Source organism: Amphibalanus amphitrite, unplaced genomic scaffold (assembly GCF_019059575.1).
Source record: "Amphibalanus amphitrite isolate SeventyFive unplaced genomic scaffold, NRLGWU_Aamphi_draft 000110F_arrow, whole genome shotgun sequence".
In the NCBI taxonomy this organism is placed as follows: Eukaryota; Metazoa; Arthropoda; class Thecostraca; order Balanomorpha; family Balanidae; genus Amphibalanus; species Amphibalanus amphitrite.
Window position 1 is genome coordinate 864,344 of NW_024881605.1, and position 144,179 is coordinate 1,008,522.

The window sequence follows — 144,179 nt, forward strand, 5'->3', positions numbered from 1 at the left end:
ACGGCAAACAGAAGTGACAGAGGCCTCTGAACAGGCACAGCTGCCAGAGCCCCACGCGGAGATAACCTGTCGCCGTGCCCGGCGAACCTGGCCGGTGACCACGCGTACCAGCTAGTAGGCGTGGTAAGCCACTATGGCGGCGATACTCACGCGGGCCACTTCGTGGCCACCGTTTACAGCGCTGAACGCGAATGCTGGTTCCGCTACGAGAACCACCGAGTTAGTCGAATCCGCGAATCGGATGCACTCGGTGAAAGCCAGCAGAGAGATGGCTACATGTTTTTCTACACACTTGAAAAGTTGCGACCCCAGACAGAAAAGTGGCCAATGCCGAAATGTCAGCAACGGCTTTGGAGCGGGGAGGGGGGCCGCACTCACCCGTAAGTGTTTGTAATGTGGTGGCGTCAGGATGGTATGTGCTTAGAAGCGCCAATCCTTATCTTGTTACATTGTTTACACGGGATTGAAAGTGCCCATTCACATATTTTGCGATTGAATGCATTGGATTGTGCCGCGTGATTAACCCGCGCCCCACTGGGGTCTGCGTATAACACGCCCTACTGGGGGGGGCTATTCATAGCCCCCCCTCCTAACTCCAAAACTACTGGGCCGATCGTCAAAATTCAAACGGCGTCTGATAGCCCCGGAAAAACTGTCGAGCGAAACCTAATTTCATTGACCTCGAGGTCACCGATGACGTCACAGGTCAGGTCAAAGTAAAAATTATTAGCATTTTGGCTTCTTCACGTTTTGGGCTCTGGCCGCCGTCTTACAAGTCAGATCAGGCTCATTTTTGGTTCACACACTCGTGAACAGATGCTCTAGATACTCTGAGGGTACCAAACTTGTACTTTGATTTTCAGGTCAAGGTCAGGTCATCACAGGTCACGAAAATATTATATCATCCGTCGGTCACGTGACACATGTTTTATGGTCCATTTAGGCCAAAAATTTCGAATTTGATGTCGTCTGTGTCATTCGAGGTCATTTTGAGTCAAATTTAGCTTAGGTCAGGTCACTTTCAGGTCAAAAAAGGTCAAATTTTGAAGTTAAAATTTTTCAACAAAGAAGGTGTCTATTGGATGCAGTTTGAGCTCAGGAACACGATGGTGCTATTTATATTGGCGTACGATGTCAAATTCGTGCTGAAAAATTGATTTGAAAAATTAATAATTGTTAATTTTTTGCAATAATGCGTATAACTTGGCCATTTTTGAAGATATTTAGCTAAAACTTGCTAGAGTTAGTCATAATAATGCGTTCTATCACATATATTCCGGTTTTTTCGAAAAGTCAAAAATTTTCTGAAAAAAATGTAAAAATATAAATTTTAAATTTTATTATATGAAATTTTCGAAATTTCCAAAATTTCGAAAATCCGAGATAGCAGTTTGATAGCGCAGTCTATTCTGAGTCCTCTCATGCAAAGAAAATGGATCTAGCTTAAAAACTGAGCTCTTGGGAGCGATTGCCGTGGTTCAATGTTTTGCGTCGAAATCGGCCGAACATGACGTCACTCTGACGTCATTTCCGGCCGACCTATGGTAGGTACGAAGTTCAAATTTTGACACAAGGTGTCAAATTGATGCAGCCGAAGGTACTGAAAGTTTGGCGTCGATACGTCAAGCGGTTCGGAAGTTATTGCAGAAAAACGAGAGGGGGGGCTATAAATAGCCCCCTCCAGTGGGGCGCGGGTTAATATCTAAATAAAAGTGGATCTCATTGTCATTAGACCTACCATTCAAGATAAATATGTATTTTGATGTGTAAACTAAAAAATTTCATCGATAAAACATGCATATTCATGTCATTTTCTGCTAGATGCGCACAAAATCCGTTTAGGCCTGACGTCCTAAACGGATATTTCCCATTAATTCATCGGATATTTCCGTTCCGCGTAATCGTCATTTTTGCGCGCCCAAACCAGTTTACATGAGTCGAAACTTGCGCACTTTTCGCTAAACGGAAATATCCGTTCTAAGCGTCATTTTCGCTGACTCATGTAAACGGGGTATCTAACTCGGCTCCTGGGCCAGGCACTGATTGAACTATGTTTCATTATCGCTTGGGGGAGGGGGCAAACGGGCCACTTAAGGCCTCTGGGAAGGGGGCATGGCCCTAAATGCCCCCTCCCTGGATCCGCCAGTGTAAGAGACCATTGGAGCTGCAGTTGGGTACCTCAGACGTCAGGGTACGCCCTCAGATGTATAGGACTCGCATGGAGACCTCTTATGCTATAGTGGACTGAAAGGACCCAAAGGATGTCTAGGGCTCCCGGAGATAGACGTGGGCCCTCAGGAGCCCGCCAGAGCCCTCAATGAGGGATAAGTGAGGGATACCAAGTGCCTGCAATTGCATATTGCGTAAGCCATAACGCCATTACAAATCAATATAATATGTATCAGTGGCAGATCCAAGGGGGGCCACATGGGTCATGACCCCCCTTGGTGCCCGGGGGCACCACAGGCCTGTCAGGGGCACCACCGGCCTAGCAGGGACACCACCAGCCCGCCAGGGGCACCACAGGCCTAGCAAGGGCACCACGGGCCTGTGAGGGGCCCCACAGGCTTGTCAGGGGCACCCCAGGTCTGTCAGGGACACCAGAGACCTGCTAGGGGCGCCGCCGGCCTCGCAGGGGCACCATGGGCCTGTCAGGGGCACCAGAGGCCTAGCAGAGGTACCACAGGCCTTACAGGGGCACCACCGGCCTTGCAGGGGCACCTTGGGCCTGTCAGGGGCACCACAGTCCTGTCAGGGCCCAGGGGCACCAGCGGCCTAGCAGGGGCACCACAGGCCTGCCAGGGGCACCACAGGCCTGCCAGGGGCACCACCGGTCTAGCAGGGGCACCACCGGCCTCGCAGGGGCACCATGGGCCTGTCAGGGGCCCCACCGGCCTCGCAGGCATCACGGCATCACGCAGGGGCACCTTGGGCCTGTCGGGGGCATCACGGGCCTGTTGGGGGCACTTTAGGCTTGTCAGGGGCACCACAGTCCTGTCAGGTCCCAGGGGCATCAGCAGCCTAGCAGGGGCACCCTAGGCTCGCCAGAGGCACCACAGGCCTGCCAGGGTCCAGGGGCACCACAGACCTAGCAAGGGCACCACGGGCCTGCCAGGGGCACCTCAGGCTCCCGTGCCCCCCCCCCCCGGATCCGCCAGTGATGCTACACCACGCGAAACACCGCCAACTCCCAGCTACCGCGCCATAAACACGTGCCAACAACAGTCTTTTTTTAAGGTCGACTCCACTCGCGCAACTTTTGACTGACCCTCACTGCTACCATATTGCTTCCATATTATGCTGTGGAAAACTTTACTTCACCAAGTGGCTAAAAACCTCCATCAAGGTATATTTTCTTAGCAATTTTTCTGACGTTTAGGGGGGGGGGGGCAAACAGGCCACTTTAGGCCTTTGGGGGGCAATGGCCCCCGTGCCCCCCCCCCTGGATCCGCCAGTGGGCTTTCAATGGCGGCAACTTCATCTGTAGCCAGGGGCGTCGTTTTGTATACGCCTGGTAGGGCCCGAGCCCTACCAATGTTTATTTGGGCCCTATCAATGTTCGCTGAGCCCTACCAATCTTTTGGCACTTATCAGTTGATTAAAAAAATCAAAATAAACAGATCAGCAAATAAGTACATATGTTACAGGGAGTTTGCAAACTCACTGACCGGTCAGGGAGTTTGAGAAATTCTAGAGCGATTGGGACAAATAAATACAAGTGTGCGGCATGTGGGTGACATACGTGCCGTCTGTGATGTTAACCCGCGCCCTGCTGGGGGGGGGGGTGTTTGAACACCCCCCTTGAGGTTTTTCGCGAATATCTCAAAAACGGCGGCGCGGAGCGCCGCCGTTTTTGGTACACCTTATCATACATCAATTCTACACATGTTGTGAAAATTTCAGACCAAGGTCATTCAAGATCAGGTCACCAGGTCACTTGAAGTGACCTCACCTCATAAAAAGTTTCAATGTCTGTCATAGCTACACCGAGTGACCGATCGCTTTGAAACTTTCAGCGATTGCTAAGAGCAATAGCATGTACAACATGTATATCTCAGAATTTTGATATCGATGACCTAAGGTCAGGTCAATTTTGCGACCTCCCCATTATAAGTCAATGGGAGAAAATTGAAATGCGCCTCTTTTGAACGAAAGACATTATAAACACTCCCAAACACTGAATTACAAGTGGTTTAGACACACTGAACATAAAAATGGTGTCCGTGACCCCTGTTTATGCCCTGAGGTCATCTTAGGTCACGAATGGTATCTAACAGTTTTTTTGCAAATAACTTTTGAGTTTTGATAGAGGCATGCTAGAGCGATGAAAACGCCTTAGGTGTGTTCAGCTCGACGATACGGATCGACTGATATGCAACATGACCCTTTCTGGTCAGGTCATGACCTTGACCTGAGGTCAAATTTTCAAGTTGACCTTTAAAGGTCAACTTATAGTTCATTCGATGCGTCTTGACGAGAGGAACACGATGCCGGTAAAAGTAAGCTCGTACAAGGCTTGAGTCAAAAGTTATTGCAGAAAAACTGTTTCCGAAAAAATCTGCTATTTTTGCAGTTTTTGCCCCCTGCAGGCAAAACCGTTGACGTTAGGTCAAATCTGAGAGAATTACTCAGAAAGGGCGTTAATAGGGCTATCGAATGCGCTTTTCCGCGGCGCTGTAGCTCTATTGGTTCCCGAGTTATGTGTTGGCTTCTTGGAAATTGTCGACATTCTACCTGGAAATCGGCGAAATTTTGCCTTCAATGACCTCTGGTGACCTGACCTTTGACCTGACCAAAAAATTGACCGAAGTGATTTCCTCATTATTTTTGACGCTCTTTCGAACGCCGCCTTCCGCGTATCGCTACGTGGCCCAGGAGCCGAGTTAGAAGGGGGGGTGTTCAAACACCCCCCCCCAGCAGGGCGTGGAAATCCAGGACCCCCAGCCGGGCGCGGGTTAAAACAAAGGCGGCTAGTTGTACGGCCTATTTAACAGTCGCACGCTGACAAAAAGCTTACAGATCATATGCACACCACACATTTGATTTTAAAATGCTCAGTGATCTAGCCCAAACATGTAGCGCCGCTTTATTCAGTCATACATTTATTTAGTTCACGGCCCAATTGTATCCGCTCCACACAAGTGCGGCTATTCCAGAGTCAGGCGCTCAATATATAAAAAAAAACAAAAAAAAAACAGCTCAGTTGGTCATTTATGCTAAGGTATATAAGGCACGGCCCCCGGTCAGCAGACATGGTAGCCCAAATCTAGTCGGATATGAAAATTCTTCTAAATCCATAGACTTTAATGCTAAATTGACTATATTTGAGAGAGTTTTATGAAGATACATGACCAGATACAGAAAAAAGCGAGATGCTATCTTGTAGATTAAATCATCTACTATCTGCGACTTTTGAAGTGTTTTTCAATCTGAGGTACGGAAATCGTGTTCCCAAGAGACTGAAAGTAGCCATGCTTTACATTAGACCCAATGGCAAAAATTCGGAATCTGACGAAATTTGCCATTTTTACGTCTGATTTATGAAAATTCTAGACAGGATATATAAAAACCCGAGATACTATCAGGTAGGAAATTTCATTGTCTATTACCGCTTTTTGAAGTGTTTTTCGATCTGAGACCGGCAAATCGTGTTCCCAAGAGACTGAAAGTAACCCTGTCCTACAGCAAGACAATGGCAGCATTCTAATATTTTATGGAAGATATCTTAAGTGATAATAACCTTACTACTAATTGCAATGCTTCATTGGAAAGGTCAACACTGGCACTATCATCGGTCTTTGCATTGCTATTTCACAGAACAACAAGAAATAACGTTTTGAAGCCTTTGAATATTGACTTACTTTTCATCGACGGGCTCGATCCCCATCACCACCAACAATTTTCCGGGAAGTCAGGATTTTGCAGATATTTAAGCAGAATTGCAGAGCTGTGTTAATACCACGGCAATTAGCCCGCGCCCGGCTGGGGGTCCTGGATTTCCACGCCCTGCTGGGGGGGGGGGGGGTGTTTGAACACCTCCCCCTTGTAACTCGGCTCCTGGGCCACGTAGCGATACGCGGAAGGCGGCGTTCGAAAGAGCGTCAAAAATAATGACGAAATCACTTCGGTCAATTTTTTGGTCAGGTCAAAGGTCAGGTCACCAGAGGTCATTGAAGGCAAAATTTCGCCGATTTCCAGGTCGAATGTCGAAAATTTCCAAAAAGCCAACGCATAACTCGAGAACCAATAGAGCTACAGCGCTGCGGAAAAGCGCATTCGATAGCCCTATTAAAGCCCTTTCTGAGTAATTCTCTCAGATTTGACCTAACGTCAACGGTTTTGCCTGCAGGGGGCAAAAACTGCAAAAATAGCGGATTTTTTTCGGAAACACTTTTTCTGCAATAACTTTTGACCCAAGCCTTGTACGAGCTTACTTTTACCGGCATCGTGTTCCTCTCGTCAAGACGCATCGAATGAACTATAAGTTGACCTTGAAAGGTCAACTTGAAAATTTGACCTCAGGTCAAGGTCATGACCTGACCGGAAAGGGTCATGTTGCATATCAGTCGATCCGTATCGTCGAGCTGAACACATCTAAGGCGTTTTCATCGCTCTAGCATGCCTCTATCAAAAGTTATTTGCGAAAAACTGTTAGATACCATTCGTGACCTAAGATGACCTCAGGGCATAAACAAGGGTCACGGACACCATTTTCATGTTCAGTGTGTCTAAACCACTTGTAATTCGGTGTTTGGGAGTGTTTATATTGTCTTTTGTCCAAAAGAGGCGCATTTCAATTTTCTCCCATTGACTTATAATGGGGAGGTCGCAAAATTGACCTGACCTTAGGTCATCGATATCAAAATTCTGAGATATACATTTTGTACATGCTATTGCTCTTAGCAATTGCTGAAAGTTTCAAAGCGATCGGTTACTCGGTGTAGCTATGACAGACATTGAAACTTTTTATGAGGTGAGGTCACTTCAAGTGACCTGGTGACCTGACCTTGAATGACCTTGGTCTGAAATTTTCACAACATGTGTAGAATGGATGTATGATAAGGTGTACCAAAAACGGCGGCGCTCCGCGCCGCCGTTTTTGAGATATTCGCGAAAAACCACAAGGGGGGTGTTCAAACACCCCCCCCCCAGCAGGGCGCGGGTTAAATACACATTTTAAGAAAACTGTTCTTTTCTAAGCATGAGTTAGGTCTCAGAAACAGCAACATGTCGATATACCTAATGAGGAAAAATAAGTGCAAATGATCGCGCAAGAGAGTATCCTTAGCTCCCTAGCAACCACCTAGCAACGTAAGGCAAAATAGTAAACAACTTCTGTTGATATCAGGTACTCAGCCTTGGAAGCACACTAGACGGTCACCATACTGGGCTTCATACTGAATTTTGCATACCAGAATGGATGTTTCCAACTAAAATTGTTTTTTCGCGAAATTTATCTTTGTTGCCCTACTATTTTTCGTAAAACCGAGATATACAAACTTCATGATATCAAAAATAATATTGTGATAATGAAAACCGCCATATAAAACAAGATAATTGCTGAGATCATGCCTACTAAACTTGGTCCTACCCCCTAATTCAATATACCCTGTATAAGGCATACGTGTGGAACACTTGTGTGGAACGGATCTATAATTGGGACGTGAACTAAATAATTGTAGGGTGAAGTCGTATAAGAGTACGCACTTAGTGGATTTCTTGCTCTCATTTGTTTAATATTTGAAAGAAAGAAATCGCAAATAGGGAATATTAAAGTTCATTGAATTAGCCATCAACCCATGAGGCAACGATCCTTCAGCGTAAATGGAAGTGGTCTAAAACTGACATTTTCTGAACCGCTGCAGTTGCGTACTCTTACCATATGGGGTGTGTAAGAGTACGCACGCCAGGCGGGTGGAGTACGCAAGCATATGAACACACACCTATGCAGCTTGTACTGTCCAAATGCTTAACTTCAAACTCAGAAGGCACTTAAGTTAATTCTAGTATCCAAAAAGAAAAACATAAAATAAATCTTTCAAATCTATAAATCAGGAAATAATCATGTCGTGTGTTTCTTAAAAAATGCACAATCAAAAGGGAGAATAACTCGTATTTGGAAGAATTTCGGGTACGCATCTGCATCACAGTGCTCCATTGAGGATATACCTTCAAAACAAACGTCATTGAGCGATAGATTAATAACTGTATATTTCTGTATATTCGATTTAATGTATAATTCTGCGTACTCTTACCCTCCTGAACAGTGCGTCCTCTTACCGTACATGCAATTCGCGCACAAAACAACCCCGAAACGTTGTGCAAAACTTCGCAAACAGAATATTGCACTGCACAGTATTTCCCCAGATAACCTCACAAGTTTCCCACAACAATCACGGAAATGTACCTTATCTCAACTGCCAAGTATCAAAATTATTGTACCATACCATAATAATATCATAACGCTCGAAAATGATATTCATCGCCTTAAACTCAACAGCGTCGCCGCTCAACGCCCACGTTCCGTTGGTGACAAGCACGCACTGGCGGCTTCATGTCACTTCATGAACTCGACAAACCCGCGTTGCTAGGCAACCGAAACAGCTGATGCGTACTCTTATCGCCCGCGTACTCTTACCCGCCCTTACCCTATGACTAAATGAAGCGGGCGGTACATGTTTGGGCTAGATCACTGGACAGTTTAAAATCTTCAGTAGGCATTTATGGTGTGCATATGATCTGTAGGCTTTTTGTCAGCGTGCGACTCTTAAATAGGCCGTACAACTAGCCGCCTTTGTTTTAACATCACGGACGGCACGTATGACACCCACATGCTGCACACTTGTTTTTATTCGTCCCAATCGCTCTGGAATTTGTCAAACTCCCTGACCGGTCAGTGAGTTTGCAAACTCCCTAGTGAATTTGCAAACTCACTGATGGGTCAGGGAGTTTGCAAACTCCCTAGGGAGTTTGCAAACTCACGGATTTCTCAAACTCCCTGTAACACATACACAGAATTGAATTGCGGATCCTCTCGTGCAAGAAAAAAGAAAATCGGTTCACAACTTTTCTTATAATAGCGGTGCAAATTCAAACATCCTGTCGCCACGGCGGCCGCCGCCAGCCGTTGCGCGCCGCCTGAATTGTAGACTGTGAAAAAATGTACAGGCAATCTTCTGGTCAAACAATTTTGAAAATCGGCCGGTAAAAATTTGAATTATGAGTGTGTAAACACAAAATTGTGATTGCCGCGTTTCCCGCGTCGGCCGATCCCGCTTCAGCCGGCGACATCTTATCCTTAGCAGGCATCTAACTGCCATATTTATTGTTGGATCCCCCCCCCCCCCCCGGAGACGATTGCAAGGAGCAGTGCGTCGCTGACGGCGCTGTAATGACGTGATGAAGCGGCCCCATTGGGGCGCTCAGAACATAGCCAGCTCCAGGGTTACCTGACATCGACTCCAACCCGACACGTACACCAGGAGCTATCGTCTGACTTAGAAACCCTAAGTGATTAATGAAATGCATATTGCACCGGAATAAAACGGAGCTACAACCGAGCTTAACCATAGACTACTAGCGTACACGTCGAACTAATACCAATTTCCCTCAAAGTCTCACGTTACATTGCGTTCACCTTTGGCAAGCTTGGCGGTCGCACAACTTTGACGCTGAATACCCGGCAACTACAATGGTTCTGGACATTCATTCTGAAGCGATTGACTCCGTTCCCGTGTCAATATGACATATGGTGCGCCGTCAGAGCTCTCTAGATTGGGACAAGGTTTTCCGGTTTTTCTCACGAAAATATTCCACCGTAAAGTTATCGGAAACTGGGTACAATCAGGGTAACTTTTAAAGGTGGGAAAGGGGGAATTTCCCCCTTCGAAAATTCCGCTCCCCCTTTCAAATTGTGCGCGAACGGCTAGGGAGGGAAGGGGGAATTTCCCCCTTTCAAACTTATTTTTGAGCCCATTTTCAATCAATTCGCTACTCAGATTCTATAATCATCGTTGATCAGACTCTTGTCATCAATCAACGTTGCTGGCGCTTAGATAATTTTCAATTTGAGGTTCCATCCAACCATTTTACGTTCAGTGCAGCGGGAACTCCAGATTTGACCCGATACCGATCGGATGGTCGGTGGGACCGTCTCTTGTTTTGTCTCTTCCGTCTCTTCGCAATCACTGACATATCGCTACAGGCGTAGAAACCGGCGGGGGACGGGGGTCATGACCTCTTCGAACCAAGGGTCTTCCTTCGAACCAGGGTCCTTCAATCGGTCTTGGCCTAGCAAAAATAGTCACGTGCTAACCTCTCTCTATTTAGAAAGGCGCTACTTGATGTTTAGCCAGAGTAATAGGTTGATACTACTGATTGACTTTCGCAAGGGCGCAGTCAAGTTGGGTCCTCCCCCGCCCCTTACCGCCAAGGTAGGTACCTACGTATATTTTTTAGCTAATTTATTTTTTTGGCAACATAACAATATAAAGTGGCCAGAATCCGGGGAGAGAGTAGGATTTGGGGGTAGGTAAGGTTCTGCAGGCGCCATCCTAACAAAAACCTAATGGCATTGGACCCCCTTTCAGATGCCACTGGATCCGCCCTTGTCCCGAGCTTTATTCCCCCTCTCGACTTTTCCTGTAAAAGTAACCCTGGGTACAATATCATGCCACTTTTCGGAAAAACTGCCTTACATCACACCTTTATGCTTAAGCAAGTCAACAATGAAAACCCTCGCCGGACCTATTGGTTTTCTACATACGCGCCGGCCGAGGGGGGGGGGGGGCGGGTACGACCCCCCCTCGCTGTTTCGTCCCGGATACGGTCGATTACACGCCTTTACACGCTTTACACGTCGATTGCACGCTCTTCATTCTTATAATAAAAAGTCGCAGTGCATGCATCCAGCATTCAAGGGTAAAATATTTTTACCCCGACCGCCTCAGGCGATCACGTGCTGTCACCCACCTGGGCCTCGTTTCATAAAAGGAATTACTTACGGCGTTCCGTCAATTATGCCAGATTTGGCGTATTTGATGCCAATTCGGTTTCATAAAGCCGGAGACCGGAGTAATTCACGCCATCGAAATTACGGAGCTTCATTTACGGCAAATGCTCGATTCCGGACCAATTGATGCCATTTGGGTTTCATAAAACGACGTATTTAACGCCAAATATTTTATCAAGTTCTTGATATCAGTGGTGTAAACTACGCACAAAAATGTTGCGTGAATTTGAATTAATGTGAAGATTCGAAGCTAATTCTTAATATATTTTATAATGTTGAGCCCGGTGAGGAAGAAAGAACAGCCAAAATGCGAAAAAGAAACTGCAAATCTTCTGTACCAGTCGCTTTTTGTGGCGACTATCGGAATTTTGTTTATTCGCCGCGCCGCGCCACTTTCGTAGTTAGGCACTTCTGCTTAGCTGGCTTTCTGCTGTTTTCAATATATTGATTTAATAAAGGATGGTCATCAATATCAATATTGTTTTTTCATAAATAATTTTTAAGATTTAAATTCAGCATAATTGTTTTATAATTTCTCGTAAAAAATAAGTGTTGACATGAAATTGTAATTTGTAGGACGCTTGATAAATTACGGCAACTACGCAAATGTGCTTAGTTACGGAGGTGTAAACAATTCCAGTTGTGGCTTTGTGAAACAGCTTCATTTGCGCTCCGTAGTTTGAAAGGGTGTGAATTACGGAAAGGTGTAAGTTACGGCAGAGTTTTATGAAACGAGGCCCTGGCCGCAGCTGCCTCTCCGTTCTTAAATGTGTCTTGCGGTGCAGTATCACCCCTGGCGCGAACGGCTAGTGTCATCTGGGGAGCGAGGTTAGAACTAGCATGCGCCACTTGAGCGACGAGGTGTCACTGCGGGCTCGTGCTCGTGCCTATACGGGTGCTGGGAAAGGCTGGCATGGGGCACAGACACGTATTAACGTAACACAAGTAAGTCACAGTAATTCAAATAGGCCGGTGGTAATATTGTCACACGAATGCAGCACGAACACGGATACGGCCGATTAGACGGCCGGCAGCCGCTGCCAATATTCTTCAAGATAAGGTTGGGGCCGCTGTCGCGTGGCTGTCAGCTGTTGTGCCAGGCGGTCGTGCTGACATGCCGGTGGGCGGTAGCGGTATTCCAGAATTCCATTATTTACCTAATTGCTTTGCTTTTAAAGGGGTTTAAATAATAGACGATTCCGGGCTTGTCTCGTGAGGTTGTTATCATAATTAGGAGACGTTTGTTATTAATCTTACCGAGACCGTAGCATTTGAATGCAACAAATTCGGACGATCGTTCCCTAGTAGCACACAACATTGACTTCTATGGTGTATTTAGCGGAATGCCCTTCATGGTACATCTCGGTCACCCTTATAATCCTCGCAAAAACATGCCTTTACCGAATAATAATCGGAAACCGGTACAGAAAGGGCGAGGAGCCTGTTTCCGAATATTCTCACGGAAACATTCCTTTACCGAAGAATGGTCGGAAAACGGTACAGAAAGGGCGAGGAACCTGTTTCCGAATATTCTCACGGAAAAAAGCTTTGATGGCCTATTTTTCGGAATGCCTTTTATGGTCACTTCTCGGTCATCCTTATAATTCTCACGGAAACATACCTTTTCCGAAGAATCTTCGGAAAACTACGAATCCCGTGGACTCCCATGGGAATTAGGCGGCATTATTGTACGCATTTTTTACTCGGGTGCCACCGATGCCACTCAAGTATGCAAGGCCTTGGTCCCACCGGTCGTGCGCTGTGCTCTTTCAGCAGAGACCGTACCGACTGGCATTTAGCGACCGCTGACCGTTTTAACCCGGCGGCCGCTGGGCCTCCGCGCCACCCGCCGGCCGCTGGGGGGGCATATAGTTGCCCCCCCCTTTACTTCTGCGACGATATGGTCGCAACGCGAAGAGATAGAGAAGCCAAACTTTGCACACATCTTCCTGAATACCTAGCCGAGGTTGTGTCCAAATTTGGTGTTGATCCCATTGGAAATGACGTCACAGTGACGTCATAAGTGAAATTATAGATTTGCGACTCTCATATTCCTCACGATACATCAGATACATGGGACCGAATATAAAGGGCCGACTATTGGTCAGAAACTAGATGGAAGTGTAGTTAGATGTTTTAGGATGACAGCAGGTGCTGTCTAGTTCATTTACAGTTGAGTTTCATGCTCAGCGTCATCAGAAACGGTCCATATCGGAAAACGACAAAACTTTATGACGTCATTGTGACGTCATCTTAAGTGCTACAACCACCAAACTTTCCTCAAACATTGCCTAGGTATTCATTTGAAGCTATGCCAAGTTTCACGTTCGTAGCTCATCAGGTTTCGGAGATATTTCACAAAACGTAAAGGGGGGGGCAACTTTATGCCCCCCCCCCAGCGGCTCGTGGGTTAAAGACTGTACGGCCGGCAGCGGGCGGTCCGGTCCTCGCCTCCGGCTAATTGAGGGGGAGATCGCGACAGAGGACCGCGCGTCCCCTGTCCCGTTGTGCCGGCTCGCAGAGTGCGGACGGGTGTGTTGAGTGTGTTGTGTCCAGTGTCGTCTGACGTCTCCCCCTCCGACCATGAAGGTTTCCGCCAGTTTCTGCTGTGTGACAATCAGAGCATTAATCCTAGTTATTGCAATGCTAGTAAAAACCGCTTCTCGACATGTGACCCCGCTTGACCTCGGCAGGGCAAAATGTCCAAATAAACGACACTCCAAACGTCGCAGCCCGGATTCAGCCCAGATTCGGGACACCTCGATCAAGCTGAAACTCGCACACAATGTAGGCCCTGACATGCCCAATCCACAGTCCGAGTCATTCGGTGGCACTCCCAGCCGTTTGACCTAGAGAAGTCAGCAAAGGTCACGTGACCCAAATTTGCACAGCAGATTGTGGCCCACCCGCTACAGCTAGAGCGCTAAAAATGGCACCAATCGACTCGCCAGCATCTAATCTTACTTTCCCGATGCCCATATGACCTTTCTAGGTCAGGCGATGACCTAAGGTCATTTGTGGGCTATGTCGAAAATACACTTGCACAGCAGCTCTCGAGTAGAGGGATTGACCGAATTCCAAATCAAAGCACGTCATCGGGTATCCCATAGGCCGTAGTAACTTTTCTTAAAAAACGCTTCTCGATATGTGACCCCGTTTGAGCTCGGTATGGCAAAATGTCCAAATAAACGACACTCCAAACGTCGCAGCCCGGATTCAGCCCAGTGTTCCAAAATTGGATTCTGGTTGGGTGTGACGATGATGACAAAAAAAAAAAAAATTAGGATGAGAAAAAACAAGTGAAAACATTTTCACAAAAAAGGCGTAACGCTACGCTGGTTGATACTTAAAGAACATGCTATTCCTGACCTGATGGATGCGGGTAGGGCAGTCAATGCAAATTTGGAGGATGAAATAAAAAATGATAATCAGATCGTTACCGACAATAACAGGTATTAGTAGAGCAGTCGTCACAACCAAACCTGACCGAACAGGAACCCCACCTACAACCTACAAACCTACAACCTACCCTACAAACCTACGACCTACAAACCTAGTGTTCATTCTTGGTTGGAAAACCTTTGTTTTGTGTGACGTCTGCTCTACAAATGCCCACTAATAAATATCCTACAGAGGCCAAATTCCTGCATGCACAATATTCCAATTGCTAACCATAATATGGATAGACTACCTGCGAGGTAACCCTACTCGCTCTGCTCCAAGGCCGTATGCTAGCTGCTCAAGGCCCTATGAGGGGTATAAGACCTTGATGTTAGTAAGATCAAGGTTTTCCATTCCAACAAACCTATGCAAAACCTTCGTCCTGTCGCCTACGACTCACGATGCAAAAATCGTATGCGATATCTTTGGATAGCATTACAATTTATTAACCCTCGCCCGCACATGCCATTTTCCCATCCTAGAACGCACATGGGGGGGGGGGGGGGTTGCCACCCCCGCGCCATTTCGTTCCTGTTGGAGATAGAGCTTCGCGGTAAAGACCAAAAAGATTCTTTAGGAAGAGACGAATCCAATGACACCCAGCTTTACCTTCTCAGGTCAGTCATTGACCTTCCAGGTCAGGTTAAACTAAAAAATGTTGCCGTTTTGGGTCACCGTTGGATATCAAGTGCGCTGCATATCATATAGCGATGACGATGCCGTTTTCTGGTGCCAAGCCAGCTAGAACCTCTTTGTCACACTACCCGACCAGGTTTTTTTCTGCTGAGGTCATTTCAGGTCAAGTTAGGTCAAGGTCAATGATATGTGTTTGTATGTCTGTGTGTGTCTGTGTGTATAATGATGTGTGCACCGATTGTTTATGTGTCCATGTTACATGAAATCATGATCTGAGAAGCTTTTACGAAAAATGCAGTCAGAAAACTTCACGAAAAGTAAATACAGCTTGCCTAAAACGCAATTTTTTTAGATGACCTAGGTTGACCTTGACCCTGATCTTGACATCTGTATATCGTCGAACAACATGTTCCATGATAGGGGGGGGGGGGTAAGACTGGCAAAAAAGGCCGAAAGCAAGGTGTCAAAAGCTCACAAGGCCCATAGCCAACGCAAGATGTTGAGAATTGGTCATTTGGGTCATGACATGACCTGAAAAACAAGGTCATATATCCGAAACCAAAAATCACAGAAACTTGAAATTTTCAGTACACATCAAGAAAGGATAGAGGAGCAGCTATACGAAAAATCAGGCTTCTAGCTCTAAAAATGTTGAGTGCAGAGCAGGCGTAGGAACGTTTTCGAAAGTAGGGGGGGGGGGCAGGGTCCCAGAGGTCCAAAACCTAACCTACCCCAGATCCAATTTCTCCTCGGATTTCGACCACTTTGTTTTCGCAAACATGCTCAGAGGTAAAAAAAAAATCGAGACAAAAACGAAAAACAAATTGGTTAAAATTTCAGGGAGACTCCCGTCCATAAACTCAAACTATCAACTGATGGACACGTTCCTCTGTCCTCCGCAGCCGTTGTCACCCATGCAAATTCCAGAGGCATCCAGCAACTTTTTCATTACGAGCAACCGTGAAACGTGCAAAGCGAGTCTTTTCAATATGCCTATAAAAATCAGCATGAACGGCCCAGCTAGGCTCAGCCAGGCCTATAACGTTTTTAAGAGGTTTTATATCAGCGACAACTGCAACTGGGCTGACTGACTATCAGAGGCCGGCGTGGAACTTTTAGAGGCCGGCCTGGGCCCTCAGAGGCCAGTTTAACCATATTAGTGGCAGGGGGGGGGGTTGTTTTCATCCACCCCTCAGGTTTTTCGGGAATATCTCCGAAACCGCTGAAGCTACGATGCTGAAATTTTCTGACTTTTCCTAAAACTAAATTGGGCACATTCTCTGAAAATTTCAAGTTCATAACTTTACCAGGGGCGGCTCCAGAGCACTGGGAATTGGGGGGTCCTATTCGTGAAGCGAGTCATTTGGGCGAAGATCACGATGCTGCACCAGTTTTACGAACAGTGAATGAAAGGTATCATGTGATAACATATACAGTTATTGTGCATCCTCTTTTGACACGTTTTTGCTATAATAGGCGGATCCAGGCGTCCAAAAAGGGGGGTTATGTTTTACCTCCCAGCATAGGTGCCCTGACACCGCCTATGCATGACCAATACAATTGTAGTCGTTCTCTCATAAGAAAATTGTAACATAACAAGACCATTACCACCCTTTTTAGAAACAGTACCAATAAAAACCTTATTTACTATACTTTTTGTGTACCCCCAATCTCAATGATCTGTATCCGCCTATGATTTTTGAAAATGCATATTTTTAGGATCCATGTGAATTCCTGGTTCATTCTTTATCGATCGGCAAAAGTTGCGTTAAGATTGGTTCAGAAACCTGGCCGTGATAAACAGTCTAAAATGTATCTGCAATTTGCCCGTTTTTACCCCCCTCTAACCCCCTATTGACATTTTTTAATTTTTATTTTTTAGAAATGTACATCACGTTGAGCGAAATCGAATGCCGTTTGAATTTTGAAAATCGGCCCGTTGGATCTCGAGATATCAAGGGGGGTCGTAAACAGCCCCCCTGCCACTAATAGGGGTAGCCAGGAGCCTGCCACTAATAGGGTTAACCCTCGACGGCCCGGACCTATGAGTTTTCTCCATACGCGCCGGCCGAGGGGGCGGGGGGCGGGTACGACCCCCCTCGCCGTTTCGCCCCAGGTGGAGTTAGCGCGTCGCGGAAAAAACGAGCGTGTGCGCCGTTACGAGACGCAGAGATCGATACCCGATTTTAAGGTCCTAGGTCAACCGGTAACCTCTGAGGTCAGGTCAAGTGCCTCAAGGCACGGTTCCGTTTTTGGTGAATAACTTCGCAAAAACGGCCGCAGAGCCGCGATTTTGCCAGCATCGTGTTCGCCTCTCTCAGGCGCGTCGAATGATATACTTTTTGTTTGGGTGAGGTAAACTTAGGGTGTTGACCTCGGGTCACGGTCAGGTCAGCTCCCCCAGGTCGCGAAATTGGTCATGGTCGAAGGGGGTCATGTCGCATATCATTCGATTCGGCAGGTCTTCCTGAGTCCATTGGTGGCTTTACCGACTCGCTAGCTCAATTTGATCGGTAGTTTTTGACGAAAAATTAATATGACCTTTATGACTTCATAAATGACGTCGCGCAAGGTCAACATTGCAAAAGTGACGCATCGAACCTTGCAAGGAGTGCATGAAATCACGATTCGGCGTGCTTGAGATAGTTGGAGATCGTTCCCGGCGCCAGAAAAAGTTTTCAGTTTATCCCCATTGACTTATACCTAATGGTGAGGTCACGAAAATGACCTGACCTCATATGACCTTTAGGAAAAATCCGAGATGTACAAGTTGTGAGACTCCTAATGGATACTAGGTTCTCCAAGGTTCATTTCCCTGTGAAATCTCCTCTGGCAGCGAGGGTGTTGCGAAGTTGCGACATCTGAAGACCGTGCAGAGGTTCACTTATGACCTCATGGGTCAGTGACCTGATCTGACCCGAAAATGCGGTTGGTATCAAAAGATCTGGCTTGATTCAAAGGTCAGATATGCCAAGCTTCAGCTCTCTATCGCCGGCGCGTTCGGAGCTATCGCGAAAAACCCAAGGAGGGGCGGCACCCGCCCCCCCCCCCCCCCCCCTCGGCCGGCGAGGGTAAAGGACCTCAGAGACCAGTACAGGGCCTGCAAAGGGCAGTATGAGACCTTTACATGTCGAGTGTCGACTTGGTCCATCAGAGGCTAATGTGGGTCCTTACAGGCCAGCATGGGCCCTCAGAGGTCAGTGTGGGACCCTAAAATGCCGGCATGGGCCGGTGTTTGACCCAGAGGCCAGCAGAAGGCCCTCAAAAACCAAGATGAGCCTCAGAGGCCAGCATCGGGTCTTCAGAATCCAGTGCAAGGCCCTGAGAGGCTAATGCGGGTCCTTACAGACCAGCATGGGCCCTTATAGGTCAGTGTGGGGCCGTAACAGACCGGCATGGGCGGGACTTGGAACCTAGAGACCAGCGGAGGGCCCTGATAGGCCAAGGTGGGCCCTCAGAGGCCGATGCGGACCCTTAGAGACCGGCATCGGATCTTCAGAATCCAGTGCGGGGCCCTCAGAGGTCAATGTGGGACCCTAAAATACCGGCATGGGCCGGTGTTGGACCCCAGAGACCAGCAGAAGGCCCTCAAAAACCAAGATGGGCTTCAGAGGCCGGCATCAGGTCTTCAGAATCCCGTGCAAGGCCCTCATAGGCTAGTGTGGGTCCTTACAGACCAGCATGGGCCCTTACAGGTCGGTGTGGGGCCCTAAAAGACCGGCATGGGCCGGCGTTGGACCCCTAAGGCCAAGATGGACCCCTAAGGCCAAGATGGACCCTCAGAGGCCGATGCGGACCCTTAGAGGCCGGCATCGGGTCTTCAGAATTCAGTGCAGGGCCCTCAGAGGAACCTAAAGGTTAGTCACCAGAGGCCGGTATGAAGCCCTCAGACGCCGGCTGGGCCCTTGAGGCCGGTTTAGGGGCCCTCAAATGAGGTCAATGTGGGTTCTCAGCGGTCAATGTGGGCGCTTGACCGCCACTGAAGGGCCCTCCGAGATCAGTGTAGGACCCTCAAAGACTGGTTTGGGAGCTGTTAATAATAGCTAGCGTGGGATTCTTGAGCCTCGTGACAATTGAATAAGGGTCAGGGCCCCATACGCCCATGGGGGCCCATTGGTTGTTTGGGGGGGGGGGGCAAATGATATGATGGCCCCCTGATTAGCCTTTGGAGGGGAAGGGCATGGCCCTGATCCCCCCTCTGCGACCCCCACTGCACTGAAAGTGGAAGGGGCAGGGGCAGATAAAGACATTGCAGGGCCCCAGCCTGTTTGAACCGAGGCGGGGGCACGGTCACCCTGGCCCCCAGCTAGTACGCCTTTGACGAACTATGCCGACCCCAAGCAGATCCAGTCAAGCGTTGGTCGTTTGTATACGCATTCTCCTGCGACCTGCACCGTGCTAATATTGTCTTATACCTTTTCAGTGCTCGCTGTCCCGCGCCTCGTATTCAACAAAATGCTGTCACCAGGACTCACAGTCTTGTCTCTGATATGGTTTCCCAGAGTGAAGAAAATTGCGGTCAATAACGCTGTAGAAACAAAAGGGAATCTTCATTAAAGGCAGTAGCGGCGGAACACCTTCAATTAGGGGGGGGGGGCACCACCGACTTTTGGTCCCATTCTTTCCATGCAACGCCCATAGGGCTAATGTTAAAATGCCAAAATCAAAGGGGGGCACGGTGCCCCGGTGCCCTCCCCGTTCCGCCTCCTATGATTAAAGGGCAAGCTGAATAATTGTCAAGTTACCGGGTGGTAGGTACAGACAGACACTTAAGTCAGCAAAAAGTGGGGGGGGGGGGGCAGTTAACATATATAACAGTTAACAGTCTACAATAATACACTCAATCCAGCAGAACTTAACGTAACATTAAATGGTGATCCTATTGAGGCTGTTCAATCAGTCAAGTACTTAGGAATGATAATAGATCCGAACCTTAAATGGAATCTCCATATTGACCACTTAACAACAGTTATCAGTCGTAACATTGGGGTAATGAGCAGAGCAAAATTTTTCCTTGATACTCATTTGCTAACTCTTTTGTACAATTCACTGGTCTTACCATATATCAATTATTGTTGTGTGGTGTGGGGATTCACATTTCCTTCTTACTTGAACAAAATTGAGTTGCTTCAGAAGCGAGCCATTCGTATTATTACTCATCAGCATCGTTTAGCACACACAGAGGAAATTTTCAAAAGCCTTAAGCTTCTCAAAGTTCATAATATAGCAAAACAGCAGGCTATTATCTTAATGCACAGAAAACTTTCTTTTTCTCTCCCATCATCTGTTGGTGGATTATTTACCCTTAGTGACCCTAGCGATTCAAGGACCAGAAATCGTCAACAGTTCATTGAACCATTTATAAAAAGATTATACTGCACTCGTAATGTAACATGGCTTGGGCCTCGCATCTGGAATAAAATTATGGCAACTCAATTCAACGCTCAATGCATTATCAACATGTCTAAATTACAAGTAAAGAAAATAAGTAAGGAGTATTTCCTAGAACACCCTGTGTAGCTTTTGTTTACATAAGATCAATAATCAATAGTAAAATATGCAAATAAATAAGGTACGTTCAAATAGAATAATATGCATGCGTTGTATCACGTTGTAGTTTTTTGTTCAATTCCTCCAAACACCTACTCGTGTAGCGTAGCCTGTCAGCCATAGTCACTGTGGCTTACACCGGCTTACACCGAACCCACCCTTACGGCGTTGTGACCGGTGACCCCGACCAGCAACAAGCTCTGCTTAGCTGGAAGGGTTCATCCGGTCACACATGACCTTTTGCAGAATACTGACCAGAACCTGTGCTTTGTATGTATGTATGTGTCCCTTTACTAACCCTGAATGAGTGTTCTTTTACATCATAAAACATAGTAATGGAAGTAGTGATTTAGTCTCTCGCTGCTTTCAGCGGGGACATCTTTTGCCCTGTTTTTTTTTTTCTTCTAACTAACCAGACTTCCTCTTACCGACTGGTTGCTTATTCTGAGTTGTTTTCCGTTTCTTAGCAGGGAGTGCCGCGACTTTGCCATTTTTATGTTTTCTCTGGTGGTAAAGTAAGGTTCTGTGAGTCGCTGGGCTGAGGGAGGGGGCACTCCTGGTCACCTATTAATGGGTGGCGGTGTAGTTAGAGAAAAAATCAAAAAAAAAAAACATTGCTGCCCCCCCACCTCCGAAAGTGGGGGCCATGCCCCCCCCCCGGCCCCCCTGTTCCTACACCTATGGCAGAGCAGAAAGGCTACCTGGGGGGGGGGGGGTGGTGGCAACCCCCCCCCCCATGTGCGGGCGAGGGTTAAAAAGCTAGGACCTTCCTAATCCCACCTACCAGCTTCATAGCATGTATTGGGCAGATCCGGGACTCCCGTATCTTAAATCGATATTACTATTTGAGGAGGGTGCGTCTGTCCGTTACCGAGGTCCCGACTTGGCGGTGCTTTGCGTGGACTACAGGCCAGACCGTTGCACCTAGCCCGGTGAAATTTGCACAACTCATAGATCAAGGATGCGCGACGTGCCTTTGAGGGGTCTGGGCTCGATCGGGTCGATAGTGAGCGCGTGGCGCGTGCCCAAAAAGTGCAAATTCGCGTCATAGACTTTACATGTATAAATCGGCGTGCGAAATTGGGCGAAAACGGCTATTTTTTGCCGACACGGGTCCGGTCTCGGTGCCATATCTTGGTGACCAGGGGTCCGATCGGCACGGGAAAACGGCATCGTGTAGATAACTCAAAGGGCTATCGAATGGTGTGCCGTGTGCGGTGCAGGGGATGGCACGCGCCACGTGCACCGGAGAGGGCACTTTTATGTGGAAAATTGACGTTTTGGACGGATTTTCGAATTTAGATTATTTTCTGGTGACCGTCAGACGGAGCGAGTTTAAACAACGCGTATTAGCAATAAAAATGTACCATCTCTCATGGAAAATTGTGAAAAGCTGATTGATCCAAATCAAGGTGCTACAAATCACGGAAGAAAATGGTGTTTGTCAATTTTGTGCCACTTTGTTTATCAAAATGGTTTTGCTCCATAATCTGATATCTGTGGCAATCAAAAATGGCACCGTTGGAAAGAGCATTCAATTCTGTCCAAGGTCCTGTCTTCATTTTTGCAGGATGAGCAACAGTATTCTTAAAAATGTACATGTTCCAAACCATTACATTGTCATTTTTAGCGAAATTCATGGATGGCCCTCAAAAGACTTCACGCCAGTTTTCGAATCATTCTAAAGTAGAACGCATGATTATATATTACTGAACGGCTCTGGGAAAGAGAAATGGAAACCGAGGTCTTTAAAAAATTGTAGGCACGAGGCGTAGCCGAGTGCCGGAGATTTTTTGAAGACCGAGGTTTCCATTTTTCTTCCCAGAGCAAGTTCAGTAAGATATTTCCCATACGTCGTTTAATATCTATTCAGAAACTCACAATTTAATTATTGAAATCACCTTTTTTAAGATTTTTATCAAAAAATCACCAGAACTGTAGGTCATCAACCCGTGCCGGAAAACAGTGCAGGAAAGATCACGTGCAAATGTTTCCCGCACGGCTAGGATAATGCTAAAGGGATATCTCGGCGTATGGGAAAATACGACACGGGCACCTCGATGCGATGCATCTTTTTTGTTTGATTACAAAATGCTTGGCCGTCAAAAAGCAATCGAACGAAATGGATACCAACCAAATCAACACAGACTAACCCAATACCCACGGGTAAAAAATAACCCTTCTTCGCGTTGCGGAGCACTCGGGTAACCCTAGTTTATCCCTATAGATGTGCCAAGGTGTGCTTTCACTCATCTTGGCTTTCCTCCGGCCGAAGGCTTCGTGTTTTAAAGACCTCTAGAAACTAATTGAAATGAATAATTGGCGGTAAGATTGCTGCAAAAGCATCAGACATTAATGCAAAATAAATCGTTACTGGCCTTATAACCTCATTTCGCGTATGAAACCAGCCAAAGTCCGCAGAGTTCTAGATTCATCCCTAGGGTGTGCCAGGGTGGCGTATCAATCATCTTGGACCTCTGCGCGACCCGACGCCTCGAGTTTTAAAGGCCTCTTTAAACTAATAACGTTAATAATTTGTGATGAAATTGATATAAGATGATCAGAAAAGAACGCAGAATAACTTGGTATTGGTCTCAAAACATTATTTTGCGTATGAAACCAGCCAAACCCCGCGGAGTTTTAGATTCATCCCCAGGGTGTTCGCAGGGTGGCTTTTCTCATCTTGGACCTCTGCCAGGCCCGACGCCTCGAGCTTGTGTAAGTCCTCTAGAAGCCATTGACGGACATAATTTGTGTTGAAATTGGTGCAGTAGAATCAGAAATGAATGTAGAATAAGTTGGTATCTGTCTCATACCCCTATTTTGTAAATGAAAAAGGTTAGAGCCCACCAAGTTTTAAATTCATCCCTAGGGTGTGCGCAGGGTGTGACCAGCTGGCTGCGGGTCCAAAGATGAAAATTTTGTAGGCGTATCCTGCGCAGCTTAGTCAAAAGCAAATTGCAGAGGTGGCATTTAATTTGCGCAAGCAGCGGCTCATACGTTTTGCGTTGGCAGCAAACCACTTATCATATTTGTTATGAATATCCACAAGCCTTTATTCAGAACACAAATCTAGGCTGGTGTGATCAATGTCATCCAACTTCCAACTCAGATTTGTGGGAAGTGTCGCGCATCGTAATTTTCTTTCGTTCTCAGTCAGGTTGCCGGTGAGTTGTTGGGTTTGTGCCCTCATTTAGCATCTTTTTAGCATCTTTCCGTGCTATGCTTGACTTAGCTGTGTCAAACTCTTACTTTCTGTTCAACAGTAAACTGTACAGACAGACTGATGGTGTGGGTATGGGTCTACCCTTAGGTCCAACGTTTGCTAGCATCTTCCTGTGTTTCCATGAGAAAAAATGGTTAAGTACGTGCCCGTCAGAATTTCGTCCATCATACTACAAGAGGTATGTGGATGATTGCTTTTTTATTTTCAATGACATTTCACATGTGGATAAGTTCCTCGATTTTTTGAATGGTCAGCATCCAAAAATGAAGTTTACCAAGGAGGTCGAATCAGACGGCTCACTTCCTTTTTTACAGGGTGTCCCATAAGTTCGTTCTCACCTAAATTTTACGTTTAGAGGCTCTCCTGCTTAAAGGCACGCTGAAATTGGTTCGTAACTGAGCTTGTGTGGTTGCCATGGCTGGTAACAATATGCGCCACAGTAACTAATTTCTCTAGACAAAATAGTTTTTGCTAGAAAGTCCACTTCCTGCAGAGGTGGCTAACGCCGCAACATAGAGGTCTCCGATACGGGTACGTCTCGGTATTAAGTCAACACATGACCATTCGTGACGATTGAGGGTGATTGAAGCCAAGCAGTCTGTAGCCAATCTCTGTCGCTAACTGTACGCGCAGTCAACAAGTGACGCCGATGATTTGTCGGGAGTCAATCACTGCAAGTTTATCCTCTTTCCAGTCAGGCCTCAGGAGTGAGCCATGTGGCCAAAACTGTCTGGCGTCAAAGTGGCCATCAAAAAGGTTAAAACGTTTGAAAGTTGATAAGCTGACTTTTCAGGATAGATTATCAGCTGTCTAAGAATTTTTTCGGGGTACATAACTCAAGGTGACTTAAGCTTTAGACTTACCGGAGGACTAAAAACAGTCGAAAATGTCTTAAAATGGCTAAACATGTGTTTCGTTATGCCTGAGGCTAAAAAATTGGAGGGCCGATGAAATCAATGTGGTCATCTGGACTATCTAGTCCATGTTCGAGATGAAACACTCGTCCAAATCTTAAAACAGCCCCATAAAGGCGAAAGAGAAGGCCTTCGTTTTGTCCCGCTTTTTTCCTATGCAAAAGGCCAAGATCACGGTATTGTGGGGTTATAGGCGTCCAGACGCTGACCAGGATGCGGTTGGTACTCCAAAAACAGTTTTGGGACGCAGAATGCTTCTCCAAGAAGATCTGGAAGGAATCTCAGCGTTCTAGCTTAACTCAAACCGCAAATATGAACATATTTTTGGAGGAGAAAATGGCATCCGGGAGGTCGTAGACCCATCTTCAAGCAGGACTCTGCATCGGTGAACAGGTCAAGGAAAGCTCAAAAGCGGTGCCAGGAGAGTGTGACAGGCATCTGTCGCAAGCTCACATGTCAGGCAACTTATCAGATCCAAATTTCATGAAAATACGTTGGGGATACTGAAATCGTGGCTTGTCGAAGCGAAGCGCTGTTCCAGCCTCCAGGAGCTCACGGCGGATGGTAAGTCAGTCTGGGCTAACTTCGACCCTGCTATGCTGCCAAACATGCTGGCTGGCATACCGCAGCATGTATTCATGTGTTTGCCCATGAACTGAGGAGCACATTGACGGGTCATAAATATATTAAAACGCAATGTACTCTGTTTTGCATGCAAATATAAGGTGAGAACGAACTTATGGGACACCCTGTAGATGTCCGGATAAGACGATCTGGAAACTCGCTAGAAACATCCGTTTATCGCAAGCCATCATACACTGGCCTCGGTCTTAGCTTTTTTAGCTACATCCCTCTCTCTATTAAGAAAGCCATCCTAAACACTGCCATCTATCGCGCCTATAACATTAGCTCGTCTTTCAAACTTTTTGATATGGAGATCAGCTTCCTCCGTAAGTTCTTTACAGAAAATGGCTACCCAAAGGCTCTTATTGACTCAGCGATTTCCAAGTTTTTGAACAAACGGTTTACGCCCAAGGTCTCGACGTACCACGTAGAAAAACTTGAAAAATATTTTGTTCTTCCCTATTTCGGGAAACAGTCGCTCAAACTAAAAGAAGCAGTAGAATCACTTCTGAAAAAGTACTATCCCTACATGAACCTCAGGCTGGTGCTACGCAACAAACTAAGCATAGGCTCCCTGTTTCGGTTCAAAGACGTTGTCCCTAAGGCTTGCCGCTCTAGTGTCATTTATAAATTCAGTTGCCCCTCGTGTGAGGGGACCGGTAAATGTCAAGTTTAAGTCCTAAGCAGATTTCATTGACAATTTTTTCACATTTTTACATTATTTGACATCCTGAATCCAAAAATGATACTCATATGTCTCGCAAATAAAAGAAAAAACATAATCAAACCTGACCTAACCTTACCTACTTACCTATAACCTACCAACCTACAACCTACAAACCTACAACCTAACAACCTAAAACCTACAAACCTACCTACCTACAACCTAAAACCTACAAACCTACAACCTAACCTAACCTAAAACCTAAAATTTTTGCTGTTATGTATTCGTATCAACAGCGTCACAATTGTAGTTAGGACCTAAACTTGACATATACCAGGGGACCTACATAGGATCCACCTACATATGTAAGATTATGCACTAGAGTATGCCAGCATCAAGGAAAGTCCGACAGAACTGGAACCCATTTAACTTGTCCCGTCGCATCCTCAGTAAGGGACCACTCCTTAGCTTGTGACACTCCTTTCTCATTAGATGACTTTCAAATTATTGACATGGAAAGGTCTAGTTTTCAGTTGAGAATTTTGGAATCTTTATATATTCACAAAACAAAACCGACTCTCAATGATAAGAGTTCCGCTGTTAAACTTAATATTGTCACCTAGGGGGGCATTATGAAATGATGCGTATGATTTGTTTAGTGTGTTTGTGAATTTTTGAATTAGACATGCGATACTGTGCCGACTCGCTCACCGCGCTGATTGCTTGTTACCATGTATCGAAATGTAACGAATCACTGAATCACTGATGATGTCTCTGTTAAGAGAAGAAACGTTTGAAAATATTACTAAATGATCAATACAACTCTGTGCCTTTTAATCAGGTTCATTCTCATCTTAAGTCCAACGAAGCATCTTTTTATTCATGGATATTATGCAACAAACCTGTAACTGTCTATATGGCGCTTCCTTTAAGCTCTTTGTGCTAGGCCATTTGCAGACAAGCAAGCATGTGTTTTTTTTGTGTTCATGGCCGTTTTTTACTGGAATTTGCAATGCTTCGAAAAACTAGTGTCAATTGTCATAATCTAATGTAAATTGTCATAATCTAAGAGTTAACTGGGCCCAGTCCCTGAAATAATCGCATGGACTCTGGACATTATTCACTCATTTGTCAATGATGTATTTTATCATTCATAATGGCATGCATCATTGCATATTGCATATTGAAATTGAAACATTGCATGGCAGGTATCAAGTAGAGTTCTGCACGGCTGCAATTTTCCACAGCCTAGCCGCCCCACAGCCGTGGCCAGACTGCAAAGTATGGCAATTTCGACGAGATCTCGTCGGTGCGGGCTTGTTCGGCTGGTGCGGATTTTGGAGTGGTGCTGTGCGGATTTGGCCTGGTGCGGTCCGGTGCGGATTTGGTTTGGACCTTGGTGCGGTGCGGACTTTGCTTGGTCTTCTTACCCGGCCGGGTTCCCTTGTTGACTTCTTTGGAAAGCCCTACAAATGCGTGCCAGCCACGGTGACGCACGGTGACGGATCAAGGTTTTAAATTTACTCTACGAACCTACGAACTAACAATTGTGGCAGAACAAATCCATTCTCGCCTCGGGAAATATCGTGATGACGACATCATTAGAACATAGAACGAAGACTGGTTGCGGTGGTGACAGGTATGTCCAGGGGTGGATTTTTTTGTTTTTTATTGGGGTTGCACAGCCCTGAAAGGGCGCCCAAAGCGGTTCCGAGGGGCGCAATGGTCCGGAAGTGGGCGCAACCAGGGGCGGTCGTAAACTTGGCGTGGGGGGGGGGGCGAATTGGCAAATGGGCCCCTGTCGACCCTCGGGGGGAGGGGGCGGTGTTTTAGCTTAACCCGCGTACCGCCGGGGGGCGGACATCCGCCCCCCCCCTGAGGTTTTTCGTAAATAACGGAAAACCATCATACTGTGTGCAAGTTTGAACCGGCCTATCTTTCAAGGTCAAGTCACCAGGTCACTTCGAATGACTCGACCTCAAATCACTTTTTTGCAACTTTGTCACCGTGTCAGAGCTATAGTAGATGACGGAGTCCTTTGCAAGTTGCAGGATGTAATGAGGTCATTGGTAGCTACAATTTGTTTATCTCTTTTTTGATACCGATGACCTAAGTTCAGGTCAAGTTCTTGGCCTCCCAATTATAAGTCAAAGGGGAAAAATCAATTGCCTTATTTTTCCCTCTAAAACGCGTCGGAATGGCCTAATATACCATGAATGACTTCATATAAGATCAACCTTGACTACCTTCAGGCCTTTTTTTGCTCTTGGGCAACTGTAAAGTCATGTGAAGTCATCAAAGGACACCAGAGTTTTTTTTTTTTTTTTGCAAATAACTCCTTACAGGAACGAGATAATGCCGCGCAGATGGTCTCATACATCGCTCCTCGGGGATCGGCATGACTTGTCTGCGTTGGGCCTAAGAGAACCGAACCGATTGGGATGCTTGAAAGCCGCCTTGAGGCCCTTTGAGACCCGTAAGAGTCCACCAGAGGATGGTTTGGGGCACGTTGAGGACGGCAAGGGGTACATACCTATATAGGCTAGCAGACATGGGCACGGATCCCAGACGACCAAACGCGAAAATCAAGATGGCCACTAGATTAGTGGACTTTAAGCATGGAATTATGGTGGAAAACATGGCTAATAGATGCCTCTCAACGAACCAACTATTTTGCATTCCCTCAGAGTTCACAGTTTTGAGAAAATCCCTTAAGATCCATCTCGGATCCATGGCCACGAATCATGGATCCGAGATGGATCTTGAGGGATTTTCTCAGAACTGTTAACCCTGAAGGAATGCAAAATAGTTGGTTCATTGAGAGGCTTCTATGAGCCATGTTTTCCACCATAATTTCATGCTTGAAGACCGTCAATCTAATGGCCATCTCGATTTCCGTGATTGGTAGTCTGGGATCCGTGCACATGTCTGTAGGCTAGTATGGATTCCTATGAAGCCAGCATAAAGCCCTAAGAAGTGGGTGGGTGGGGGGGGGGGGCAAAAAGTATAACTTTTGGTCCTTCAGAGGCCTATATAGCGTTTGGAGAGACCTGCGTGGGGCATTAACGACTCACGTGGGATCTCCCTCCAAGGATCGACGTGGGGTCATCAGAGGCCGGGTGGGGCTCTCATCTGAGGGAATGGGGATGGTCCTTAGAGAGCGGGAAGGAGCCATAAAAGGACAGTTTTGCCCCTCAGGAGCAGACAAGAGTCTTCCGAAACCAGCATGAGGCCCTTATATAAGTCCGGCGTTAGATCATTAAGGCTAGTATTGACCCTCTTAAACCGGGTGAGAGCTCGCGCAGCAGTATTGACCTTTGAACTCCAACGTGGGTTCTACAAGACCTGGCTGAGCTATCAGAGGCCAGTGCGGGGTCATCAAAGGCCAGTTCGGAACCTCTGAGGTGGTGTGAGCCCTTGGAGACCAGCGTTGGGCCTTGACAGGTCAATGTGGGACTCCTTGACTGGTATGGGCCCTAAGAGATATGTGTGGTGCTAATGCTACCCACAATAGACACAAATAACGACGTGGGGGTCTCAGAGACTAGCAGAGGCCCTTAAAGACCAGCATGGGCCAAAAAGATCTACAGGGGCCCTCCGAGACCGGCAGAGACTAAAAAGATAGCATGAGGCGCCCATGATGCCATCAGAAGCCTCAGAAGCCCATGATGCCTCAGAAGCCCGGGCTCTCAAGGACCGAAATGGAACTATCAGAGACCAGTGTGGGCCCCATGGCAGCAGACATGAGCCCTCAGAAACCGATATGACCCCGATATGGCAATAGTCCATAATGGGCCCGCTGCGACAAGATAACGGCCCTCAAGTTCCGAAATTCCGACATGGGGACCAACAGAGACTGACGGGGAACCTTGGAGGACGGCATGAAACGCCAAAAATTTTTCCTTGGACCACAGAGACTAAAGATGGGACTCTCAGAGCCTGTTGTTGGGTCCTCTGAGGCCTGTTTCGGGCCACCAGGGTCCGGTTCGGTCCATCAAATGCCGGTCATGCCCCTCAAAAGCCGGTTTGGGACCCTGAGCGGCCAGTACTGGCCCTCCAAGGCCAGTTGGTCATCAGAGGCCAGCCCAATATGGGCCCTTACAGGCCAGTGTGGAGCTCTCGGAGGTCAATGTTCCTCAGAGCCCAGTGCGAGATACCCACCGGAGTGACTCCGGTGGGTATCTCGCACTGGGCGGAGTGGGTTCATCAGAATTCAGAGGCTAGTGTGGGTCCCTCCAAGGAGCCCGGTTCGGCGCCCTCAGAGGTCGGTGTAAGGCCCTCAAAGGCCAGTATTGGTTCTCAAAGACCAGTATGGGCCAGAATGGGCCATCAGAGGTCAATGTGGGCCCTAAGAGGCCGGCAACGGGCCTTCAGAAGCCAGTACGGGCCCTCAGAAGTGCCCAAGGGTCAGTCTTTGTCTGCCAGAGACAGAAATTGGGCCATCCGAGGCCGGTGTTGGGCCCTAGCAGGTCAGTTTGGGCCATCAGAGACCAATTTGGACCCTATAAAAACCAGCGTGGGTCCGTACAGGCCAGTGTGGGGCCCTCGGAGACCAGTACAGAGCCTTCAAAGGGCAGTTTGGAACCATCAGAGGCCGACGTGGGCCCTCAGATGCCGGTGTGGTATCTTACAGGCCAGCGTGGAACCCTCAGAAGTCAGAGGTCAGTGTGTTGTCCTAAAAGACCAGCATGGGTCGGTGTTGGACCCCAGAGGTCAGCAGAGGGCCCTCAAAGGCCAGTATGGGCCCTCAGAGGCCGATGTGGACCCGTAGAGACCGGCATCGGGCCTACAGAAGTCAGTCGAGCCCTCGCGGGGGCACCCAAAGGCCAGTCTTGGGCCCCCAGAAACAGAAATGAGGCCTTGAGAGGCGTGGACCCTCAGAGACCGGTTTGGGAGCCCTCGAGACCAGTACAGGGCTCTCAAGGGCCAGTGGAGGGCATGGCCCTGATGCCCCCTCCGACCGCCACTGGGCCCCACCCCACCCCCACCCACACTCATACACACGCGCACACGCACACACGCATATAATATTATCATTTTGGTACTTGGCTAGGTACAGCAATGTCTCAATGATGACCAGTCACAAATTACATTTCAGCTGGGCGGCACGTTTACTTGTGGGGCGGCAGCCGCACCTAGTACATCTCTGAAGAGCATGCAGCCTGTACCTAAACTTAAGGGGCGGCACGTGTACTTGTAGGGGCGGCAACTACATATAAGGGGGCGGTACTTACACTTTAGGGACGGAACCTTCATTTGAGGGGGCGGCATCCACACTTAAGGATACTTTAAGAGGCGGCATCAACATTTTAAGGGGCGGCACTTACATTTGCGGGGGTCGTCAACTACACCTGAGGGGGCAGCACCTGCATTCGAGGGGGCGGCACCTACATTCGAGCGGGTGGTACAGGGACCCGCAGTTGCTTCTGTACACACTAGTATTTCAGCGTATTCTTTGCCTGTGACACCGTTGGAGGCGAATTGAGAAATGATTGTGTGCTTATTAAAACCACCATCTTAAGGGCTTTAAACTGATGTGCTGCTCTCCTAATTCAGTGAACTTTTTATGGCTATATCAGCAAAACATTGTTTTCAGCGCTTTTTCCTGCCCCATTCCTTCTGAAACCTGGAACCGCTTATTCCATTTACTCCTGCCATCTGACGATGGTCGTGCTGACTACTACTGTTAACGCCAGACCCCTTGAGACCCTAATTTTTCGCGATTATTTTTAAATGCGTGGAAGAATTTCAACCAAGCTCAGGACATGGCCGTTTCAAGACCTGCCGAAACTTTTACAATTTAGATATTTTATCGCCATTTCAATATTTCAGGCACTTCTCATTGACTCGTAATGTTAAATTTCGAGCAAGATTTTCACCCGGTGTGTAGAGGCTATCACCAGTCAGTCTGTGATACGTTATGACGTCACAGCTAAGCCCCGCCTCTGTGGTCTTGGCCTGCGGCGGTTTCGGGCCGGCGCGCGGTCACTCTCGCTGTGGCGGGGAGCAGGGACGGTCGAGCGGTGCCGAAAGCCGGCGGAGTTGTGCGTAACGTCTTGGCTGACAGTGCCCAAAGAGCGACATGATGACTGAGGAGCCATAAATGCTCAATGCGCATTGCTTGTACAATACTGATATGTTCGCTGATATTTGTTTTATTTTTTATAAGCTGCAAATGACGGGCAGATGGCATAAAAACTGACATAAGGTTAGGAAATATTCACCTGTATTTAAAGCCTATGGCGTTGCAGATAATGCGATAATGGGATGTCGGATGTCACCAAGTAGCTGCCGATTTGTACATCGCTATGCAACCATCGAACAACGCAATAATAAGTTAATTGCCTTCACTTCACATCATAAGGCTCGCTCGTATTTCAAACAGATATCCTACATCAAAAATCGTATTTGTTAGGAATCGTTAACGTTTGTTCGAAGCACGTGTGAGTAGTAGGTTGAGGAGTGATGGTCCTCTTGGTCCTATATTACAAGAGTCAACAAGAGCCTAACATTTACTTGACCGTCTGCTGCAATTGATTCATAGCACGTGAAGCGTCAGCGAAATTCATAGTCCTTTACAGATGGCAGGGGTGTCGTTTGTACAGAGGTCGCTGATGGGCACGGGTCAATGCCGCAGTCGTGGGCGGAGCCTAATGTCATATGACGTATGAAAGCCTCTATCCAGGATGGAAAAACAGTTAACATTACGAGTCAATGACAAGTGTCACAAATATTTAAGTGACAACAAAATGTATTTGAAGAAAAAGTTTCGGCAGGTCTTGAAACAGCTCCTTCCTAAATATGGTTGAAATTATTCCACGCATTAAAAAATAATCGCGAAAAAATCGGGTCTCAAGGGGTCTGGCGTTAACAGTAGTTCCGGCGCTTGTTACTGCTCCAGTTTTGCACCCGGCACAAACTCAGGCGGCACCGGGCCGTGGCTCGACCAGGGAGGGTCGGACCGAGCCGACTGCCTGGGGCGCGGTTAGATCGGACGCCCTGCTGGGGAAGGGGACGGGAGTGAGGGGGAGGGGAGGAGGTGGTCACGTGGTCCGTCCAAGCTCGCAGACGACCTGTCCCAGCCCCCGTTCACGAGCTCCAGAATTCCTTTACCGTGACGTCATCACGGCGCATGAATTTTCCTTCACCCATAGCAATGCATGCTAATCATGGTGTGTTTCAGGCAGGCTAAGGAGAAATCCAAGGCCTATATGTGTTCAAAAGACGTACCACTAAGCCAATGGATTCGTCTTATTACGATAAATGGGGTTGAAAGCGAAACAATCGGCCTATATTTGACCAAAATGGGCCAATCAAATGGTCCTTGCAACTCATAATGAAGGATTTCCTCTGCGTTAAAAAAATTGTTTCTTGTGATTTTTATCAGCTACAGGGGAAATCCTTCATAATTGCTACCAGATTACTACCATATTCCCTCGCATTTCTGTTGCGCGTTGCCTCACAAATAAAAGTTTTGTGAAGTTTATACTAATTTAATTGTCATATTTTGACTGATTTTGGCGATTGTTAATTATTTCAATGCAGCATGGATCAGATAGCTCTCATAGTTTGCTGAAGAATGAGGCTTTTGCGTGGTTATTTTCAAGTTATCTGTGATTTGGTGCGCCGTGATCGTAGCATTATACAAATTATATCAACTTTAAAAATTGAATCAACTTTTGAAGTAAAGGTCACATGAAAAACCAAAAGTTCAAGCATAATAATTGTTTAAACATAATGATGCAACATGTGTCTCCCAGATGGAACTTATATTTCAATTGAAAACTGAAAATGGAAAACAGAAGATGGATCTGCGGAGTTACTGAGATCACAAGGTGCTCTTGATTGTTGGTAGTTGAAGATGTTGAGAGAACTTGTGAATCTGCATACCAGTCCTGACTTGTTTGATTGTTCAAAACTATTTTAATTCTCATAATTGTGTAATGTGTAGTGATTGTGCACACTGCGCAGCACATGTGCGCAGAAATATGCAGGTGGCTGGTAGGTGGGTTAAACTTCGGAGATGCGAATTTGGATGTCAGTTATAAAATTAATGGTTATGCCTTGTAGAGTAAGCTCTGCTGTTATTTTTGTTTTGTTTTTGTAATTGTCTTTTTTATAATTGTAACCTACAATGCTGTTGGTTTCATTTTTATTAAAATGCTCGACCAGATTTTGCACTTGTTCATGCATGAATTGCTAACTTTGGGGTGTTTATTCAACCCTGACTGCTAAAGTTTTTCAAAGGCACATGACACAGCACGGCTAGATCAGCTGGTACCTAACTGTTGACTTTTTTTGTTTGTTTTTGGTGGTGATGTGTTTGCTGTTTGTCTTTTGCAAGGTGGTCAATGAAATAAAATAATGCATTATTTTGAAATGTTTCCTTGACAGAAGCCAGGAGCCGGATTGATGTTTGCTGGTGAATGAGATGGTTCAAAAGCATCTGATGTTTTTCAAGGTACATAAGTCATAACATCCCTTTCATACGCTGAAGTTTTAATAGCTTCTCAGTCTCTGTCATTTTCCTGAAATATTGGTGTAGATAAGAGATATCAGTACCTTCTCAGAGGTACCTCCCTTCTGCTGGATAAATATTTAATTGGTTGATGTATTGAATGGTCGGTTTTGCCATGATCAAATAATTAAATATGGTGATGAAATTGACCAATAACATGGCAGTGAGATGTATTTTTATATAACAAAATAAGGCCGAAAATATAGAACAAGCTTTCGTCTTACGACATCATCGGGTTCTCACCCGATGATGTCGACCCGATGATGTCGTAAGACGAAAGCTTGTTCTATATTTTCGGCCTTATTTTGTTATATAAAAATACATCTCACTGCCATGTTATTGGTCAATTTCATCACCATATTTAATTTAATTGGTTGGATGAAATGGACAGGTAGCCTTATGATAATGTAATGTGAAATTTTATTTCTATAAAACTTTGAATATGAAGTTCTAATTATTCATATGTGCATACATTTTTGATGACTTAGAAAGTTTTCCACAAGAGTAGATAATGTGGTAAAGTCTATCAAATGGCACATTCTGAAGGCTCAATGCTGATAGAGTGCTGCCTCAAAGAATAACTGACTTGCTGGGTTACGAATATTTCTTTATTTTAATTTTCAAATGTAATGTAAAATACATTGCAGTGAAATAACAAAATAGTGCAGTAAAATAGGATTAGCGACGATCAAACAACACGTGCGCCATTGATGTATGCAAAAATTGCTACCAGATTGCTACCAAATCCGTGACGTAACTACGGCGCCTTTTTTTCCCTAGTGAACCAACCTGAGTAGTAAAGTAATCTTGACCTGTCCTGCACCCAGCCATGTTCCGTGATCCAAAATGGCACGAGAGCTGTGGAATGCCTGGAGGAGACGCTTCGAAAGCTAACTTCAGCAGCACTAATTTACCATATTCTGTGGAGATAAATGAATATTATCTTAATGCAGAAAAAAATTGTATGCCCAAGCTGCATAAGCTGTATCTTTTTAAAAGTTATAAATAGGATTACTTTTAGGGACTTATAGGTTTCGTATACACAGCGAATTGTGTTACATTAAGCCGTTTCGCTGTTATGGTTACTGTCTGAAGAGTTATCCTTTTTTCTCACGGGGAATGACAATACAATAAGTAATAACAATACGAATAAGACCCGGACGTTTCGCACAAAAAAGTGCCTCCGTCAGTGGCAAGAAATAAGTAATTAGACATACATGTTTTCTTTCGATAAAATCGATGAAGTAGGTAGTTATCTTTATTTTTTAAGATATATTTTCAGCAGTTTTTTAAGCACATCATGGCAGCTTATAAACATTTGTGTATTTTATCGGCAACCCGGCTGGCCAGACCGAGACGGTGCCGCATTTAGTTCTCATCGATGTTAAACCTATACGCTTATTTTTCTCCACTGACGAAGGCACGTTGTTGTCCGAAACGTTTGGTTTTATTCGCATTGTTTTTATATTGTCATTGTCCGTGAGAAAAACATACTCATATGGACTGGTCTCAGTTCATGTAGAAATTGTTGCACATTCATCAACACAGATAAAATGAATATTAGCCCCCACCACACATATAAGTAGAGGTAAGTAGACCCCCTGAGAACCCCCTGTTTTTCACCAATAAATCGCGGCAAAGCGAAGGATTGCGACGATTCTTTGGTGCCCTGGAGTTAATCAATTTTACAACTTCCCGGAAAATTAAATAGCCCTTATCATTTTTGCATCTTGTCTGACAATTTTAAATCCCTGAACCAAATTACCTTTAACCTGTGATTATTTTGCTGAAGATCATGTCAGGCCAGAATAGCAATTGCCAGTCAGCGCACATCTGTGTGTTTCCATAGTCGTTTCGTGATTATACTCTGTTCCGTTTCAAGCTTGCAGCCGAAGTGCCCTGCTGAAAGCAGTGCGTGATTTCTGTATATACAGCTCTTACATTTTAGACGCAAATTCTTGAGCGGAGGAGCGATCTGCCGAAGAAACTCCGACTGCTAGCTTGATATGGAACAGACTATAGCAACGTGGCAACATGTGAAATATACCAGGGTATATTGAGTTAGGGGGTAGGACCAAGTTTAGTAGGCATGATCTCAGCAATTATCTTGTTTTATATGGCGGTTTTCATTATCACAATATTATTTTTGATATCATGAAGTTTGTATATCTCGGTTTTACGAAAAATAGTAGGGCAACAAAGATAAATTTCGCGAAAAATAATTTTAGTTGGAAACATCCATTCTGGTATGCAAAATTAAGTATGAAGCCCAGTATATTGACCGTCTAGTGTGCTTCCAAGGCTGAGTACCTGATATCAACAGGAGTTGTTTACTATTTTGCCTTACGTTGCTAGGTGGTTGCTAGGGAGCTAAGGATACTCTCTTGCGCGATCATTTGCACTTATTTTTCCTCATTATATTGACATATTGCTGTTTCTGACACCTAACTCATGCTAAGAAAAAAAGCAGTTTTCTTAAAATGTGTGTTTAAGTGCCGTAGTATTAACACAGCTCTGCAATTCGGCTTAAATATCTGCAAAATCCTGACTTCCCGGAAAATTGTTGGTGGTGATGGGGATCGAGCCCGTCGATGAAAAGTAAGTCAATATTCAAAGGCTTCAAAACGTTATTTCTTGTTGTTCTGTGAAATAGCAATGCAAAGACCGATGATAGTGCCAGTGTTGAGCTTTCCAATGAAGCATTGCAATTAGTAGTAAGGTTTTTATCACCTAAGATATCTTCCATCAAATATTAAAATTCTGCCATTGTCTTGCTGTAGAACAGGGTTACTTTCAGTCTCTTGGGAACACGGTTTGCCGGTCTCAGATCGAAAAACACTTCAAAAAGCGGTAATAGACAATGAAATTTCCCACCTGATAGCATCTCGGGTTTTTATATATCCTGTCTAGAATTTTCATAAATCAGACGTAAAAATGGCCAATTTCTTCAAATTCCGAATTTTTGCCATTGGGCCTAATGTAAAGCATGGCTACTTTCAGTCTCTTGGGAACACGATTTCCGTACCTCAGATTGAAAAACACTTCAAAGTCGCAGATAGTAGACGATTTATTCTACAAGATAGCATCTCGCTTTTTTCTGTATCTGGTCATGCATCTTCATAAAACCCTCTCAAAGATAGTCAATTTAGCATTAAAGTCTATGGATTTAGAAGAATTTTCATATCCGACTAGATTTGGGCTACCATGTCTGTTGACCGGGGGCCGAAATATACTATCTAATGTTTGTCTCATTAATTGTTGTGGGTGCCAAGGTCACGTGAAACTCAGGTTAAGGTCATGTACTTGAAATGATCTCGGTTAACTTCCTTAAATTTACACCTTTTTACTGCGGTTTTTAGGAAGTGTTGGTTTGAAATTTAGTACCAATTTAAGCATTTGAAAACTAGGCATACCTAGATATCAATTATAGTGCCTATGCAGTATGTTGCAAGGCTGTAAGTGCTGGTTAACATTCTGTGGATAGCCGGCAGAACGCCTAATGGGTGATCTGGCGTGACCCGTCCTACCCCAAATGCTTTGATACTGTATCAAATCGAGCACGTCAGTGCCATTGGCCCGACCGGCAAACTATTCACTCATCTTATTCACTCTCATCAACTCATTCACTTATCACTATCGTCCTTTTTGGGTCGGCCGTAAGCCAGAAAACGCTTGACACCAGAATTTGAGACCTGAATTTGAGCCGAAGGACGGAGGAACTGAGCCATGGCCGGTGTCGAAAAATACACCAGTAATGCAGACATTCGCAGCCCGTTTGTGTTTGCCTGCAAGACTGCCGCGCCTCGCTTCCGTTTGAAATACGTACAATGTAAAGGCAGTTTTCATCTGGAATACCTAGAATAAACCGTAGTTTGAGTGGAATAAGGTCGCGTGACCATGTAAGGGAAAAACGAGTGTACATTTTGAAGTCCTTGCTCGGCATTGACAGCTTCCTCCTGAGCCGAAATTGGCGTCCTCCTGACCCGAAATTGGCGCCCTCACCAATTCTAGCCCCCTCCAAAAAAATTCCTGGCTGCGCCCCTGTTGATACATCATCTTTGATCAAAGCAAGTGCAAATTCGGAGTCAGAAGCAAGCCAAGTCCCAGCAAACTTCACGTAGAAATTCTAGCAGGACCCAATTTTCCGTGCTTTTGGATTATTAACCTGATCTGGGAGGTCAACCAGTGACCTAGGATCTCAGCATTGAACAGGACATAAAAGTAATTGGCTTTCTCTCGTCAGCGATGACCAGAACCCTCAAATTATCGGATTTCTCTCGTCACGAGCAGCTCGCTCCTTTTTTATTTTTCAGCAAAGCTCTGGCTCTTTTTATCAAGGGCCGAATGGCTGAGGGTTTCTACGCCCCTCCGCTACATGTAAGACGCTGAAAAGAAATGCCTAAATGGGTGAGGGTTAAATATTGATTGGTTTTTAAGTGCCGAAGCCCGAAGCACTTTAATTTACTTCGATAGCAGTTTTTAAGACCAACGAGCTCGAATACTATAACTTCTTGAACAATGTAAGCACCACATAAAATGAATCGTGAGAGAAGCGGCTCAAGATTAAGAAGCTATGAGACACTTATTAAAAAACGGCATAGATTAGAAACTGCACCTAACTTGCACTGGTTTTTAAACCTTTTCGTTGCAGACTGGTAGATTAAATTTTAGGATTGATTTCAGCTGATGCTCAAATGGAGCTATTCATTCGTTCATTCATGCGACCATCCAATTCCATTCATAAAAGAAGCCAGTGACAAAATTGTTCATTTTAGATAAGTGTGAAATACAAATTCAATAAAAGTTTAATGATACGGCAAATTTGACAGGTTTTATAATGAACAGACAAATAACTTTAACAAATCAAGGTTGAGAGCCCCAAACAGGGGAGAGTGAGGTAAGATGAGCCAAGGGGCAAGTTTAGCCACCCCATGTTTCTCAGTTCCTATGACGCTAATTGACTTGAGCTTCCATGTGCCGTTTGCTTACGATGTTCACGTCTTTCACGTCTTTCACGTGAGACGGCAACGTTCTCGCGCTCAGCCCCGGTAACATGTGGTATCGCCCCTAATAACTAAGACATGTTTTGCCTTTAAAATGAGATGGTTGTTATCTGCGGTGCATGGTTATTTTCCTTAGCAGGTGTCATTAATCGAAAATGACCACGGGTGGGGTAAGATGAGCCATTTTCACCTGGGGTAAGATGAGCCGGATAAGCCATTGTTGTCTCCGCTGTCGAAAACCAAACTGAGCTGCGCTTGTTTCTGATGAATAAAAATGGTAGGAAATTGTTTTTTCTTTGTTGATTACACAAGTTGTAAGTGATTTGCAGATTATCTGAAGGATAATATGATTTCCTCCTTGATAGAAAACTTGACGAGGTATTGGAAGGCTTTAAACAGTTACTTTTTGATGGAGGAAAAAACTTTGCCATAAGTATGTATGCCATGGAGTAAATAAAAGAGCCCACTCTTCGCCGCGCCCGGGAAAAGAAGAGGTTCGCTTTTTCTATCCATGCTCAACTTTCCCCACGACGTGTCTCAACTTACCCCGCCCATGGGGTAAGATGAGCAACGTGCAAGATGATTTTTGACGCAGCCTTTCAGTACAAAAATAAGCGGTATGAAACATTTCTGGCCACCATTACATGCGCAAATGACCACTCTGTCCGTCCAACCCGTAAACGCAGAAAAATGATCAGTAAGTTAGCCTGTAGCTTACGAAAAAACGGCTCAACTTACTTCATTCTCCCCTACGTGACACAATTGAGGGCATTTTTTTAGGCCATCAGAGTATTTGTCAACAATTGTTGTTTGGGGGACTGGGGAGGGTGGTTACTGGCTCATTAACTGCCCCCCGCCCCCCCCCCCCCAAAAAAGAAAGAAAGAAAGAAAACGAAACCGATCATCCGCGAAAAGAACTATTGAGCTCGAACCAAGGTGACGAATCGATTTATAGGTATGCAGGATGACTAACGATGCCACTTGTTGACTTCTTGTGTCAAATAAATTCCATCATCTGGATAGCACGTCAACTCTGTGGTATCACTATTTGACATTTTGCAACAAACGTATACTATTTGGCGCGACTAGCCTCATAAATGTTCTGAAACTAAAACCGTTTCTTCGCAATTAACTTGGACGACGTCATCCCAGCTTATGCACGACCAAAAAAAAAAAAAGATATCGCTTCAGGATCACTGGCCCGAATTCCAATGCTTAAAGTTTACTCAAAGCCGGTGTGGCTGAGGCACTCTTCGCTACATCTCGTGACGGCCACCATTGTGTTGCATTTTTCGGTAAGCTATAAGTTAATAAGGAAAGGATTGGTGAGTGGGTTGAAAACAACCCTCACCCTCCACCCCCCCTTCTTCTGGAAACATAAGTAAACGAAAGATCTGGCGATGGTTTATCCACTCTCCTCTGCCGCCGCGCTGCGAGGCCTCGATTCGTTCGGTATGTGGCTTCCTGAGCGGTCCTCCCCGGAGGCAAGGTGAAAGGTCATGGCCTGTATCAGAAATTTATACGTTGCTGAATATGTTTTATAGTTCTTCCAAGGCCTTGGACACCGTTTTATTATATCGGATAAGCATTGCACTTCCTTGTTAATCAATACATTTAAGGAAAACTTGATCATAATCTTATACTGCGGCAATTGTAGTTCTGCTTACGGTTGCCTCTTTATGATACGGGCCACCACCACCTCCACTGCGCTGGAGTTCAGGCGTTCTACCCCTCCCCGCTACGGACCGGCCCTCGGGCTAGGTGTGTTAGTACTGAGCGCAAACCTGTAGTAGTCACGTGACTTTCATTCACGTAGCGAGAACGGAAGCTATAGGCGATACCAAGGATGAGCTCTGGAGAGGCAACCGGCGCGGAAAAATAGCACGATTGTAGTTTTGGAAGAATATCTGTGGCGGTAAAAGGAATTAGACAAAACATACGTCCTAGGAGCAAACATGTGGTATTCCTCCATACTTTGCGCTACATTTCCTTTCTCCAATGGCCAGCGCTTAGCAAATAATAGCGCAATTCTAAATTGGTAATATATGTGTACAGTAGCAACTGCGGGTCCCTGTACCTACCTTTTAGGGGGCGGCATTTACACTTGAGGTGACAGTATTTACACTTTAGGGGGCGGCACCTGCATTTTAGGGGCGGCACTCACACTTGAGAGGGCGGCACATACATTTTATAGGCGGCACCCACACATGAAAGGGCGGCACCTATCTACATTTGAGGGGAAGGCACATACACTTAAGAGGGCGGCACCTGCATTTTAAGGGGTGGCACCTACCTTAAGGGGCGGCATCTACATTTGAGGGGACGGCAACTACACCTCAGGGGGCGGCACCTACATTCGAGGGGCGGCACCTACACTTGAAGGGGCGGTTCCTACACTTAAAGGGGCGGCACCTACACTTAAAGGGGCGGCACCTACATTTGAGGAGGCGGCACCTACACTTAAGAGTTGAGGGGTGACCCTTATATTATGGGTGGAGCTCTTGAAGATGGTGCGAAGTCAACAGGCGGCATTGAGTTTTGGGGTGGTACATGGTTATGGGGGCGGCACACTTTGAGTCGCCCGCCGGTTTACTTCAATTTTATAGTTGGGGTTGCACAAATTGATGTTGGGGTTGCACAATTCAAAGTTGGGGTTGCACGTGCAACCCCAACTTGATATAAAAATCCACCCCTGGGTATGTCACATTTGCGAGCAGCTGGTTTGGATTGCCAATCAGCACGCTACTTTGGAATGTCATTGGTTTTACTCATACGAAAGTTTTTGGGGCGATTTGATCAAGGCTCGTGAAATTCATACGTGACATTTAGCATGTACAAGGTTCACAGAGGAGGAGAAGTTCCGAATGTCACGCGACCCAATATTGATATGCCCTCCGGCGCCCTGTTTTCACCGGCGTCCGTCTATTTACTCTATTTCAAACTTCCGGGGCCCTGTTTCACCGGTGATAGCAGCACGCTGCTATCCAGGGGCGTAGGCAGGGGGGGGGGGGCACTGGGCCATGCCCCCCCCTTGGGCGCCGAAGGCGCCCTCCAATCGCGAATGCAATTGTGATAAATCGAATCGAAAAACAATCGCGACTGGATACGTAAGCCTATAGGATCGCTGCCTTCCTGCCCACTGGTGCCCTCATTTGATCGGTGTACTCCTACCTATTGGTGCTCTCCTGTAAATAGGCGCCCTCTCACCCGAAGGCGCCCTCCTGTAGGTCGCCACCCTGCTACACATTGCTACCCTTCTGCTGGTCGGCGCCCTAATAATTATTGGCGCCCTCCTATCTATTGCGCCCTCATGTGAAATTTTGATGGCCGCCCTCCTCCCTTTTGGCACCCTCTTGTTGAGTGCCGCCCTTCTAGCCATTGGCGCCCTCCTACCTATTGGTTTCCTAGTCCCTCCTGTTGAATGCTAATCGGGGCCCTTCTACCTATGTAGAAGGGCCCCGATCTGCTGGTCGGCGCCCTAATAATTATTGGCGCCCTCCTATCTATTGCGCCCTCATGTGAAATTTTGATGGCCGCCCTCCTCCCTTTTGGCGCCCTCGTGTTGATCGCCGCCCTCCTAACCACTGGCGCCCTCCTGTTGATCGCCGCCCTCCTATCCACTGGCACCTTCCTGTTAAATCGGCGCCCTCCTCACAGACGCCCTCCTGTTCAATGTCATCCTCTTGGGCAAAGGCGCCCTCCTCACCATTGCCACCCTCCTGTTAATCGTCACCCTTCCACTCATCGGCGACTTCCTGTTGATGACCGCCCTCCTACCCATTGGCGACCTCTTGTTGATCGCCACCTTCCTATCTATTGGTGCTCTCCTGTTTCTTGCCGCCCTCTCACCCATGGTGGCACCCTCCTGTTGATTGTTGATCGGAGCCTTCTTACCTATTGGCGCCCCCCTTTTGATCGCCGCCCTTCTACCCATTTGCGTCCAAGTTTCGGTGATTGAAGGTGCTCAACACTGTATGCATCTGTGAGAAGGTCATGAGGGCTGGTCGAGGTAATTTGGATGAGAAGCCCGAGAAGGCTAATCGATCTCATGAGGAACAGCCCTGTTATGGTTTCTCTTTCTGTTGTTGCCGCCTTCTCGTTGTGCGCTTGTGTTTACGCACCTCGCGCTCCGGTATCAATCCGATATGGTGATCTGGTGTGTATGCCACCGCCAATAAACTTTTCTACATCGTCACCCATGGGCGAAGCTTTCTATACAGCTTGTGTGGCACCGGCCCCACCAAACCTTAGGTATTTTTTACACCTTCAAATTTGGTAAAAGAGCGGGAAGAGCTTTGAACAGTGAGCACGCAAAAGATGTGCCTAAAAAGCGGAGGAAAAGGTTGTTTTCAAAAATTTCGCGCGCCTTCGGCGCAGCATTTCACAAACTCTTCTTTACTAGGAACTTAGTACCTATGCCAATAACTTGCAACCTTTTTGTGACGTGTGAGATGAACCCGCGCCAGGAGGTTTCTTCAGACATGCGGTTAAAAAAGATCCGAAAAAGGTGCCACTACGTTACGAGCTTCCCTTTTTTTCCTGGTGGAGAGAAGGAAGTGGGTGAGCGGGAGGGGCACACCTTTTGGTACATTGCTCTTACACGTGCTCTAAAAATGCAAACCATAGTCGCTAAAAGAAGATCATCAGGTTCTAACTTTAAAAAAAATTAAGCATTGTCACTTAACCCTATTAGTGGCAGGGGGGGTTGTTTTCATCCACCCCTCAGGTTTTTCGGGAATATCTCCGAAACCGCTGAAGCTACGATGCTGAAATTTTCTGACTTTTCCTAAAACTAAATTGGGCACATTCCCTGAAAATTTCAAGTTCATAACTTTACCAGGGGCGGCTCCAGAGCACTGGGAATTGGGGGGTCCTATTCGTGAAGCGAGTCATTTGGGCGAAGATTACGATGCTGCACCAGTTTTACGAACAGTGAATGAAAGGTATCATGTGATAACATATACAGTTATTGTGCATCCTCTTTTGACACATTTTTGCTATAATAGGCGGATCCAGGCGTCCAAAAAGGGGGGTTATGTTTTACCTCCCAACATAGGTGCCCTGACACCGCCTATGCATGACCAATACAATTTTAGTCGTTCTCTCATACAAAAATTGTAACATAACAAGACCATTACCACCCTTTTGAGAAACAGTACCAACAAAAACCTTATTTACTATACTTTTTGTGTACCCCCAATCTCAATGATCTGTATCCGCCTATGATTTTTGAAAATGCATATTTTTAGGATCCATGTGAATTCCTGGTTCATTCTCTATCGATCGGCAAAAGTTGCGTTAAGATTGGTTCAGAAACCTGGCCGTGATAAACAGTCTAAAATGTATCTGCAATTTGCCCGTTTTTACCCCCCTCTATCCCCCCTATTGACATTTTTTAATTTTTATTTTTTAGAAATGTAGATCACGTTGAGCGAAATCGAATGCAGTTTGAATTTTGAAAATCGGCCCGTTAGATCTCGAGATATCAAGGGGGGGGGGGTCGTAAACAGCCCCCCTGCCACTAAATAGGGGTAGCCAGGAGCCTGCCACTAATAGGGTTAAGCTGAGCGGGTGACTTAACCTTTTTTGGCCTGGAGTAAAAACAAAATACACACGATGCCAAATCAATGCAGCATAACCTATATACCAAGTCACGCAAATCTGTGATCGTGGTAAAAAAACGCCTCCACCCCACCCCCCCCCCCCACGCTGAGCGGATTTTTATCTCGCGACCGTATGGCGCCCTCCTGGGGTGAGGTGGCGCCCTCCAAACCCTTGCCCCCCCCCCCTTCGCGATTTTCTAAATACGCCGCTGCTGCTATCACACGTGTCAAATTGGGTTTCCATGGAAACATCAAGAAACCATGACGCCGTCAATCTGTGTGATGTCATCAAATATTGCTGCTAACATCTTCACGGCCGTGCGATCAAACAAATGCATCAAACGCAATTCAACGAGACAGCAACTCTGTTCCAAACGCAGCTCACGGATTAGACGAAACGTCATTAGTACGACCTCATCATGTTACGTCAGCTCGCGCAATTTGATAGTAGCGTGCTGCTATCACCGGTGAAACAGGGCCCGGTACAAGTGTGCGGCGCGGTCCCGTGGTTCAAGCGGTAAGTGAAACTGAAATTGGACGGGAAATAATTATAGTGAGATGAATAAAGCCCATTACATTATAATTGACTGTTGCTGTGGGTTCGGTGCGGATTTTTTGGGCTCTCGGCCCGCTTTGGTGCGGATTTTCCGGCTCAGTTTGAAGGGTTGGTGCGGATTTTGAACTTGGGCCGGTGCGCCTCGTCAACCTACGTGCCATACTTTGCAGTCTGGCGTGGCTCCACAGCCACAGCCGCCCACAGCCGTGGCAAACTGTGGGCAGCCAGCCGTCAGCCGGCCGTGGATACTTTTAATGAAATGCAACCAAATAGTATATGATAAGTTGTTTTTAGTTAAAACATATAGACAAAAGCACATTGCAATGGGCTATAGATTCTCAAGCTCATGAAGCATGCCTACACAAGCCCGGTATTTATATACATAAGGTCCGATCGCCAAAGTGATTATAACAAACATACCACACGATGTATTTTGGCCTCCTGATTTCATATCTGATAGTTATTCATGGCGCAACCAAGTTTTAAAGCACCTGTAAAATATTTACCGTCACCACCGGCCATTACCGCACTCCACCAGCCGTTTGCGCCACGTGGAAAGGATCGAATGAATAAACTCCAAGGTTGAGTGAAAACATTACGCTATTCGATTTTGTTATGAAAGTGACATCATAATAATACTCGTGGCGGAGCAGTGCAGTGCCGAAGGCGATGCCTTAGGAGAGATTACAGGCAAGAGTAAATCAAATATTTTTAGGTTAAGTGGTCATGCATCAGGCTTCAGGCCTTGGCCTGAAGCCTGATGCATGACCACTTAACCTAAAAATATTTGATTTACTCTTGCCTGCAATCTATTCCTGCAAGTAACTTTTTCCTTATCCCCGGTAGGCAAAAATCAGTAGGTTAGGTTAGGTTAGGTTAGGTTAGGTTAGGTTAGGTTAGGTTAGGTTAGGTTAGGTTAGGTTAGTTTATGATTTTTACCATTTTTTTCGTGTTTTGGTATTTTGACGTCACTTTCGTTGATTATCGTATTTGATTCCCTCCCCACCCATAAACCCCGGTTCCCAACATTTCCCCGAAAATGGCAGCAAAAAAACTTCATATGGCAGCGCTGAAACGGCGGCGTTTTTCCCTCGTCGCATTCATCCGGGTCGTTGGTGCGTGCACGTGGGTATGTATCGTGTTATGAAGGGGTGTAACAGGTTGTTATTTTTGTGTTTTTTTTATTTTTCCGCCGCACGTAAGTATGATATCTGGATTCAGAATGTCAAATAATGCAAGAATTTGCAAAATTTATGCTTGAACAGTCAATCGGACCTTATGTTAATATTTACCCACAAGCCCTTGCAAGATGGGTAGGTACCTACACGAACAGAAGATATAAACAGCGAACCAGAATTGAAGCAGTATAGACATCTAATGCCGCCAAATCCTGAACTTGAATCATGGTAGTGGGACAGAACAGCAGACCCTGGTACTTTTCATTATCAACGTTATGGAAAATGAAACTGAACTGAAGTTGATGAACTGTCAAACAGTGATTGTCCTGATAGTTAAAAATCTTGCTTCTTTCTTACCTTGCATATTTTCTGGGGTGTGATAGGTATGCCAGGCTTGAAGCAACCTTCTGAGCAAGTCTCAAACTAATTTGATATGCAAGGCATCAAAACACTAGCCAGCATCCAATAAAGAAAAACATCATTCACCCACGGTATATAGAGAACTAGGTAAAACCGGTTCGAAATTACAACACTAAGGTATTTTAACCACTATTTTCAGCTGACCTTTTAAGTCTAAAAAAGAGAACTAAGCAACAAATTTCGATGGGTTTTATGATTTGTATATATATTTTTGATTCATGATCACAGAGCACGTCATGTATGAACCTGTGAAGCATTAATGAAAATAAATTGTTGGCTATCTCCGCCATTTCAAAAATTATATATCTTAAAATGCAAAGATTGCTCATGGACAAAATTAATTTTCCACAATCAAAAATTAAAATTGAAGGACAAAAAGTAATATCAAAGGCCGACACTCTTTCATTCAATTTCGAAATTATCATGGTTCTGAGCTGTTCAGCCTACCGGACCTGCCAATGCTCTACCTCGAATTGTCGAGTAATTTCAGTGATGTGGGGCTTCAATCATGGTCAATAAATATCAAAATTAAATTTTCTTTCAGATTATGTCAGATTTGTTGCTTTTTAAGCGTTGGAAACTGCATTTAGTTGATGTTGAATGCACCACCGCCATTGGTGTCCTTGGTCACCCTGTTCCACTAAATGTAATATTTTTCCAAAACTAGACTATGTCGGTGTCTAAAACATTTACCAAAATTTACAAAATTGTTAACGCTACTACCTATCAAAATGTTGAAGCGCTATGATCTTGGGAAATTTTAGAAATGTATTTACGAATCTCGAACTTATATTTTTTGGGACCGATTACTCCTGAACAAAAACATCTCTATTTGGTAAACTTGTTAGGCATATGCTCTTAAAACGTCTATATCAAAATGAGAATTCAATTTTCTTTAAAATTCCGCATATCTCATTGCAGTTTCGAAGATGTAAGGTATATTTTTTTGGTCTAGAATGAATGATCTTCCATTCTGCTGAAGGTAACACTATGACAATAAATGGAATATTACTAAGAAACAAGACAATGTCGGTGTCTGGTTCAAGCTTAATAATCAACATAAAAGAATTCTCTATCTTTTGATATGAGTCATAAAACAAGATGAACTTGGGAAATTTACGAATTTCGGTATTGAAAACCGCAGACCACCCTCAGTTGTGCTTTGTCCACTGTACTGTAAATGCTGCTAATATACCTCTTTCGCTAGCAGACGCATGTCTTTGCATTCGATTGGTTGAACGGCATTTCGTTTGCTGATGGAGAACACCTTTGTTTTAATTTGTATTTTGTCATCGGTTATGTTATTTGTTTTGTCTGTTACAATGAACTCTATGATGGGGTCTGTGATTTGATTTATTTTGTTAGGTAAAGGTGGAAGGCACTGTGACTCTAAATAATGGAAGGTAGGTGTTGGTTTGGTACCTTGTTTTTAAAACTTATTTTTTCCTGAGATTTCGCCTGTGCGAGCACCAGGCTGGGTGATTTTGTGTTTTAGATCCTTTTCTGAATTCTGTGGTTCAGTTGAGATTCAAATCAAAATAGGTAAAAGGTAACTAGGCCAAGGCCAAAGGTAGTTGATGTTTTGATTGATTTGTCTTGTAGTTGTGGTAATTATCCTACCAAGTATGTAGTTTGCTCTACCCCAACGGCCAGTTGACGAAGCATGGCAATTTCGACGAGATGTTGTCATTGTCATCGTGGGGTTGTTCAGCTGGTGTGGGTTTGGTGCGTTGCGGATTTGGCTTGGTGCAGCGCAGATTTAGTGTAGCGTGGTGCGAGTTTGGCCTGGGTGGTGTTTCACCGGTGATAGTGATAGCAGCACGCTGCTATTACATGTGTCAAACTAGGTTTCCATGGAGACATCAACAAGCCTCATTCACATTGCTCCAACACAACCACAAGTGTGACGTCAGCAGAATAGCAGCGTGCTGCTATCACCGGTGAAACACCACCCTGGTGACGGACTTGACGGGGTGTCAATAAAGCTGGAGTCACCTTCACTGCCGTCCAAAGGCAAAACCCATTATGTTACATTGACCTGTGACCTAACATAATGGTTTTTGCCACTGGACGGCAGTTCAGCGCTAGCCAGTAAATGTGTAGATAAAAGGAAGCTGAAATTTAGAAACAATCTAACCTTACCTAACCTTACCTATTGGCTATTAACATACTAACCTATACAGTATACCCTACACCCTACCAACTGACGGTGACGCCAGCTTTACCATAAACCGTAGGTTGTAGTTTAGTAGGTAAGGTTAGGTCAGGTTAGATAATGTTTTGTTCTGTTAGACTAGGTAGGTATTTGATTAGATTTAAAAGCGAATTTTGTGTAAATGTCTCAAGAACTGGAGAGTCTAGCGACTTCACAAATGGGTGGCAGCATGTGAGATGCCTGCTATATGAATACCAGAAATCCTTCTCTACGCCTCAACCCCCTGTTCTGGGCTGGGCAGGCACTTTCATCCCATGTGGGAAGCTCCCCTAGGAGCATACACGGAGCCAGGTGCAGTGTCAGGGGCTGGGTGCCCTGTCCACTGGATGGGCTCAGCCCCAATGACTTGTACCAGGGTGCTTGCCCATACCAATAGCTCCCCCTAATTCCTATCATTCCTCCAACTCTGGTCTTTTTGGGTCAAAACTTGAAAGAGCCCAACCCAACAAAACTTAAAATTGATTTTGTAACTTGTGGCATAGTACTTACTATTTTGCCAGTCTGGCAACATCCCATTACTGCCTTGACTGGCTTTCTTCTCTCTCAGGCTGATCCTGTGTCACAGAGCCACATAGATGAGCAGCTACCCATCGTAGGATGCACACTCAACCTCCTGCTAGTTTCTGAGCCAAGTCAGCTTGACAGAGGGGTATGCTAATGCACAGCCACCTAGCCACTGCTGACTAACAGATGCTGGCTGGGACAGACGCTCATCAAAGGTGTGCCACATGACATGGGCATTCTCGTTCTGCATCAAGCCTCAAGGTGCCTCAGCCAAACGGCAGTGAGAAATAAGGGTTGGAATAAAAGAAGAGGACTGAGGAGAAAATCCATTTACCACAATTTTATCACTGTGGACCATCGCGAATGCGTAGTGTAATATACCTATTAACTTAGATGTCCGTGAAGTTGGCGACGTCGCCAGCGACTTTTCCAGCGTTGAGCACCGATTTTAGCCAAAACCTCGTCCAAGGTCAATTGGACCATGAGGATCACGAAAATCGAACCCATTCACCCCTAAACCTTGACCTTCAAGGTCAAATTCAAGGTCAAAGGACGGGGAACTGAAAAAGTGCCACTAAATATTGTCCGATTTTCAAAATTTTGGCACCAAAATGTAGCGCGTGCAAAGTTCTAGCCGCACATCGAAAACCATTTTCATCAAGGTCAAACTTCAAGGTCAAATTCAAGGTCAAAGGACGGGGAACTGAAAAAGTGCCACTAGATATTGTCCGATCTTCAAAATTTTGGCACCAAAATGTAGCGCGTGCAAAGTTCTAGCCGCACATCGAAAACCATTTTCATCAAGGTCAAACTTCAAGGTCAAATTCAAGGTCAAAGGACGGGGAACTGAAAAAGTGCCACTAAATATTGCCCGATTTTCAAAATTTTGGCACCAAAATGTAGCGCGTGCAAAGTTCTAGCCGCACATCGAAAACCATTTTCATCAAGGTCAAACTTCAAGGTCAAATTCAAGGTCAAAGGACGGGGAACTGAAAAAGTGCCATTAGATATTGTCCGATCTTCAAAATTTTGGCACCAAAATGTAGCGCGTGCAAAGTTCTAGCCGCACATCGAAAACCATTTTCATCAAGGTCAAACTTCAAGGTCAAATTCAAGGTCAAAGGACGGGAAACTTTAAAAATGCTACGTCACCAGCGACTTTTCCAGCGACGAGCACCGATTTTAACAAAAACCTCGTCCAAGGTCAATTGGACCATGAGGATCACGAAAATCGAACCCATTCACCCCTAAACCTTGACCTTCAAGGTCAAATTCAAGGTCAAAGGACGGGGAACTAAAAAAGTGCCACTAAATATTGTCCGATTTTCAAAATTTTGGCACCAAAATGTAGCGCGTGCAAAGTTCTAGCCGCACATCGAAAACCATTTTCATCAAGGTCAAACTTCAAGGTCCAATTCAAGGTCAAAGGACGGGGAACTGAAAAAGTGCCACTAAATATTGTCCGATTTTCAAAATTTTGGCACCAAAATGTAGCGCGTGCAAAGTTCTAGCCGCACATCGAAAACCATTTTCATCAAGGTCAAACTTCAAGGTCAAATTCAAGGTCAAAGGACGGGGAACTGAAAAAGTGCCACTAGATATTGTCCGATCTTCAAAATTTTGGCACCAAAATGTAGCGCGTGCAAAGTTCTAGCCGCACATCGAAAACCATTTTCATCAAGGTCAAACTTCAAGGTCAAATTCAAGGTCAAAGGACGGGAAACTTTAAAAATGCTACGTCACCAGCGACTTTTCCAGCGACGAGCACCGATTTTAACCAAAACCTCGTCCAAGGTCAATTGGACCATGAGGATCACGAAAATCGAACCCATTCACCCCTAAACCTTGACCTTCAAGGTCAAATTCAAGGTCAAATGACGGGGAACTGAAAAAGTGCCACTAAATATTGCCCGATTTTCAAAATTTTGGCACCAAAATGTAGCGCGTGCAAAGTTCTAGCCGCACATCGAAAACCATTTTCATCAAGGTCAAACTTCAAGGTCAAATTCAAGGTCAAAGGACGGGGAACTGAAAAAGTGCCACTAAATATTGTCCGATTTTCAAAATTTTGGCACCAAAATGTAGCGCGTGCAAAGTTCTAGCCGCACATCGAAAACCATTTTCATCAAGGTCAAACTTCAAGGTCAAATTCAAGGTCAAAGGACGGGGAACTGAAAAAGTGCCACTAGATATTGTCCGATTTTCAAAAATTTGGCACCAAAATGTAGCGCGTGCAAAGTTCTAGCCGCACATCGAAAACCATTTTCATCAAGATCAAACTTCAAGGTCAAATTCAAGGTCAAAGGACGGGGAACTGAAAAAGTGCCATTAGATATTGTCCGATCTTCAAAATTTTGGCACCAAAATGTAGCGCGTGCAAAGTTCTAGCCGCACATCGAAAACCATTTTCATCAAGGTCAAACTTCAAGGTCAAATTCAAGGTCAAAGGACGGGAAACTTTAAAAATGCTACGTCACCAGCGACTTTTCCAGCGACGAGCACCGATTTTAACAAAAACCTCGTCCAAGGTCAATTGGACCATGAGGATCACGAAAATCGAACCCATTTACCCCTAAACCTTGACCTTCAAGGTCAAATTCAAGGTCAAAGGACGGGGAACTGAAAAAGTGCCACTAAATATTGTCCGATTTTCAAAATTTTGGCACCAAAATGTAGCGCGTGCAAAGTTCTAGCCGCACATCGAAAACCATTTTCATCAAGGTCAAACTTCAAGGTCAAATTCAAGGTCAAAGGACGGGGAACTGAAAAAGTGCCACTAAATATTGTCCGATTTTCAAAATTTTGGCACCAAAATGTAGCGCGTGCAAAGTTCTAGCCGCACATCGAAAACCATTTTCATCAAGGTCAAACTTCAAGGTCAAATTCAAGGTCAAAGGACGGGGAACTGAAAAAGTGCCACTAGATATTGTCCGATCTTCAAAATTTTGGCACCAAAATGTAGCGCGTGCAAAGTTCTAGCCGCACATCGAAAACCATTTTCATCAAGGTCAAACTTCAAGGTCAAATTCAAGGTCAAAGGACGGGAAACTTTAAAAATGCTACGTCACCAGCAACTTTTCCAGCGACGAGCACCGATTTTAACCAAAACCTCGTCCAAGGTCAATTGGACCATGAGGATCACGAAAATCGAACCCATTCACCCCTAAACCTTGACCTTCAAGGTCAAATTCAAGGTCAAAGGACGGGGAACTAAAAAAGTGCCACTAAATATTGCCCGATTTTCAAAATTTTGGCACCAAAATGTAGCGCGTGCAAAGTTCTAGCCGCACATCGAAAACGATTTTCATCAAGGTCAAACTTCAAGGTCAAATTCAAGGTCAAAGGACGGGGAACTGAAAAAGTGCCACTAAATATTGTCCGATTTTCAAAATTTTGGCACCAAAATGTAGCGCGTGCAAAGTTCTAGCCGCACATCGAAAACCATTTTCATCAAGGTCAAACGTCAAGGTCAAATTCAAGGTCAAAGGACGGGGAACTGAAAAAGTGCCACTAAATATTGTCCGATTTTCAAAATTTTGGCACCAAAATGTAGCGCGTGCAAAGTTCTAGCCGCACATCGAAAACCATTTTCATCAAGGTCAAACTTCAAGGTCAAATTCAAGGTCAAAGGACGGGGAACTGAAAAAGTGCCACTAAATATTGTCCGATTTTCAAAATTTTGGCACCAAAATGTAGCGCGTGCAAAGTTCTAGCCGCACATCGAAAACCATTTTCATCAAGGTCAAACTTCAAAGTCAAATTCAAGGTCAAAGGACGGGGAACTGAAAAAGTGCCACTAGATATTGTCCGATCTTCAAAATTTTGGCACCAAATGTAGCGCGTGCAAAGTTCTAGCCGCACATCGAAAACCATTTTCATCAAAGTCAAACTTCAAGGTCAAATTCAAGGTCAAAGGACGGGAAACTTTAAAAATGCTACGTCACCAGCGACTTTTCCAGCGACGAGCACCGATTTTAACCAAAACCTCGTCCAAGGTCAATTGGACCATGAGGATCACGAAAATCGAACCCATTCACCCCTAAACCTTGACCTTCAAGGTCAAATTCAAGGTCAAAGGACGGGGAACTGAAAAAGTGCCACTAAATATTGTCCGATTTTCAAAATTTTGGCACCAAAATGTAGCGCGTGCAAAGTTCTAGCCGCACATCGAAAACCATTTTCATCAAGGTCAAACTTCAAGGTCAAATTCAAGGTCAAAGGACGGGGAACTGAAAAAGTGCCACTAAATATTGTCCGATTTTCAAAATTTTGGCACCAAAATGTAGCGCGTGCAAAGTTCTAGCCGCACATCGAAAACCATTTTCATCAAGGTCAAACTTCAAGGTCAAATTCAAGGTCAAAGGACGGGGAACTGAAAAAGTGCCACTAAATATTGTCCGATTTTCAAAATTTTGGCACCAAAATGTAGCGCGTGCAAAGTTCTAGCCGCACATCGAAAACCATTTTCATCAAGGTCAAACTTCAAGGTCAAATTCAAGGTCAAAGGACGGGGAACTGAAAAAGTGCCACTAGATATTGTCCGATCTTCAAAATTTTGGCACCAAAATGTAGCGCGTGCAAAGTTCTAGCCGCACATCGAAAACCATTTTCATCAAGGTCAAACTTCAAGGTCAAATTCAAGGTCAAAGGACGGGAAACTTTAAAAATGCTACGTCACCAGCGACTTTTCCAGCGACGAGCACCGATTTTAACCAAAACCTCGTCCAAGGTCAATTGGACCATGAGGATCACGAAAATCGAACCCATTCACCCCTAAACCTTGACCTTCAAGGTCAAATTCAAGGTCAAATGACGGGGAACTGAAAAAGTGCCACTAAATATTGCCCGATTTTCAAAATTTTGGCACAAAAATGTAGCGCGTGCAAAGTTCTAGCCGCACATCGAAAACCATTTTCATCAAGGTCAAACTTCAAGGTCAAATTCAAGGTCAAAGGACGGGGAACTGAAAAAGTGCCACTAAATATTGTCCGATTTTCAAAATTTTGGCACCAAAATGTAGCGCGTGCAAAGTTCTAGCCGCACATCGAAAACCATTTTCATCAAGGTCAAACTTCAAGGTCAAATTCAAGGTCAAAGGACGGGGAACTGAAAAAGTGCCACTAGATATTGTCCGATTTTCAAAAATTTGGCACCAAAATGTAGCGCGTGCAAAGTTCTAGCCGCACATCGAAAACCATTTTCATCAAGATCAAACTTCAAGGTCAAATTCAAGGTCAAAGGACGGGAAACTGAAAAAGTGCCATTAGATATTGTCCGATCTTCAAAATTTTGGCACCAAAATGTAGCGCGTGCAAAGTTCTAGCCGCACATCGAAAACCATTTTCATCAAGGTCAAACTTCAAGGTCAAATTCAAGGTCAAAGGACGGGAAACTTTAAAAATGCTACGTCACCAGCGACTTTTCCAGCGACGAGCACCGATTTTAACAAAAACCTCGTCCAAGGTCAATTGGACCATGAGGATCACGAAAATCGAACCCATTCACCCCTAAACCTTGACCTTCAAGGTCAAATTCAAGTTCAAAGGACGGGGAACTGAAAAAGTTCCACTAAATATTGTCCGATTTTCAAAATTTTGGCACCAAAATGTAGCGCGTGCAAAGTTCTAGCCGCACATCGAAAACCATTTTCATCAAGGTCAAACTTCAAGGTCAAATTCAAGGTCAAAGGACGGGGAACTGAAAAAGTGCCACTAAATATTGTCCGATTTTCAAAATTTTGGCACCAAAATGTAGCGCGTGCAAAGTTCTAGCCGCACATCGAAAACCATTTTCATCAAGGTCAAACTTCAAGGTCAAATTCAAGGTCAAAGGACGGGGAACATAAAAAGTGCCACTAGATATTGTCCGATCTTCAAAATTTTGGCACCAAAATGTAGCGCGTGCAAAGTTCTAGCCGCACATCGAAAACCATTTTCATCAAGGTCAAACTTCAAGGTCAAATTCAAGGTCAAAGGACGGGGAACTGAAAAAGTGCCACTAAATATTGTCCGATTTTCAAAATTTTGGCACCAAAATGTAGCGCGTGCAAAGTTCTAGCCGCACATCGAAAACCATTTTCATCAAGGTCAAACTTCAAGGTCAAATTCAAGGTCAAAGGACGGGGAACTGAAAAAGTGCCACTAAATATTGTCCGATTTTCAAAATTTTGGCACCAAAATGTAGCGCGTGCAAAGTTCTAGCCGCACATCGAAAACCATTTTCATCAAAGTCAAACTTTAAGGTCAAATTCAAGGTCAAAGGACAGGGAACTGAAAAAGTGCCACTAGATATTGTCCGATCTTCAAAATTTTGGCACCAAAATGTAGCGCGTGCAAAGTTCTAGCCGCACATCGAAAACCATTTTCATCAAGGTCAAACTTCAAGGTCAAATTCAAGGTCAAAGGACGGGGAACTGAAAAAGTGCCACTACATATTGCCCGATTTTCAAAATTTTGGCACCAAAATGTAGCGCGTGCAAAGTTCTAGCCGCACATCGAAAACCATTTTCATCAAGGTCAAACTTCAAGGTCAAATTCAAGGTCAAAGGACGGGGAACTGAAAAAGTGCCATTAGATATTGTCCGATCTTCAAAATTTTGGCACCAAAATGTAGCGCGTGCAAAGTTCTAGCCGCACATCGAAAACCATTTTCATCAAGGTCAAACTTCAAGGTCAAATTTAAGGTCAAAGGACGGAAAACTTTAAAAATGCTACGTCACCAGCGACTTTTCCAGCGACGAGCACCGATTTTAACCAAAACCTCGTCCAAGGTCAATTGGACCATGAGGATCACGAAAATCGAACCCATTCACCCCTAAACCTTGACCTTCAAGCTCAAATTCAAGGTCAAAGGACGGGGAACTGAAAAAGTGCCACTAAATATTGTCCGATCTTCAAAATTTTGGCACCAAAATGTAGCGCGTGCAAAGTTCTAGCCGCACATTGAAAACCATTTTCATCAACGTCAAACTTCAAGGTCAAATTCAAGGTCAAAGGACGGGGAACTGAAAAAGTGCCACTAAAAAAAAGCGCCACTTTTTCAGTTCCCCGTCCTTTGACCTTGAATTTGACCTTGAAGTTTGACCTTGATGAAAATGGTTTTCGATGTGCGGCTAGAACTTTGCACGCGCTACATTTTGGTGCCAAAATTTTGAAAATCGGACAATATTTAGTGGCACTTTTTCAGTTCCCCGTCCTTTGACCTTGAATTTGACCTTGAAGTTTGACCTTGATGAAAATGGTTTTCGATGTGCGGCTAGAACTTTGCACGCGCTACATTTTGGTGCCAAAATTTTGAAAATCGGACAATATTTAGTGGCACTTTTTCAGTTTACCGTCCTTTGACCTTGAATTTGACCTTGAAGTTTGACCTTGATGAAAATGGTTTTCGATGTGCGGCTAGAACTTTGCACGCGCTACATTTTGGTGCCAAAATTTTGAAGATCGGACAATATTTAGTGGCACTTTTTCAGTTCCCCGTCCTTTGACCTTGAATTTGACCTTGAAGGTCAAGGTTTAGGAATGATTGGGTTCGATTTTCGTGATCCTCATGGTCCAATTGACCTTGGACGAGGTTTTGGTTAAAATCGGTGCTCATCGCTGGAAAAGTCGCTGGTGACGTAGCATTTTTAAAGTTTCCCGTCCTTTGACCTTGAATTTGACCTTGAAGTTTGACCTTGATGAAAATGGTTTTCGATGTGCGGCTAGAACTTTGCACGCGCTACATTTTGGTGCCAAAATTTTGAAAATCGGACAATATTTAGTGGCACTTTTTCAGTTCCCCGTCTTTTGACCTTGAATTTGACCTTGAAGTTTGACCTTGATGAAAATGGTTTTCGATGTGCGGCTAGAACGTTGCACGCGCTACATTTTGGTGCCAAAATTTTGAAGATCGGACAATATCTAGTGGCACTTTTTCAGTTCCCCGTCCTTTGACCTTGAATTTGACCTTGAAGTTTGACCTTGATGAAAATGGTTTTCGATGTGCGGCTAGAACTTTGCACGCGCTACATTTTGGTGCCAAAATTTTGAAAATCGGACAATATTTAGTGGCACTTTTTCAGTTCCCCGTCCTTTGACCTTGAATTTGACCTTGACGTTTGACCTTGATGAAAATGGTTTTCGATGTGCGGCTAGAACTTTGCACGCGCTACATTTTGGTGCCAAAATTTTGAAAATCGGACAATATTTAGTGGCACTTTTTCAGTTCCCCGTCCTTTGACCTTGAATTTGACCTTGAAGTTTGACCTTGATGAAAATGGTTTTCGATGTGCGGCTAGAACTTTGCACGCGCTACATTTTGGTGCCAAAATTTTGAAGATCGGACAATATTTAGTGGCACTTTTTCAGTTCCCCGTCCTTTGACCTTGAATTTGACCTTGAAGGTCAAGGTTTAGGGGTGAATGGGTTCGATTTTCGTGATCCTCATGGTCCAATTGACCTTGGACGAGGTTTTGGTTAAAATCGGTGCTCGTCGCTGGAAAAGTCGCTGGTGACGTAGCATTTTTTAAGTTTCCCGTCCTTTGACCTTGAATTTGACCTTGAAGTTTGACCTTGATGAAAATGGTTTTCGATATGCGGCTAGAACTTTGCACGCGCTACATTTTGGTGCCAAAATTTTGAAGATCGGACAATATCTAGTGGGACTTTTTCAGTTCCCCGTCCTTTGACCTTGAATTTGACCTTGAAGTTTGACCTTGATGAAAATGGTTTTCGATGTGCGGCTAGAACTTTGCACGCGCTACATTTTGGTGCCAAAATTTTGAAAATCGGACAATATTTAGTGGCACTTTTTCAGTTCCCTGTCCTTTGACCTTGATTTTGACCTTGAAGTTTGACCTTGATGAAAATGGTTTTCGATGTGCGGCTAGAACTTTGCACGCGCTACATTTTGGTGCCAAACTTTTGAAGATCGGACAATATCTAGTGGCACTTTTTCAGTTCCCCGTCCTTTGACCTTTAATTTGACCTTGAAGTTTGACCTTGATGAAAATGGTTTTCGATGTGCGGCTAGAACTTTGCACGCGCTACATTTTGGTGCCAAAATTTTGAAAATCGGACAATATTTAGTGGCACTTTTTCAGTTCCCCGTCCTTTGACCTTGAATTTGACCTTGACGTTTGACCTTGATGAAAATGGTTTTCGATGTACGGCTAGAACTTTGCACGCGCTACATTTTGGTGCCAAAATTTTGAAAATCGGACAATATTTAGTGGCACTTTTTCAGTTCCCCGTCCTTTGACCTTGAATTTGACCTTGAAGTTTGACCTTGATGAAAATGGTTTTCGATGTGCGGCTAGAACTTTGCACGCGCTACATTTTGGTGCCAAAATTTTGAAAATCGGGCAATATTTAGTGGCACTTTTTCATTTCCCCGTCCTTTGACCTTGAATTTGACCTTGAAGGTCAAGGTTTAGGGGTAAATGGGTTCGATTTTCGTGATCCTCATGGTCCAATTGACCTTGGACGAGGTTTTGGTTAAAATCGGTGCTCGTCGCTGGAAAAGTCGCTGGTGACGTAGCATTTTTTAAGTTTCCCGTCCTTTGACCTTGAATTTGACCTTGAAGTTTGACCTTGATGAAAATGGTTTTCGATGTGCGGCTAGAACTTTGCACGCGCTACATTTTGGTGCCAAAATTTTGAAGATCGGACAATATCTAGTGGCACTTTTTCAGTTCCCCGTCCTTTGACCTTGAATTTGACCTTGAAGTTTGACCTTGATGAAAATGGCTTTCGATGTGCGGCTAGAACTTTGCACGCGCTACATTTTGGTGCCAAAATTTTGAAAATCGGACAATATTTAGTGGCACTTTTTCAGTTCCCCGTCCTTTGACCTTGAATTTGACCTTGAAGTTTGACCTTGATGAAAATGGTTATCGATGTGCGGCTAGAACTTTGCACGCGCTACATTTTGGTGCCAAAATTTTGAAGATCGGACAATATCTAGTGGCACTTTTTCAGTTCCCCGTCCTTTGACCTTGAATTTGACCTTGAAGTTTGACCTTGATGAAAATGGTTTTCCATATGTGCGGCTAGAACTTTGCACGCGCTACATTTTGGTGCCAAAATTTTGAAAATCGGACAATATTTAGTGGCACTTTTTCAGTTCCCCGTCCTTTGACCTTGAATTTGACCTTGACGTTTGACCTTGATGAAAATGGTTTTCGATGTGCGGCTAGAACTTTGCACGCGCTACATTTTGGTGCCAAAATTTTGAAAATCGGACAATATTTAGTGGCACTTTTTCAGTTCACCGTCCTTTGACCTTGAATTTGACCTTGAAGTTTGACCTTGATGAAAATGGTTTTCGATGTGCGGCTAGAACTTTGCACGCGCTACATTTTGGTGCCAAAATTTTGAAGATCGGACAATATTTAGTGGCACTTTTTCAGTTCCCCGTCCTTTGACCTTGAATTTGACCTTGAAGGTCAAGGTTTAGGGGTGAATGGGTTCGATTTTCGTGATCCTCATGGTCCAATTGACCTTGGACGAGGTTTTGGTTAAAATCGGTGCTCGTCGCTGGAAAAGTCGCTGGTGACGTAGCATTTTTTAAGTTTCCCGTCCTTTGACCTTGAATTTGACCTTGAAGTTTGACCTTGATGAAAATGGTTTTCGATGTGCGGCTAGAACTTTGCACGCGCTACATTTTGGTGCCAAAATTTTGAAGATCGGACAATATCTAGTGGCACTTTTTCAGTTCCCCGTCCTTTGACCTTGAATTTGACCTTGAAGTTTGACCTTGATGAAAATGGTTTTCGATGTGCGGCTAGAACTTTGCACGCGCTACATTTTGGTGCCAAAATTTTGAAGATCGGACAATATCTAGTGGCACTTTTTCAGTTCCCCGTCCTTTGACCTTGAATTTGACCTTGAAGTTTGACCTTGATGAAAATGGTTTTCGATGTGCGGCTAGAACTTTGCACGCGCTACATTTTGGTGCCAAAATTTTGAAAATCGGACAATATTTAGTGGCACTTTTTCAGTTCCCCGTCCTTTGACCTTGAATTTGACCTTGACGTTTGACCTTGATGAAAATGGTTTTCGATGTGCGGCTAGAACTTTGCATGCGCTACATTTTGGTGCCAAAATTTTGAAAATCGGACAATATTTAGTGGCACTTTTTCAGTTCCCCGTCCTTTGACCTTGAATTTGACCTTGAAGTTTGACCTTGATGAAAATGGTTTTCGATGTGCGGCTAGAACTTTGCACGCGCTACATTTTGGTGCCAAAATTTTGAAGATCGGACAATATTTAGTGGCACTTTTTCAGTTCCCCGTCCTTTGACCTTGAATTTGACCTTGAAGGTCAAGGTTTAGGGGTGAATGGGTTCGATTTTCGTGATCCTCATGGTCCAATTGACCTTGGACGAGGTTTTGGTTAAAATCGGTGCTCGTCGCTGGAAAAGTCGCTGGTGACGTAGCATTTTTAGAGTTTCCCGTCCTTTGACCTTGAATTTGACCTTGAAGTTTGACCTTGATGAAAATGGTTTTCGATGTGCGGCTAGAACTTTGCACGCGCTACATTTTGGTGCCAAAATTTTGAAGATCGGACTATATCTAGTGGCACTTTTTCAGTTCCCCGTCCTTTAACCTTGAATTTGACCTTGAAGTTTGACCTTGATGAAAATGGTTTTCGATGTGCGGCTAGAACTTTGCACGCGCTACATTTTGGTGCCAAAATTTGAAAATCGGACAATATTTAGTGGCACTTTTTCCGTTCCCCGTCCTTTGACCTTGAATTTGACCTTGACGTTTGACCTTGATGAAAATGGTTTTCGATGTGCGGCTAGAACTTTGCACGCGCTACATTTTGGTGCCAAAATTTTGAAAATCGGACAATATTTAGTGGCACTTTTTCAGTTCACCGTCCTTTGACCTTGAATTTGACCTTGAAGTTTGACCTTGATGAAAATGGTTTTCGATGTGCGGCTAGAACTTTGCACGCGCTACATTTTGGTGCCAAAATTTTGAAGATCGGACAATATTTAGTGGCACTTTTTCAGTTCCCCGTCCTTTGACCTTGAATTTGACCTTGAAGGTCAAGGTTTAGGGGTGAATGGGTTCGATTTTCGTGATCCTCATGGTCCAATTGACTTTGGACGAGGTTTTGGTTAAAATCGGTGCTCGTCGCTGGAAAAGTCGCTGGTGACGTAGCATTTTTTAAGTTTCCCGTCCTTTGACCTTGAATTTGACCTTGAAGTTTGACCTTGATGAAAATGGTTTTCGATGTGCGGCTAGAACTTTGCACGCGCTACATTTTGGTGCCAAAATTTTGAAGATCGGACAATATCTAGTGGCACTTTTTCATTTCCCCGTCCTTTGACCTTGAATTTGACCTTGAAGTTTGACCTTGATGAAAATGGTTTTCGATGTGCGGCTAGAACTTTGCACGCGCTACATTTTGGTGCCAAAATTTTGAAAATCGGACAATATTTAGTGGCACTTTTTCAGTTCCCCGTCCTTTGACCTTGAATTTGACCTTGAAGTTTGACCTTGATGAAAATGGTTTTCGATGTGCGGCTAGAACTTTGCACGCGCTACATTTTGGTGCCAAAATTTTGAAGATCGGACAATATCTAGTGGCACTTTTTCAGTTCCCCGTCCTTTGACCTTGAATTTGACCTTGAAGTTTGACCTTGATGAAAATGGTTTTCGATGTGCGGCTAGAACTTTGCACGCGCTACATTTTGGTGCCAAAATTTTGAAAATCGGACAATATTTAGTGGCACTTTTTCAGTTCCCCGTCCTTTGACCTTGAATTTGACCTTGACGTTTGACCTTGATGAAAATGGTTTTCGATGTGCGGCTAGAACTTTGCACGCGCTACATTTTGGTGCCAAAATTTTGAAAATCGGACAATATTTAGTGGCACTTTTTCAGTTCCCCGTCCTTTGACCTTGAATTTGACCTTGAAGTTTGACCTTGATGAAAATGGTTTTCGATGTGCGGCTAGAACTTTGCACGCGCTACATTTTGGTGCCAAAATTTTGAAGATCGGACAATATTTAGTGGCACTTTTTCAGTTCCCCGTCCTTTGACCTTGAATTTGACCTTGAAGGTCAAGGTTTAGGGGTGAATGGGTTCGATTTTCGTGATCCTCATGGTCCAATTGACCTTGGACGAGGTTTTGGTTAAAATCGGTGCTCGTCGCTGGAAAAGTCGCTGGTGACGTAGCATTTTTAGAGTTTCCCGTCCTTTGACCTTGAATTTGACCTTGAAGTTTGACCTTGATGAAAATGGTTTTCGATGTGCGGCTAGAACTTTGCACGCGCTACATTTTGGTGCCAAAATTTTGAAGATCGGACTATATCTAGTGGCACTTTTTCAGTTCCCCGTCCTTTAACCTTGAATTTGACCTTGAAGTTTGACCTTGATGAAAATGGTTTTCGATGTGCGGCTAGAACTTTGCACGCGCTACATTTTGGTGCCAAAATTTGAAAATCGGACAATATTTAGTGGCACTTTTTCCGTTCCCCGTCCTTTGACCTTGAATTTGACCTTGACGTTTGACCTTGATGAAAATGGTTTTCGATGTGCGGCTAGAACTTTGCACGCGCTACATTTTGGTGCCAAAATTTTGAAAATCGGACAATATTTAGTGGCACTTTTTCAGTTCACCGTCCTTTGACCTTGAATTTGACCTTGAAGTTTGACCTTGATGAAAATGGTTTTCGATGTGCGGCTAGAACTTTGCACGCGCTACATTTTGGTGCCAAAATTTTGAAGATCGGACAATATTTAGTGGCACTTTTTCAGTTCCCCGTCCTTTGACCTTGAATTTGACCTTGAAGGTCAAGGTTTAGGGGTGAATGGGTTCGATTTTCGTGATCCTCATGGTCCAATTGACTTTGGACGAGGTTTTGGTTAAAATCGGTGCTCGTCGCTGGAAAAGTCGCTGGTGACGTAGCATTTTTTAAGTTTCCCGTCCTTTGACCTTGAATTTGACCTTGAAGTTTGACCTTGATGAAAATGGTTTTCGATGTGCGGCTAGAACTTTGCACGCGCTACATTTTGGTGCCAAAATTTTGAAGATCGGACAATATCTAGTGGCACTTTTTCATTTCCCCGTCCTTTGACCTTGAATTTGACCTTGAAGTTTGACCTTGATGAAAATGGTTTTCGATGTGCGGCTAGAACTTTGCACGCGCTACATTTTGGTGCCAAAATTTTGAAAATCGGACAATATTTAGTGGCACTTTTTCAGTTCCCCGTCCTTTGACCTTGAATTTGACCTTGAAGTTTGACCTTGATGAAAATGGTTTTCGATGTGCGGCTAGAACTTTGCACGCGCTACATTTTGGTGCCAAAATTTTGAAGATCGGACAATATCTAGTGGCACTTTTTCAGTTCCCCGTCCTTTGACCTTGAATTTGACCTTGAAGTTTGACCTTGATGAAAATGGTTTTCGATGTGCGGCTAGAACTTTGCACGCGCTACATTTTGGTGCCAAAATTTTGAAAATCGGACAATATTTAGTGGCACTTTTTCAGTTCCCCGTCCTTTGACCTTGAATTTGACCTTGACGTTTGACCTTGATGAAAATGGTTTTCGATGTGCGGCTAGAACTTTGCACGCGCTACATTTTGGTGCCAAAATTTTGAAAATCGGACAATATTTAGTGGCACTTTTTCAGTTCCCCGTCCTTTGACCTTGAATTTGACCTTGAAGTTTGACCTTGATGAAAATGGTTTTCGATGTGCGGCTAGAACTTTGCACGCGCTACATTTTGGTGCCAAAATTTTGAAGATCGGACAATATTTAGTGGCACTTTTTCAGTTCCCCGTCCTTTGACCTTGAATTTGACCTTGAAGGTCAAGGTTTAGGGGTGAATGGGTTCGATTTTCGTGATCCTCATGGTCCAATTGACCTTGGACGAGGTTTTGGTTAAAATCGGTGCTCGTCGCTGGAAAAGTCGCTGGTGACGTAGCATTTTTAAAGTTTCCCGTCCTTTGACCTTGAATTTGACCTTGAAGTTTGACCTTGATGAAAATGGTTTTCGATGTGCGGCTAGAACTTTGCACGCGCTACATTTTGGTGCCAAAATTTTGAAGATCGGACTATATCTAGTGGCACTTTTTCAGTTCCCCGTCCTTTAACCTTGAATTTGACCTTGAAGTTTGACCTTGATGAAAATGGTTTTCGATGTGCGGCTAGAACTTTGCACGCGCTACATTTTGGTGCCAAAATTTGAAAATCGGACAATATTTAGTGGCACTTTTTCCGTTCCCCGTTCTTTGACCTTGAATTTGACCTTGAAGTTTGACCTTGATGAAAATGGTTTTCGATGTGCGGCTAGAACTTTGCACGCGCTACATTTTGGTGCCAAAATTTTGAAAATCGGACAATATTTAGTGGCACTTTTTCAGTTCCCCGTCCTTTGACCTTGAATTTGACCTTGAAGGTCAAGGTTTAGGGGTGAATGGGTTCGATTTTCGTGATCCTCATGGTCCAATTGACCTTGGACGAGGTTTTGGTTAAAATCGGTGCTCGTCGCTGGAAAAGTCGCTGGTGACGTAGCATTTTTTAAGTTTCCCGTCCTTTGACCTTGAATTTGACCTTGAAGTTTGACCTTGATGAAAATGGTTTTCGATGTGCGGCTAGAACTTTGCACGCGCTACATTTTGGTGCCAAAATTTTGAAGATCGGACAATATCTAGTGGCACTTTTTCAGTTACCCGTCCTTTGACCTTGAATTTGACCTTGAAGTTTGACCTTGATGAAAATGGTTTTCGATGTGCGGCTAGAACTTTGCACGCGCTACATTTTGGTGCCAAAATTTTGAAAATCGGACAATATTTAGTGGCACTTTTTCAGTTCCCCGTCCTTTGACCTTGAATTTGACCTTGAAGTTTGACCTTGATGAAAATGGTTTTCGATGTGCGGCTAGAACTTTGCACGCGCTACATTTTGGTGCCAAAATTTTGAAGATCGGACAATATCTAGTGGCACTTTTTCAGTTCCCCGTCCTTTGACCTTGAATTTGACCTTGAAGTTTGACCTTGATGAAAATGGTTTTCGATGTGCGGCTAGAACTTTGCACGCGCTACATTTTGGTGCCAAAATTTTGAAAATCGGACAATATTTAGTGGCACTTTTTCAGTTCCCCGTCCTTTGACCTTGAATTTGACCTTGACGTTTGACCTTGATGAAAATGGTTTTCGATGTGCGGCTAGAACTTTGCACGCGCTACATTTTGGTGCCAAAATTTTGAAAATCGGACAATATTTAGTGGCACTTTTTCAGTTCCCCGTCCTTTGACCTTGAATTTGACCTTGAAGTTTGACCTTGATGAAAATGGTTTTCGATGTGCGGCTAGAACTTTGCACTCGCTACATTTTGGTGCCAAAATTTTGAAGATCGGACAATATTTAGTGGCACTTTTTCAGTTCCCCGTCCTTTGACCTTGAATTTGACCTTGAAGGTCAAGGTTTAGGGGTGAATGGGTTCGATTTTCGTGATCCTCATGGTCCATTTGACCTTGGACGAGGTTTTGGCTAAAATCGGTGCTCGTCGCTGGAAAAGTCGCTGGCGACGTCGCCAACTTCACGGACATTTAACTTAGCAGCCCAGCACACTCAAGAGATCTTGGAAACTGGACCCCAGATCAGTAGATGCAGACATGCACATGCAGACGAAACACCAGCGCCATGCATGGGGCCCAATCTCACCATGGAAATGCCAAAGCACACAGCTCAAGCCATGCTGCCATCCACATGACGTGCGGCCAGGTATCCATTATCAGACTAGATATGTGATATCTGAGTTTTTTTTATAACATAGCCATTTGCAATCTTTTGTGGCGATGGAACTTTCTTAGCATAAAAGACCGCCGTTGTGTACCGTGCCTGTGGCCAGCTTAGTCGTTTCCATTGTATGCTTTGTGGTTTTTTAGTTCTGAGCATGTTATCTTTCATCAGGCTCGTTGCTGTCGGCGGTTCTGAAGACAGCGGTTCGATCCAGCTGAAGGACGTCACCTGGCAGGAAGTTGCAGAGTGAGGTGGCCAGTATCAAGCCACATTGTCCAGAAACCATCACATTATCTCCAGGTCAGTAATTGTGTGAACGGGGGGGGGGGGGAGGGCGCAGCTGCGCCTTGGTCACCACTGTGTCGAGTTGTGGACGCCTGGGCCACTGTGTCGAGTTGTGATAGGAAAATCCTGCGAAATTCCTCCCACTTCTCCGTAGGTCTCTGCTGCTTTAACACAGGTGTCCAGTCTGTGTCGGTGAGCTGCCATTTGAACTGGTCAGGATCGACCCGCTGTAAGCACCGGCGTTGAACCGTCGGGCCGGTCGCCGCACGCCACCAAACCGCAGCCCCACGCGGGTACTAATCGGGCTTGGACTTCTTGGATGAGATGTTTATGCACAGGCTAATGTACTGTAATTATGACTGAGTGTGCGACAGAAGACGTTGTGACTATGAGTCATACTCGCCGTGGCTGGTATTTGATGACCGTCGTGACCTGTGACGGTCGCCGTGACTGCTGTGTGACGATCACCGTGACTGTAATGTGACAGTCGCCGTGGCTGGTACGTGATGTTCTCAGTAACTGTTTATATAACGGCCGTCGCGACTGAAAGGTGACGACGTGACGTGACGCGACTCGCTCTGTTACAGGTCACTAGTCGCCGGTGCTCGAGCTGACGGCGTCGTTCAAGGGCTCCACGGTGACAAGCGCCGTCACCGCTGCCGCCGCCGCCGAGACCATCTTACTCCTGGGCCCTGTTTCACGGCAGCGTACTGCAGCGCGCTACGCAGCGCTGCTGTGTTAGTGCGGCGATTGAGACGAATTCGGCTCGACGCTCCAGCGTTGCGAAACACCCGTGTCTATGAAGGATACGCCGATACGTCCCCCAGCTTCAAGCCCTTCCCGCCCCCCCCCCCCCCCCGCCCCGTCTCAACGGTGTTGGCCGAGATTGGGGTTTGGTATTTTAACGGGCTCTCCGGTGACGTCCCGCAATTTGTGTTATGTAAATTGACGATTATGTCGTCTCATTCTGTCTCGATATGCTAATAAATGATAAATGGGACCGGGGACGGAGGTTGGAAGTAAGGTGTGAGTGGCTGTAACCGGCAGGTTTTGGCGAGCGCGATATTAGTTATCGTGAGCGCGCCAGCTGCAATCAATCGCGCGCTTGCGAGAAAATACTTGCTCTGGAACCTAGAAGTTTGTCGTGAAATCTATGTACCTTTGGATTGAATTAGAACATAATGTACTTTCGGTGTCCAGCACTGCAGCTCTGGAAACAGAAATATGGATGTTGGCTGTTTGATGTAGCAAGGGCTAACAATCCGCGTCAAGAATCAAAAGCTGTATGCAAATTAAAGTGAATATATTTCAATGAATTTTTAAATTTTGTGATACAAAACATAAATGTGTCAACTACTGATTACACCCGGCTGCAAACACTGTAACGCTTGCAATGCTGTACGGCAAATAGATAATATAGATTCTCTGGCGGCCGACTGGCGCGATCCGAGGCTGCTGACTGTTGTATAGGACAACACGGCTGAATGGCTACGATCGAGAGTACGGAACGGTGCTGGTGACTGGCGGACCAGCGAAAACAGGAAAGGAGATGAATAGCTCTAGCTCCCGTCTGCGCGCGGAAGGGCGCTGATTGGCGCGGCTCGCAGACTCCATTGGCTCATCAGACTGTTGTTGGTTTTCCTCCTCCCCTCCCACAGGCGTAGCCAGGTAGCTAAGTTGTGCGCGGAAGCGAGCGGCCAGAGCGGCGCTAGGTGTCGCCCTCCCAGCGACCGGGCAGTGCAGGTGGACGTACCGCGAATGGTCCGCCTCTGATCTCGGCACACTAGGAAGAGTGCGGCCGGACACTCCATGGAGTTGCATAGCGTCGATAGGCCGTATGGTGTCGCTGTCGTAATTATAAAAGCGTAAGTAGAAGGTTGAAGCAAGATATAGAATGTTTTTCTTTACATTTAATATCGCAAAGCACAGCTTTATGCGCTGGCTACGATATGTGCGCGTCGGTTGCGGCAGTAATCATCGAAGAAATATATGGTTTATGAACGTTTCTTGATCATAAAATGATAAAACATTGCAATGTTTGCCTGTTGTGAAGAAAGCTCCTATACTGCCGCTCTATCGTCCGGAATTATTCGTGTTTGATTACGGCGATTCCGCCACTCTATCAGCTGATTTTTGTTTCCGAGTCACGTGACCAACCGGTGTCTCCCTGCATCATTCACCCAAGGCAGTATATCATTCACCTGTTTTGATTTTTCCAATTTTGATTTGATTTTTCATTTTTCTTCAAGCTGCGCTCAAATCACCAAGGACGAGTGAGCCACAATTGCCTCTTTCAAGCTAAAAGTTTATTGGAATTTTTATGAGGTCAGTAACAAAGGAGAAGCAATTATTTTTTCGTATCTCTACAAATAGGCAGTAAAAATTATGATTACTATTTAATAATATTTTGCAGTAAACTAATTGCTCTCAAACACCAAATGTGATATCAAATTTTGACATTTCTAGGAAATAACGTCATTTTGTTAGTAAAGTCAACAACTTGTGAAAGAAATGTCATGTTCAGGATTTACAACGCCATGTGAACGAACCGTAAGTACGGTTTACGCTGCGTATATATCTTTCCCGAGCGAAAAAAACAAACATTCCAGTTTTTTGGCGCTTTTGTTTCAATTGTGGTGGTTCTGTTCGAAGGCCCATACAGATGGTGTTTGCGCAAAATTTCTAACGGAAAATCACCGACTATTTAGTGTCGACAGCTGCATATTAACTTTTTGAACACGCCTCCATCACTGCTTGTTTATAGGCTGTCTGTGGTATTGGGCTGTGTTGCTGTATATACCGTGTGTTGCTGGGTGATTGTGATAATATTTTGATGATTAACCTTTTTATTCAGCGGTAGAGAATTCTGAAAATCCCAGGGGGTGCTACAAACCCCTAATTATCCACCCCTGTTTTTTATTTTAAGTTCCATCCAGTACCAGTATGAGTGTTTATGGCTTGGAAGGTAGGTGAAACATTTCATTATTGTAATTTTAATCTTTTGAGACCTGAATTTCAACATTCTCTTGAGAGCCTGAGAGCATTCATGCCAAGGTTTCTGAGTCTGTTTCATGATAAAGAGACAATATTTATAATGGAGTCAACTTGTGGGTCAAGTCAGCAGAACTTGATAAATGAGTATGACATCACCTCTACACCTGTCGCCTCCTGTATTGTAGTGATGGCAGGTTCAATGCTGAGTCTCAGAATAACAGCCAGCAAGCATATACTGTTGTTTTGTATTTCTATGCCCGATCAGCCCTAATGTGTAATGTCTTGCATTTCTAAATATTGAACTGTAATGAATGAGATGCTGTAATGAGGTACTGTAATGAAAAGACTGCCTCAGACTGCAAGGTTCTATTTAACCAAATATGACTGCATGTCTGCTACAGAATGAAACACTGACAAACACTGACACTGACATCAGTCATCAGGCACTGACAAAGTGAATGCACAAGAACGATAAGCAGGTAAATGCTCACTTATTGTTCAATGCAATGGTCACTTACGGATCACATGTTAGACCAGAGATGCGATGCCGAGGCCGTAGGCGGCACTTCTTGCAGGATTTTGGGGACGCTAAAACATTTTGTTAGGATCCTGAACCGTTAACATGGCTCGGTTTCGGTCCACAATTCTGGATTATCTGTTTTTGAAGTTATCTGTGTTTCGCCAAGCAGAATCCGACATCTCCCATCACCATGAATGTCTGGCTATTCAATTGCCTGCCTGAACAGATTGATCTGTGTTCACAGCATCGACAAGAGCTCATGAGGCTGGCCAAGCAGATGGTGTACGCAGTACGCACCATCGGAGCGTGGCCTCGCGGAGGCCATGGAGACGCTGCAGGGTCGGTGGGGTGCCCTCTACCCGCGGTTCATCGCCTACCAGCAGGCGCTGTTTGATCGGCGGCAGGAGTGGGCCCTGTGCTTCAGGGCTGGCCTCCCGACACGGGGCCACAACACAAATAATACCGTGGAGGCTGCCATGAGGGTTCTCAAGGACAACGTCCTCCACCGGTAAATCTTAAGACATTCTAGCGCAAATTAAGTAAGGCATCTATCCACTATCAGTTATCACCTTCCCCTCTCTCGAAAATAGTTGATTCGGCTCAATGCTAGCGTATGAAACAAACTTAAACTTATCAATCATTTACCTACTTATCTCGTTTGCTGACTGCCCTGTCCCGTCTGTCGCCTTTACCTTGCTATCTGCCGATCGATTGCTAGTCTTCACCGGGGAAGGGGGGGGGGGTGCATCACTTCTGTGTCATGAAGGGTATATGGATGTGCTATGCTGTACGTGCGTGCATGCGTTTGTGATTTGTTGTTTGGGGTTTTAGGGCGCGTCAACTGCGAGGTCATTTTGCGCTGTGTGTGTGTGTGTGTGTGTGTGTGTGTGTGTGTGTGTGTGTGTGTGTGTGTGTGTGTGTGTGTGTGTGTGTGTGTGCGTGTGCGCGTGCGCGCGTGCGCGCGTGCGCGTGCGCGTGTGCGTGTGCATGTGCGTGTGCGTGTGCGTGTGCGTGCGCGTGCGCGTGTGTGTGTGTGTAATGTATGCGTGAGGGGGAGGGGGTCGTACCAAGTCCCAAGTCCTGCATGTGAATTGACGATACATAACCAAGTTTATTGAAAGTCTTTTTCACTCAAGTCATATTACTCAGTCATTTTTCAATAAACTTGAGTTATTTATCATCAATTCACACCCGTCATGGATTCTCTACCTCCTGTATGCACCGTCGAGGGTGGCAAAAAGTCCGTAACGGCGAGGGTGATTTTGTGTCTTTCCCAGGACTCGGCTCTAGGACGTCCTCCAGCTCCACGACGTAGTCAGCCTCAGACTGAGCGACTTCTACGAGCGAAAGCTCGTAAGCTTCGCCAGTGGACGGCGACCACCGGCTGCCCGTCAGGGAGGCTCCCGAAGCAGCGCTGTGAGCGTCCCACGGGACCGCATCACTCCCGACGGGGTGAGATGTCGTGGATGGACTACGTTATGGTCTCACATGTTCCGTCTCGCGCTGCTGCGGTCTCACGACAGCTTTACTGCTACTGCAAAAGTGGAATTGAATACCATCGCTTAACAGGTTATGAAAATGATGCTGTTTTGCCAGCTCTACACTCACACACACACAATTTTCTTATTCACTCGGACAAGTGACAGTTCACAGTCTCGGCGTTTTTTCTACCAGTAGGTACTTAAATCAACACCCTTACATTCTGCGCTAGTCATTCAAATCAAACAGAGTTTTCGCCACAAACAGCTCTGCCTCTGCCTAACGAAAGGACAATGACTGATTGGTGCGTATCGTCGTTTTGTATTCCTGCAGGAGAACCCGGGCATCTACAGCGTGCTGTCCACAGACGGCAGCACCCTGTACACCGTGGACAGCACCCTGGACATGTGCACCTGTCCGGGGTATGTCGGGGGCGGCAGGTGTAAGCACCTTGACGCCGTCAAGGCCCTCGACAGCGGCACGGCCGATGACTCTGCAACTGCAGACACTGCGAGCGTCGAGGACAGGAAGCTGATGTACTTCGTGGCGACAGGTGAGTCAATTGCCTGGCACAGCGAATCGTAATCTCAATAGATCGCATAAATTGATTTCTGTGTTCGTGAGGTCAGTTCGAGGTCTGGCAACTGGCCAGTTACGTTATCTCATCACTGTAAGCAAAAGAGTCATATTGAAACCCCGATTTCCGTCTTAACAGGGATATCATTGTCATCCATATAAACCCTAGATTACTAAAACACGAAATTGCAGGTCACCGATACGCTTCGAGGCTGGAGTATCGCTAAAATATGGCGTCATTTGTTAAGTTAAAAGTGTCGTCACCCACCTATCGCGAAAGGCATCTCCAGTGTATTTTAAAAAATTGATAACATATCCCAATCGAATGACATACAATGTGACCTTTCAGTCTCCTTAGCCTGACCTGGCACAACATGACTCGATAAAAATAATAAACACCATGTTATTTTACCATGTACATCTTGTCAAACCAACACACGGTGACGCAGGTACTATTTTTTTTAATCAAATCAGGGCACGGTCAAAAATGAACCATTTCGATAAACTATTGTTTCTTGCATTGTCTACATTAACAAGCTACAACCACTGGTTTTGTTTCAGGTCGACAAGATATGTCTCCCGACTGGTTTGCGGACCTGAGGACTCCCGGTCCGGAACCAGCGCTGCGCCCAACCACCGTCGCAGAAGACGCTGCCCCGTCCCCAGAGCCCGCCGATGGTGGAGGAGCATCAGACAGCGGCGACGATTTCACCAGTCGCCCGCTAGTGGCACTGGCCAGCTCGTCTAGAGTAACGGCTCCCGACCCACTTGAAGAGGTGCGCCAGTCACTGGCAGCCTTCTCCGAGGCGGTCTCTGCAGCGGTCCTGGAGGACACCGCTGCGCACCCGGACCAGGGACCGTCTTGGCAGAAACAGGCTGCGGAGTCGGAGTCGGTCGGAGTCGACAGTTGTGACTGGAGTCGGAGTCGGAGTCGGAGTCGATTTTAGAAACCCGAGCCGGAGTCGGAGTCGGAGTCACCGAAAATCTGTCGACTCCGCAGCCCTGCTAGGTCTGCGGAGTCGGAGTCGGGAGTTGGAGTCGGTCGGACTCGACAATTCTGCCCGGAGTCGGAGTCGGAGTCGGAGCTGGTTTTTGAAAGCCGGAGTCGGAGTCGGAGTCGCCGAAAATCCATCGACTCCGCAGCCCTGGGCAGAAGGCATTGAACGCTTTCGTCGCCGACTGGAGGAAAGGCGCGACGCCCACAGCTCGGCAGAGCCAGCTGTACGCCCAACGCCACCTGGGAAAGGCGCGCTACGCCACCACCATCCCGGTGCTGCGTCCGGAGCGTCGGACCAGCTGTCCCCTCCGAGGCCGCGCCCGAGTCAGCGCCGGGCGACCTCCCAAGGCAGACCGCGCTGACCACCCCTACCAGCGAGCGGAGGGCCAGCGGCGAGCTGCAGCGCCACACAGCCTGCAGACTCGGATCGAGACCAACCGCGGTCCGGGTCACTAGTTCTGCCACTAGTAGACTCTCACTGGGCGCGAGGAGCGTGACGTCAAGGCCATAAGCATACAGGTTAGTCGAGGTTGGCGTCACCATTGCGACACTAGATTTTGGAATATACTATTTTCTTTCTTGGTCCTAAACCAGAAAGTACATCAAAGTTCGTTTTTGAAATGTTTTAGTAGCTGTTACCCGTTAAAAATAACGTGAAAATACGAAATGTTTGTGTTTTATATCATACTTATGCATCACCCACCCCATAAAGTCATCAATAGCATGATTTATTGTGACCTGAATAAAACACCAGTTTTCCCATAGCATCCCATGCTAGAGCCGGCTCCGCGTCGCAATGCTGACGTCACAGCAGACGATGCCACTGAACTTTCGTGCGTGCGACTTGTCTGTCGGAGCAGCATGTGCGACAATGTGGTCTGGCTGGGGTGACTCCCCACCAGGTGCAGCGGCTCGTGCCCTGGCCGCCGGCTAGTGAACAGAGACCCCTGTGCGGTTCCCACGATATAGCGCTTGGTTTCGTAGGTGGGGCTTGTAGGCTAATGATGGGCACGACCGGGTGCTGTATGCTATATGTGGTGACAGCGGCGTTCCTGAGCGTAGGGTGTGTCTCTTGCTCTGAAGTCCAGAAGTCCTTATCGTTCTTGTGCATTCACTTTGTCGGTGCCTGATGTCAGTGTCAGTGTTTGTCAGTGTTTCATTCTGTAGCAGACATGCAGTCATATTTGGTTAAATAGAACCTTGCAGTCTGAGGCAGTCTTTTCATTACAGTACCTCACTACAGCATCTCATTCATTACAGTTCAATATTTAGAAATGCAAGACATTACACATTAGGGCTGATCGGGCATAGAAATACAAAACAACAGTATACGCTCGCTGGCTATTATTCTGAGACTCAGCATTGAACCTGCCATCACTACAATACAGGATGCGACAGGTGTAGAGGTGATATACTCATTTATCAAGTTCTGCTGACTTGACCCACAAGTTGACTCCATTATAAATATTGTCTCTTTATCATGAAACAGACTCAGAAACCTTGGCATGAATGCTCTCAGGCTCTCAAGAGAATGTTGAAATTCAGGTCTCAAAAGATTAAAATTACAATAATGAAATGTTTCACCTACCTTCCAAGCCATAAACACTCATACTGGTACTGGATGGAACTTAAAATAAAAAACGGGTGGATAATTAGGGGTTTGTAGCACCCCCTGGGATTTTCAGAATTCTCTACCGCTGAATAAAAAGGTTAATCATCAAAATATTATCACAATCATCCAGCAACACACGGTATATACAGCAACGCAGCCCAATACCACAGACAGCCTATAAACAAGCAGTGATGGAGGCGTGTTCAAAAAGTTAATATGCAGCTGTCGACACTAAATAGTCAGTGATTTTCCGTTAGAAATTTTGCGCAAACATCATCTGTATGGGCCTTCGAACAGAACCACCACAATTGAAACAAAAGCGCCAAAAAACTGGAATGTTTGTTTTTTTCGCTCGGGAAAGATATATACGCGTTTACGCTCCCTAATAATCTAATTCCATTGGCTTCGTTGATCTGCATTTTCTATTAGCGTTCACTCACACACCATAGAACATAACGCGCCAGTCTTGTATTATGTAATTGGACTTGCCGAAAATCCAGAAATACATCTAGGGGTTATTTTAGATAATATTTTATGAAGGCTTTAACTGCCTTTACCTAGGTTTTATTCCTTTTTTATTACCTGAAATAATTATTGAACGCTTGTCTTCAATAGCTCATAGCTGTAAGGTGCTCTCCTAATGACCAGGTAAGATTGATTTGAAAGGGATATGACAATGCAACATGGTGCATTTTCTGAAGTTGTCAAGCTCGTGATATGATGAGGGAACAATGTATTATAATTAGTCATCTGTTGATTATTTAAGGACATATTTGTGTTATGACTATGAGGTTATCAGTGGAGCCAACAGTGTAAGTAACAGTAACAACAGAGTAAGTGCATTTAGTTATTTGCAGGGTTACTTTTACAGGAAAAGTCGAGGGGGAATAAAGCTCGGGGCAAGGGCGGATCCAGTGGCATCTGAAAGGGGGCCCAATGCCATTAGGTTTTTGTTAGGATGGCGCCTGCAGAACCTTACCTACCCCCAAATCCTACTCTCTCCCCGGATTCTGGCCACTTAATATTGTTATGTTGCCAAAAAAAAATTAGCTAAAAAATATACGTAGGTACCTACCTTGGCGGTAAGGGGTAGGTCCCAACTTGACTGCGTCCTTGCAAAAGTCAATCAGTAGTATCAACCTATTACTCTGGCTAAACATCAAGTAGCGCCTTTCTAAATAGAGAGAGGTTAGCATGTGACTATTTTTGCTAGGCCAAGACCGATTGAAGGACCCTGGTTCGAAGGAAGACCCTTGGTTTGAAGAGGTCATGACCCCCGTCCCCCGCCGGTTTCTACGCCTGTAGCGATATGTCAGTGATTGCGAAGAGACAAAACAAGAGACGGTCCCACCGACCATCCGATCGGTATCGGGTCAAACCTGGAGTTCCCGCTGCACTGAACGTAAAATGGTTGGATGGAACCTCAAATTGAAAATTATCTAAGCGCCAGCAACGTTGATTGATGACAAGAGTCTGATCAACGATGATTATAGAATCTAAGTAGCGAATTGATTGAAAATGGGCTCAAAAATAAATTTGAAAGGGGGAAATTCCCCCTTCCCTCCCTAGCTGTTCACGCACAATTTGAAAGGGGAGCGGAATTTTCAAAGGGGGGAAATTCCCCCTTTTCCCCCTTTAAAAGTTACCCTGGTTATTTGTTGGCTCCACCGATAACCTCATAACACATATTAGTCATCTGTACCAGGGTGCAAGCTTTCCTACTTATGATGGCAAATGATAAAACCATTACAGCTTTTCAAAGGCCTCACCACTTTCAGTGTTGCTGGGCATCCTTTGCATTATTTTTACAGGCTAGACTGCTTATCAGAATGTAAGATAAAGCATTTAAAATTTTATATTTGAGTACTTAAGATTGAGCTTGAAATTTCACAGCCGTGGCCATAGCCGTAGCCGTGTTCTTGGAGAAATTGGCAGCCGCCCCGATCCACAGCCGTGGGGCTGCAGCCAGCCGCGGCTGCAGCCGGCCGGTGCAGACCTCTAGTATCAAGTATCCTCTTGCACTCCTTTTTCATCATATTCAATCCATTTTAAAGAACAGCTGGCTCATGTGCTCATTGTAGGATTGATTGATCAGGAATCAGGATTTCTTGTTAGGATCTTCATCTTGACAGGATCTGAAAGAAAAAGATGTGGGTTTATCTACTGTCAATTCATTGGTATGTTATCTGGTATGTAATGTAATCTGGTATGTAACTGAATGCGTTGAACATTTTTCAAAGATGAAATAATTCCATTTTTCTTGGTTCTGGGGATGAAAAGATTTTGCCCATTAGGTGTGCTTTTCCACCCAAAATTCCGAAAAATGGAACACTTTTCAGCCCAGATTCGGGACACCTCCGATCAAGCTAAAACTCGCACACAATGTAGGTCCTCACATGCCCAATCCACAGTCTGAGTCATTCAGTGGCACTCCCAGCCGTTTGACCTACAGAGGTCAGCAAAGGTCACGTGACCCAAATTTACACAGCAGAATGTGGCCCACCCAGTAGAGCTAGAGCGCTAAAAATGGCACCAGTCGACTCGCCAGCATCTAATCTTACTTTCCCAATACCCATTTGACATCTCCAGGTCATGCGATGACCTAAGGTCATTTGTGGGCTATGTCGAAAATACATTTGCACAGCAGTTCTCGAGTAGAGGGATTGACCGAAATCCAAATCAAAGCACATCATCGGGTAGCCCATAGGCCAGTGGTCGGCAGGTCATTCGGGGTTGTGCCCCCTTTTTAGGCGCCAGGCAGGGCCATTACCCCCACCTACCAGACCCCATTGCTGTCACAACCAAGTTTACTGAAATTCCATACCTTTCTGGAACTCTTTGGGCATTTCTGCATTTCCAATGCATCAAATTTATAACATGACACTTCCTTCTTTGGGCATTTCTGCATTTCCAATGCATCAAATTTATAACATGACACTTCCTCCACAAAGCATTTAATATATCCCATTTTAACCCTCGTACATATAGGGGCGGCGGGTGATTTTTCGTTAAAAGCTCACGTAAAAGCCGTTGGATCACGACCAAATTGTACCCTCGAGCCAATCATTTTTTTTTCTTAACCTTCCCGGGAATTTCTGAGGCCAGTCTTACCAACAGAAAAACAGCCACCTGCCGGAGTTTTTGCCTAAAAACCGCTTCAATACTGAGCGCAAGGCCCTATATACCAGGTAGGTTCATTAGGGAATTTTTTACGTTCCCCCTACCGGCCCGGATGACGTCACTGGGATGCTCCCGCCGCGGCCGGCCTATGTATAGAGCATTACTACGGGCTTTCCGGTGGCATTTTTTCGTGTTATAACGCCCAAAAAGCTTTCGCGAGCACTTTTCGCACGAGAAATGGAAAATATGTCGCATTTTAAAGTGAGTAATAGTGATATAAGGTCACGTCCAGGAAAAGTGGGCCGAAACCAGCGAGGCTTGTATGGGACCCAGGGCGCAGGGTTATGGAGTCGGACCGGACTTTTGAATCGGATTGTCGGAGTCGAACTGGAGCCGTAAGCGGAGTCGGAGTCGATTTTGGAAGTCGGAGCAGGAGTCAGAGTCGAAGTCACCAAAAATTCATCGGTTCCGCAGACTGCGGAGCTGCAGGGCTGCGAAGTCTGAGCCGGAATCGGTCAGAATAGACAATTCTCCCGGACCGGAGTAGGAGTCGGAATTAGTTTTTGGAACTAGGAGTCGGGAGTCACCGAAATTACATCGACTCCGCTGCCCTGCTAGTGCGCTCAGGACGGATGCACTGAAATTGCATTGCTGAAAAAAATCGAATAAACATTGATACTAAATATTATAAGTTTCACTTACGGGTGGCCGTTATTCACAGCTGGTGGTACAATATTGAAACGCACAGCCGTTACCCAATGCCGAGTCGCACAGTGAGTCGCACAGCCGTTACACACAGCCGGAGGCACAATGCCGAGTCACACAGCACCAACAGATCTGGGCGTACCACACCGAGTGGCACAGCCGTTACACACAGCCGGAGGCACCATGCCGAGTCACACAGCACCAACAGATCTGGCCGTACCACACCGAGTCGCACAGCCGTTACACACAGCCGGAGGCACCATGCCGAGTCGCACAGCACCCACACAGAGCCGGCCGTACCACACCGAGTGGCACAGCCGTTACACACAGCCGGAGGCACCATGCCGAGTTGCACAGCACCAACAGAGCCGGCCGTACCACATCGAGTCGCAAAGCCGTTACACACAGCCGGAGGCACCATGCCGAGTCGCACAGCACCCATACAGAGCCGGCCGCACCACACCGAGTCACACAGCACCACGCTGAGTCGTAGTCGCTACACGAGCCGGTTCACCAGCTCACCTAGAGCTCCTTGCATGATGGCCAACTTTTCTATCGGCTCTTTTCAGCTGCCGGACCTCGTCCAGAGTCAGGCTAAGGCACCGAAGGGGGAGGTGGAGACGGGTGCTCGCCAACTTCCTGGACAGGCGGGTGCCGAGTTGAGGCTGCTTGACGGCGATGAACAGCTTGAGACGCTGTATGACTCGCGGCTCCTGATCTGCAGTTGCCCCCATCAGCAGGCAGAAGTTCCGCTCGAACTCCTCCACAGCGGCCATCCAGGCTTGTGACAGAACAAACAGCTGGCCTCGGCTGATCGTCACAATTCAGCTGTTCGGCAGGGTGTTCAGCAGGCATGTGCATGGATCCGAGTGATGGATCTATGATCTCAGTGAATCTCGAAGCAAAGTAAAGATTGGGATCTTGATCCCACCGGATCCGGCGTGAAAAATACATCTTGGATCTATGATCTCATATGATCTGACGATAAATTAAGAACATGGATCTATGTTCTGAGTGGATCCCACCATGCACCACATTTGATACCATGTTTTAAAGGGTTTCTATGCCAATAAGTGACACAAACTATGGATTATGACGTGCGATCACATAAAATCACTCAAACAGAACGTTAGTGAGTTGAAACAAGTGCTTTTTTGGGATATGTGTTGACAAAAAATAAGTGAGGATCTACGATCTCACTGGATCTCAGGCAAAAATGAGAATCGGATCTGTGATCCCTACGGATCTCTCGATAAATTACAGAGCTGGATCTATGATCCCGTCTGATCCGAGATCAGGATCCGTGGGATCAGATCCCAGATCCATTTTCCCGGATCCATGCACATGTCCGGTGTTCAGTGTCTCCGGCGGCGCCCGAGAAGTCAGGAGACCGACTACCGAGGGTGGCGTCGATGTGGTGACACTTGTATGCCACGAAGCCGGCAACAAATGCCAGCCCCTCGCGCTGAGCTTCCAGGTTGGAACTCGTCAGCTCGGCGCCGGCCATGGCTGCCAGCGTCGACACCGGCAGCGGCACTGTGAAAGCAGCATTACGCTACATCACTTGAAAGACATTGGCAATTTAATATTGTGCAACAACAACAACAAAAAAAACGATAACACTTAAATGAGCCTAGTCTACGCATTGAAAGTGACAGATTTCGCGGACAACGAAAAATTCATGCCCTTTGACTTTACATTAATCCATTTTCCTGTTACTGTTGATTATTGAAGTCTCGTTTGGCGACTGCCCCTCAAATTCGCTCGTGATTAGCATGACACTTTTTCAGAAGAAAAAACACTGCGTATAAAAATGTTCAAACACAAACCAAGACTGAAACACAACTCAGCTTTTTTCTAAGCACTAGTTAGGACCAGCATAGGTCATTATCAGAACATTTAGTGGATGTGACTTGAGACATCACCTTATTGGATTGAGTGGCCTTATCCCGACAAAAAAGTTACCATTACTCATGGCAAAAAGAATGCTTTGATGCATTTTAACAATGGGAATAAAAATGATGTTGTCGCTCAAGACGGGCCAGAACTTAAAACACTGATGGATATTAGTGAACACTTTTAATGTGAGTGAAAACATAAACCATTAGACTTACTTGTCAGAGGTGCCTGCTGGCTGATCTAGAGGTTGCTCGCAGGTTGCTGAATCTCCTTGACCTCCTTTCTTTGCAGTGGTCCTCCTCAGGGACCTACTCGCCCTCGCCTCAGCTTTCCTGTAAACAGAAAACTCTCAGCACAAACAAATTTGGCTAACATCATGCTGACAGTACAAGCAACTAATAAATAAATGTTTAATAAGATTAAGCACCTACCCATGAAATAACTTCAGTGACCAATTTGAAAATAAACAATAATACCATGCAAAAACATTTTGATTTGTTTTCAATTTTACAGCTCTGATAACATTGCAACGAGATTGAGATGAACCCAGCCCGCAGTATGTGACCATACTATATACAATTTGAATTTTAATGCAAAAAAGTAAAGAGCTCATTTATATTTCAATTTGCCACTGTAGCACTAGTTTGTTTACATTGTGTGTTTGCTCTAACCATTTTATTTGTTGAGTGTATCATGTTAGGTCAAGGTACTTATGCGCACTGCGAGCACAGCACTGAAAAATTATTACCAGCTTAATTGCAAAAATGGAAACTTTAAAAAACGCAAGATTATGTTTAGATCCATTGCAAAATGAATACCTTGGTTGAGGTACCTCAGCAATCAGCATGATCCCAGCTTGAAATACTTGGTTGTTCTTCATGATATATGAGACGAAACGTAATACAAAGTGTGGTTGCCACTTATGTTTAGCTTTTGCGACCTTCAAACACATGAAAACGTGTTTATATTATTAAACAAACATATTAAAACTTTGCGTAACAACCAAAGTAATAACACGCAACGGTCGGAAAACACTGCGCCGGTGCGCCAGAATTGACTACATTACTCGAATCTCAGCGACCAATCAGCTTTCGAGCATCCCAGTTACGTCACATTGGCAGCATTTGGTAGCAATTTCCTTGTACGTGTGTCCCTATGGCGATGAACCCCCCCCTGACTGAGCGTAAGCGCGATGAGCATGTAAGTGGATAGGGCTTTACCGTTTGCGCTCCGTATGTGAAGCGGTCTTTAGGCGAAAAATTCCGGCAGGCGGCTATTTTTTTGTCGGTAAAACCAGGGTTACTTTTACAGGAAAAGTCGAGAGGGGGAAAAAGTTCGGGGCAAGGGCGGATCCAGGGGCATCTGAAAGGGGGGCCCAATGCCATTAGGTTTTTGTTAGGATGGCGCCTGCAGAACCTTGCCTACTCCCAAATCCTACTCTCTCCCCGGATTCTGGCCACTTTATATTGTTAGGTTGCCAAAAAATAAATTAGCTAAAAATATACGTAGGTACCTACCTTGGCAGTAAGGGGCTGGGGAGGTCCCAACTTGACTGCGCCCTTGCAAATGTCAATCAGTAGTATCAACCAATTACCCTGGCCAAACATCAAGTAGCGCCTTTCTAAATAGAGAGAGGTTAACACGTGACTATTTTTGCTCGGCCAAGACCAATTGAAGGACCCTGGTTCGAAGGAAGACCCTCGGTTCGGAGAGGTCATGACCCCCGTCCCCCGCCGGTTTCTACGCCGACGCCTGTAGCGATATGTCGGTGATTGCGAAGAGACGGAAGAGACAAGACAAAAGACTGTCCCACCGACCATCCGGGTCATCCGGGTCAAATCTGGAGCTCCCGCTGCACTGAACGTAAAATGGTTGGATGGAACCTCAAATTGAAAATTATCCAATCGCCAGCAACGTTGATTGATGATTAGAGTCTGATCAACGATGTTAAAGAATCTGAGTAGCGAATTGATTGAAAATGGGCTCAAAAATAAATTTGAAAGGGGAAATTCCCCCTTCCCTCCCAAGCCGTTCACGCACAATTTGAAAGGGGGAGCAGAATTTTCGAAGGGGGGAACTTCCCCCTTTCCCCCCTTTAAAAGTTACCCTGGGTAAAACTGGCCTCTGAAGTCATGGACCCATAATGATCATTGGCTTATGAGCTTTTTCTGGAGGTCATCTTGAGCCATAAAATCTCACTTCAAGAAGTTATAGCGGGTCCCGATTCTCTCGACACTTGTCTTTGACCTCCTGAATGAGACGAAATGACCAAGGACCTTAAAAATGGGCAGCAGCGGCTTCCTATAGTCACGGGTAATACGCTCGTTTTTTTATGCACAGCTCCATCTCAGAGTCCGAGAGGCCGCGGGGGTCCGATCGACTCATCCCCCTTACGTTAGCGGCTGTCCAACAGGCGGGCGACGGTTAAAAACTGCAGCTGCTTTTGTACGACTGTACCGAGCCGCGGTGAGATGGTGAGGCGAGCAGCAACGTGAAAATTGGTATCTTATCAATGTGTGCTGTGCTTTGACCTGGGCTTATCTTTGAACCCTGGAATGCAACAGTCACGATGGTCCAATGGAGCCACTAACTCTAAAAAGATAGGTTTTCTCAGAATCCCTCATTACCCCCACCGAAAGGGCTCCATTACCCCCAAAGGGGGCATGCCCCACCATTTGCCGACCCCTGCCATAGGCCGTAGTAACTTTCCTTAAAAACCGCTTCTCGATATTTGACCCCGTTTGACATCGGCAGGGCAAAATGTCCAAATAAACGACACTCCAAACGTCGCAGCCTGGATTCAGCCCAGATTCGGGACACCTCCGAACAAGCTGAAACTCGCACACAATGTAGGCCCTGACATGCCCAATCCACAGTCCGAGTCATTCGGTGGCACTCCCAGCCGCTTGACCTACAGAGGTCACCAGAGGTCACGTGACCAAAAATTGCACAGCAAATTGTGGCCCACCCAGTAGAGCTAGAGCGCTAAAATGGCACCAATAGACTCGCCAGCATCTAATCTTACTTTCCCAAAACCCATTTGACCTCTTCAGGTCATGCGATGACCTTAGGTCATTTGCGGGTTATGTCGAAAATACACTTGCACAGCAGTTTTCAAGTAGAGGGATTAACCGAATTCCAAATCAAAGCACATCATCGGGATAGGCCGTAGTAACTTTCCTTAAAAATAGCTTCTCCTTATGTGACCCCGTTTGACCTCGGCAGGGCAAAATGTCCAAATAAACGACACTCCATACGTCGCAGCCCGGATTCAGCCCAGATTCGGGACACCTCCGATCAAGCTGAAACTCGCACAAAATGTAGGTCCTGTGGGCTATGGGCTATGGGCTACCCGATGATGTGCTTTGATTTGGAATTCGGTCAATCCCTCTACTCGAGAACTGCTGTGCAAATGTATTTTCGACATAGCCCACAAATGACCTTAGGTCATCGCCTGACCTGGAGAGGTCAAATGGTTATTGGGAAAGTAAGATTAGATGCTGGCGAGTCGATTGGTGCCATTTTTAGCGCTCTAGCTCTACTGGGTGGGCCACAATCTGCTGTGCAAATTTGGGCCACGTGACCTTTGCTGACCTCTGTAGGTCAAACGGCTGGGAGTGCCGCCGAATGACTCAGGCTGTGGATTGGGCATGTCAGGACCTACATTGTGTGCGAGTTTCAGCTTGATCGGAGGCGTCCCGAATCTGGGCTGAATCCGGGCTGAGACGTATGGAGTGTCGTTTATTTGCACATTTTGCCCTGCCGATGTCAAACGGGGTCACATATCGAGAAGCGGTTTTTAAGGAAAGCTACTACGGCCTATGGGCTACCCGATGATGTGCTTTGATTTGGAATTCGGTCAATTCCTCTACTCGAAAACTGCTGTGCAAGTGTATTTTCGACATAGCCCACAAATGACCTTAGATCATCGCATGACCTTGAGAGGTCAAATGGCTGTTGGAAAAGTAAGATTAGATGCTGGCGAGTCGATTGGTGCCATTTTTAGCGCTCTAGCTCTTATGGGTGGGCCACAATCTGCTGTGCAAATTTGGGCCACGTGACCTTTGCTGACCTCTGTAGGTCAAACGGCTGGGAGTGCCGCCGAATGACTCGGACTGTGGATTGAGCATGTCAGGACCTACATTGTGTGCGAGTTTCAGCTTGATCGGAGGTGTCCCGAATCTGGGCTGAATCAGGGCTGCGACGTATGGAGTGTCGTGTATTTGCACATTTTGCCCTGCTGAGGTCAAACGAGGTCACATATCGAGAAGCGGTTTTTTAGGAAAGTTATTACGGCCTATGGGCTACCCGATGATGTGCTTTGATTTGGAATTTGGTCAATTCCTCTACTCGAAAACTGCTGTGCAAGTGTATTTTAGACGTAGCCCACAAATGACCTTAGGTCATCGCCTGACCTGGAGAGGTCAAATGGGTGTTGGGAAAGTAAGATTAGATGGTGGCGAGTCGATTGGTGCCATTTTTAGCGCTCTAGCTCTACTGGGTGGGCCACAATCTGCTGTGCAAATTTGGGCCACATGACCTTTGCTGGCAGTGTTTTTGGCGGTCACATAAGCAATGAGACTGAGCAGCGCCATCACTCAAGCCATTCGCTTGGCCAAAGGCAATGACTGTGGTGTTTGAGACTTGTCAGTGCCAGAGTTGTGACGTCATCGTTTATGTTACAGATAAAGGAGTTAAAGATGAACGGCTCTCGTCGGCAACGACCATACCATGCTGAAAATACCAGTTCCCGTCCGATCACTGAAGTCAAGCAGCATCTGGCCCGGTTAGTACTTGGAAGGGTGACCTCCTGGGAACACGTGGTGTCGTTGTCATTTTCGCTTTTTCAATGGTGCCCACTGATGGCTATTTATCCCCTCACTGTTAATGCTCTTGCGACATGGCCCGTGCCCTGCACACTGCACACGTCTTCTATTTATTAGGACTCGATAAGCTTCTTTTTACATACTGGTTCTAGCCAGACTGGTTTTTGATTCACCTTTTTTTGGATCGATTCAATCATTGATTCATTTGAAATTTTTCCGATTCAATCATCGTTCGATTCCTTCCAAAAATTTGGTGAATCGATTCCTTTCGATTCAAAGAATCAAAAAACCAAAAAAGGATCGATTCACGTTTGATTCAGCCAAAAAGTTATCGAACGATTCTTTTTTTGATTCGATTCAAAAAAAATTTCGAACCAAAATCTAGGCCATTATTTCTACACAATGCATTTTTACATATGAAGAGCTTTGAAAAAAGTACAAATTAGTGTAGTACTTGTCTAAGTGATGCAAAAAAATGTAAAATAAATTTTTACAAATGAACAAAATTTTAAAAATAAAAAATGCCACCCACATTTCCATTGTTTCAACAGCTTTGGCAGACTCTTCAATCCTTCTGCCACACCCTCAGCTACAGCTACGCTACAGAGTATTGTTCCTAAAATTATACAAATGCTTTTCAAATAAACAGAAGAGCTTTGTAGGGTAGAGTGGGGCAAAGCGCCCAGGGCGGGTCAAACGCCCTCCCCTCTTTTTATGAAGTGCTCGACTTTTCGAAGAATTCTCGATAGCCATTTTCAAGAACAAGCAGGATTCTACTTTTGCCCCCTTTTTCGGTTCTACAAGTGGGTTGTTCTGGACGTAAGATTAAGATTAGTTTATTTCAGACAATTTTTAGAAATTACATGTTTTCATACTACTAAAACTTTGTCTGATAGAGATTACATTTAAGAGCGATCCACATACGATGTGCGTGGCGATTACTGCTCAGAATCCGTATCCGCGGTTGCTAATCTAATCATTCAATACATTTGCACATTCACTCACATCAAAACAAGGACAAAACACTCTCAGGACAGCCTCATTGCTCTTACCCACCCCCATCCTATTGGTCAGCGACGATGTGCTGATTCATCGTCCACGATTGCGGCTTTAACAGCGCGGGCGAAGCGGGCGGGAGGCAGCTGCGACAGGTGAGGTGGCAGGCTGTTCAGCAGGGCTGCAGCTCGATAGCCAAACCGCCGCTTGCCCGTTTCCAGCCGCGGACGGGGAAGATGGAAGAGGTGATCTTGCCTGGATGGTCTCTCGCGGATAGCGCTATTAGCGACGAACAGGGCTGCTAGTTGCTCGGGTTCTCGGCGCTGTATGACCTTGTGTGCGATGACAAGGGTGTGGAAATCGGACATACCGCGCGGGGACAACCAACCGAGTTTTGTTCGCAAGTCGGAGACATGGTCAAATTTACGGCGGCCGAAAATAACTCTAGCGGCGAAGTTAAGAATTTTTTGGAGTCGATCGAAATTTTTTTGGGACCCATTACCATAAACTGAAAGGCAGTACTGGATACGCGATACAACGAGTGCCGTCACGAGCGTTCGAATGATGCCATCTGGGAGACAGTGGCGCGCATGTGAAAGACCAATCAACAGTCCCGTACACCGGCGGCAGAGTTCAGAGACGTGTGCGTCCCATGACATAGTGCTGTCGAAAGTGACGCCAAGGTTCCCGACCTGTGCGCACGGTTGCAACGCTGCGTCGCGGAATGGTACTCTAAAGTCTGGTAATTTACGTAGATTTTGACGACTGCCAAATACAATAAGCTGTGTTTTACTTGCGTTCACTTTGAGGGCGTTAGCGCAAAACCAGTCGCTGAGAGACGCGAGCGAGTCCTCCATGCGCGAGATGAGAACTTCGAGGTCCCGAGCTGGACCGCTAACCAATACTTGAGTGTCATCGGCATACTGAAACACTTTTGCGTCGCCCGCGTATAGCGATAAGTTGTTAGAGAAAATGGTGAAAAGAAGCGGCCCTAACGCAGAGCCCTGGAAGACACCCATGGCATTAGAAAGAGGCCTAGACAGCACTCTATGTCCGGATACATCTTTCAAAGACACGCTCTGAGTGTGTCCATGTAGATAGGAGGCGAACCAGGAAATTTCAATGCCGTGTAAAATTAGTTTTTGCATCAGAAGATCGTGGTCAATCACGTCAAAACATTTACTGAGATCTAGAAGGCATAGCATTGACAAATCCCCCCTATCAGTGGCGGCCAGGATGTGTTCAGTGACGGACAGCAACGCGGTTTCCGTGGAGTGCCGGGGGCGGAAGCCGTGCTGGGAGGATGCCAGAAGGTGATTATGGGAGAGGTAGGCGTAGAGCTGCTGATGGACAATGCTTTCAACTACTTTCATGATTACAGGAACTAGGGAAATGGGTCGGAAGTTTGCGGGGTCTGAAGGGTTACCGGACTTGAACAGAGGGTGAACTATGGAATGTTTCCATGAATCGGGGATGTCAGATTAAAGTAGGCAATGAAATTTAGCTACGCAGAACCTGCGGATTTAAGCTACACTGTAAAAAATGCTAACAAACCAGTTAGTTAATTCTTCAAGCAAAATCTAGTATTAAAACACACGTTGTTGCAAAAAATGGGTCAGGTAACACATATGTTTGCAACCTAACACCACATCCATTTCATCGAAGCAGAAAAGCTAACATCATTGTAAGCCGACAAATATTATCCGTGCAAACCATGCCGTGCTATTTGACAAACATGTTTGTTTATGCTTCCTTTGCCTTTTTTTCTGGGTAACGTGTTAACTAACAAATCAAACGCATGTTGTTACTCACAATCTTAGTTTTCTTACTACTCTTTTTGTTGTAGCATTACAAAGACCTTAGTTAATTGAAAAAAAAAAATCGCCATTTTGTGCGCCCCTCTGCGCCCGCCATTGTTCAGTCTGTGCCAAGTCAGAGAGGGGAGAGGACGCGTGCGTTGTGAAGGAGCTGAGCTGTGGCGTATAAGTGTTGCGTGTGCAGTATAAGGAGCTGCTGTGGGATGCAGAAGTGGTGATACTGTGGTGATACATAACCCGAATAAGAATAATAAGAAGTCAAACAGTGAAATGATATGGATTGTTGGACATGGCTTTCATCCTTACTGGTATGGTGAGTGATTATGGGAAAGATCAGTGGAGATATTGCTGGCGTTTTAGTGTGGTTTATGTATGTCACTCATTTTCTTTTCAAATGAAGCTCCAACCAGGCTTTAGAGGGTCTCAGGTTGGAGACACTGTTCATTTGTTGACTGTCAATTGACGTCTATAAGTACATATGACGGACTGAACAATGAGCATGTTGCACACTAAAACCGCATTAAGCTTTGAACAAGAAATTAAATGTACCTAATTTTTGGTTGGGCACTCAACCAGTGAACGCAGTGAGGTGCTGTTTTATGCAATTCCTGTCACTGCAGCCATGTTGTCAAATAATTTTTTTTTTGTAGACACATGAGCCACCATTGTTCGGTCAGGGAATTTTTGCCCTTTTGTTGCAATTTAGTTTGCCCATATCGACAGAAATGAAGCACTCTCAATGTTTTCGTAATAGGTATTTGGAGCCTGTATGGTGTCATGGCTGGTGCGGATTCCTGCAGGCTATATATAGCTTAGAACGTAACTTTAGAACGGAGCGCCTTTGCCGCTCGGCAGTTTCCTACAGAAGATTACTTTTTTAGGTTCATTTTTAGTACAATAAGAGAAATATTACTGTATGCAGTTGTAAGCTTGCTGAAAGGAGCTTGAATGCAGTTTTGAATAAACATGTTTGATGAGTTTAATTCGATTCGTTTTTTTTTGGGGGGGGGGCGGCTGTGAAAAGAGGTGACTAACACGCACATTAGTTAAGTTACACGCCTGTTCTCAAAAATGCATTTAGTTTATTAACACGCACAGCTTAGTTAGCTAACACGCAATATGTGTGTTTTGCGTACACGCATATAGCTAGTGAAAAGTGGCCGTGTGACAAACACATGTGTTACCTAACACGTCTGTAGTTATTAACAAAACACACCGATGATAGTCAATAAACACGCTTACACGGCTTATCTTAGTAACCTGGCAAATATTCGAAAACTAGGAGGTGTGTTTCAAAACACGCTATTCAACCTTTTGCGTGTAATTGAAAACACACTTAGTCATGAAATGCGTGTTTTGCTTACACGCCTATGGTTAGTGAAAAGTGGCCGGATAACTAACTAGTTGGTAAACTTTTTTTACAGTGTATGTTTTGAGCATTTACTGGTTTGCAACACAATCGTCACACGCTTAATTTTGGTGAACTTCGTTTTGAATGTGCTGTTGGGGTAATACGCCCACTTTGGTGTGGGGCAAAACGCCCATCATGGGCGTTTTACCCCTAATGGGAGTTATACAGTACGGGTATTTGCGAACATTTTTGGCTGAAAGTGAGTGTCGGGATACGTTTCTAATGCTCAGGATTCTTATGAAATATGCAATATACTGGTTAGTATCGCCTGGAACAATTTATTCGCACGAACTAATCTCCGCTCTCCAAGGCGGTGACAGCCCGTTGACTGAATGAGGAGTGGGGTGGTAACAACAGTGTTCAAGATGTGTTTAGTGGTGTAATCTATCGATTTAAAGTCAAACGAAATGAGAATGGATAAATACTGCATTCTTTTGTCAGAGTACCGAGCGTGTAATGAAACGTTCAGGACTGGGCGTTATGCCCCACTCATATGGGCGTTATGCCCCATGGGTGGGGCAAAACGCCCGATTTGTAGTCCTCTCAATTCGGATGGCATGTCTCAAAAACCATGCATGCCACTTGTTTCTGATGTGTTATTCGAAGAAAGCCAAGGTAATGAGCTACCAGATCAGCTACCTAGTTGTCTTTCAAATTTGTAAGATAAAGAGATACTGGGGCTGGAAAGTTAGGGTGGGCGCTTTGCCCCACCCTACCCTACAAGCTTAGAAAAGGCACCTGACCTCAGACCTGAGGCTGAGGCAGTAGTGAAAATGCTTAGAAATTAGATAATAGATTGTGTCTTATCTGAGATCTTGTTTTCATAGTACAACAATCTCGTACCTACCTAGCAAGCTAGTGATCCCCAAATCTTCAAGTGAGGTGACGATCAAGGTACTGAAATCCGTTAACAAATATCAATACAATCCTACTGTTGACAGTTTAAACGAAACTCGCTAGGAAAGGAACGAGTGCCAATTATGGCGTGTCTAATACATTTATTGGCGAACGGAATTAGGCGGCTCTAAAGTGCTGCCATTTTTTCCCAACGAAGTTCGCGCCTCGGCCCTCTAGACCGTATACACTTGACTAATGACTTGCGTTATCCATATAGTCAATAGTCATTGGCGGGGGACCTGACTATATAAAACTAAGCATATTTTTCACCTTATTATAAGAATTTTATAATAAAAAATGAAAACAAATAAGTATTTCATTTCAATTTAAAAGAAAGGTATATTTAAATTGAAATTATAATAGACCTAAATTAATTAGAATTGTCCCTAGGCCCTAATGATTGCTTTCGTACACATATATGGCGCAAATGTTTATAAGTGTGATTTTGAGAATTGATTTGTCAAAAAAAAAAAAATAAACGTATAATTGTAGTTGCAATCAGCGAAATATCAAATATCAGCTGAAAACTAAAAATTCGCTTACATTTATGACGCACGCGGGCAATTGCTGCTATTTTAGCTACCCAGAATGCCTTGCAGAATGCGCCACAGCCATTCGGACTCAGAGTGGTTGGTCTTTATTTCATATGTGTCTTTACTCTTTATTTCCAAATTACTTTTGGGTTAATAACTGTTTTTTTTTTGTTGCTTGTCTACCAATTGCACTGTTGTTGTGACATATCTCACCTATCCAACATTTCAAACACAGACCACCGAGTTACCTAGATTAGAGAAATTCTTATTCCTGGTTGTTGCTCGACTTTGACTTTTGAGACTGTTAATGCAATTATTGATATCATCATGTCATAGGTTGTGATCTTATATAATATAGGTATATATAACATAATACATGTGAGCCAAAAGTTATATATTAGATTCGCTCACAAGCGTAATGTACTTGTAGCTGCATTATGTGAAATCATAAGCGTAAATGATTTAGCAGAGTTACCAAAACTTAAAACTATTGATTCATGTTTATTGTACCTACTAGTTACATAGTTGGCTCTTCGCTCCCCTGGCCTGCCCTGGCAGCTGGCTGTTTGACGCTTGTTTTTCTGTGAACAAAAACTTTAATGAACAGGATTAGCAAAATTTATCAGGGGTAGTATTGTATTTGTATTTTGTTGTGTTCTTATGCAATTATCATCGCATGGCAGTATAATTCACCTCATTTTTTTTTGTTAAGTTCATGAATCTTTCATGAATCGTTAAATTTTTTGATTCAATCAACCCTGATTCCCAATGCGTTCGATTCAATCACGGCTTGTGAATCAAACAATCCTGATGGTGAATCAAACCTTTTCGATTCAACAAATTTTGTTTGATTCAATCTAATCGATTCAATCACGGGTGAATCAAACACCAGTCTGGTTCTAGCTACATGTCATTCGAAACGGGACTGTAGCCATCGAAAGACGGTCAACGAAATTGCTTCACGGGGCCGAGATATCGCTATGTTGCCAAAAAGCAGTGGTATGTCCTCTCCCTTAACCCTCGCCGGACCTATTGACTTTCTACATACGCGTCGGCCGAGGGGGAGGGGGTGCTAGGTACGAACCCCCCTTCGCTGTTTCGCCCTTGGTGGAGGTAGCGCGTCGCAGAAAAACGGGCGTGTGCGCCGTTACGAGACGAAGAGATTGCTACCCAATTTTAAGGTCTTCGGTCAACTGGTGACCTCTGAGGTTAGGTCAAGTGCCCCAAGGTACGGTTCCATTTTGATGAATGACTTCGCAAAAAACGGCCGCCGAGCCGCGATTTTGGCAGCATCGTGCTTGCCTCGCTCAGGCGCGTCGAATTATATACTTTTTGTTTGGGTGAGGTCACCTTAGGGTGTTGACCTCGGGTCACGGTCAGCTCAGCGCCCCCACGTCACGAAGTTTGTCGAAGGAGGTCATGACCCATCTCCTTCGATTCGCAAGTCTCCCTGAGTCCATTGGTGGCTTTCCCGAATCGCTGGATCAATTTCATCGGGAGTCATCGACGAACAATTAATATGAGCCTAATGACGTCATAAATGACGTCAGGCAAGGTCAACATTGCAAAAGTGACGCATGGAACCTTACAACGAGTGCATGAAATCACGATTCTGAGTGGTTTAGATAGTTGGAGGTCATTCCCGGCACCAGAATAGCAGTTTTCATTTTCCCCATCGCCTTATAATTGTGAGGTCACGAAAAAAACCTGACCTCATATGACCTTAAGGAAAAATCCGAGTGATACAAGTTGTGAGACTCGTAATGGATACTACATCCTGCAAGTCTCATATCTCTGTGAAAGCTCCTCCGCCAGAGAGGGTGTTGCGAGGTTGCGACGTTTTAACCCTATTTGTGGCAGGCTCCTGGCTACTCCTATTAGTGGCAGGGGGGGGGGGCTGTTTACGACCCCCCCCCCTGATATCACGAGATCTAACGGGCCGATTTTCAAAATTCAAACGGCATTCGATTTCGCTCAACGTGATCTACATTTCTAAAAAATAAAAATTAAAAAATGTCAATAGGGGGTAGAGGGGGGTAAAAACGGGCAAATTGCAGATACATTTTAGACTGTTTATCACGGCCAGGTTTCTGAACCAATCTTAACGCAACTTTTGCCGATCGATAGAGAATGAACCAGGAATTCACATGGATCCTAAAAATATGCATTTTCAAAAATCATAGGCGGATACAGATCATTGAGATTGGGGGTACACAAAAAGTATAGTAAATAAGGTTTTTGTTGGTACTGTGTCTAAAATGGGTGGCAATGGTCTTGTTATGTTACAATTTTCTTATGAGAGAACGACTACAATTGTATTGGTCATGCATAGGCGGTGTCAGGGCACCTATGTTGGGAGGTAAAACATAACCCCCCTTTTTGGACGCCTGGATCCGCCTATTATAGCAAAAACGTGTCAAAAGAGGATGCACAATAGCTTTGTATATGTTATCACACGATACCTTTCATTCACTGTTCGTAAAACTGGTGCGTACAGTTTAGTGATGTCAATTTCAGAAAACATGTCCAATGTCCGTCCAATGTCCAATACTTACGTCGACTGTCCGTCCAAAAATTTCCAAGCCAGCCATTTGTCCAAAGATGTCCGACATCTACACAATAGTTTACACTCAACACCGTTATTTAACCCTCGCCGGACCTATTGGTTTTCTACATACGCGCCGGCCGAGGGGGGGGGGCGGGTACGACCCCCCTCGCCGTTTCGCCCCTGGTGGAGCTAGCGCGTCGCGGAAAAAACGAGCGTGTGCGCCGTTACGAGACGCAGAGATTGGTACCCGATTTTAAGGTCCTAGGTCAACCGGTGACCTCTGAGGTCAGGTCAAGTGCCCCAAGGTACGGTTCAGTTTTTGGTGAATAACTTCGCAAAAAACGGCCGCAGAGCGCCGATTTTGGCAGCATCGTGTTCGCCTCGCTCAGGCGCGTCGAATGATATACTTTTTGTCCGGGTCAGGTCAACTTGGGGTGTTGACCTCAGGTCAAGGTCAGGTCAGCACCCCCAGGTCACGAAGTTGGTCGAAAGAGGTCATGTCGCATATCATTCGATTCCGTAGGCCTTTCTGAGTCCATTGGTGGCCTTCCCGACTCGCTAGCTCAATTTGATCAAGAGTTATTGACGAAAAACTAATGTGACCTTGATGACGTCAAAAATGACGTCACGAAAGGTCAACATTGCAAAAGTGGCGCATCTAACCTTGCAAGGAGTGCATCAAATCACGATTCTGTGTGCTTGAGATAGTTGGAGATCGTTCCCGGCGCCAGAATAGCAGTTTTCATTTTTTCCCCATTGACTTATAATGGTGAGGTCACGAAAATGACCTGGCCTCATATGACCTTTAGGAAAAATCCGAGATATACAAGTTGTGGGACTCATAATGGATACTAGATCCTGCAAGTTTCATTTCCCTGTCACATCTCCTCTTGCAGTGAGGGCGTTGCGAAGTTGCGACATCTGAAGACCGTGCAGAGGTTCACTTATGACGTCATAGGTCAGTGACCTGACCTGACCCAAAAATGCGGTTGGTGTCAAAAGATCCGGCTTGGATCAAAGGTCAGGTATGCCAAGTTTCAGCTCTCTATCGCCAGCGTGTTCGGAGCTATCGCGAAAAAACCCTATGGGGGGAGGGGGCGGCACCCGCCCCCCCCCCCCCCCTCGGCCGGCGAGGGTTAATTTGGTTTTAATGTATCGTTACCAGCTCAAAAGTGGTAATCATATCGAAAGCTGAGCTTTCTAATAGCCAATCAATGTTAAACACGATTACTTTATAAACATGTTGAGGTGTAGCAAGCGATTGTCCAAAGTTGTCCAAGGCCTGCTGTCATTGTCCAACCGAATTCCGCATTGGACATTGGACAAAATCGGAATTCCGAAGATTCAAGTTCCGATTGACACCACTAGTGCCGACGGTGCCGACTGCTGTACCTAAGCCGTGGGCCCGCCCGTATAGCAAACGGGTAGACAGAAACTAGGTGACCAAAACACAAAACCAGCTGTTTTCGTACACGTTCATTTGCATGTCATAGGTTGATATAAATGCCAAGCTATGCACAATGCACATTCGTGGCTAGACAGCATAGAAGTTAGAACCCAAAATACTGTCAACAAAATATTGTCAACTACTGAGTTCAAGCGCGGATCCAGCTTGGAGTTTGGGAGGGGGGAGGGGGCAATTCTGTTCATCGACGGCGGACATAGGGACTGTGTGGAACACATTGTAGTTTTGGTTATCGGCTCGGGAACGGTCGACGGCACTGTGCTGCTGCTAGGTGCCTCCTCTGTCGTTTGACGGGGCTCTGGAGCACCTGCTAAGCTTCGGCTAACCGCTGCGGCTCCGGTGCCATCGGCTCACCAACAGACCAACAGGCTGTACCGGCCGGAACTGATCGGCGATTCTGATTCTGTTAGGCTGATTCTGTTAGTGCGGGAGAGGCAGATGGAGCCTGGCAGGTGGGTTCTGCCTCAACGCGGGGCTGATGGGGTAAGGTGCAGCCCATATACAAAAAAAAAAAAATGTAAGAGCGTTGGAAATATCGCTTCACAAAGTCAGAGCATTTAACATGGAAACGCTATGGCCTGATAGGAACTGAATGTCGTGGCAAATTCCGATGCTACCAAATTTCGGCGGGGGCTTGCATCCACCTGCCGCTGGTCAGCCGTGCCACGGACGCTCTGGACTTGTCGCTGCCGGTCCTGGCCGAGCCGGCCGCGCTCTGGGCCGACTGCGCCGAGCCGCTGCGGCCATGGTGCCCGACCTGAACCAGTAGGTAGCTGACGCCGGAGCGGCGCTCGGCGAGGCCGGTGCTGGTCGGAGATGGGGCCGCTGCCGGCTGCGGTGTCGCGCGGTGCAGCTGCTCGGCACGCTGGCCACGCCGCCGCCACCGGCTTGATGGCAGACAGCTTGCAGGCGCAGCTGGCCGCCTGGAGTCAGCGGCCTGTGCTTGAGCTGGCCATGCCATTCGGCATTCGCTGACATGAAGGCCAGCCAGTGACCGTATACATTCCTGCCGCGTGTCGTCCAGCTGGCGCTCAGCTCCGACAACGCGGAGCTAAGACCTCCCGGCTCCGCGTGCCAGCTTGCTGAAAGCCGTGACAGCGTTCACACTAGGTGAACCGCTTGCTGCGCGGCGCTATCACGAATAAGGCATTTACGCGATAATAACCAGTTCGAGTAGTAAAGGTTTCACGTTAGAGTGACATCTAGAAGTCTAACCCCGCGTTCGATGTCTCTCGGACGGCGAAGATTCTACGTCGTCCGGCCAATCCCGTTCAAGGTCAGCGGGGGCTCGGCTGCGGTTATGGAACGTGATTGGCCGGACGACGTAGAATCTTCGCCGTCCGAGAGACATCGAACGCGGGGTAAATGTAGTTACGCGAAAAGGTGAACGAAGGGGTCCAAATGGGTAAATTCCAGATAAAAAGGTCAAATTAGGTAACGCAGGGTCATTTCAGGTCACAAAGGTCACCTCAGGTCACCCTGGGTCAGGTCAGGTCACCCAGGGTCACGATGGGTCAGGCCAAGTCACAGAGGTCACCTAAAGTCGCAATGGGTTGGATCACATTGGTCAGGGCTATCATGGGCCGATGACGTCATTCCTGCTCATTTCCTGCCTACAACATCGGCCTATGGCACAGCATTACGGTGCCACCCCCTGCCCTCGGTATTCACCCCGCGTTCGATGTCTCTTGGACGGCGAAGATTCTACACCGTCCGGCCAATCACGTTCCATAATCGCAGCCGAGCCTCCACTGACCTTGAACGGGATTGGCCGGACGACGTAGAATCTTCGTCGTCCGAGAGACATCGAACGCGGGGTCAGAAAACCTGAAGGTCCGGTGAGGGTTAAAACGTTGCTCCTGAACGAGGAAGAAATGTAAAAGTCAAAGCTCTATAGACGTCCTGTAAAAGTGGCCATAATAAATAGTTTGGTTAGCTTTTAAAACGACTTTCTCATATAAAATCGGGTGCTGGGACCAATCTTATAAACGCTTTAGAATGGACAGGACGTCACTGGCTAAAGTTTGGGTGCAGAAAACGGCTATTAAATGCAAAATGGTTTTCATGAATTTCAGTCAATTATATATATTGACGGTCCCAGTGGCCGAGCTAAAAAAGTTAGGTAGTGTTTTGCATCTTTTACGCCCTAAGAAACTACACCATCTATTGAAGTGGGCGGGTTTATTTGAATGGGAGGGCGCATTATGCACCAATCGTGTGCTTTCGTTTGTTTTGGACTGTATTTTACCACATCCACTGCTGGTATCACTATTAATATTATCTAATGCCGTAAATACGACAGCATTCCATTTATAAGATTGGACCAATGGAGTCGCGCCCCGCGAGCTCGGTTTTTCGCTCGGCCGCTACGGGCCGAGGAAGTCGGTCTTCGCCTGAGGGCAGGATGGAGGTCAGCGAGGGAGCGCGGGGTCAGCCAGGTATCGCCCAGTGCCGAGCGGATGCCGCTCCCTCCCCTCTCTTCCCTTCTTCTCCCCTCCCCAACTCGGTATAGATGGGGAGGGTCCGAACTGCCAATGACATGCGAGCGGTCAAGGCCGCTCGCGCGGCAGCGACCCTGGCGGCCGGGTGCCGCAACTGGGATTCAGCCAAGTTACCGATTCGCCTCCTGTGGGAGAGCCAAACCAGGGGACATACTTTTTAGACATACTGTACTACGAATACCTGTCACGACCCCTACTGGTTGACCTGACCTGACCTGACCCGACCTGGTCTAAATGCCCAATAACATCATCTGTGATCAAAAGTAACACGATGTCCGTGATCAGCACCCCAAAAAAACCATAGCAGCCACACTTAACGACTTTCTAACAGGTCCTGATTTTTCCGACCATTGGGTCATTGACCTGACCTGGAAGGTCAACTGATGGCCTAGGACCTTAAAATTGGGTATCATCGGCTTCCTCTCGTGACGGGCAACACGCTCGTTTTTTTCGCGAAGCTCTAGCTCAATCAGGGACCGAAAGCGAGGGGGGAAGTCGTACCCCCCCTTGTGTCGTCGAAGGACGCAAAATGGCCTGTGCCGGCGAGGGATAAGGTGTAATGTACGGAAAATTCACACGCCGCATAACTTGACCACACAGAAAATATTAATGCGTCTTTAACGATAGAGATAAACGTTATGAAAATGAAATGGGACACAAAAGTCGATTGAAATCAAATATGAGCCTACAAATTTATCGTTAGGTCAAGGTCATGACCAAATGGGAAAGGACTGAATAATCGATTTGATATGGAGAAATTAACACAACACATGCGCTTCCATCGCTGTAACACGTATTACACAAAGATTTGTGTTGAAAATACGGTGGTGTTTTTTGACCCAAGATGACCCCGCGCCCCGTAGGGGGGGGGGCCGAAACGGCCCCCCCTGTCCTTTTCGGTCGATATCTCCTAAACGGCTGGAGATATCGCCACCAAACTTTCAGGACCCCTCCGGGCATCAATTTTACACATTGTGACCAAAAATTTTTCCAGAGGCTATGATAGGTTGGCCACAAATGACGTCAGAATGACGTCATGTTCTGTCATTTTCGACCGAAAAAAGACCTTCGCGAGAAGACCTGTCAGGCCTACAGCTTTGAAGATACAGAAAAATGATCAAGACATAAAAGGTGTAGAATTGACAGGGCTACAAAACTGCTATCTCGGATTTTTGAAATTTTTGAGTTTTGGCCCCCAAAAATCAAAAAAGCATTTTTTTGGATATATTAGCCAAAAAATCTAAAGTTTTTTGAGTTTCGAAAAACCGGAATATATGTGATAGTACCTACCGTCTTCTATCTACATACCAAATTTCAGATCGATACCTCGTTTTTTGGCCAAGTTATAGCGAAAAAAACTGTTCAAAAATGATGACGTCAAATTTTCAAACTCAATTTTTGGCAATTCTAGACCTCGTAGAGCAAAACAAAGACCACCATTAGACTCCCCGTGACGAGCTGCATCGAATGGATACCCATTTTATGCAAAAATATCAACTTTGAAATTTGACTTAATTTGACCTGACCTTGACCTGACCTTCACCAAAACGTGACCTAGGCTGGCCCCAAAGGCTGCCTAACCCACATAATCGCATTTGTCATGTAAAATGGACCATAAAACATGTATCACACGACACTTTCATATTGTGACCCCGGTGACCTGACCTCGCTGTGACCTGACCTGGTATCAGTGACCTCAGATAGCAAAGTATGTTTTTGACGAACAATGTACCATCGATGGTTTTCAATGAATTACCAATTTACTCGATTTCACAACACATTTCTTGAAATGCTTGTGAACGGTGAAAATCTGACCTTTGACCTGACCTGTGACGTCATCGGTTTGACCTAGGTCAATGAAATTTGGTCACAAGGTAGTTCCCGGGTGGGGCCATCGAACGCCGTTTGAATTTTGAAAATCGGCCGGTAACTTTCCGAGATCTTAGGGGGGGCCGAAACGGCCCCCCCCCCTACGGGTGGTAGGGTCCGCCGGTAGCCCTACGGGGCGCGGGTTAAGTGACTGCTGGCCATTAAGAGCCCCTTCCCTAGAAAGAAAAAACACACAGAGAGACTGTAACAAATATTGAATGTTTACACACCTCGTTTTTGGAACTCGACCACCATCAGCATGGAGACACAGCGTCCGAAGATACCGCTGGTGGTGAGCTCCTTCAGTAGAGCCTTTAGCTTCAGGTGGAACACCCTGGCCACCAGATCGGAGCGGGACTGTGCATCCTGCCCCTCCAGCAGTGCCGCCTGGATCTCAGGCCAGTTTGGGTTGCAGGTAAACGTAACGAAGTACGTCGGTCGGCCGTACACTCGTACTATGGCCATGGCGTCTTGGTACCTGAAACGTTGAGACAAAGGTAAAACACCAAAATGAGAAAATGAAATATCGCAAAAATCCTTTTCAAAGGCTGACGAAATAAGGCTAAAATGTGTCGGTCACTGTTAAGGTCAAAGTCAGGTCACCAAAGGTCATCGAAGGCTAAAATTTCGCCCATAATCAGGTCAAATATCGGAAACTTCCAACAAACTGTCGAATCTGACTCAGAAGCCAACAGACCTACAGCATCTCGGAAAAGCTCATTTAACCCGGCAGGCGGTGGGCCTACCAGCCACCTTCCGCGCGGTGGGGGGGGGGGGCACTTTTTTGCCCCCCCCCCGTATCTCCGAAACTACTGGACGGATCCGGAAAATTCAAACGGCGCTCGATAGCCCTGTCAAATTTGTCGAGGGAAACCAAATTTCATTGACCTCGGGGTCACCGATGACGTCACAGGTCAGGTCAAAGATAAAATGTTTCACCGTTCACGGGGCTTCTAGGGAAAGCGCTATAACACCGAGTAAAACGCATTTTGTCGAAAATCAGCGATAAGGCGTCAGTTGTCTAGTACATATGTTGCTATTAGAGGTCATTGGTCATACCAGGTCAGGTCACCAAAGGTCACCAAGGGTCACCACATGAGCCCAACTTTACTAAGGTTATGCGATGCATGTTTTATGGCCAGTTTTTCATTTCCAACTCAATGGTGTTGGTTATAAGACCATCAGGTACGGTTTAGGTCACTTTCTGGTGGAGGTCAGGTCAAGGTCAGGTCAAAAAAGGTCAAATTTCAAAGTTGATGTTTTTGCATAAAATGGGTATCGATTCGATGCAGCTCGTCACGGCGAGTCTAATGGTGGTCTTTGTTTTGCGCTACGAGGTCTAGAATTGCTAAAAATTGAGTTTGAAAATTTGACGTCGTCAATTTTGAACAGTTTTTTCGCTATAACTTGGCCAAAAAAAGAGGTATCGATCTCAAATTTGGTATGTGGATAGAAGGCGGTAAGCGCTATCACATATATTCCGGTTTTTTCGAAATTCAAAAAACTTTTTGGATCTTTCGGCTATTATATTCAAAAAATCTATTTTTTGATTTTTGGGGTCAAAATCCAAAAAATTCGAAAAACCGAAATAGCAGTTTTGTAGCCCTTTTAATTTCACACCTTTTATGTCTGACACATTTTTCTGTATCTCTAAAGCTGTAGGCCTGACAGCTCTTCCCGCGAAACCTTTTTTTGGGTCGAAAATGGCAAAAATGACGTCACTCTGACGTCATTAGCGGCCAACCTATCATAGCCTTTGGAAAAATTTTTGGTCACCATGTGCGCTAGCTGCTCCCGGGAGGGTACTGAAAGTTTGGTGACGATCGGCGCAGCGGTTCTCGAGATATATCGAAAAAACTAAAGGGGGGGGGGGGCAAAAAATGCCCCCCCCCACCGCCTGGAAGGTTAATAGAAGCCCTATATTAACGCTCTTTCTGAATCTTTTATCAGATTTGACCTAAAGTCAACGGTCTGACTACAGGGCCCCAAAACTGCCCAACAGACGATTTAAAAATGGAGTTCGCAAAAAATGGCCTGACATTCAAGGTCACTGAACTGATATCAAAATTCTGAAATATTCATTTTGTACGTTGTCGCCCTTATCAATCGCTGTAAAAGCTGTCAGCTACTCGGTGTAGCTATTGCAGGCGCTGAAACTTCTTACGAGGTGAGATCATTTGACGTGGCCTGTTGACCTGACCTTGAGTGACCTTGACCCCGAAATTTCCACAACGGATGCAGAAAAGGTGTATCATACGATTTGCCAAAAGCGGTTGCAGCTATTTTCGAGATATTCGCGAAAAACGCAAGGGGTGTTCAGACGCCCCCCCCCCCAAAATGGCACGGGTTATCCAGTGGATTAAAACAACTGGTTTCTACATAATACCTAAACAATGGCATGTGTTCGTAGAAAGCTTACCTGCGTTGGTAGTACCGGGGCCCGCCGGTGAAGGAGGCCGGCAGGATGACACGCTGACCGACGCGGTCTCCGCCGGCCAGCTCCCTTTCGGCGTCCCCCGGCAGCGCGTCCTGGAGGCGCTGGTACAGCTCGGCACGCAGGCCGGCCTGGTTCCGAGCCAGGTACAGCAGACGCTGTGTCTCTACGCGTGCGAACGCCATGCACACGTACTCCTGAAACAGGCGTCCTGCGCGGAACAGTGAGTCATCGAGATCGGGTCGCAGCTGCAGCCGATGAGCGTAATACTGCATCAGCGTCACGCCCCTCACGTCCCCGCGCCCGTTTGCCACCGCCTGCCGTAGGTCCGGCTGCCAGCTGTCTGTGCCAAACGGCAGAAGGAGCACGAAGTGCAGTGCCTCAAACGCCCGGTGCGTCTCATTTACCGTCTGGAGGAACGGACATTCGGCATCTGCACGGCGACGCAGCACGATGTCCTGGTGGACGGGCTCCTCGTCCATCAGCACGGCCACCTCCCGGAACCCCTCGGCGCGGTTGTACCGTCGGGGGTGCTGGTCGGCCGGGCGGGCGTCGGCACTTACCACCAGTCTCTGCTGCTGAACCTCCTCCTCCGGCAGCTCGGCGGCGTGGATAAAGTCCTGCACATAGGGATTTACCTGGCGTAGAAGGACCTGCAGCTGTTCGAGCAGCGTCAGCAGACGCGCCCGCTCTGGCTCACGGGTGCCGCGTGGAAGCGGCACGTGTCCTAAGCGCAGGGCAGCCTCGGCCGCCGGGTCGTCACAGTCCGGGTCGTTGACATAAATCTGGGCGAACGACGGCCGCTCCCCTTCTCTGGCCTGCAGTGGACCGACGCGGTGGTACAACCTACCTTGAATGATCACTGATGGTGCATACCCACCGTCCGCCGGCCGCACCTCCCGTGTCATCATATATCGGGGTTACATGAGCACAGTAAATACGCATTTAGCCGCTAATTCGAATTAGGAACGCATTACCGACTCATGTAGCCACCTGCTAGTACGAATCGGCGATCCGATCCGCGGTTACATGAGCAAAGCAAATACGTATCACGATCAGATTCACCGCTAATGCGAATCAGGAGCGTACTACCGACTCATGTATCCACCTGCTAATACGAATCGGCGGTCCGAACAAAATCCGCTGGGAAAGAGGCTTAGAAGCGAATAGGACCAAGATACGTATTACAGGAACTATTTCTTTCCAAAAAGAAACATTAAAATGCAAAATAATAGGTATTTTTTCATTTGCTTCTTTTAAACTAATAATTTAAAAAATATGTCGGTCTTTTGTCAAGTTTTCAAAAATAAATATAGTGAAAACCAAAAATAAAATATCAAAGTACTTTCAGTTGAAACATTTTTCTGACAGCACTACATACGAATCAAGAGAGGCAAGTGCTCAATGAGTCAAAGCAAGACAACCTTATGTTTAACTTTTTTTTTGTTAAGTTAATTGAGAATGTCTTGAGCAGATTAAATGCAAAAAAGACATAAGATATTAAGTTTTTAATTCAGTCACCTCTATTGCTACGGAAGTGCGCCACATTTGTATGCTATTCCGTTTGTAGTGCGCATTATTTTCCGTCAGGTCGAGAGCCAAACTGGATCCGTTTGACGTCACTGATACGAATTTGCTCATGTAGTCGGTGCACTGAATGCGTTCTTGGGGAGCTGATGCGAATTAGCGTAGTGCGTATTTGGAACGGATCGCTCATGTAACCGAGGCACACGATTCGGGCCGTATTTCACAAGAACTATTCTTTGCTGAGTGGAAGCGTCAAAATGCAAAATACTAAACATTTTTTTATTGGCTGCCTCGTAGAAAATAGCGAAAAAATGTTAGTATTTTGGTTTAGTCTTTGAATGTGAATTTGATAAAGATCAAAAATTAAAAATATTTTGATAGATAATTTTTTCTGACCACCCTGCTGTGGCTGCATGGCGTCATTTTTTGATTCCATGTTAATTTTAAATGTTTTTGAGCCCATCAAATGATATAAATATTTAAAATTTAGTTCAGTCGTCCCGGTAAATGCCGCAACTGCGCCATGACTGTACGCTAATCCTATTCCGTTTGTGATGCGAATAATCGGCCGTCGAGGAGTTCGCCCGGGTGAGCCAAACAAGATCCGTTTGACGTAGATAAAACGAATTAGTCTCATGTAACCGGTGCCGTAGATACGTTTTTGGGGAGCTGATGCGCATTATCGTAGTGCGTATTTGGAACGGATCGCTCATGTAACCCCGGTAATAGACGCCAGATCCGGCGCCCTGTTCAGGCGCCGGGAGTGCTGTCTGAATGTGCGTGCCTCCAGCGTGTCGCCCGTCCACAGTTCACGGAGCAGCGGTGGCGGGGCGGGCAGGGGATCTAGGTTTACCTTTCCCCCCGAGCAGCACAGAGTGGCCCGCTCCTCTCTCCAGAGGAGGGCGCCGCAGTGCGGACATACCGTGTCACGTGCCCCTGTGTCAAGCCTGGCCACCGGCTGGCGACCGGACAGCACGGAGTCGGCGTCACAGGCGGCTCGATTGGCCCGGTCGGCTCTGCGGCGCCCATCCATGTGGCCCCTCGCGTCGGCCGCCCGTTCTGCGTCACGTACCTCGTCGGGCATGTCAGCCCGCCGCTGTCGCTCACGTTCAGCGTGCGCTGCTCTGTCGGCCTCGTCGAAGGCCGCCCGCCGCTGTCGCTGTCTCTCGGCGACCGTCGCTCTTTCGGCCTCATCGAAGGCCGCCCGCCGCTGTCTTTGCCGTTCTGCGTCACGGAGAGCTTCAGCCTCCCGCCTGGCCTGGGCCATCCGTTCGCGGCGCCGGCGCTGAGCAGCGGCATTCGCCGCCCGAGCAGCGCTACCCCGCTCATTACGCGGCATGGATATCTAATTTAGATGGGCAAAAGTGCAGAAGGCAGGTGATAATTTTTGGGGAAATTACGAGGAATTAAGCAGTTAAGCCCAGAACAGGTCTGTTACCCGAAATACTATCAATCAAACATCTCAGCGCAAAGTTTGAACGATCGAGCAAACGAATTCACAGCAGGGCTTACTGAGACGATCAACAATCAGGTGAGCAAAGATAATGCGCAAAAATCCGCAAAATTTCACTCAAACGATTGCCCGTCGAACAGTCGATCCCACAGCGAACGCTATCACCCGAGCCTGTTTTGCTGAAGTTGTTTACACTATTGTTGCGTATCCCGTTGCTATGCGACAAATCAAGGCCGTGGCAAAAAAGTGAACGCAAGCCTGGATAAATGAATATCTCACTCAATGCAAACAGAAATATCTGTTCAAAGTACACTTTAATATTTCAAATTTGAAATATTAAAGTGTACTTTGAACAGATATTTCGCAATATTTTTGCGAAATATTTTTCGCAAAAATATTTTTAGTATAAATATTTTTTAGTATATTTATACTAAAAATATTCGATTCGATATTTTTTAGTATTTATACTTAACCTTCCAGGCGGTGGGGGGGCATTTTTTTGCCCCCCCCCTTTAGTTTTTTCGATTTATCTCGAGAACCGCTGCGCCGATCGTCACCAAACTTTGAGTACCCTCCCGGGAGTAGCTAGCGCACATGGTGACCAAAAATTTTCCAAAGGCTATGATAGGTCGGCCGCTAATGACGTCGGAGTGACGTCATTTCTGCCATTTTCGACCCCCAAAAAAAAGGTTTCGCGGGAAGAGCTGTCAGGCCTACAGCTTTAGAGATACAGAAAAATGTTTTAGACATAAAAGGCGTGGAATCAAGAATGCTACAAACCTGTTATTTCGGTTTTTCGAATTTTTTGGATTTTGACCCCCAAAAATCGAAAAATAGATTTTTTGAATATAATAGCCAAAAAATCCAAAAAGCTTTTTGAATTTCGAAAGAAACGGAATATATGTGATAGTCCCTACCACCTTCTATGTATATACCAAATTTGAGATCGATACCTCTTTTTTTTGGCCAAGTTATAGCGTAAAACTGTTCAAAATTGATGACGTCAAATTTTCAAACTCAGTTTTGAGCAATTCTAGACCTCGTAAGTCGTAGCGCAAAACAAAGACCACCATTAGACTCCCCGTGACGAGCTGCATCGAATCCATACCTATTTTATGCAAAAATATCAACTTTGAAATTTGACCTTTTTTGACCTGACCTTGACCTGACCCCCACCAGAAAGTGACCTAAACCGTACCTGATGGTCTTATAACCAACACCATTGAGTTGGAAATGAAAAGCTGGCCATAAAACATGCATCGCACAACCTTAGTAAAGTTGGGTTCATGTGGTGACCCTTGGTGACCTTTGGTGACTTGACCTGTGACCTGACCTGGTATGACCAGTGACCTCTAATAGCAACATATGTACTAGACAACTGACGCCTTATCGCTGATTTTCGACAAAATGCGTTTTACTCGGTGTTATAGCGCTTTCCCTAGAAGCCCCGTGAACGGTGAAACATTTTATCTTTGACCTGACCTGTGACGTCATCGGTGACCCCGAGGTCAATGAAATTTGGTTTCCCTTGACAAATTTGACAGGGCTATCGAACGCCGTTTGAATTTTCCGGATCCGTCCAGTAGTTTCGGAGATACGGGGGGGGGGCAAAAAAATGCCCCCCCCCCCACCGCGCGGAAGGTGGCCTGGAGGCCCACCGCCTGCCGGGTTAAGGACGAAGCATCAAACTGAATAACGAAAAGCATTTATGACCGCTCTGTATTAAGAGTTCACAGTCATTTCCTCACCTAATTTTAAAGTACAACAATATTTGAGCCGCTCGTAGCAAGTCGGCCGTGGCGCAGTTGATCGCATCGGATTTCAGCGACGTAGGTACCGGGTTCAAGTCCCGGGGGCGCGGAGGCACTTTTCTCCTTCGACGCGATCAACAGAAATTCGTTGGAAAGCAGCGTGACGTTACTGAAATACTGTCGTTTGCTTGAGTTAATTTCACGGAAATTTATGAACTTTTCGAAAATGTTTTGGGTGGATATTGGTTAGAAAAGAATGTTCTTTCCGAGTATGTAGGTTTCATAGCGATTGGTCAGCGTTTTCAATACGTTTTGATGTTGTAAAGTACGTCGCGCTCCGCGCGAATCAAATTTTCCAATTAATTTTTCATTATTAAGGAAATGGTACGGATCATCACCTTTTATTTATTTATTTATTATTTATTATTTATTTCACGTCGCGACAAACCCATCCATTCGAGAACGGCTATTCCGGGCGTCATGTCATTTGGAAGATGTGATGGATAAAACATTCGCTCTTAGCACACGCATACAAAACACACTCACGGGTCCTCATCGCCATACTGCTCTCGGAGTAGCAGTGCTCGGTACTGGGCTTTGAACTGCCGCGGCCCCAGGCCTCGCACAGCTGGTGGCAGTGAGTTGTATGTTGTCGCGGCTGAATAAAGAAACCGTCGGCGGCCTGACTCTGTGCGGATCGCTGGGGTCTCGAAAAAGTCAGCTTGGCGGGTCTCCCTACCATGAACACTGCCGCGGGTAACAATGCCTTCACGCAGCGACTCAGGCTGTCCCGTAGCCAGCATTCTCTTGAGCAGAGTCACCGAATGGAACCGCCACAAGTTTTCAGCAGAGAGCCACTTCAGGGTCTTCATGACATCGCTGACATGGTCATACCTACGTCGGCCAGACACCACCCGAGCACCGAAGTTCAGTAGTTTCTGAACTCTGGACAGCTGGGTCACACCACAGCAGCCATAGACACTGATACAATACCGGACAATAGACACAGCCAGAGCCTGCACCAGTATTGTCAGTGTGTCCCTGGGCAGCGAGTGTCTACTGTGGCTTAAACCGCTCAGGATACCAGTGCCACGCCGTACGACATCGGTCACGTGATCTGAGAAAGACAGACTCTGATCAAACGTGACCCCCAAGTTTCGGACAGTGAGGGATCCCGTAACCTTAGCACCCATAAATTCAACTTCTATTGGCGGTAACTGACGGAGATTTTGCTTAGTACCCAATGTTATTAGTTGCGTTTTGTTAGCGTTCACTTTTAAACCGTTTTTCTGGAACCAAACTGAAAGAGCCGCTAAATCCTGTTCTAGACTCTGAACTATCGCTGCTGCATCACGAGGGCTTCCCATCACCGCCAACTGTGTGTCGTCCGCATACTGTACCAGACACCTGTCATGATTAGCGCAGTCGGGAAGGTACAGAGACATGTCAGTCGCATGTATGTTGAAAAGAAGGTGCCCGAGGGCCGATCGCTCATAGGTACCAATAGGGTTCAGAATTGATCGCGAGAGCACACTGCGGCCGTTCTGCGAGCGGATCAGCACTTGCTGGTAATGATCAGATAGGTAGCTCGCGAACCATCTCGTGTCGACGCCATACTGCTCTAGCTTGATTAGCAGCCTGTCGTGGGGGATGACATCGAAGCACTTCGATAGGTCTAATAGGCACAGTAGCGCTACCTGCCGCCGGTCCATCGCCTCGAACACACGGTCCGTCATCGTAAGCAGGGCGGTCTCCGTGGAGAACCCGGTTCTAAACCCGTGCTGATGCGGGGTAAATAGATGATGCGAAGTGAAATATTCAAACAGTTGCTCGTAAACGATGCGTTCCGTGATTTTTGCTATCGTAGGGAGTATCGAGATTTGTCTATAGTTGCTTTCCTCTTATTACACGTACATATACCTACAAAATGGCACCACACCGATTTTATTCCGTCAAACTGTTTTCCAGCGGCATCGATTTTCTTCCCACAATGCACGAAATCGGTCATTTTTTCACAACCGGGGGTGCTGTCTTGCACGTGGCGCGTGCTATACTATGATTACCCCAAATTACCCTATACCCCAAATTTTAATACAAAGGCCCCCCACGCCCAGAGATTCGGCATGCCAAATTTCACGCCGATACGCGGCGCAAGACACATAAGTCCTGACGGATGGATGGACGTACAGACATGTTATAAATCATAATATAGACTAGATGGCCATGTTTGCGCGATAACTGTATGGTATTTAATTGATTTTACGGGTTCTGTAGTGTGTACCAAGTTTGAGAGAAATTGGCCCAGCCGTTCTTGAGATAGGAAACTGCTCCTTTCCAGGTGTGCACGTGCATTAGCATTTAGCACCCTACATATGGTAATGTGTCGTTCGGTATGTGCCCGTTGACAGTCCCAAAATTCAGCACAATCGGCCCGGTAGCGGCTGAGTTATTGCAAGAATAAATTTATTTTATTTACTGGCGAATTCCCCTGGCGAGAGGTGCCTTCCGCTACCGTTTGTTGTCTAAGGTTCAATGGCCTGCCTGGGCCTGCCTGCCGAAGCCACCGATCCGATTTCGTCGGAAAATACGCGTAACGTTATCAAAACACGGTCGCATGCTTGAGTCATTTTCACAAAAGTTTATTGACTTTTCGATAATATTTTGGGTGGATATTGGTCAGAAAAGAATGCTCTTTCCGAATATGTAGGTTTCATCACAATTGTTCATCGTTTTCAATAGGGTAGTGTCATGGGCGTAGGAACCTCACGAAAAGTGGGGGGGGCAGCGAAACTTCAATGTCACTTTGTGGGAGCCCCAATACCCCTATGAAGAAATTCTTTGCAGTTTTGTGCTCATCTCACCTTGCTGAATCATTTCCTGCTCTTAGTTTTGTATTTAAATAAAAAATAAAGATTTTACTTTAAAAAATGGCTAAAAAGTGGGGGGGCCATGGCCCCCCCGGCCCCCCCTGTTCCTACGCCTATGGGTAGTGTGGTGTAATTTGAACATATTTTTACGTCTTCTCCGTTGTACCAAATTCCAGTTCAACCCTGGATGAAGAAAAACTGCTTCAGTAGCGCAAGTGTCACTTGCTTTCACCATGCAAGCCTCATTTTGGACGAGCCGAGCATACCTTGAATAGCATAGCCTCACTTCTCCACCAAGTCACGGTGCGTTCAAATTGCCCCACCGTGGGGTAATTTGAACATACTGCCTTTAACCGGTCATAAAAACGATAGTCTCGCCAGCACCGATGTTGTTTGACCCATAAACAAATAGGCAGAACAATTCTAAACATACCTTCACTTGAAAAATCAACACAACAGCAAAAATAACAGTTGCAGAGTATCAATATCTGCACGCTGCACACCGGTCAGTTGACAGAATTCGCCCCTCTTCAATTAACAGAACGTCTATCATTTTTGTTCGATAAAAACTCTCCCAATCGTACTACATCTGTTAAAGTGGTGCCAATCGAAACCTGGACATTTGGAGTTCTGATTTTGTCCAATGTCCAATTCGGAATTGGTTGGACAAAGGTAGCAGACTGGACAACATTGGACGATGGCTTGCTACACTTCAGCGCTTTTTATACCGGGTGTCCACGTCAAAAGTGTACCCAGACTTTTCTCCGTATGTTATCTTAAAAACATCACACTCACAAACAATTGCCCTCGTTTGAGAGCCAAGGCTATGGCAAAACATTTGCTATGCTTTTCAACTGTGTTCGGCACTCTGATGACCAGCGCGTGCCGTCTAGAGCAACTGCTCTATATGAGCCGCTTTGCGTCGGGCCACCGCCGGCAGACGGACCGCGGCATGTGAAATCCCACAATGCCCCGTGCACTGGGGATCCCATTGCCTAGAAAAAGTTCAGAACATGCCTCTGCACAGCAAGAAAGTATCGGTTTGGGTGGCTATGAGGCATGGAGGGGGCATTATCGGCCCCTTCTTTTTCGAAGACGACAGGGGAGAGACGAACACAACACCGTAACGCTAGAACGCTACGCCTCGGAGGCACTGGAACGATTCTGGCGAGAGCTGAAGCGGAGACGCGGGATCCGTCGCCATGAAGAATGGTTTCAACAAGACGGGGCGCCGCCTCACACCGCCAAACGGTCGCTGGAATTCCTGGAGGAGCACTTTCCTGACCGCCACATCAGCTTGAAAAGCGCGGTGGAATGGGCTCCCCACTCGCCCGACCTCAGCCCTCTAGATTTCTTCTGGTGGGGCTTTCTCAAGGACTTGTGCATACGCTGGCAATCCAGGGTCGACCCAGGAGCTGAAAGACGTCATCATCGACGAGATCCGTCGCCTTCCTTCCCACATGGTTGACCAGGCGATCACCCACCTCCAGACGTTCCATCTGCCGGCGGTGGCCCGACGCAAAGGGGCTCATATAGAGCAGTTGCTCTAGACGGCACGCGCTGGTCAGCAGAGTGCCGAGCACAGTTGAAAAGCATAGCAAATGTTTTGCCATTGCCTTGGCTCTCAAACGAGGGCAATTGTTCATGAGTGTGATGTTTTTAAGATAAAATATGGAGAAAAGTCTGGGTACACTTTTGACGTGGACACCCTGTAAAGTAATCGTGCATAGCATTGGTTGGCGAATGGAAAGTTTGTTAAGCTCTCAATATAATCAACTCTTTTCGGCTGGTAAAATTACATGATAAGCAATAAAAATGACGGTTTTGAGTGTTGATAGCTGCATAATTTTCGGACATATTTGGACAAATAGTTGACTTTAACATTTTTGGACGGAAAATCAACAACAATGCCGGACATAAGACGGATATTAGACGTAAATTTTCTAAAACTGGCATCACTTATCTGCTACTGCCTTGGGTCGAACATATTGGCAAAAAAAAAAAACTGGGAGCGTTGTTTTTTCGGAGCTATCCCTGTCTTCATTCAAATTCTCACACTATGTTCAAATTACCCCACGCTAAAAGTTATTTTGCCATTTTAAAAAACAGGGTTCAAAAGCAAATTTCTTGGATTGAAGGCACTGATTAGGTCATTATACAACAAAAGCCGTTGCGTATTAGGCGCTAGCAATGCAAGATTTTGCGCTGCAATGAAGTTGCAATGACGTGTTGTTAGGCGTTTTTCCTTGCGAAATTGATTTTTTACACTGTGCGTCAACATCTTCATTCCCTGAAACTTTAAACCCCGTTCATATGATAGCCCTTCTAGTAACGATAATTTCTCTCATTGGTCTTATTGTCATGCCACTTATGGATTTTCCGTAATTTTCTGTTATTCACACTATGTTCAAAATGCCCCACATGTTCAAATTACCCCACCCTACCCTACGTTTTGGTGTTGTAAAGGACATCGCGCTCCGTGCAAACCAAATTTTCAAATTAATTTTTCATTATTAAAGAAATGGTACGGATCGTCACTTTTTATTTGCTTTCCTATTATTACACGTACATTTGTCTGCAGAATGATACAACACCGATTTCATTCCGTCAAGCCGTTTTCCAGCGGCATCGGTTTTCTTCCCACAATGCATGAAATCGGTCATTTTTTCACAACCGGGGGTGCTGTCTCGCACGTGTCGCGTGCTATACCATGAAACCATATCAATACGCTAGTTCCATCTCTCCTCTATCCAGTGGTGACAAACCCGTGTCGCTACCACCACCCGTTGCTGACTTATACAGCCGGGAAGCAGGCGCCGCAGGCCGGTTTTCGTCCGATGTTCGTTTTGACCGTTTCCTGTGTTAACCCTATGGCGCACGCGAGCGCGTGCTGACGGCGCACCCCTGGGCCAATCCGTCCCAAATTTTAATACAGAGGTCACATCAACCCACCTATTCGACATGCCAAATTTCACGTCGATACGCGGCGCCTTTCAGGCGCAATAAGACACATAAGGCAGCTGTAATATCTGGGTATCCAGATATTACAATATCTGGGTTTCTGGGTAGATATCCAGAGAGCTGTAATATCTGGGCAATTATGTTGCTTCTTACATTAGGTGTTAAGCATAGTCATTATGGATGAACTTTGTGCCAATATCTTCAATGCACAGTGTATGTAGCATGTCTACAACCCTCACTGATCCTGCTATAGCTATAGGCATTTGGCACCAGCAAGGGCATGAACTTCACAGTTGCACAACCCTTTGTCATGTACAGGGTTGGGCAGATAAATTGGGACAAAATACATATTTGCATTTAGAACGCCGTAGCTTAGAAATTTGTAAGCATAGGCATTTCAAATTTGGATCACATATTGTTACACCAATTTTACACATTTATCACCAAATATGGTCACCGTGGTCCACCTGCATCAGTCCTTATCGGTGCCTGGACTGGCCGCACGCGCGGCGAGATCTCCCGTCTGAAATGGCTCGTAATTGTAGCCAACTGTCACTGCTGAGGCTCACCACAGTCACATGGGGACGTTCATTAGACTCAGCCGCAAAAACGCCCCAGCAACCAAAACCTGTGTGGGCTTAGGTTTAATGAGGAAGGGGGCATTTCCCTTGGGTACAGTTTGCGGGGTCCTCCGTTTCAGGAGATTTTGTATTTAATTTACTGTATGCCGGGGAGCTGACTCCTCGAAGACCATCACTCCATGCAGGATGTTGCCTTCTTGTTCTTCTTCCATCTTGTTGATTCGAACTGCCGGAATAATGGTTGGGTACCCTGTAATGGCGAACCCCCTCCCGATTCCGTAAAATGAGGGGGCCCCACGTGACCGTGAGAAGTAACCGAGTGGAATGCCATCACCGATGTCTGCTGCATGCTTTTTGGAACTAAGATCACGTCTTCTGGGCTGGTTGCGATGTTACATATGGTGTTTGCGGTTGTTCATATGTTCGGTTATGGGGATACCATCGTCGAAAAAGACCTGCACGCGCTTGCTCGCTTCTCCAAGCCCTTCAAGAGGAAGCAATCTTTTTAACGTCACCGCTGCTTCAAGATCTATGTTAAAAGGTTGATATGCATCAATGCATAAGAGTACATGTTTGAGGTGCTGGTATATCGCTTTATCATGGCGCGGCTACCTTCTTTGTAAGCTCGCGCCACTGTTTTCGCGAGGATCCTCTGATTTAACTGAATTTTGCCTTTTGGCCCCCCTGGAAAACCGGGGGAGCGGCCGGTGTCAATGCAATTGGTATGTAAGGATGAGTCAATATCATCTCTTCCTCCAACGTTTACGTCTGTTCGATACACACTACTTTCAGCCATTTGATGGAGCATAATTAGAGTATTGGCATGCATGTGCGCGCGGACTAAGTTGATAATGGCTTGCTTAAGCCCAAGTTCTGTGACCAGCCGGCTCAAAATTACAACGCAACCTGCATAACATGGAAAAGTATTCATTAGCCTATATTTATGTTAAAAAATTATCTTTATCACTCAAAAAATAGTTGTTTTAGAGGAAGTTGAAATTTGTCCCAATTTATCTGCCCAACCCTGTACCACCAGTCACTTTTTTCCCCTAACGTGCACATGGCAGTGTACACAATACCTAATGCGCAGAGAGCCTACACAAAAACAACATGATTAGTTTGCACTATGATGCACAGCATTGTACCCTGATTATTTGAATATTCTGATCACTCAACAGTCAGGAGACCATTTTTGAATGTCACATTTATTAAACATCACTTGTCAAACAAGAGCATGGCCATGATGACACACATTTTGACAAGCAATCATGGTAATATTCCAATAAGTTGGACACCTCCCTGGGCGTCATTTTCCAGGAAGGTACCTCTGCAGGTGTTGTGGTAGCTTAGGTTGAATTGGGTTAAGTTAGGTGAAGTAAGGCGGTTAGGACCAGGTCAGACCGTAAGGCCTGGTCAGGTTGATTTTAATCTTTCATTCTAATTTGACATAGATACCTATTACCTATGTTTTTGCTCCAAACTGAACTTCATTAGGTAATGAGTTCATTTTGTTTTGTTTTTTATCTGTCTTGTTTTGTGTTTTTGTCCCTTATGTTTTGCCCCATATGCAAGGGTGGAGCTTTTCCAGGGAAGGTGGTGGGGCAAAAAGCCGTCAAACCTGCAATGCTCGGTTAAGTTAGATTATGTGCAACACTGAATCAATTCTTTTAATTACAGAACTAACATTTTGAATAACACAGACATTTCAAAGCTCCTCAATGCGAACAACATAGTGGTTTGCTAAGCAACGAAGTTCTACAAATCAGCAAAAGTTGGAGGGGCAGAACGCTATTTTTTCTCTGACAGCTTCGTAACTTGTTACGAATGCACCGAAACTACTTCAGTGCAGGGTGTAACGAAATTATCCGGGCATCTATTTTTTCGCCATATCTGTTTGCGCAGTTTCCTAATCCTTTCTGATGTTAGAAGTGGGAATATTGGATGAATACGTGCCTCTGCTATCGGTTTTTCAACTCAGCAGTGACCTGACCTTGTCATGTGACTGTTGCTCTGAGTAGGAGTCGATTCACAGACGGGTTCACATGGTAGTTTTCGTCCAAGACAGTTGCGAGAAAGGGATACAATCTCTCCTTTCGTGGTAAAATTGCATGGCGGCATCCACGGCGTCATGAGCCAGAAGCTGGTCTGCCAGCAGCAGCCAATTGCACATCTGCCTGAGGCGTAATAAGCTGGGACTTCGGTGGCAGACTCAGCCCGGTCGCGACCACAAAAGCCGCCCTTTGTCAAGTGGTGAGGAGAGTCATCAAGATAGCGGCAAGAAAACGGCACCAATCAATCCGCAAATTGACTCGAATTCTTACCAAGTCAGATAATAAGAGATCCCATATCATGGTTTACCGCCACCCGCCCTTTAACTTGGTTCTAGTGCCCTTCAAATTGAAAAAGACAACGAAACTGACGGGAAAATAACCAGTTCACCACCTTTCGCCTCACGCCAGATCGCGTCCACTGGTTGAAGAAAGATAAGGGTGAGGTGGTCTGGTTGGATGGGTAGCCGTTCGAGCTGTATTATCCTTTGAACCGTCAAATCGGCCATGTATGGGCGGCCAGCCGCTCGAACTTGCTGGCCTTCGCTGCCGTCAAACATCCGGACAATATCCAGAACTTGAGCATGTTCAGCTGCCTAGCGATGCTCCAATAGGACATAGTGTCACAAAATACTGCGATCAACTTCAAGTATTACCGGAGCAACATACTGGCCAATGAATGGTTGGAGGCGCTCAACGAGACGGTACAGGAGGGCTCGGTTTCTGAACGCGCACTGGTCATGGTGCCTGATTCAAGCCACGCTGTCTTCATGCGGGGCGGCGCGCTACTTAAAGTCCCTAAAAGAACGGGAAGTGATGCCGATAGAACCTTCAATCATTCTGGGCTAACGCTTATGACTTGGAAAAAGTCGCGATCCCAATTCAATCGAAAACCTGTGGGCTCTTGTTCAGCAGGTGACTGAAGAGACGCCCGCCACAAGCACCGCCCAACCGCAGGCACAGGTTTAGAGGGCGTCGCATCAAAGCCAGTGTGCTGGAGAATCCAGTGGCTGAAATGCTCCAGAACATTTGCCACTGTGTTTTTATGAAAGGTGGCTACATGCTCAGTTAAAAGAAAAAGTACCAGAATGTTTTGCTTTTTAATTACAGCGGGAAGAAAGGTGTCCGGATAATTTCGTTACACCCCCTGTAATGTTCAAATGGTTGCTAAATTCGAAATCAGCTCCAAAAACTAGCCTAGAAACATGTAGAACTCGAAAAAGTGAACCGAGGTCATCAAAGGTCATTGAGCTGACCTGAACTTCAGGTGACCTTGACACCCACCCTAATGCATGGGACCAGCATCATATCACATTTTTCGACGCTTGAAACCACGTAAAGACTGCAAACGCGCGGCTAATGCGAGCCGACATACGCCGAATCGCGATTCGGGCCAAACATGGTCTCGAGAAATACCTAGGTCACAGGTCAAAGGTCACTTGGGTCAGGGTCATGAAATTTTCAGGTTAGGTGTAAAATTGATAAAATCGGGGGTATTGAAAGTTTCGCGATCGGACGGTTTTACGCGAGTTACTCACGAAAAACCGATGGGGTCCGTTCAACGCCTCCCCCTATACGAGCGAGGGCAAAGCGCAACCAAAAGGCAAAAATATGCACATGCGATAACGTTTGTGTAGATAGGCAGAGTATCTTCATTTAGACATTGTTCATTGAACCGTGGTGCGAATTCTGCTTTTATGAGCTTCCGATTTGTGTGTTCGTATTTTCGGATCGTTTTCTTGAGAGATGTTGATAATTGTCCGATTATATTGGCAAAGGTTTCAGACATAACATGTATACAAAATTAAATTCTTTAAGCTTTCGAAGACATCTACGTCTTCATGATCACAAGGTTGAATTGTAAAAGCACAGAGCCTAAGTTTGCTATTAGAATCGAAGGGAGAAAAACTAAATACATATTGTGCGTGATAAATTGCTAAGGCCTCTTGCAGTCGTCACATTCAGTAAACACACTAACTAATATACCTACATCGTACACATTTTGGTAATATGACACCCTTCTATGCGCAGATACATAGATACCCTAAACGTCATATAGCCCTCCTAAATCCGATATCACTAATACCCATCGCATTGTTCAGCTCCAAAGCGTGAGTGTCGTGCACCCCGACTTGTAGAGCTGCTTGTTGATGTGAGGCGAGTACTCACGGATGTACAGCGCCTCCAACACCCACAGTCTTCGCTGGTCATGGGTAGAGCACAGTATTTCGGTATTGTCCACCAAAATTTGTCGTGTGATGTCCTTGTCATGTTCTTTGTGCATGTGATTCTTCAGTGCGCCTTGTTGTTTATGCATAGTAAGTCGTCTGGACAGGGATGTGGTAGTCGCGCCAATGTATTTATCTTTGTTGAGAAGTCTACAACCTTCTTCGGGGCAACTGAATTGACAAATTACATTGGCTTGCTGTAAGTGTCTGTTGTCCTTGTCTCGTGTCTTCTTCTTGAACATGTTGTTGACCATGACGAGATCTGCGGTTTTCCTCGTGTTGTAATATATGATGAGTGTCACTTTCTTCGCCTGGTCTGTCGGTTTGACGTTAGTCAAGATGAGATCTCGGATGACCCTCTCTTCCGTTTTGTAGGCTGTGTTCATTTGACTGCGGTAGAACAGTTTGATTTTCTCCGTTTTCTCCGTTTTGTCTTGACTTTTCTCATCGTTCTTCTGTCCACTTTCCTCGCACTCTTGCTGCTCACTCTGCTCACCTTTCTCGCTCCTCTGATGGCAGGCATCAAGTTGTCTTTTGATTTCATTATCGACGAGGTGATTGCTGTATCCATTGTTGACGAGGATTTGACGAGATCTGGTGAGCTCTGCATGGACATGTTGCCAAGATGAACTGTTGTTAACAGCTCGCCTGACAAATGCCTTGATCACACTCAGCTTGTACCGCTCAGGGCACTCGCTCTGAGCGCTGAGACAATGTCCTTCGTCCGTTGTCTTCCTGTAGACCGAGGTACTGCACATGCCGTCATCCAGCTTCTCGACCATGGTGTCGAGGAATGCAATCTTGTTGCCGCCGACCTCGTAGGTGAACCTTAAGACGGAAGCCTCTTCGAATGCCGTCTTCAGCGTCTTCAGATGCTCCTCATCACGGACGCAGACGAATATGTCGTCTACGTATCGAGCATACAGCTCTGGTGGTCCGTCCATGTTCTGTAGCACAGTGTTCTCGAGACGGGCCATGTAAAAGTTCGCGAACAATGGTCCGAGCGGCGACCCCATGGCTATGCCGTCCTTCTGACTATACAGCTTGCCGTCAGGTCCCCTGAACGCTGCCTCGGTGGTGCACATCAAGAGCAACTTCTTCAGTATGCTCTTCGATAGCTTCAGCGGTGGCAGAGTCGTCCCACTGTAGACGACATCGAGGATGATATCGATTGTCTCCAGAACAGGCACGTTGGTAAACAAACTCTCTACATCTAGCGAAGCCAGTGAGCCTTGCAGCTTGCGACCACGCAGGATGTCGAGAAATTCTTCAGTGGACTTCAGACTGTATTGGGCTGGGACGTATGGAGACAGAAGGCTGTTAAGCCTCTTCGCAACCTTGTACGTTGGTGTAGTCACTTGTGATATAATGAGTCTCAGTGGATTGTCCTTTTTATTTGTTTTCACGTTTCCGTACGCATAACCCGGTGTGTGTTCACCACTAATCTTGGAAAAGTGGATCTGGTCTTGTGCAGCATTTGCGCCTTGTATGATTCCGTTTGCTTTGGCTTTCATCTTGTCAGTCGGATCGGTTGTCAGCCGTTGGAATTTGGATGTGTCACTAAGAGTTTCATTCACCTGTTTCATGTACGTCTCTTTGTCGAGTATGACAAAATTCGATGCCTTATCAGCACGTCTGATAACAATATCTTCATTACCGCGACAAAACTCAACTCATTGCTCTTGGAAACCGTCAAAATTTGCGCAAACTTCCAAATTTCACAGTCGCCTTCCGTGACACAAATCTCGTGCCTTGTAACGAGGTGAAAAATCTGGGTGTGACTTTCGACTCAAACATGTCCTGGGACTGTCACGTGGGTGCCGTCAGCCGCCGCTGCACTGGGACCCTCATCGGTCTCTCACAGGTGCGACACGTCGTGCCCCGGGGCATACTCGTCTCTCTTGTGACAGCCCTGGTTCTCTCGCAGGTTCGCTATTGCATATCAGTTTATGGCAACGGCTCTAAAAAGAACACAGCTAGAATCCAAAAAATCCTTAACTTTGCAGCAAAAGTTATTTTCGGCCGGAGAAAATTTGACCATGCGAGTGACCTGCTGGAGAACCTGGGCTGGCTGGGGGCTCAGCAACTCGCTGAGTACAGTACGCTCTGCCTCACGCAGAAACTGCTCTCGAGTGGCGAGCCAGTCTCCCTCGCGGCCGTCCTCCGCTCGAACTCGGACGTACGTGAGCGCACGACCAGGCAGGACAGTCATCTCCATGTACCACGGTCAAGAACCGAGGCGGGGAAACGGCGTTTCTGTGCGAGAGCCCCGAGGCTTCACAACCAGCTGCCACCTGAGACCGTTTCCCTCAGAGGGAAACGCTTCCAACGAGCCCTGAAGCGACAGATGCGGAGCCGGACGCTGTCTTTAAACTGAAGTAAGGTCGTCTGACTCAGTGTGTGTGCGTGTGTGTGTGTGACTTGGTATGTTTCGGTTGGATGACTAATTGTTTTGTACACATCTGGTATCTACCCTATTCTCTGACTCGGAGCTTGAAAAGCCACTGTTGCTGTGGAGTGCTCTTCAAAATAAATACAAATACAAATACAAATACCGCGTAACTGCTTGGCAGCCTCCTTGAGCTCTTTTGTCATGAGTTTTGACTTGCTATTTCCTCTGAGTTTAGTGCTTTCACCGATAATTCTTTCCCGGAGGTCTTTATCAACGGTGACCTTCTTCTCTTGCTCTAGCTTAACAATGTCATCGTATAGCATTTCTAGAGAAGCCTTTTTCTCTAGGACACTGTTCTTAGACTGAAAATGACACTTAATGCCAAGATTCAGGAAGTCTTTTTGCATTCCTCTGGAATGCAAAAAGACGTAGACGTCTTTTTGCATTCCTTTGGACGTAGACGACATATTCGTCTGCGTCCGTGATGAGGAGCATCTGAAGACGCTGAAGACGGCATTCGAAGAGGCTTCCGTCTTAAGGTTCACCTACGAGGTCGGCGGCAACAAGATTGCATTCCTCGACACCATGGTCGAGAAGCTGGATGACGGCATGTGCAGTACCTCGGTCTACAGGAAGACAACGGACGAAGGACATTGTCTCAGCGCTCAGAGCGAGTGCCCTGAGCGGTACAAGCTGAGTGTGATCAAGGCATTTGTCAGGCGAGCTGTTAACAACAGTTCATCTTGGCAACATGTCCATGCAGAGCTCACCAGATCTCGTCAAATCCTCGTCAACAATGGATACAGCAATCACCTCGTCGATAATGAAATCAAAAGACAACTTGATGCCTGCCATCAGAGGAGCGAGAAAGGTGAGCAGAGTGAGCAGCAAGAGTGCGAGGAAAGTGGACAGAAGAACGATGAGAAAAGTCAAGACAAAACGGAGAAAACGGAGAAAATCAAACTGTTCTACCGCAGTCAAATGAACACAGCCTACAAAACGGAAGAGAGGGTCATCCGAGATCTCATCTTGACTAACGTCAAACCGACAGACCAGGCGAAGAAAGTGACACTCATCATATATTACAACACGAGGAAAACCGCAGATCTCGTCATGGTCAACAACATGTTCAAGAAGAAGACACGAGACAAGGACAACAGACACTTACAGCAAGCCAATGTAATTTATCAATTCAGTTGCCCCGAAGAAGGTTGTAGACTTCTCAACAAAGATAAATACATTGGCGCGACTACCACATCCCTGTCCAGACGACTTACTATGCATAAACAACAAGGCGCACTGAAGAATCACATGCACAAAGAACATGACAAGGACATCACACGACAAATTTTGGTGGACAATACCGAAATACTGTGCTCTACCCATGACCAGCGAAGACTGTGGGTGTTGGAGGCGCTGTACATCCGTGAGTACTCGCCTCACATCAACAAGCAGCTCTACAAGTCGGGGTGCACGACACTCACGCTTTGGAGCTGAACAATGCGATGGGTATTAGTGATATCGGATTTAGGAGGGCTATATGACGTTTAGGGTGTCTATGTATCTGCGCATAGAAGGGTGTCATATTACCAAAATGTGTACGATGTAGGTATATTAGTTAGTGTGTTTACTGAATGTGACGACTGCAAGAGGCCTTAGCAATTTATCACGCACAATATGTATTTAGTTTTTCTCCCTTCGATTCTAATAGCAAACTTAGGCTCTGTGCTTTTACAATTCAACCTTGTGATCATGAAGACGTAGATGTCTTCGAAAGCTTAAAGAATTTAATTTTGTATACATGTTATGTCTGAAACCTTTGCCAATATAATCGGACAATTATCAACATCTCTCAAGAAAACGATCCGAAAATACGAACACACAAATCGGAAGCTCATAAAAGCAGAATTCGCACTACGGTTCAATGAACAATGTCTAAATGAAGATACTCTGCCTATCTACACAAACATTAAGACACACGACCCGGCAGTAAAAGATGAGGCTTTTACAAAAGACTTCCGGAAAGAACTGATTTGTAATCAAATACAACTAAAGAAAGATCCAATTAAAAGACTCAAAGATGATAAGAGTAAGTTGGAACATGAACTGTCAGAAGCTAACTTACCGCCAAGTGTTCGTGAGCAGATCATGGAGCATTTGGCCACAAGTGAAGCGAACACAAAGCACAACAACAAGATTAAAACTGGCAAAAAACTATCCAAGCTCTATGGTGGGTCCCTTGCCATGCCGGAAAACAAAGATCGCTTCATAAACTTATCTCAAGTTGAGTTATCTGATGCGCAAAAAGACTTCCTGAATCTTGGCATTAAGTGTCATTTTCAGTCTAAGAACAGTGTCCTAGAGAAAAAGGCTTCTCTAGAAATGCTATACGATGACATTGTTAAGCTAGAGCAAGAGAAGAAGGTCACCGTTGATAAAGACCTCCGGGAAAGAATTATCGGTGAAAGCACTAAACTCAGAGGAAATAGCAAGTCAAAACTCATGACAAAAGAGCTCAAGGAGGCTGCCAAGCAGTTACGCGGTAATGAAGATATTGTTATCAGACGTGCTGATAAGGCATCGAATTTTGTCATACTCGACAAAGAGACGTACATGAAACAGGTGAATGAAACTCTTAGTGACACATCCAAATTCCAACGGCTGACAACCGATCCGACTGACAAGCTGAAAGCCAAAGCAAACGGAATCATACAAGGCGCAAATGCTGCACAAGACCAGATCCACTTTTCCAAGATTAGTGGTGAACACACACCGGGTTATGCGTACGGAAACGTGAAAACACATAAAAAGGACAATCCACTGAGACTCATTATATCACAAGTGACTACACCAACGTACAAGGTTGCGAAGAGGCTTAACAGCCTTCTGTCTCCATACGTCCCAGCCCAATACAGTCTGAAGTCCACTGAAGAATTTCTCGACATCCTGCGTGGTCGCAAGCTGCAAGGCTCACTGGCTTCGCTAGATGTAGAGAGTTTGTTTACCAACGTGCCTGTTCTGGAGACAATCGATATCATCCTCGATGTCGTCTACAGTGGGACGACTCTGCCACCGCTGAAGCTATCGAAGAGCATACTGAAGAAGTTGCTCTTGATGTGCACCACCGAGGCAGCGTTCAGGGGACCTGACGGCAAGCTGTATAGTCAGAAGGACGGCATAGCCATGGGGTCGCCGCTCGGACCATTGTTCGCGAACTTTTACATGGCCCGTCTCGAGAACACTGTGCTACAGAACATGGACGGACCACCAGAGCTGTATGCTCGATACGTAGACGACATATTCGTCTGCGTCCGTGATGAGGAGCATCTGAAGACGCTGAAGACGGCATTCGAAGAGGCTTCCGTCTTAAGGTTCACCTACGAGGTCGGCGGCAACAAGATTGCATTCCTCGACACCATGGTCGAGAAGCTGGATGACGGCATGTGCAGTACCTCGGTCTACAGGAAGACAACGGACGAAGGACATTGTCTCAGCGCTCAGAGCGAGTGCCCTGAGCGGTACAAGCTGAGTGTGATCAAGGCATTTGTCAGGCGAGCTGTTAACAACAGTTCATCTTGGCAACATGTCCATGCAGAGCTCACCAGATCTCGTCAAATCCTCGTCAACAATGGATACAGCAATCACCTCGTCGATAATGAAATCAAAAGACAACTTGATGCCTGCCATCAGAGGAGCGAGAAAGGTGAGCAGAGTGAGCAGCAAGAGTGCGAGGAAAGTGGACAGAAGAACGATGAGAAAAGTCAAGACAAAACGGAGAAAACGGAGAAAATCAAACTGTTCTACCGCAGTCAAATGAACACAGCCTACAAAACGGAAGAGAGGGTCATCCGAGATCTCATCTTGACTAACGTCAAACCGACAGACCAGGCGAAGAAAGTGACACTCATCATATATTACAACACGAGGAAAACCGCAGATCTCGTCATGGTCAACAACATGTTCAAGAAGAAGACACGAGACAAGGACAACAGACACTTACAGCAAGCCAATGTAATTTATCAATTCAGTTGCCCCGAAGAAGGTTGTAGACTTCTCAACAAAGATAAATACATTGGCGCGACTACCACATCCCTGTCCAGACGACTTACTATGCATAAACAACAAGGCGCACTGAAGAATCACATGCACAAAGAACATGACAAGGACATCACACGACAAATTTTGGTGGACAATACCGAAATACTGTGCTCTACCCATGACCAGCGAAGACTGTGGGTGTTGGAGGCGCTGTACATCCGTGAGTACTCGCCTCACATCAACAAGCAGCTCTACAAGTCGGGGTGCACGACACTCACGCTTTGGAGCTGAACAATGCGATGGGTATTAGTGATATCGGATTTAGGAGGGCTATATGACGTTTAGGGTATCTATGTATCTGCGCATAGAAGGGTGTCATATTACCAAAATGTGTACGATGTAGGTATATTAGTTAGTGTGTTTACTGAATGTGACGACTGCAAGAGGCCTTAGCAATTTATCACGCACAATATGTATTTAGTTTTTCTCCCTTCGATTCTAATAGCAAACTTAGGCTCTGTGCTTTTACAATTCAACCTTGTGATCATGAAGACGTAGATGTCTTCGAAAGCTTAAAGAATTTAATTTTGTATACATGTTATGTCTGAAACCTTTGCCAATATAATCGGACAATTATCAACATCTCTCAAGAAAACGATCCGAAAATACGAATACACAAATCGGAAGCTCATAAAAGCAGAATTCGCACTACGGTTCAATGAACAATGTCTACATGCGATAACCTATACTGCGAAAAAAGGTGCATCATTTTTGAACGTCGCCGACAAATTGTAATTACCCCAAGCTCGGGCAGTTGTATGGTAGAAAATACCCCAAGTGAAATACACTACGGCGGAAATAAAATACCCTACGGCGGAGCTCGGTTGCAATTTGTAAATACGCCAGCGGGAGAGGGGCGAGTATTAGACGAATATAAAGCACACGGTAATATTACCGCGCCGCTGGCCGCGTTCAAGCCCGGCCGCCGCTCAACCGGTAAAAATGCGTCGAAAACGGTATAATCATTGCTCTGTTTCTTAGAACCCTTGATGACTTTTTGAAAATATTTTGGGTGGATATTGATCAGAAAAGTGTTCTTTCGATCTGGGGTAGATTTATAGCCATAAGTCGACGTTATCAATACATTATGACGGTGCAAAGGTGAGCATGAACGTAACACGTCAAACCCTCAATTTGTAAGCGTTTAATTATGAAGATGTGCGAGTGAATGGGCAAAAATATATATTTTCTGAACAGTTCAGATCCTCTTGTAGTCCCGTGTCATTCCAATGCATCGTTTTCAAATGCCAACGTTTTTCCTGAAATGTGTAAAAAATGCCCGTTTTCTCGAGATTAGAGGCTATTTCTTTGCACGTGGTACATACCTAAGAAAAAAACTTATTGCATAATGCATACGATAGACCAATCTCTTCTGTATCCATCAGTGAAAACCGCATGTGGCTGCGACTTACGGTTGCCGAGATATAAGCTCGGGAAAGGAGCGCTGCAGGCCCGATTTTCGCCCGATCACGATTTTCGCCGACCCAATGTTATCTCTATGGGAGCGCCCTTTTGCACGTGCCGACGGGACACCCCTGGTCCGATCACCCCCAAATTTTAATACAGAGGTCCCCCACGCCCACAGAATCGGCATGCCAAATTTCAAGTCGCTACGCTGCGCCGTTCCGACGCTATTAGACAGTTTAGGCATGACACACGCACGCACAGACATGTTATAAATCATAATATAGACTAGATGGCATGTTTCGCGCTATAACTGTGCGTTTTGATAGATAGGTTTACGGGGGCCATCAGTTTGGGTGTAGAAACTTCGATTTTATTTGCAGAATTGGGGTAGAGTTGGATATTTGTTTTAATTGAGCGGTATGGGGTATCGGTGCTGGTTACGAGTTGCTAGAGCCTTTCGTGAGTTGGGCCCTTATTGCACTCAACTCTATCCTACCCTACACTACTCTACCCTACCCTACCCTACCCTACCCTGCCCTACCATACCCTACCCATACCCTTCCTTACTCATAACCTACAAATGGTAACCCTTCTCATATCCGGTTAAAGTAATGTACCAAATTTGAGCGCAATCGGCTCAGCCGTTCTTGAGATATAAAAGCGGCCCGCTGCACGTGCGCACGCGCGAAATGAGACTCCAGATGACTTGTGCCAGCGGTGCCAGCCACCTTTCTAAATTTCCCTATCAGTGTACAAAATTTGAGCGAAATCGGCCCAGCCGTTCTTGAGATGTATAAATGGACCCCTCACGTGCGCACGTGCAATCGATCCACACTGCCTGTCACACATGACCATGCATCGCCAGGGTATTGCCCACTCCAGCCACAGTCCAAGTTTCAGTTCAATCGGCCCAGTAGCTGCTGAGTTATTCCTAGTACAAAAATGTACTGTTTACTGCTTAGCGCTTATTTAAAGTATTTGGGATTCCGCTGGGCGGGCGGTGCATTGCAGCCCATGCTTTGATAGCTATTGTCAAAAGTTGTATGACCTGCCGGCCATAAGCCCCCCCCCCCCGCTCTCGGCGCGCTCGGCTGGCCCAACATTGGGGAAGTGATCGCGCGCAGGGACGCAGTGAATGTGCATCGCGCCCTGTATGCCGCTGGTGCCCCTGACTCGCTACGGGCAATGTTTCGCCCACGAGCCGTCGTCTCAGAGAGGGCCACGCGTGCCACCGCTGCGGGCTCGGCGGTGATCGACTTGCCCCGAGTCCGCCTGGCGGTGGCTCGGCGGCAGTTCCCGTACAGAGCCGCGGCGGCTTGGAACGGGCTGCCGCGAGAGGTGACGGGGACCGCCTCCAGGGCACAGCTGATGCGGTTCTTCCGATAGAGATATGTCGCCACCTTAGTGTTTTTTTAGTACCATTGTACATTTTGTGTGTCTTTTACTATGATGATTTTTGTGACTTAGGTACTCTCATATTGCTTGTATTGACTGGGCCGTAATAGCCACCTGTGGATCAGCCCTAATAAACGAATTACGAAATTACGAATTACGAATCGGATTTTGTCGAAAAATACCCGCTACGTTAACAAAACACGGTCGTCTGTTTGAGTCATTTTCACAAAAGTTTATAGACTTTTCGAAAATGTTTTAGGTGGATATTGGTCAGAAAAGAATGCTTTTTCCGAATATATAGGTTTCATAGCGATTGGTCAGCGTTTTCAATACGTTTTGATGTTGTAAAGGACATCGCGCTCCGCGCGAATCAAATTTTCAAATTAATTTTTCATTATTAAAGAAATGGTACGGATCATCACTTTTTATCTGCTATCCTCTGATTACACGTACATTTGCCTGCAAAATGGCACCACACCGATTTCATTCCGTCAAGCCGTTTCCCAGCGGCATCGATTTTCCCGTCACAATGCACGAAATCGGTCATTTTTTCACAACCGGGGGTGCTGCCTTGCACGTGACGCGTGCTATACTATGAAACCATATCAATACGCTAGTTCCATCTCTTCTCTATCCATTGGTGGCAACCGCTTTTCGATGCGTCTACCCATTGCCGAGATATCAAGCCGGAAAGCGAGCCGTGTCGGCCCGATTTTCGGCCGACCGCCGCTCTCGCCGACACCATGCTATCCCTATGAGAGCACCCTTTTGCACGTGCTGAAGGCGCACCCCTGGGCCGATCACCCCCAAATTTTAATACAAAGGCCGCCCACGCCCACAGATTCGGCATGCCAAATTTCACGCCGATACGCGGCGCCTTTCAGGCGCAATAAGACACATAAGGCATGACACACGGATGGAGAACGCACGGACGACTTATAATTCATAATATAGATAGATAGACTAGATGGCATGTTTTGCGCTATAACTGTGCGTTTTGATAGATGCGTTTGAGGGGGCATTAGTTTGGGTGTATGCGGTTATATTTTTATTTGTATGAGCTAGGTGAAGTTTGACATTTGGTTTTAATTGAACTGTATGGTATGCTGGTGCTGATTACCGGGTTGTTTGAGTCTTTCGGATGTTGGGCCCTTATGCACTCAAACTTAACATACACTGCAATACCCTACCCTACCCAGGATTGATGGATGGACACACGCGATAACTGTACGTTTCGATGGCCATTGTTCATGGGGCCATTAGTTTGATGTATGAGGTTATATTTTCATTTGTATGAGTTAGGTGAAATTTGATACTTTAAAGTGTATGGTATGCTGGTGCTGATTACGGGTTGTTTGAGTCTTTCGCATGCTGGCCGCTTATGCACTCAACCTTACCATACGCTACACTACCCTACCCTACCCAGAAGCTCTACATACTCAACACATACCAAACCATACTTTACTTCTTGCCTTACCCGTAAGACGCTGGTTGTATCAGTCACCACCGCGACTGAGAAGATGCTGTCGGAGAATCCAGCGCAGCGCTTGTGCGTCCTTTTGTCTTCAGCGGGGCTGACACTAAGTCATGTCGTGATAAGAAGTGGAAGCAGCTGCAGTGTGCAGGTGACAGTACATGACAGGTTTCTGCAACGTAATCAAATCTGGTGAATACAACAGTGAAATACTTACGTGTCGCTCTGTGTGGCTATTAGCTTTTACCCCGCAACCCGCCACGTGGAGGCTGCCACATCGGATTGCGTCTCTATTTAACGCCCGAGACCCCTCACCGGGTGCAGAGCGCACACCTCTGGTGAGGGAAGACACGGCGGCCGTGGGCAGCGGCAATAAGGCCCCCCGAGAAGTACTCGGTGTGTGCTACTCGCAGCCGATTGTATAGCTGGGGGCAAAAGCCCATTGTTAGATGTGCTCTCAAATATCAAAATATATCATCAAATATCAAATATATCATCAGAGCATATCAAACATGTTTTATAACATGCCACTCAATACATTGATTTATCCTCAAAATATAAGTTGCGCTCGCGCATTGGAGGTCACCAAAGCCAGTTGCGGCATTATGTTAATGTGTAAATTTTCCACTTGGCGGCGCATTGGCTCGCCAGGATTGATCCGTCCTGCATCACGGTCGGCCGGCCGTTTTCTCCTCGTTGCTCCTCGCTCCTCCTCTCCACGTTGCTCGTAGCGCTCTGGCTACCCGTCGCCTCTGCGACCCGTGGATCTACCGGCCATCACCTCGGCCCATCACCTCCGTGTACACCACATTGGGTGTTGCGCCTTGGCCACCTCTGGGCAGCGCGATCCTCAGATCCGCCGGCCGGCCGACCCGCGATGCAGCCACGTACAGTAGGTCTACTAAAAAAGTCCCCCGCTCCAGAGGCGGCTGGCCGGCCGAACCCCCGGATTCCAGCCCCGACTCTATTGCGCAGGCCGCGGCAGCGCGACACGGGTCAGGTCGCGGCGCCCGGCGAGTGGGTCAGTTGGCGGCGGCCGGCCGTGGAGTAAGGACGCCGCGTGTGGGGCGCAGAGATGCCGTAGTGCAGAGGAGGGGGAAGATAGTGACTCTGCACTATGCCGGAAATGATGCCTTTGTGATCTAAATTTAACACCTTCAGTGGATATCTTCCCTTGCCCCATTTCTATTTTACCACAATCCTTCAATAATCCGTAATGACCATTCAACGCAGGCAAGCAAACAAAACAACCCGTTTAGCGGCGACATCATCTCGGATAAAAAAGCGACAGTGATGATTAGAATAGACTAAGCGCGAGGGCAAATCGAGGTGTATATATGATATACCGAGTATTTTATTCCCATCTAGCGAATTAAGATTGGAGATCTTGTCCAACAAGTCAGCGGCCGTTCTAGACACAGATAAATGCTTTGTTTTCGGTCGCGTCAGACATGTGCATGGATCTGAGAAAATGGATCTGAGATCTAATCCCACGGATCCTGACCTCGGATCCGTCGGGATCATAGATCCAGCTCTGTAATTTATCGAGAGATCCGTAGGGATCACAGATCCGAGTCTAGTAATTTTGCTCGAGATCCAGTGAGATCATAGATCCTCACTTATTTTTGTCAACACAGAAATCCCCAAAAAATCACTCGTTGCAACTCACAAACGTTCTTATTTTGTGATTTTAGGTGATAGCACGTCATAATCCATAGTTTTATGGCACTTATTGACATAGAAGCACTTGGAAACCTGGTTTCAAATGTTGTGCATGGTGGGATCCACTCAGATCATAGATCCATGTTCTTGAATTATCGTCAGATCCTGTGAGATCATAGATCCAGGATAAATTTTTCACGCAGAATTCGGTGGGATCATAGATCCGAATCTGAAATTTGCCTCTCAAGATCCACTGAGATCATAGATCCATCACTCGGATCCATGCACATGTCTGGGTCGCATCATTATCTGCAATAATTCGAAGCGAGGCTTAACCCTCGCCGGCCGAGAAGAAGGGTTGGATGCCGCCACCATGTATTTTTTTGCGGTAGTTCAAAGCACACTGATGATAGAAGGCTGACATTTCATATGCCTTACATCTGATTCAAGCCGGATCATTTGACATCAACCGCGTTTTCAGGTCAGGTCACTTAACTATGACATCTTAACCCTCGCCCGTATTGGTGTTTTTCAGCCGCGAACGTATAAGGGGGGGGGGGGGAACGGACCCCCTTGCCGTTTCGCCCCTGATCGAGCTAGAGCTTCGCGGAAAAAAAAGCGAGCGTGCTGCCCGTGACGAGAGGAAGCCGATGCTACCCAATTTTAAGGTCCTAGGTCATCGGTTGACCTTCCAGGTCAGGTCAATGACCCAAAAGTCGGGAAAATCGGGACCTGTTAGAAAGTCGTAAAGCGTGGCTGCTATGGGGTTTTCGGGGTGCTGATCACGAATATCATGTTAGTTTTGATCACAGATGATGTCTTCATGCATTTAGGCCAGGTCGGGTCAGGTCAGGTCAGGTCAACCAGTAAGGGTATTCGTATTAGGTGGCAACCGCCTCTGACAGCTTCTTAACATGTTACGAAGGTGCCAAAACTACTTCGTAAATGCTCATATGGTTGCTAAATTCGAATTCAGCTCCAAAAACTGGCCTAGAAACATGTAAAACTCGAAAAAGTGAACCGAGGTCATCAAAGGTCAATGACCTGACCTGACCTTCAGGTGATCTTGACACCCACCCTAATGCATCGGAGCAACATCAAATCACATGTTTGAACGCTTGAAACCACGAAAAGCTTGCAAACGCGCGGCTAATGCGAGCCGACATACGCCGAATCGCGATTCCGGCCAAACATGGTCTCGGAAAAGAGGTCACAGGTCAAAGGTCATTAAGGTCAGGGTCATGAAAATTTTAGAGTAGGTGTAAAATTGATTAACGCGAGGGTACTGAAAGTTTCGTCGCGATCGACCGCTTTTTACGCGAGTTATTCGCGAAAAACCAAGGGGCGGTCCGTTCGACTCGCCCCCTATACGGGCGAGGGTTAAGTAAACCTCTGCATGATTGTCGGTTATAAAATGATGCAAATCCGCAATGCACTTAGTGTCATATAAGCATAATGGGGAAATATGGAAACTGTTAATTTGGCGTCGGAAATGATCTGAAACTATACCTCAAGCACATGCAATCGTGACTTCATACATTCTTGGCAAGGTCTATGCTTCACTTTTGCATTGTTCACCTTGCGTGACGTCATTTATGACGTCAAGGTCACCTGAAGGTCAGGTCAGGTCATTGACCTTTGGTGACCTCGGTTCACTTTTTCGAGTTTTGCATGTTTCTAGGCTAGTTTTTGGAGCTGAATTCGAATTTAGCAACCATTTGAATATTTACGAAGTAGGTTTGGTGCCTTCGTAACATGTTACGAAGCTCTCAGAGGCGATGACAGGTATTACGAATACCCGTCACGACCCCTACCGGTTGACCTGACCTGACCTGAACTGACCTTACCCGACCTGGTCTAAACGCTTAACGACATCATCTGTGATCAAAACTAACACGATATTTGTGATCAGCACCCCGGAAAACCCCTTAGAAGCCACGCTTTACAACTTTCTAACAGGTCCCGATATTCCCGATTTTTGGGTCATTGACCTGACCTGGAAGGTCAACCGATGACCTAGGACCTTAAAATTGGATATCATTGGCTTCCTCTCGTGACGGGTAACACGCTCATTTTTTCCGCGAAACTCTAGCTCCACCAGGGTCATGAAATTTTCAGGGTAGGTGTAAAATTGATTAACGCGAGGGTACTGAAAGTTTCGTCGCGATCGGCCGCTTTTTACGCGAGTTATTCGCGAAAAACCATGGGGGGGTCCGTTCGACCCCCCCCCCCCTATACGGGCGAGGGTTAACCCAATATCTTCAAAAATAGCCAAGTTATTTGCATTATGGTCGAAATTTTACAATTATATATTTTTCAAAACCATTTTCAGCACGTCATTGATATCGTAGAGCAATATAAATGGCACCATCGTGTTCCTGAGCTCAAACTGCATCTGATAGACACCTTTTTTGTTGAAAAATTCATTTTCAAAATTTGACCTATTCTGACTGAGTGACCTGACCTCCGGTAAATTCAGGTGAAAATGACCTCAAATGACACAGACGACATTGTTTTCGAAATCTACGAGTAAAATGGATCACAAAACATGCGTCACGTGACCGATACATGATGTGACCTAGGATGACCTGGCCTTGACCTGAAAAAATTGAAATAAAAGTTCGGTACCCTGAGGGTATCTAAGGCATATATATTAAGGAGTGCGTAAACCAAAAGTGAGCCTGATCGGACTTGTCAGCCGGTGGTCAGAGCTAAATTGTGAACAAGCAAAAATGCCGATAATTTTTACTTTGACCTGACCTGTGACGTCATCGGTGACCTAGAGGTCAATGAATGTTTGTTTCAATGAATGTTTCGCTCGACGGTTTTTCTCAGATGCCATTTGAATTTTGACGTTCGGCCCAGTAGTTTCGGAGATAGGAGGGGGGTCTCTGGAGAGCCCCCCAGTCACTCGCGTTATGGAAAATACCCCAGTCATGCGCGGGTTTGGGCCAAGGAACAGTTTTGAATGCGTTTAGGCGAAAATTGAACCACAGATTCGGATTCATCAACTCAAGAAACCCCACGAAACACAGCTCATATCACAAAGGTCATCGTGTGAACATGCGAGGTCATTGATCTTGGTTGACCTTAGAAAGGTCAATATACAATGTAAAGATTCATTCCTGTCAAAAGCTGACATAAATCACACGGAATAGTTTCGTTCTCGTCGATTATATCACGTCCTGATACGCAGAATGTACGATTATGTATAAAAAACGGTCGGAGGTTGTACCTGTTATGTCATAGCTCGGTGACCTCACATGATCCGAACATAATTTTTTACCAAAAGTTGCGCAAAGGATGCCCCACAGGCTATAAAAAAATCAGCACGATCCGGCTATTGGTTCAGTGCCCATCGCAAAAACCTGGGGGGGGGGGATCACATCGACACCTCCCCCCCCCCCGCCTGCCAGGGAGAGGGTTAGAGGCGAGACGACACGGCAAAGGAAATAGACACTGTTCCGAGAATAAGGATCGGTCACAACCCCATTGTGGCACAATGCTCATTGCTGATGTACTCACATCCCCGCGTCGGCGCTGGACACCGACGGTGGAACGACGTCCGTGACCTCCGAAGGAGCCGGAGCATCATCAGGGTCGACGGTCGTTTGCAGCCACTCCTCAACGTGGCTGGAAAAGCAAAATTAACCCTCGCATGTGTAGGGGGGGGGTCGGATGGACCCCCCCCATGGTTTTTCGCGAATAACTCGCGTAAAAAGCGGCCGATCGCGACGAAACTTTCAGTACCCTCGCATTGATCAATTTTACACCTACCCTGAAAATTTCATGACCCTGACCCAAATGACCTTTGACCTGTGACCTCTTTTCCGAGACCATGTTTGGCCGGAATCGCGATTTCGCGTATGTCGGCTCGCACTAGCCGCGTGTTTGCAAGCTTTTCGTGGTTTCAAACGTTCAAACATGTGATTTGATGTTACTCCCGTGTGTGTCAAGGTCACCTGAAGGTCAGGTCAGGTCATTGACCTTTGGTGACCTCGGGTGACCTCGGGTCACTTTTTCGAGTTTTACATGTTTCTAGGCTAGTTTTTGGAGCTGAATTCGAATTTAGCAACCATTTGAACATTTACGAAGTAGTTTTGGTGACTTCGTAACATGTTACGAAGCTGTCAGAGGCGGTTGACACGTACTACGAATACCCGTCACGACGCCTACTGGTTGACCTGACCTGACCTGACCCGACCTGGTCTAAATGCTTCAAGACATCATCTGTGATCAAAACTAACACGATATTCGTGATCAGCACCCCGAAAAACCCCTTAGCAGCCACACTTTACGACTTTCTAACAGGTCCCGATTTTCCCGACTTTGGGTCATTGACCTGACCTGGAAGGTCAACCAATGACCTAGGACCTTAAAATTGGGTATCATCGGCTTCCTCTCGTCACGGGCAACACGCTCGTTTTTTCCGCGAAGCTCTAGCTCGATCAGGGGCCAAACGGCAAGGGGGGGGTCCAACCGACCCCCCCCCCTACACATTAGAAGCTGGCAAACGCCGCACACATGCGAGGGTTAAGAATGGTAATACACCATGTGAATTATGAAATATTAATAAGAGTACAATGTAAGCGAAGCTTACATAATTGACACGCAAGCATAACCTGCATAGCGTACTTGACAATATAACTTATGAATATAAACATATGAACCTACAGCGTTCGTCAGAACATAGATGGCACGGCACCTGTTTTGTCTTGCTTCCTATTGTTTGTTTGTTTGTTGGGGGTTAGGGGTGCGCCGACTACGAGGTCATTTTGCGCCCATGTCTTGCTTCCTATAAATCTTTATGTACTTGGATTCCTATTTAAACTTCGTTTTTCCTGCAGTTTATATCTTTTACTTTTTTACATGCTACCAATACTACTACCACCACCACCACCACCAACAGAAGTTCTTGACAAAATGTGGCTCCTGGCACAACGAACATAAACAAGATAATTGCACACATCTAGGGAAAACCTACATACCGGTTCGATCTCATCAGTCTCGGCGGCGGTTGTGCGATCTCGCGGTTAGAGGTGTCGTCGTCGTCGTCGTCGTCTTGATCCCTGGATCCTGGCTCCCAATCCTCAGAAGACGACAGGCTGGAGAAACAGTGAATAAGCTAGTTGATGTAGGCTGCTCTTCACTTGAGCCAGCACAGGGAAAAACGAAACACTAAAAATAAAAATAAGACCATACGTCATCAAAATACCTACAGGGAAACAGGATCATCTTAACTTTCAGAGATGGAATCCTACTTTTATCCCTCGTAAGTGATTTTTTTGCTCTGACGTACAAGTTTACACATGATTAGAATATTTGCCGCTTGAAAAAAATAACAAATGTGTATTTGTGACGTCTTTTAACCCGCGCACCGACTGAGCAGTCACGCGGAACTTCGTGAAGAAACGCTCTGCGGTTCTTCACTCTTAACGAAAACCACAGGCGGGGGGGGGGGGGGGAGGACAATCTGTGCGCGGGGTAAACTTGCAAATGATTTGGAAAACTTGAACAAAATACACTGTTTGTTTGTTTTATTTGTTTATTAGGGCTTTAGGGCGCGTCGACTGCGGTGGTCATTTTGCGGAACAAAATCACTACAATCAATTTGATAGACACTTGAAAGTTTGCACGCGATTAAAGAAATAAGCGTAGCAAAAAAAAAGTGGAAATTAGCGATTACACTTACATCAGCGTATCGGTTGCAGCACTTCCAGCTCGTTCGGTCATAGGAAGGGCCTTGACAACGGCTGACGGCCCTGTGGAAAAAAATATAAAATGTGAATTCAGGTCATTTTCAGGTCAGGTCAAACATGACATCACAGGGGTAAAAAGAAAGTCAAAATAACGGAACTACATTTAAATGAAGTTTTTTTTCTCGAATAACTTTCGAAGTATCTAAGCTAGGAACAAACTAATAGCACCATCGTGATCCTCTCGTCGATCCGCATCGAAACATATGTATGTTGACCTCGAAAGGTCAAGGTCAAAAGTTGACCTTAGGTCATGTGACCCTAAGGTCATCATATCAATCGATGCGCTTGACGAGCTGAACACAATGAGCCCATCCGCGCGGCTGTATCTTGTTGTCAAGTATGTCATATGTCAGTAACATATATAACTGACCTCCGTGGTCAAGGTTGACCTAAGATGAAATTGGTATCATTCACTGCATATAATCACGCCCAGCAAACCCATTTTTCTGCTAAGTTCAACTTCAATTAGAAATGAAACGGCAAGGACCTCGTAGCACATAAACACCGCCCTGCCTGGGGCGTATATAAGAAAACATAATGTATGGCAAGTGTTACCATTGCCCCAGTACTAAAAAGACCTGGGTTTGGTGTTTCTTTAATTATCAAATAAGCAACCATAAACAAACTGCTCATGAACAACTATGTTCACTAAGTGACGTCATCAGCCAAATTTTAGTAAAAAACAGCGAGCAGTTCGCGAACGTTTATGAAAACCCCCTCCCTGACCGTTCCGCTACTAATAAACGTTCACGAACTGTTCGTGAGCAGAGAATTGTTAGTGAACATGTGACGTGGAATGAAGAAATCGTAAACTGTGAAAAAAATTGTTAACGAATTGTTCACCAACAAATATGCAAACACTAAACCCCATTAAAAGACTACGTTGCTTCATAACGAAGCTTTCATGTAGCAAGGACGGGAGCAAAATGGAAAGGAACACAAGTTTCACGTCAATGATATAAAAATGCAATTGTTTTTGAGTACCCAAACCTACTTCTTTCAGAATTCCTCGCGAGGCGTCGACGGTGCGTTCCAAGCGGAGGCGTTCTGTGAGGCAGCGTTCGTCCTGCAAGAAAAAGATGGCACAATTAAAACTATGGCTTGCCTTATAGGAAAACAAAGGAAACATATAATAAAGAATAGCCTTCTGAAACAGACCCTACAAAACGAAATCCTTAACACAAATAATCCTGTCTAGTACCTAGTAAAAATAGCCCAACAACATACGTTGAACATCCAACTAACTAAGGTCTCGAGGCAAAATCTCCCAAACCTTACCGGCGCCTCGAGAGTCATCAGAACCAAGCACGTCCTGGCTTCCCGGATCCTGAGAACGGGAAATGGAATGGCTATGAGATACCAAACATAAACAAAAGTAGCTCATGTCCATGAACGCAAACGAGCTCAAATCCACACGTCTGGCAGCACACGCGACAAAGTCCAATGTTGAAATGAGCGGTGCACACGATTATGAATTGGCAAATCCACAAACAGTTAACTCTCAAAAGCCTGGCAGGATATAATCAGACATCAGGGCTGAACCCCTTAGAGGAGTCTGGCCATTAAAATGAATCAAAATTAACTCGAGGTATAATAAGACTAGTAGGTCACCTGTGACATAGGTGAAAGAGGCAACACTATCAATATGAAATGGTACAAATAAACGGAAGATGCTCACCTGGAGCGCAGACGCTGGGTGCGCCGGAGGGCCGGCGCCTGGCAAAGATACAATTTTTATAAGTACGTGTTCACAACTAGAATACAAAACTGGCACGCATATAATTGTAGCTGCAGTGGCCAGCGTAAGGCAACACCACAGTTGTTGTGTTCATAGAAAACAGACTACCATCAAGACGTGACGGGTCAAGGAAAACAGTGATAACAAATAGGAGCACAGCGGAGGAAGGTCGTTAGATCAGAATTTACATAAGAACAATGAAGACGGTCGATGCCGGGTCAATATTTTAAGGCCACACTATATGTCAAAACTTACCGGCGCCTCGAGAGTCATCGGAACCAAGCACGTCCTGGCTTCCCGGATCCTGAGAACGGGAAATGGAATGGCTATGAGATACCAAAACACAAACAAAAGTAGCTCATGTCCATGAACGCAAACGAGCTCAAATCCACACGCCTGGCAGAACACGCGACAAAGTCCAATGTTGAAATGAGCGGTGCACACGATTATGAATCGGCAAATCCACGAACAGCAAACTCTCAAAAGCCTGGCAGGATATAATCAGACATCAGGGCTGAACCCCTTAGAGGAGTCTGGCCATTAAAATGAATCAAAATTAACTCAAGGTATAATAAGACACATGTGACATAGGTGATAGAGGCAAGACTATCAATATGAAATGGTACAAATAGACGGAAGATGCTCACCTGGAGCGCAGACGCTGGGTGCGCCGGAGGGCCGGCGCCTGGCAAAGATACAATTTTTATAAGTACGTGTTCACAACTAGAATACAAAGCTGGCACGCATATTGTAGCTGCAGTGGCCAGCGTAAGGCAACACCACAGTTGTTGTGTTCATAGAAAACAGACTACCATCAAGACGTGACGGGTCAAGGAAAACAGTGATAACAAATAGGAGCACAGCGGAAGAAGGTCGTTAGATCAGAATTTACATAAGAACAATGAAGACGGTCGATGCCGGGTCAATATTTTAAGGCCACACTATATGTCAAAACTTACCAGCGCCTCGAGAGTCATCGGAACCAAGCACGTCCTGGCTTCCCGGATCCTGAGAACGGGAAATGGAATGGCTATGAGATACCAAAACACAAACAAAAGTAGCTCATGTCCATGAACGCAAACGAGCTCAAATCCACACGCCTGGCATATACGCGACAAAGTCCAATGTTGAAATGAGCGGTGCACACGATTATGAATCGGCAAATCCACGAACAGCAAACTCTCAAAAGCCTGGCAGGATATAATCAGACATCAGGGCTGAACCCCTTAGAGGAGTCTGGCCATTAAAATGAATCAAAATTAACTCAAGGTATAATAAGACACATGTGACATAGGTGATAGAGGCAAGACTATCAATATGAAATGGTACAAATAGACGGAAGATGCTCACCTGGAGCGCAGACGCTGGGTGCGCCGGAGGGCCGGCGCCTGGCAAAGATACAATTTTTATAAGTACGTGTTCACAACTAGAATACAAAGCTGGCACGCATATTGTAGCTGCAGTGGCCAGCGTAAGGCAACACCACAGTTGTTGTGTTCATAGAAAACAGACTACCATCAAGACGTGACGGGTCAAGGAAAACAGTGATAACAAATAGGAGCACAGCGGAAGAAGGTCGTTAGATCAGAATTTACATAAGAACAATGAAGACGGTCGATGCCGGGTCAATATTTTAAGGCCACACTATATGTCAAAACTTACCAGCGCCTCGAGAGTCATCGGAACCAAGCACGTCCTGGCTTCCCGGATCCTGAGAACGGGAAATGGAATGGCTATGAGATACCAAAACACAAACAAAAGTAGCTCATGTCCATGAACGCAAACGAGCTCAAATCCACACGCCTGGCAGAACACGCGACAAAGTCCAATGTTGAAATGAGCGGTGCACACGATTATGAATCGGCAAATCCACGAACAGCAAACTCTCAAAAGCCTGGCAGGATATAATCAGACATCAGGGCTGAACCCCTTAGAGGAGTCTGGCCATTAAAATGAATCAAAATTAACTCAAGGTATAATAAGACACATGTGACATAGGTGATAGAGGCAAGACTATCAATATGAAATGGTACAAATAGACGGAAGATGCTCACCTGGAGCGCAGACGCTGGGTGCGCCGGAGGGCCGGCGCCTGGCAAAGATACAATTTTTATAAGTACGTGTTCACAACTAGAATACAAAGCTGGCACGCATATTGTAGCTGCAGTGGCCAGCGTAAGGCAACACCACAGTTGTTGTGTTCATAGAAAACAGACTACCATCAAGACGTGACGGGTCAAGGAAAACAGTGATAACAAATAGGAGCACAGCGGAAGAAGGTCGTTAGATCAGAATTTACATAAGAACAATGAAGACGGTCGATGCCGGGTCAATATTTTAAGGCCACACTATATGTCAAAACTTACCAGCGCCTCGAGAGTCATCGGAACCAAGCACGTCCTGGCTTCCCGGATCCTGAGAACGGGAAATGGAATGGCTATGAGATACCAAAACACAAACAAAAGTAGCTCATGTCCATGAACGCAAACGAGCTCAAATCAACACGCCTGGCAGAACACGCGACAAAGTCCAATGTTGAAATGAGCGGTGCACACGATTATGAATCGGCAAATCCACGAACAGCAAACTCTCAAAAGCCTGGCAGGATATAATCAGACATCAGGGCTGAACCCCTTAGAGGAGTCTGGCCATTAAAATGAATCAAAATTAACTCAAGGTATAATAAGACACATGTGACATAGGTGATAGAGGCAAGACTATCAATATGAAATGGTACAAATAGACGGAAGATGCTCACCTGGAGCGCAGACGCTGGGTGCGCCGGAGGGCCGGCGCCTGGCAAAGATACAATTTTTATAAGTACGTGTTCACAACTAGAATACAAAGCTGGCACGCATATTGTAGCTGCAGTGGCCAGCGTAAGGCAACACCACAGTTGTTGTGTTCATAGAAAACAGACTACCATCAAGACGTGACGGGTCAAGGAAAACAGTGATAACAAATAGGAGCACAGCGGAAGAAGGTCGTTAGATCAGAATTTACATAAGAACAATGAAGACGGTCGATGCCGGGTCAATATTTTAAGGCCACACTATATGTCAAAACTTACCAGCGCCTCGAGAGTCATCGGAACCAAGCACGTCCTGGCTTCCCGGATCCTGAGAACGGGAAATGGAATGGCTATGAGATACCAAAACACAAACAAAAGTAGCTCATGTCCATGAACGCAAACGAGCTCAAATCCACACGCCTGGCATATACGCGACAAAGTCCAATGTTGAAATGAGCGGTGCACACGATTATGAATCGGCAAATCCACGAACAGCAAACTCTCAAAAGCCTGGCAGGATATAATCAGACATCAGGGCTGAACCCCTTAGAGGAGTCTGGCCATTAAAATGAATCAAAATTAACTCAAGGTATAATAAGACACCTGTGACATAGGTGATAGAGGCAACACTATCAATATGAAATGGTACAAATAGACGGAAGATGCTCACCTGGAGCGCAGACGCTGGGTGCGCCGGAGGGCCGGCGCCTGGCAAAGGTACAATTTTTATAAGTACGTGTTCACAACTAGAATACAAAACTGGCACGCATATTGTAGCTGCAGTGGCCAGCGTAAGGCAACACCACAGTTGTTGAGTTCATAGAAAACAGACTACCATCAAGACGTGACGGGTCAAGGAAAACAGTGATAACAAATAGGAGCACAGCGGAGGAAGGTCGTTAGATCAGAATTTACATAAGAACAATGAAGACGGTCGATGCCGGGTCAATACTTTAAGGCCACACTATATGTCAAAACTTACCGGCGCCTCGAGCGTCATCGGAACCAAGCACGTCCTGGCTTCCCGGATCCTGAGAACGGGAAATGGAATGGCTATGAGATACCAAAACACAAACAAAAGTAGCTCATGTCCATGAACGCAAACGAGCTCAAATCCACACGCCTGGCAGCACACGCGACAAAGTCCAATGTTGAAATGAGTGGCGCACACGATTATGAATTGGCAAATCCACAAACTCTCAAAAGCCTGGCAGGATATAATCAGACATGGCTGATCCCTTTAGAGGAGTCTGGCCATTAAAATGAATCCCAATTCTCTGGAGGTATAATTACCCTATGTCACCTGTAACGAGGTGAAAGGGAAAATACAATCAGTTAGAATTAGTACTAATGAACAGAAAAAGTTCGTGGTAGAAGATGCTCACCTGGAGTGTAGAGACCAGGGATGCCGCAGATCCTGGCAAAGAGTGCAAGTTTAGAAGTAGACAATATTCACAATCAGAGTACAAATTACCATACATGTAATGGGACATGAGAGCCTCGTTAGTCCGGTCGTTTGTGTTACCAGGAAACAAAGTATCACATGGTAAAAGTAACGAGACCTGAGCGAGCAAACTACTTGTTGCACCATCTCCGTATTTCAAACATTTTTCAATATTATTTTGATTCTGTCCGTTCACTTAGCATAAGGATAACGGGAAGGCGACATAGCAGGCATGAAGGAACGAAGTAAAAACCAGAAGCACAACGATGTGGTTATAAAGGATTTTGTGTACCTCTACAGTTCGTTGAAAATAACGAACCTGAATGACGCTCGTGATTATAAATGGCAATCACAACCAAAACATTCCACGTGATCATATGCCGCTAGCATATTGCAGACACGAAGGGTTCTTACCTTCATGGTAGGACCGGATCAGGGATTCATTAAGGTTGTGAGCCGGCTCCCAGGTGATATCACTGTAGGATAAAGAGGCAATTAAAGATATTATTACTTGCATAAGAGGATAGACCAGGAGATAAATAATCAACGTCTGCCAGCATAACGGTTCATGCGCCCATGAGAAATAACGTGGAAAAAATGATGGCTTGGTTGGTGTTAAGAAACACTAACAGCATGAATAGCCAGTTTCCGCTTATTTTAATATTCTCGTCTTAACTTTCGTCCTGACTACTTTTTTTTTAATTCTCAGCAACGTTCTGTTCACTCCTGCCACTCGGAATTCCTGTCTCAAAAGCAATTCTAGGACATTTATTATTGAGTTTCAGCTCTGAAATGTAGAGACTCACAAGGACAGAGCCCCTGTTTAGCAAAATTGTTGCAGTAGCCCCGCATATTCTATCCTCCGATCACGCAAGTCCCGGTATATGCCAGACTTAAGTCTGAACTTTCAGGTACGCACAAAGCCGCGTTTGGCCTGTCCGTCAATGACTTCGGCTAGCTAAGGCCCATTACTAGCCGCAGCCATGCCCGTCAGGAGTCTTATAAACGAGCGCCCGTCGCCTCTCGAATCCTAGACTTTTACAGCCTTGACATGTGCTCCCACCTCACAGAGTCATGCTCTACCGACTGAGCTACGAGAGTGGCCGACCAGGACACTGAAGAGAAATGTGGAAATGGAAAATGGAAAAGGGAACAGATGGACATTGGAAGCTCACTAAGTTGAAGTTACGATAGGGAGGGGTTGCAGACTCATTTCATCTCGCTCTTAATTCTAAGAGCTTTGCGATATGGAGCTTACTCTTTGCTATGTTGCATGTATAATGATGCAACACCCATAATCTGTTATTCCAACAATCAATGTAACACACATCCCAAACATTTTAATCTTTATCTGACCATCCTCGGGTTTCTTTAAAGTGTGATATGGTGAAAGTGCGTTGGCCGCAATTCAACAGGGGCTAGTAATGCTAAGTTAAGTCAATTCAGCTGTGGCGACACCGTCTCTCAGTACCTACTCCATAAGAACGCTAGTAGGCGTACTCTGTGGTGTAGAAGAGTTTAATATAATAGTACTATGTAGTAGTATTATTGTCAATGATAGTTTAATCATTATACATAGTAGTACACGTTTATCGCTTTGCAGCATACAAGGTGAGCCTTCATCAATACGATAGGTGGGTTAGTGCATAAGCCCCTGACCTATTTATTGTTTTTGACACCGGAGACGACCTCGATACCTACTTAATTGTCATGTGATATTTATAGTTACTCTATCATAGCCAGCAAATAACACAAACTACAACGAAAGTAGCATTAGTTCTCACGCCGACAAATGTGTTGCCCGAGGTCATTACTGACTTTCAGCAGTCAAAGGGTTACGTCTGAGAGTTTAAAGTGCCAGACAATTCAGCTTTTCATAACGATGATCAATGATAAAACAACAACTATCATAGATATTGGATCTTCAGTAGGATGGCCAATGACAAAGCACTGTGCAATTCATACAAATTGCAGCGGGACAGATAGGTGACCAACTACCCCAGATACTATGCGAACACTGATAATTAACAACATGAAGTTACGATACAATATCAGGTGAAAACTGTAGCATTGCTTTAAAGGAAACAATAGAATTAGATACTGCACAACATACAACATATGCTTACCTGTATCCCTTCCACTTAATCTTGTAAGTGTTTCCCGTCGGATCGAACGCAAGAATTCTCTCCACAAAGTAGTACTCCTGAAAATGTAGATGTTGTTTAACTCACTCGATGTAATGCATGGCAGAAAATATTGGTGCAAAAGACATATTTCAGTGAAACACCAGCATGTTAATGATAAACATTATCA

At 45.8% G+C, this 144,179-nt stretch overlaps 3 protein-coding genes, 1 long non-coding RNA gene and 1 other non-coding gene across 7 annotated transcripts in view; 3 read left to right on the forward strand and 2 right to left on the reverse strand.

Moving 5' to 3' along the window:
* The first annotated feature begins 48,673 nt into the window (after window positions 1-48,673).
* Window positions 48,674-68,201, forward strand: LOC122380944. Of its 3 annotated transcripts, none has more exons than XR_006256430.1 (3): window positions 48,674-48,747; window positions 66,978-67,106; window positions 67,679-68,201. It is a non-coding gene; the product is annotated as an uncharacterized LOC122380944 (long non-coding RNA). The 3 variants fall into 3 exon arrangements; XR_006256431.1 differs by lacking the exon at window positions 48,674-48,747 and adding an exon at window positions 50,236-50,278; XR_006256432.1 differs by lacking the exon at window positions 48,674-48,747 and adding an exon at window positions 66,641-66,788.
* A 17,508-nt stretch (window positions 68,202-85,709) lies between these two features.
* LOC122380978 lies at window positions 85,710-85,828 on the forward strand. The gene has a single exon (XR_006256444.1). It is a non-coding gene; the product is annotated as a 5S ribosomal RNA (ribosomal RNA).
* Window positions 85,829-117,576: 31,748 nt separating this feature from the next.
* LOC122380955 lies at window positions 117,577-119,918 on the reverse strand. Its single transcript, XM_043364605.1, has 3 exons — window positions 119,822-119,918; window positions 118,360-119,000; window positions 117,577-117,681 (listed from the first exon to the last, which is right to left on the reverse strand). Exons 1-3 carry the CDS (start codon window positions 119,916-119,918, stop codon window positions 117,577-117,579), a joined length of 843 nt encoding a protein of 280 aa, XP_043220540.1.
* Window positions 119,919-120,683: 765 nt separating this feature from the next.
* On the forward strand, window positions 120,684-124,427 carry LOC122380956. The gene is made up of 3 exons (XM_043364606.1): window positions 120,684-120,817; window positions 123,014-123,644; window positions 124,323-124,427. Exons 1-3 carry the CDS (start codon window positions 120,684-120,686, stop codon window positions 124,425-124,427), a joined length of 870 nt encoding a protein of 289 aa, XP_043220541.1.
* A 9,228-nt stretch (window positions 124,428-133,655) lies between these two features.
* Window positions 133,656-144,179, reverse strand: part of LOC122380957 (collagen alpha-1(I) chain-like) — an 11,105-nt gene continuing 581 nt past the window's right edge. Inside the window, exons 2-20 of the mRNA XM_043364607.1 lie at window positions 143,993-144,069; window positions 141,808-141,839; window positions 141,405-141,453; window positions 141,093-141,130; window positions 140,702-140,750; window positions 140,390-140,427; window positions 139,998-140,046; window positions 139,686-139,723; window positions 139,294-139,342; window positions 138,982-139,019; window positions 138,591-138,639; window positions 138,279-138,316; window positions 137,887-137,935; window positions 137,572-137,609; window positions 137,172-137,220; window positions 136,888-136,959; window positions 135,827-135,896; window positions 135,123-135,239; window positions 133,656-133,767 (exon numbers count right to left, since the gene is read on the reverse strand). Coding sequence (XP_043220542.1) covers window positions 133,656-133,767; window positions 135,123-135,239; window positions 135,827-135,896; window positions 136,888-136,959; window positions 137,172-137,220; window positions 137,572-137,609; window positions 137,887-137,935; window positions 138,279-138,316; window positions 138,591-138,639; window positions 138,982-139,019; window positions 139,294-139,342; window positions 139,686-139,723; window positions 139,998-140,046; window positions 140,390-140,427; window positions 140,702-140,750; window positions 141,093-141,130; window positions 141,405-141,453; window positions 141,808-141,839; window positions 143,993-144,069 — 1,051 coding nt within the window. The remainder of the gene's footprint in view (window positions 133,768-135,122; window positions 135,240-135,826; window positions 135,897-136,887; window positions 136,960-137,171; window positions 137,221-137,571; window positions 137,610-137,886; window positions 137,936-138,278; window positions 138,317-138,590; window positions 138,640-138,981; window positions 139,020-139,293; window positions 139,343-139,685; window positions 139,724-139,997; window positions 140,047-140,389; window positions 140,428-140,701; window positions 140,751-141,092; window positions 141,131-141,404; window positions 141,454-141,807; window positions 141,840-143,992; window positions 144,070-144,179) is intronic.

Excerpts from the sequence above, each read along its gene's own strand:
- LOC122380955 (XM_043364605.1), bottom strand. The coding sequence starts at position 119,918 with ATGACTGTCCTGCCTGGTCGTGCGCTCACGTACGTCCGAGTTCGAGCG. Across the intron at positions 119,001-119,821 it reads CACTCGAGAGCAGTTTCTGC|CCCAATACAGTCTGAAGTCC; the intron begins GTGAGGCAGAGC and ends CATACGTCCCAG. Across the intron at positions 117,682-118,359 it reads TGAGTGTGATCAAGGCATTT|CGAAGACTGTGGGTGTTGGA; the intron begins GTCAGGCGAGCT and ends ACCCATGACCAG.
- LOC122380956 (XM_043364606.1), top strand. The coding sequence starts at position 120,684 with ATGGTCGAGAAGCTGGATGACGGCATGTGCAGTACCTCGGTCTACAGG. Across the intron at positions 120,818-123,013 it reads GTGATCAAGGCATTTGTCAG|TCTGAAGTCCACTGAAGAAT; the intron begins GCGAGCTGTTAA and ends AGCCCAATACAG. Across the intron at positions 123,645-124,322 it reads TGAGTGTGATCAAGGCATTT|CGAAGACTGTGGGTGTTGGA; the intron begins GTCAGGCGAGCT and ends ACCCATGACCAG.